General features: G+C 41.6%; 4 protein-coding genes and 1 pseudogene across 8 annotated transcripts; 1 reads left to right on the top strand and 4 right to left on the bottom strand.

Annotated features, from left to right (window-relative positions):
* Positions 1-15,287: 15,287 nt before the first annotated feature.
* On the bottom strand, positions 15,288-47,298 carry GTF2H1 (general transcription factor IIH subunit 1). The gene is made up of 15 exons (XM_043874721.1): positions 47,080-47,298; positions 40,032-40,200; positions 36,829-37,021; positions 35,439-35,604; positions 34,369-34,462; positions 32,337-32,486; positions 32,128-32,207; positions 27,453-27,580; positions 27,255-27,342; positions 24,895-24,983; positions 24,409-24,526; positions 20,312-20,402; positions 19,756-19,871; positions 18,669-18,761; positions 15,288-16,507 (listed from the first exon to the last, which is right to left on the bottom strand). Exons 2-15 carry the CDS (start codon positions 40,183-40,185, stop codon positions 16,421-16,423), a joined length of 1,647 nt encoding a protein of 548 aa, XP_043730656.1. The 5' UTR covers positions 40,186-40,200; positions 47,080-47,298; the 3' UTR covers positions 15,288-16,420.
* On the bottom strand, positions 32,509-33,914 carry LOC122706614 (annotated as a pseudogene).
* A 60-nt stretch (positions 47,299-47,358) lies between the features above and the next one.
* Positions 47,359-88,882, top strand: HPS5 (HPS5 biogenesis of lysosomal organelles complex 2 subunit 2). Of its 4 annotated transcripts, none has more exons than XM_043874702.1 (23): positions 47,360-47,677; positions 54,233-54,396; positions 56,631-56,741; positions 56,910-56,974; positions 57,428-57,620; positions 58,972-59,105; positions 62,430-62,642; positions 62,957-63,028; positions 66,809-66,897; positions 67,978-68,156; positions 69,028-69,186; positions 69,789-69,975; positions 70,646-70,766; positions 71,602-71,751; positions 73,309-73,386; positions 73,700-74,280; positions 75,302-75,422; positions 75,625-75,780; positions 76,738-76,857; positions 78,441-78,554; positions 80,271-80,377; positions 86,051-86,321; positions 87,875-88,882. In XM_043874702.1, exons 2-23 carry the CDS (start codon positions 54,289-54,291, stop codon positions 87,933-87,935), a joined length of 3,390 nt encoding a protein of 1,129 aa, XP_043730637.1. In that variant the 5' UTR covers positions 47,360-47,677; positions 54,233-54,288; the 3' UTR covers positions 87,936-88,882. The 4 variants fall into 4 exon arrangements, with proteins under 4 accessions (XP_043730647.1, XP_043730637.1, XP_043730630.1 ...); XM_043874695.1 differs by having other exon boundaries at positions 47,361-47,658; positions 70,643-70,766; XM_043874687.1 differs by having other exon boundaries at positions 47,362-47,677; positions 70,643-70,766.
* A 13,404-nt stretch (positions 88,883-102,286) lies between these two features.
* Positions 102,287-106,144, bottom strand: LOC122675677 (serum amyloid A protein). The gene is made up of 4 exons (XM_043874674.1): positions 105,997-106,144; positions 105,346-105,437; positions 102,960-103,098; positions 102,287-102,570 (listed from the first exon to the last, which is right to left on the bottom strand). Exons 2-4 carry the CDS (start codon positions 105,434-105,436, stop codon positions 102,405-102,407), a joined length of 396 nt encoding a protein of 131 aa, XP_043730609.1. The 5' UTR covers position 105,437; positions 105,997-106,144; the 3' UTR covers positions 102,287-102,404.
* A 14,099-nt stretch (positions 106,145-120,243) lies between these two features.
* Positions 120,244-123,339, bottom strand: LOC122675665 (serum amyloid A protein-like). 2 transcript variants are annotated; one of them, XM_043874652.1, is made up of 4 exons: positions 123,312-123,339; positions 122,816-122,904; positions 120,881-121,019; positions 120,244-120,477 (listed from the first exon to the last, which is right to left on the bottom strand). In XM_043874652.1, the coding sequence occupies exons 2-4, from the start codon at positions 122,898-122,900 to the stop codon at positions 120,312-120,314; spliced, it is 390 nt and encodes a 129-aa protein (XP_043730587.1). In that variant the 5' UTR covers positions 122,901-122,904; positions 123,312-123,339; the 3' UTR covers positions 120,244-120,311. The 2 variants fall into 2 exon arrangements, with proteins under 2 accessions (XP_043730587.1, XP_043730596.1); XM_043874661.1 differs by lacking the exon at positions 123,312-123,339 and adding an exon at positions 123,168-123,290.
* Positions 123,340-133,074: the final 9,735 nt, after the last annotated feature.

The raw sequence follows: 133,074 nt of genomic DNA, 5'->3' as shown, positions 1-133,074 counted from the left end.
TTCGTGTTTCAGGGTGTTGACTAAGAAACAGGAACCTTCCAACCAGTCTAGCGCTCTCTTCTCCGCACCAGACACCACGGCCTTCTCCACCAGCCTGGGCTCTTTCCCAGCACTGTGGGTGTGGCTCCACTCCCAGCTCGACTTCTGGGGTTTTTCCACTGTACTAGAGCCTCTTGCAACAGCCCTGGCTTGGGATTGGCAGCTTGACAGAGAGACCTCACTCTGCAGGAGGCCACACCCCAGCCATTAAAGTCAGAGGATTGGCAGGAGGCCATCTGAGTGGGGAAGGGTTCTCGCAGAGCTCCCAGCCTCAGCCTCCTCCGCAGCTCCCTCAGCTGCAGGCTCATGATGTCACAGACCCTTCCCCTCATCTGAGCTAGTTCTCAAGCAACCAAATTTCTCCTCCTCATTTCCTAAGGGAGGCTGCCTGTCAGCCACAGATGGGCACAGGCTGTGCCAAGATCTCCATGGCAACCAGGGGCCATTGTTTCCTGCCTTGGGCAATAATCCAGAGCCAACACCCTTGGAGGCCTCCCTTGCAGACCCCAGTGGGGCTGACTGTTGCTGAGGGCCCATCACACCCTGCTGTCATTCCTGGAACTTAGGAACAGCCTAGGGAGGAAGCCCAGCTGAGTTTCCCTGGAAGACTTCAGACCCATTGGGAGTTCTCTGAGAAAAGTCCTGGGATGGGGCAGGCTGGGAAGGCTCTTCACTGGAGTCCACACTCTCCCTCCCACATGGAATTGATTTCTCAGGGCAGACTGTGGGGCTTCTGGTGGTAAACCTTCTTTAGGGTAATGGGTGAAAGTTGACAGTTTCACAGTGTGCTAGTTGGCTTTAGACTTTGCTCTCCCTGGCGGGGGGCGGGGGACAGGAGACAGTTTGCAATGGATTAGGCAATAATCCCAGATCCTTGCTACCCCCACCCGATAAATGACCTCCGAGGCATTTGAGGACCTGGCAGGATCTTAACCAGGTGGGTGTTTATCCATGTGGAGTCAAAGACTCCACAGTGAAAGGGATGGTGGGGTGGGCACCCTGGGAGCAGAGATGGAGCTGAAACTCACCGCCACAATGTCAAGAACTGGGGAGGCCTCTTCCTAGAGATTCCATCTCCAGGAGAAAACCAAATCAAAATGCAAAGTAGAACTACGCCTAGTTCGACCTACTTCTCCTCTCTGTCCTCTGCCCTCCTTCCTTCCCCGGGAGGGAACCTGAAATTCAGTTGTGTGGATACTGTATAGGCATGGTTCACAGCCCTCTCTGCTCCCTGGGGGATTCCTTCTCCTTATCAACTTCTTTTCCCAGTCTTGGGGGAGGGGAGTTTGGTTTTTGCTCATTTTGTTCGCTGGGCTTTTATAATGCAGAATCAATACCCAGTTGGGGAAGATTCTGTGGTTGGACTGGCAATGGAAAGAAGGATTTGGGTCTACAGGATATTAGTCTCTATAATAAAGAGAAATAGAAAATATCTCAAGGAAATTTTGGAGGCAGTGGAGGTGGGAGATTGGAAGAGAGTTGCCCTAACTTCTGCTGACTGATGAGAGGAGATTTGACAGGACAGAGAATTCATGGTCAGTGCTGCCGTGGACATCACCATCATCTCCCCTCTCACTTTGCCAAAGGGCAAGTCTCAGGTTTGAGCTATTTTGAAATTACTTGCGATTGCTGAAGGGTGCTTCCTAGTCAGTGCTAGGACACCAAACGTCATGGATCCAGACTTAGTGAGGATTGTAATAATAATCACTCTCATGTTTATGGAATACTTCCCTGGTGACTCAGAAGTTAAAGCGTCTGCTTCCAATGCAGGAGACCCGGGTTCGATCCCTGGCAATGAGTCAGACACGACTGAGCAAATTCACTCACTTTAGTATGTATGTACCCAGCAGTTCTTTTTGTTGCTGTTGGTCAGCCGCTCAGTCGTGTCTGACTCTTCTGTGACCCCATGGGCTGTAGCCCTCCAGGCTCTTCTGTCCATGGGATTCTCCAGGCAAGAATACTGGAGTGGGTTGCCATGCCCTCCTCCAGGGGATCTTCTGGACCCAGGGATGGAACGAACATGTGTCTCCTGCATCGGCAGGTGGATTCTTTACCGTCTGAGCTACTTAGGGAAGCCCCCCAGCACTCCTACTAAAACCTTTGAAGGCATTGTTTGATTGAATCTTCCCAACTGCCCTGTGGAAAAGGGAACATCATTATTCCTATTTTCCAGAAACAGAACGGAGTCACAGGCGGTAACGACACTTGCCCAAAGTCACATAGCCAGATGTGCTGTTGCCTGGCCTCAAAGGCATGAAATCTGGGTGGTGTCCAGGCAAGTTTTCTGCAGGGAGGCCAGATGCAGCAAGGATGATGGGGAGTTCCTCTCAGGAAATTGCTAGGCCACACTGAAGAGGGCTCTCTGTGGAAGCCGCTGCCTCTCACTGACCCAGCAAAGCAGAAAATCCAAGCTGACATGAGGCATGGCTCCATGGAGGCTGCCCCTCCTCGGCCGAGTGTCAGGAATGTGCTGGGAGCTAATGTGATCATCTGGGACAGCTCCTGTCAGCCTGCTTGTTCTCCTGCCATCTTGTGAGTCCTGGGACTGACGTGTGGGGGACCGCACGGCCCAGATTAACCCCCTCTGAGGGGGGCCCTGTCTACCTTTCTATCCAGGCTTTTCTGAACGCAGACGTCCCCCTGCAAGCTCCCAGCACTAGGAGAGAAGCTCGTCACTTCTCCTGCGGGACAATGAGCGGCAGATGGCGGGGCCTCCATCCGTACCGCTGTCCTCTGTGGCCCCAGACTTACTGTCCCTCAGGAAGAGGGTCTCTGTGGGAACCTCAGGTTTGGGAGTCAGTGGGTTCGAACCACCCCAACATGATTCCATCTGGACAAGTCACTCTATAGACCTCATGCCTTGGTGAAATAGGAAAAACAGTAGTACCCACCAAATAGGTTTAAGGCAAACGAAATGACTTGGCACAAGGAAATTGCTCAATAGGCTGTATTCCTATCTCAGGAAATGAGCTGAGGAGAGAGTTGAGTTTGTGGTCACTGGTCTGACAGTGTGTTTTATCTATTTTGGACTCTAATTGGTTCTGAGCATTCTTCTTGGCTCTGTACCCAGGCACAGCCTGACCCTTTCCTTAGGTGAAGCTCTTCCAGAACCTGTGCATGCCTGCCTTATCCAACTTTTTTTTTTTTTTTTTGTATACTTTATTACCTAGTACTACAGTTGGTTGTATATACAAGTCTGGGCTGGTCAGGGAGGGGCTACAGTTTTCATAATTTTTCTATGCATGATCCTTAGCTCATGATGCAACACACATGACTGTTTCTGGCCACCCTACACTGGCCATGCTGCCTGGTCATTGCCACACACCGGCTGGTCTCTGCCCTTTGCATGGATCCAGAAAGGCAGCCCCTGCCCATGAGACCCTGGCCTCCCTCGCTAGTGTTTTTCTCAGTTTGGAAAGGCACTCAGCCAGGCAATGTCCAGACAGAGCAGCAGGGTAAGACCCTTGTCTCCAGGGGACAGTCCTGTTGGTGTCTCTCCCTCAGGGAGCCTCTTTCCTTTGGCCTCTCATCGCCCTGGGTTTCAGTCCTGGCTCCGCCACTCACTGTGAGAACTTGAGCAAATTACCTCCTCTCATGGAGCCTCTGCAAAATGGGGATAATATTGTTTTCATAGGTTGTGAGGTTTAAATGTAAAGCTCCCATCACCCAGTAGGTCCGCAATACATATGAGCTCCCTTTTCAGTTCCTCTGGGGCAATCAGGAATGTTGAACTGAAGACAATTCCTTAGGAGCTTCCCTGGGGGCTCAGATGGTAACGAATGTGCCTGCTTTGCAGGAGACCCAGGTTCGATCCCTGGGTTTGGAAGATCCCCCAGAGAAAGGAAAAGGCAATTCACTCCAGGTTTCTTGCCTGGGAAATCCCAGGGACAAGAGGAGCCTAGTGGGCTATAGTCCATGGGGTGGCAGAGAGTCAGGCACCACTGAGGCACTAACAGCAGGAAGCTCTCGCGAACCCCGGGCTAAAAAGAGGAAGGTGGCCGGGAGCTGGGGGAGACCATTGATGCCACCTGCCTCCCCACCTGCACTGGCTCCTCTGAGCAGCAGCTGGGCCAGGGCCATTCTGAGCCAAGTGAGCAGCCTCCCTGAGGCTAAGAACCAGCCCCTCCATGCGCTCAGGCTGCATCTCAGAGCTACAGGAGCCAAGGTGCCAAGGAGGGGAGGTCTCTGGGGACAGACACAGCTCTAAGAGGAAGGCCGTCTCCACAGGCCTGCTTTGCCCTTCTAGTTCCCACACTCTGCAGACACCCTTGTGCAATGCACAACTGGCCAACTCCAGTCAGGCTGGGAGGATTTCTGCACCCATTCCACGACAACAAACTGTGAGATGCCCACACTGGACAATCCTTAGTTTCCACTCCAGCTGAAGGAAGAGCACAGGCCCTAGGGCTTTTTTGGGAAAGAAATGTGTTTCTTAAGTCTTCTTTCTGAATCATGTAGCTCTAACCAGCTGCAACTGAGCAGCACTGGTGTTCAGCAAATATCAGTCATTGTCACGATGTTTGCCATTCCCAAATAGCACTTATACTACCCTATTCAATGCACTTCTCTAAACTCACTGTATTTTATACAGTTTCACCCTTAACATATATGTGCCTGATAAACCAGTTTCGTTTACTTTACCAAAGAGTATATCACTGATTTTAGAAAAGGCAGAGGAACCAGAGATCAAACTGCCAACATCTGCTGGATCATCGAAAAAGCAAGAGAGTTCCAGAAAAACATCTATTTCTGCTTTATTGACTATGCCAAAGCCTTTGACTCTGGGGATCACAATAAACTGTGGAAAACTCTGAAAGAGATGGGAATACCAGACCCCCTGACTTGCCTCTTGAGAAACCTGTATGCAGGTCAGGAAGCAACAATTAGAGCTGGACATGAAACAACAGACTGGTTCCACATAGGAAAAGGAGTACGTCAAGGCTGTATATTGTCACTCTGCTTATTTAACTTCTATGCAGAGTACATCATGAGAAACACTGGGCTGGAAGAAGCACAGGCTGGAATCAAGATTGCTGGGAGAAATATTAATAACCTCAGATATGCAGATGACACCACCCTTATGGCAGAAAGTGAAGAAGAACTAAAGAGACTCTTGATGAAAGTGAAAGAGGAGAGTGAAAAAGTTGGTTTAAAGCTCAACATTCAGAAAACTAAGATCATGGCATCTGGTCCCATCACTTCATGCCTAATAGATGGGGAAACAGTGGAAACAGTGGCTGACTTTATTTTTCTGCGTTCCAAAATCACTGTAGATGGTGATTGCAGCCATGAAATTAAAAGACGCTTACTCCTTGGAAGAAAAGCTATGACCAACCTAGACAGTATATTAAAAAGCAGGAAAAAAAAAAAAAAAAGCAGAGACATTATTTTGCCAACAAAGGTCTGTCTAGTCAAGGCTATGGTTTTTCCAGTGGTCATGTATGGATGTGAGAGTTGGACTATAAAGAAAGTTGAGTGCCGAAGAATTGATGTTTTTGAACTGTGTTTTTGGAGAAGACTCTTGAGAGTCCCCTGGACTGCAAGGAGATCCAACCAGTCCATCCTAAAGGAGATCAGTCCTGGGTGTTCATTGGAAGGACTGATGTTGAAGCTGAAACTCCAATACTTTGGCAACCTGATGTGAAGAGCTGATTCATTTGAAAAAACGCTGATGATGGGTAAGATTGAGGGCAGGAGGAGAAGGGGACGGCAGAGGATGAGATGGTTGGATGGCATCACTGACTCAATGGACATGGGTTTGGGTGGACTCTGGGAATTGGTGATGGACAGGGGGGCCTGACATGCTGCAGTTCATGGGGTGGCAAAGAGTCGGACATGACTAACTGAACCAGACTGAATTGATATCACTATCCAATCAGAATTTTGAAATGCTGTTATCTGATCCTTACTCAACCCCCTGGAGGGGTGCTAACCACACCGTAGAAAACACTGGGCTAGTGAACAACTGCAGTGGGATCATGTGACAAGCTCACACACACATTAGGGGTAAAAGCACTAACTCAGTAACTTTGCTGCCCTATCACAAGGACCTGAAGATAGCTACAAGGGGTTTGGGTTGTGGACAAAGCAGTCCACTGGCCAAACTGGTAAACAAAGGATGTCGTGGCCATCAAGTCATCAGCCAATGTAGCCACTGCCAACAGTGCCCCCTGAGCAGATGAAAAGGAATAGGATGCTGACACCAGACAGCTGAGGTGCATGTCAAAGGAATAATTTCATTAAGCCCAGACAAAGTGAATCTTCCCATACAAAGTGCTAAATTCATTAACTTTCAGATATTTGTTTTTTTCTTTAATTAGCAGAAATCTTTTCATGTTCAACTACCTGGTTTGTTTTTTGCAACACTCCTATATATCCTGCCTCCTCCCTGACCTCTTCACAACAGTCCTTCAGAGCTGAGAGTCTGTCTCTTGGGCTTCTCAAGCTCTTGGTTGTGCTTTTTTTCCCCCCTCCAGTTTAAAGCAATCATCTTATGGGGCCTCTAGTCATGAAATGGTGAGCATTTATCTTGATTCTAAAATCAAGCCATCAAAATTCAATAACAACTCTGGTTAAACATGGTGGGTTGAACTCACATGTTTATCTTAGCTACTTCCCTAGATCCCACTAAAGTAACAGGAAAAGAACAGACAAAAGTATAATTATACAAAGACCTAGAGACTGGAAGAGGAGACAACCTCAGATGAGGTCTGTTGACAATCGTTTAGAAAGTCGGTATTAGTGTGACCAGAACCAGATGAAATTCAAGTGCCCACGGAAGGGCATGGTGAAGAGATGGAAGCTGATTTGCTCTGCAAAACACTATATGGGCTTGGGAATTGGAAGGAGTGCGGTGTGGGGCTGAAACAATGGATATGAGACTATTAGACACCCAGATTCCTATCCCTATATGTGCAACAAAATGACTTCCTCCTGCCTCCACCCTCACTGAAAATAGGGGGTCTATTTTCTGGGGAAATGCAATCAGGATGAAGCACAGTGGTGAGAGGTACTGGCTAAAGACAGGGGCACAAGAGCATGTCTGCATACAAACAGAGAAGCCCCTTCTTGAGGCAGTTCCCAGAGAGTTAGCATCGGGATTATACTCCCAAGTAGAGACATGGAGCTACTTCTCTGGAGAGATGAATGGCCTCAAAGAAAAGTTCCCCAAATACTGACTTTTGAGAGACTCAGGTGGCAAAGCCACCTCCCCTGTCACCCTCGTGGAAGCCCTTTATAGCCCTTTGACAGACCTGCCTGTGCACATTGAGCTTCTAACCCACCTGAAAACAACTTGCTCATATATAAGTGCCAGCTGAGGGGTTTTACAGTCCGTCCAGAGTTTGGAGTAAAGTAGCCATAGGAATGTTAGAAGATGGAGCCAACTGAAATCTGCATGCATGCTACCTCACTTCAGTCGTATCCAACTCTTCTGACCCCATGGACTGGAGCCCGCCAGGCTCCAGTTCCAGAATACTGGAATTCCAGTATTCTGGACCTGGAGTGGGTTGCCATACCATCCTCCAGGGGATCTTCCTGACCCAAGGAGCAAACCTGCTTCTCTTATGTCTCCTTCATTGGTAGGAGGGTTTTTTTTTTTTTTTTTTAAACTGCTAGTGCCACCTGAAAAGCCCACTGAAAACTGTGATGAAGGACAAAAGGTTGCTCAAGAAAGGTTCCCTGGTTGGTTGTGGTGCAAGACATCTTTTTTTTTTTGACATCTATTTGGCCTGCAGGCTCACTATCTTCTTCTCCATCCTGCTCTGGGCTCTGAGGGGCTGACCTGAAGGAAACACACAGTAATGGTGCCCCCATCCCTCTGCCATCCCTGGAGGCTGGGGGAGAGGGCGAGTGAGACGGAACCCTCCATGTGGGACTGAATTGTCTGTGTCCCTAAGCTCCTGTCTTTCCTGGTAACTACTTCTTTCTGTCGCCCCATCAGGCCTAGGACTGGTAACTAGGATACGACACTATAACTTACGATTTCTCTGTACTCTGCCTGCACCTTGGGAAACCATTCCTTTATTAATCTCTTCAAATTACCCAGTTTGAGGGTGCCATTTATTTCCTGCCAGGACCTTACTTGAAGCACCAAACAATATTTACATTATCAAAGTGTGAAAACTGACTGTTGATTACCAGAGAAACCTGTGAAATAACTATATTGGGAAGCTGGAGAAAGGGAAATGGGAACAATGGTATAAGAACACCAAATCCTTAACTGCCGTAATAGTAGTGAATAACAAACTTGATAAACTGAGAATGATAATATAAGCTAAAGGAGTTGAAAGTGATGAATTCTGTGAAGAGGGAAGTTGATGGACATGATGTTTTGGTATGTAGCTTTTAGTGCTATTGATTTTTTAAATGATGAGCATGTATAAATTTGCAAAAAATTTTATTTTTCAAAAGTAAAATGTCAGGAGAAAACAGGACAGTGAAAACTCTTTGAATTCTTCTGAGGACCTAGTGCATAACGGATGCTAAGGTACCAACAGCAGAGTTGAACCCTACTAGGCTCTCCCTTAGGGCTTCAGGTCCAAGAATCTGAGTCTGTCACTGCACATCAAGAAAATGAAGCCATCTGTGCTTGACAGTGTGTGTGGCCTGATAGCAGGGTGGGGAGACAATAAGGCGATTAGGGAGAGGTGAATAGTTCGCAGCTGCACAGATTTGCTTTGAGGAGCAGAGCCTGAATCTTAGCTCTCCACTCTCAAGTAGGAGTCAGGGTCTTTAGGCAAATTATTTCACCTCTCCAATCCTCAGTTTATTAAGTTCCATGAGGGCACAGTCTATTATAACCATCACCTTTTCCTGACCACAGACTTTATATAGTGGGGGCTGTAGATTGATGCATAGTAGGAGCTTGATAAATAATTGAGTGAATCCTTAACTATAAAGAGGAACACATATGAGTCAGTTCCAATGAGGTGGATGAACCTGGAGTCTATTATTCAAAGTGAGATAAGTCAGAAATAGAAAGACATATCGTATATTAATACATATATATGGAATCTAGAAAGATAGTACTGATGACCCTACTTGCAGGGTGGCAAAGGAGACACAGATGTTTTGGACACAGTGATGGAAGAAGGGATGGGAAGATATGCAAGAATATAATGAAACGTATTTATTACCATATGTAAAATCGATAGCTGGTGAGTTCGATAGATGACTCAGGGGACCCAAAGCCAGTGCTCTGTGACAACCTAGAGGGGTGTGATGGGGAGGGAGGTGGAAGTGGGGGTTCAAGAGGGATGGGACATATGTACACCTAATACTGATTCATGTTGATGTGTGGCAAAAACCATCAGAATATTGTCAAGTAATAATCCTCTAATTAAAAAACTGTAAAAAAAAAAATAACTGAGTGAATCATAAGGATTAATTAAGGATGTACATATAGCATGGCAAATGTTTGGTAAATAGATCAAATAAACATTAATTTTTTTTCCCTCTTACTCTCTGCCTCAGTTCCCTATCAATGTTGATATCAATCAGCTTTGAGCTGAAGTCTGATAGAGGTAAATAATGATAAATGGTACAAAGAACAACTATTGAGTCCTTAATTTGTGCCCTGCAAGCTTATATTAGCTTATTCAATTTTCCTTCCATAAGTACTCTTATTATGCCCACTTTACAAGTGAGGATGCTGAGCAGTGAAGGCTGAGTGCAGAAGAACTGATGCTTTTTAACTGTGGTGTTGAAGACTCTTGAGAGTCTCTTGGAGAGCAGGGAGATCAAACCAGGAAATTTCCTAAAGGAAATCCATCCTGAAGGACTGATGCTGAAGCTGAAACTCCAATATTTTGGCCACCTGATGCAAAGAGCTGACTCACTGGAAAAGATCCTGATGCTGAGAAAGATTGAAGGCAGGAGAAGGGGACGACAGAAGATGAGATGGTTGGATGGCATCACAGACTCAATGGACATGAGTTTGAGCAAGCTCTGGGAGTTGGTGATGGACGAGGAAGCCTGGCGTGCTGCAGTTCATGGGGTCGCAAAGGGTCGGACACGACTGAGCAACTGAACTGAATGGCATAGCAAGTAAGTGGTGGGCTGGGATTTGAACACAGGCAGCTCAGCTTTAGAGCTGAAGCACTTACTCATTTACTAGATTGTTAACAACCTATTCATGTAACCCAGAAAATCGATCACTATCAGGTTTTTCAGGAAATTTCTTCTTGTCTAAGCAATACTTGTGATATGCTACCGTCCAGACAACAAAGTCACCACTTTTGGGTCTGGGGATGTGTTCACTGAAGCCTGTTAGCGACCTTGTTTTGAAGAGAAACCCATTCACGTATTTTATCAAGCTTCAAGTTTGCTCTCTTGCTAACTCAACATATCTTCTTTTTCTTTGACCCCAACTTCTTTTAAAAAAAATAATTTTATTTTTGGCTGTGCTGGGTCTAGTTGTGGAGGGTGGAGGCCACTCTCTAGTTGTGGTTTGAGGGCTTCTCCTTGCGGTGGCTTCTCTTCTTGCGGAGCACAGGCTCTAGAGTGCTGGCTCGGTAGTTGTGATGCATGGGGCTTAGTTGTTCTGTGGCATATGGGATCTTTCCCATCAGGGATCGAACCTGTGTCTCCTGCATTGGCAGGCCAGTTCTTTACCACTGAGCCACCAAGGAAGCCCCCAACCTCCTTTATCAAAATATTTTTTTAGTGAAATATAGTTGATTTACAATGTTGTGTTAGTTTCAGGTGTATACCAAAGTGAATCAGTTATACATATACATATACCCCCTCTTTTAGATTCTTTTCCCATATAGGCCATTATGGAGTATTGAGCAGAGTACCCTGTGCTACACAATAGGTCCTTATTAGTTATCTATCTTATATATAGTAATGTGTATATGTCAACCCCAACCAACCATCCATTAATCCCGCCTTCTGCTTACCCCCTGGGAACCATAAGTTTGTTTTCTATGTAGATTCCAACTTCCGTCTTTAAGAAAAAAATCTTAGCAAGTAGTTAAAATATAGTAAGATGTGCTTTTTCCCCCATTCCTACTAATAAAAAAAAAAGGAAAGCTTTCTTCCCTAAATATAAAACACAAGATATGAAATGAAACATTCATTTCAAACAGATTTTGGATTCTAACATAGTTTCTTTTAACTTACAGTTGTCCTTTAATCTATATTTTATTTTATTTATTTATTTATTTTTTTTAATCTATATTTTAAATTTTACATTCCAGGGAAGAATACAGAAATGTTCTTTTCAGGTTCTCAAAAGAGTGGAAAGAGTGTATTTCGTGAATACTGCAACTGAAGTGTGCAATTAGTTATAAGCAATTTCATATATGTAATTTGGAGGATGCAGGGCACCACTAAGAAGCGACTATTAATAAATAAGCCATGAAAATTAGCTTTGAGGGGCAATTTTGGGTGGGGTAAATGTACAAAACTAAGCACCTTTACTGTTCTTTGAGGGAATTTTCTTCCATTCAGGTTTCTAAACAAGGAACTCAATAAGATGCTGCAGTTTACTGTATGGCTCGGCGAAAACCTGTATCAGCCTTAAGGACAGCAGACACTCACCTGACACACAAGTGTCGGACTCTGTCCCAAGTGCCCTGTATACTCTTATCCTCACGGTAATCCTATCGGCTAAGTGCTACTATAACACTAAATTAATAGATGAAGAAGAAACCAATGCACAGATTGTCACATAGCTAGTGAGCTTCGCAGCTGGGACTTGAGTCCAACAGTGTAGGTTCAAAGTCTGGGCTCCAATGACTCTGCTACATCATGTGTCTGCCACTACTGAGGCAGCAGTCCATCCTGGGAGGGCCTGATACAGCACTCCTTTTTCTCTGCTTCTTACATCTGTGGGTCTTGGGTGACAAGAATCTGATTGTACAAGTAAAATTCCAAGGAATTTTTGTATTTAGTCCAGACATAGCCTGTTGTTATGGATAACTGGGTACCAGAAGTAGCACACTAATGGGTAAGACCAAAATTCACAAAATTTAGCTTACATAAAGGGGACCATGAGTGGCTGCTCTTAAGAGGGAGATAAGCCCCGTTGTCAGGGTTTATCTTAAAGGGTATAAATGTGTTCACAGGTGTTTCTTTGCTAGAAAAATCTCCGTAGGTTAGAAAAATAATTTTAAGTGCATGGAAAAAATATCTGGGAGAAGATGCACTAAGCACTACCTCAAGAGAATGAGATTTGGGGTAAGGATACAGAAACATTTTCTATTTTATATATATCAGTCCTATTCAAACCTTAAAAAATTACACTTTTGTAGTTAGAAAATGGACATTAATGGTCAGTGATCTTGTCATTTCCTTTTCACTATTCAGCTCACCACTCAGCTACTTGAACATGTATCTTTACTCAAAGATACATTTGAGTAAAGGAGGTCTGTGAATTCTAACACCTGGTGAACCTGAATTTGACATGAGGGGAGGGCAAATCCAGTGAGGTAAGTAGACATTTCTGTCATTTCAACTAGCGTATAGTTGAGTCTTGTTTTTCAATCCAATCTGAACACCTTTATCTTTTAGAGTGTTCAGTCTGTTTTAATTGCTAAGGTGCATGCTAGGTGTCCTTGGTGTCTCAGATGGTAAAGAATCTGCCTGCAATTCAGGAGACCTGGGTTTGATCGCTGGGTTGGGAAGATCCCCTGGAGAAGGGAATGGCAACCCACTCCAGTATTCTTGCCTGGAAAATCCCATGGACAGAGTATCCATGGGGTCAGAGAGTCAGACACAACTTAGCAACTGAACAAGAAGGTGGGTTTAAGCCTACCATCTTGCTAATTTGTTTCTATGACTACAGATGAGTAAAATTTAAAGATTGAGCCAGTTTTACCTTATGCTTCAACTTCAGCCTACTTTTTAAGAGAATTTTTATTTTCTGGGCTCATGGGATCTCAGTTCCCTGACCAGAGATCAAACCTGGGCCCATGGCAGTGAGTGCCAAGTGAGGCCGGGGAAATTCCCTTCGGCCTACTTCCGTTATCCACCCCAACAAACACAGCAGGTTACTAGGTGGCCAGAGAGGGTATAGGTTTTTCAAGCTGTATTGTTAGGGGAAATGGGAACACCTGGACCTTTGGCTCCACCTCAAAAGGTGCAATTAATTCCATGTTTGTCATATTAGGGGTTCTGGGAAAGACTTATGAAAACCAGACTCTGTGGTTAGTTTCCAGTCTTTTCTGTGACTTAAATACACACCCAATCAAGGATATGGACTACAAACCAAGTCTGATCATCCCTGAACCAAGTTCTAGGAACTGCTCCAGCTCTGGATAATTAAAGAGCTGAAAATAACTAAGACTCCCCTGGCCTCAGGAACTGGGAGAACAGCTGAGTCTTGAAGAAGCTAAACTGGGAAAGGGCAGAGGTAATGCACTAAGGAATCCCACGCAAGTTCTGACACTGGAAACAGCAAACCTAAGTTTAAAACGGGCAGCTTTCCATCCCAAGGCCACTGTGGCTCCAGATGACATATGCACCAATAGGAAATCACTTTCTGGATTAAACCCTCAGCCTGGATGAGTGGGTTACCTAAGTTACGGATGTTTAAGCAATTTTGTTTTTTCAGATTGAAGCAGGCAACACAGGGTATCCTACTCGTTTTGTAGTGTAAGTCCAAAGTAAACTAGACTACTGATTTTATGCTTTTTTCCAGGAGAAACTCATTCTTCTAGGGCATGGCATACTTTCCCTATGCTATGACATTTTGCAGCCTTCCAGGCTAATGGGCCCTGCTAAGCAGACTAACCCCATAATGTGATTTGCCTTAAAAGCAGCATACAGTAGAACTGGAGGCAGGAATGACTGACAGGGTAAAGGAAAAACTGGGCAAGAAAAGCCTGGGCTAGGGAGTAAAAGCTTCCAACTTCACCGGTATCTTACCTAAGTGACTACTGGAGTTTAGCAGTCTAGCCTAAGCCCTGCCGCTTACTGGGGTAAATTACTTATCAAAGTCTTTTCTAAGGGTGCTTGGCACAGTGCTGGTTTATCACGGCTCTTTATCACCGGTAGCTGCTATCATTTTCCACAATGGGAAGGTGGGGTCATGGCAGGCCTGAACAGCTGCCAAAGTTCAATTTGAAAGCACTCCAAGGATCAAGTATATCAGATGTTAGCTGGACTTGAAACTGAGAACTACCTTTGGTGAAATCTCCTGTTAAGTCCTTCATTCCTTATTAAGACTTCATCTCATCTCTTATGAAAGTCTTTATTTCCCTTCTTTCTATTTATCAGAATTCCACTTACTTTGGACCCAGTTTTTCAGTCTGGATTGTTCCAAAGCCTTATGTAGGTTTTGGCATTTCTAATTGCTGGACTTTTTATCTACAAGTCAACCAACCATAATTCCCTCACAAAAACAACTTATGCTTAAAATTTTCTCCAAGATTCACCCACACCTAATGGGTAAGGTCTGAATTTTTAAAAATAGCTCTTATTTAAAAAAAACAAAACTTTTTTATTCACTTGACTGCACTCAGTCTTTGTTGAAGCATTCAGGATTTTTTTTTTTTTTTGTGGATCTTTAGGTGTGGCCTGGGAACTCTTAGTTGCAGCATGTGGGATCAAGTTCCCTGATCAAGGATGGAACCTGAGTTCCCTGTACTAGGCTTGCAGTTTTAGCCACTGCACCACCAGGGAAGTCCCAAGACCTGAATTCCTTACCTTGGCATACAAAGCCATTTGCAACTTGAATTAAACTGATTTTCTTCAGCCTCTTATCACTTTCAACTCCCCAACACTATTGCCCCAAAATGCCTTTCCTTTCCTTCACACCTTCATCACACCCTTCCCTCTTCTATCTTCAAGGCTGAGCTAAAATGTCACCTCTTTAGTGAAGCCTACCCAATTCCCCCAATGGTTTCTTACTTAACATTCCATTATACTTATCACTTAATCTTTAACAGAGAACTTATCCCAGACATACTCTTTCTTCTATTTCAAACATTTTTTGATCTGCTCCATTGCTATTGCTTATAGAGTAGTTATGACAATAATACATTTGAAATGTACTTTGTAAAACTATAAGGTATAACACACCATCACTATACTGGTCTGGAAGGGAAACAGCAGGACTGAAGCAGAAGAGTGATGTTGTTGCTTTCCTTTTACTGGTTCGAAATCTGAACTGGTTTTTGACCTACTGTAGCCACTTTATATGGAAAATAACCAGCTTGTATAATGGCTTAAAAAAGTAATGAGTAGCCCTCGAGCAACCCAACCAAGTAAGCACCACACATAAGGAGAATCCACAAGATGTGTTGCAGTTAAAAGAGTTATCTATAAAAAGTTTTACTTTTTCCTGTAATTTTAATACATCTAAAGTCTTAGATGAACAGTGAGTTGATCCTATTAGGAACAAAATATGGCATGGATTCCAAAAACATAAACATATCTTTTTTTTTCTTTGCATTTAGGCTTTGTAGTCACTAGGTAATGATTATCACTTTGCCAACAGTCAAATACTAGAGAAAGAGAGATATGAGAAACATCTTTTATTTTTTTTCTAAAGAGGTGAAAATAAGTAAGATTTCTTATATTTCTCACTCATAAGATTTTCAAACTCTTAAAAATGCAATTTCCTCTTTTCAAAGCACATGCCATCTTAAAAAAAAAAAAATCTTAGCAATGTACATTTGCACTCAAAGAAAAACATGCAGCGCCATTGTCCTCTGACAAAATTCTGCATAAAAACCTCACTCGACTTTCTGCAAACATGTCCCCTCTTTACCAGTTAGGGACTCTAAACCACAAACATTCAGTGCAATATTTATTGTTTCTTATTTCCGTAGGAAACACAGGACCAATGATGTCTTCTGACTACAACTGTTTCTGGATGGCTGAGCAACAGTCTCCCTCTGCTTTTTTTAAAGTACTCTCTTTAACTTGCTGATGTAAGGTACAGCTAGAATTCAGCAAAACTTGAGGAGCCAAGTGGAAGATGGAGGAGAAATACTTAAGGTGTACCCTGTGCCATAAACTTAAGAAAAAAATTTACACAGAAAAAAAAAAACCCTCAGATTTATCAATGCACCCTTTTAAAAAGTGTTGTTTTTTTTTTAAATTTCTGAAAGCAGCTTAATGTGAATCAAAAGCAGTTCCTGAGTAACTGCAGTAAACAGTGTCTTTTTAAAAAATATATATATATATATTTGCAACTTAGCTCATTTTGGTTCTGCCTTAATTTACTTCCCCAGCTTTTAGTTTAATCACAGTTCCTTTCCTTTCAGTTCTCAATGTGCAAGTACAACAGCATCAGCTCCAAGAGTCGGCGTGCTGCAGATGTTTCTCGTCACTTCTGTGTGATCACCTGCATGTCTGTCAGGCCAGGTTTCCAGAGTTACTGCAGGCCACAGTTCTCAGCCTCACAAAACCTGTGAGAGCTGCGGACACTTCACGTTTTCTTCATCAGACGCCGTGACTGCCACGTGTGGAGCTTGTTGTAGGCTGTCTGGAGCATCTCCTCTATGTGACTAACCAACTGAAAAACAAACACAAGACCCTTACCCTTAAGCAACAACAGGCTGGCGAGGTTGATGCTTCTGATTCAGATCTGGTACATGTTTCAGAGCGCAGTTGCAAAGCTTTATTTCCCCAATTAGGCAACATGCAGGCCCTCTGTGAAGGTATTCTCAGATACATTTTGCATAGAAAGGTAAGAGGGATAGGGGTGGTGTACAGTAGAGCTGGAAGCTCACCTGCCCTGCTTAGGCTTATGTCTGCCCTGTCTTTAACCAGCCACAGAACCACAGGAAAGCCAGCATTACAGGCCTTGGTTTCTTCTGTCAAATCAGACAGGTGAACTAAACTGGTGATTTTGAGATTTAAACATTAGACTTCTAAGTAAGATCCCGAAGGTGGCATCAACACTGTCTGAGAGAAAATATAAAAAATGCCCTACTCCCCTGAAGATTCTGAGGCAGCAGGTCTGAGATGATACCCAGAAATCTTTTGATTTTCAAAAGCTTCTGAGCTTAATTCTGCCGAACAGCCAAGCTTGAGAGGCACTTTTCTATGTTCTCTAGGTCTCTTCCAGCTCTTAATACTTCAGGATTTCCACATAATTCAGTAGATTATAGAAAAATGTAATTGGTCTTAAAGTTCCACACAAGCACTATGAAACCCCTTAGGTCAGGACTATGTACCTTAAGTAGAAAAAAATTTTTGCCCTCATTATAAACATAACTAGAAGTCATCAGGATCACACTGATCTAAGCTGATAAAGACTCCTGAGGCAGAATGTCCTTGGATTATCTGTTTCCTTGGAATTGGACAGTGTAATTTACATGGTTGGAAGTAAAATTTTTGTAAAGTCTCCAAGTCAATTTTGGCAGTATGAAGACAGAGAATAGGAAGGCTTAAATCCTTATAGCATGCCAACAATTTGGATTCAATCTGAGGCACAGTTAAAAACAAACAAAACAAACCCTTATTTACCACATCTGTTATCACTAAGTGTGTTTGTGTAGGGGAGTGTTATGTTATTTACTTCTGTCTGTAAACTACATAAAACTCATTTATTCTGCTTGACAGGCCACAATGTTTCCACAGTACCAGTTACAAGAGATGACCACCACAGCCTCGTGTAAGGCTGCTCAGGGCCTCAGAATTCTTTTTACCAGAATCTTTTTTACAGTGCTCCAGGCAGATACAATCAAATGAGAAGGCACATCAACTGAAACCTGAGATCCCTGCTCTGCTGTGGGAAGATACTTCAAGCTTCTTTTCTGATTATAAATAATATTATGTTTTGAGGAAAAAAAAACACCCAATGTTTAGGGAATAAAAACTTACTGAAAATATTACTAATGAAGATTTTTCAGCTTTCAACTGTGAAACTTCCTGTTTTGATTACCCTACTTACACACTGAACAAAAATAGTTTTATATGCTACTTTTTTCCTAGTCATCTCTGGGAAGACTTGCATTACACACAGAGAAACAATCTTGTCTACGGCCATACCACCCTGAATGCGCCCGATCTCGTCTGATCTCAGAAGCTAAGCAGGGTCGGCCCTGGTTAGTACTTGGATGGGAGAAACAATCTTGTGTGGTGGCTGTGTGTGTGTAGTTGCTCTAGCCTCGCATTAAAAACATTAAAAATCCTGGGTGCAGGGTGACACTTCTCACTCCTCACCTCACTGCTGCCCTGCTGTCAACCAGGGAAGCTGAAGGCAGGCCATAACCCAGGAATTTTCTAGCTCACTTTCACAGAATGGCAATTCTGCCTTTCTTTGTACTGCTAGAATGTAACTTGATACTCAGGTTTTCAAAATAAACATTTTAAGGAACATATACATAGGTTGTAAATCTATATAGAAAAGCATGAAGATGATTATTACAAATGCTGGGTTAGTCATGGCCTAGAGAGAGTGTGAAGGCGGTGTGGGCAACCGGACAGGGGCGCCCAAGGTACGGTGCTATTTCTCACCACGCTTGGCGAGCACACAGACACCTGCTTTACTGCTTAAAAAAGCAACTGTGTTTTACACACTTATGAATGTATGATACATTTTACAATTAAAAAACAGGATTCCCAGTGACATAAAAAACAACATATATACTCAATTACAGGAAAACAGTTAATTTCATCATTTTACTACAGAGAAAAAAAATCAGGCCAAAATTAGAGTCTTGCCTTACATTTGTGCTTAAATACTGTCTCCGAATTTTTTCTTGGAATGGGCAGAGCTTTGTAACTTGGAATCGTTCCAAATTACTTTTCATTTTCACTACCTAAAAAAGATGACAGAAATAATGAATTAGACTCTCAAGAACCTATAGAGATCAAGGGAAAAATATACACAAGGTTACTTTCTTTCTTTAAGATTTACTGGCTCCACCAGGGAGAGAAGCATATATTTAGATTTTTTTGGTTTGTAATTCCTACCCTTCCTGATATTTTTGTGCATGTGTATAAATGTGTATGTGGAAAACATACAGTATATACTGTTATAAAATTCCACTTGGTTTAATGTGAATATCTTGAAGTCATTAAGTATTAGGTCATCATTTAAAATCGATGTATCTTTAACTAATCCCCTTCTGATAGATTTCAGACCATTTCTAACACAGAGAGTGGTAGAGAAACATCTCTATGGCTCAATATTTGCATATACTCCTTCTTAATTATTATTTTCTTACATATCCAAATGCTGAATTTCTGGGTCAAAGCATTTTTTAAAGAGGTAGTACTAGCAGTAGGAGAAAGGACGCCCAGCAACCTGGCCAATCCCCACTATTCCAGATTTTTTATTCTTTAGCAAATTATAGGTGAAAATGCACTTTTTCTGTAGCTTTAAAGATAATCCAGGAAATGAACCCATACTACCTGCATTGGAAGTGTGAACTCTTAACCACTGGACCACCAGGAGAGTCCCTAAAGATTGTCTGTAAGATGATTTATATAGTAAAGTTATTACTATTTTTTTTTAAATTGAAGTATAGTTGACTTAACGATGTTGTGCTGGTTTCTGATGTACAGAAAAATGATAGTTAAGTTTTAAGATGTACAATTAATAGTTATGGAACTGGTCTGGATCTCAGGTTTCTTTACAAAATGGGTATCAATACCTACTCCATGAGGAAGCTGTGAGGCTTAAGTGAAACAATATAGGCAAAGTAGCGTTTGGCACATAGTAAACATTCAGTACAGTTTTCCAACTTCAAGATAACACCTCACTAATTCACATTATCACAATAGCTGGCTGTGTTTGGGATCAGTTCTAACCTTTTCTTCTAGGAATGGCGTATTAACAGGAAAACAGGACCAGAAGTGCCGCAGAAGTTCCCCAACAGCCACATATAGGTGTTTTAATTCAGACTGAATATCATTTGGCACCATCTCTGCAAAAGAAAAAGAGGTTCACAGAATAAAAGCTATTTTCCCACATCTCTGAGAGAATGAGAATTTATAGTCACAGTATAAATGTGAATGTGCACTCTGCCAATGTTAAACCTGGCTGTGCTATTCTAAGTTAGTGATTTTGTGACTGACACTAGATTCCCTTGGGGTTTCAGAGGACTTTTCAGGTTTTGCTTTAAGAGGTAGGAGAGGGAAAAAACCTTTTAGTATGACATAGCAATGTGCCACTGTTTGTAATATTAAAACAGTACTGAAACGTTAAGCTCTTGTCTAGGTATGCTTCAGGATCTGGATGCATAAAAACAAAACACAGATCCCGGAAATGTTCCAAAGGAAAACCAATACAACTTCAGCACTCTGCTCAAATTGCTCTTCAGAGCTGCTTTAGGTAAGGGGTAGCAAGAGGAGGCCCAGCACGTACGGTTTATGGCTTGCTGCGTCCCTCCCTGCATCAGTGCTCCTCCAGGGGACAGGGCTGTGATGGTGCTACTGGCAGCACTACTGGAGAGAACCTGAAAGCAATGAGGAGAGCATTGCAGCTTAACAGCAGATGTCCATAAACACACAATCCGCAGCAACCGGAGTGAACCACTCCCCAGAAGGCTACCAGAACACCTACTCATCTTCCAGGGATACCAGACAAATTCACAGGTACCTCTAAATACACACCCTTCTGTCTGGTCAGGCCTCCCCACCTTTGAAGAGTAGAGCTGATTGGTAATACTGTGCCACTTCAGGCGTGCAGCAAGCTGACTCAGTTCTGTGTGTGACCACGTTCTCTCTCCACTCTCTGGTGGTGTGCACCTGCTGGCCCCACACCCCCAGGGTGCTCCTGCCTCCCCCATCGCTGACCCCGCTTCCCCTTGGTAACCACAAGTCTGTTTTCTATGTCTGAGTCTGTTTCTGTTTTGTAAATAAGTTCATTTGTACTATTTTTTAGAGTCCACATATAAGTGATATAGCCAAGCTCTTTCTTAAGTACCAACTTCTTAGCACTGAAGGTAAAGCTGAGTTTAAGGAAAGAAAAAACGTCAAAAAAACAAATGATAAACCCTGGCTGGCAGTTGATGTAAGAAAATCCAGCAAAGTAGAAATATATCACTTGTCATTTTTCAAGGAAGTGGATACACATTGCCAAAAGGGGGAAAAAACCTACATTCCCCACTGTATCCACATGAACATTCAGGGCCATAACTGATGTTTCTCTTCAATGAGTGCCTAACAAGTACCAAGGCCCAGCCACAGCAAGGATCATATATCATTCGCTGAACAGCTCACGCACAGGGTTAGTGTGTTTTACAGGTAGAAATCCAGGCATGTACAGGCTGGATGAAAAAACAAGACAAAACACTTAACTTGGTGTAAAGAGCACATTACATGTCAACTATGAGTCAAGGAGACATGAAAGTTCACTTGATTCCTATTTCCTTCTGTCAGAAAGTGCTATAATGCACTGTAACCAGAAGTTTCAGGGATTGCTAAACTTGCTGACTAGTCACTGGCGACCCTCAGGTATACATACCCGATGGCAGATAATCTCTTCATGTGTCTCAGATAATCAAATCACTTTTTGGAGGGAAAAATCTAAACTAACCACAGCTTAAAAAAGTTAGTGTTGACTATATACAATAAAAAGAACTTGTACAAAATAAGTGCTTTTCTAAATTTGAACTAACTAAATAAATAAATGTAAAAAAAAAAAAGTTAGGTGGAACTACTTTGGCCCAAGGGCCAAATGCTGGACAATTACAGTCTAGAAGGAAAGATGTAGTCAAACAATCCCATATTTGTTATGTGAGCTTAAGTATGTACAACACATATTTCTTTGCTTTCTCCACTAACGGGACAAGGAGACCAGTAGCAAATGACATCCCACCTAGTACTCAGATCTTGGTTTCTAAACCTACTCAGCACTTGGCAAGCACGGACAGAGTAAGATGAATTTGGAGTTATCTCATTGTGCCATAAACTAAAGAGGCGCCCAAAACTGATGACGATACTGTCAGAAAGATACAGGAGCCAGTATAAAGGGCGTGGAAAGGGTCTAACTACAAAGGCGCAAGGGTACCTTTTCAGGGGTGACAAAACTTGCTTTTTATCTTGATTGTGTTGGTAATTACATGACTGTATATACACACTGAATTCAAAAGAATATACTGAAAAGGTAAATTTTACCGTAAGATATTTCAGTTAAAAAAAAAAAAAGGACAGCAACAATTTATAACCCACAGAATATAAGAATCCATGCTTATAAAGAAAGCGTAAATAAATATGAATGAGTCAGGGAGGTTCAGAAGGTCAACTGATGGGAGGATAGGATTAGAAAATCACCATTTACCTATCACTATGGTAATAACTGTTTTCACCAAGAATCATCAACAGATTCTAAAACATTAGTGGGTAAAAGTTTGAGGGGAAACAAAACAGTTACACAGTATCTCCCCACAAGATACTTACTAATTATGAAGGGAAAAATAGGTAAGTTTTCCACAGAGAAATCAGATAGTGCCTTAACCAAGTGATTAAAGTTAACACTGCAAGGCAGGACAAATAAACATGTGCTTCCTCATATGATGCACAGAGGACGACATGTTACTTACACATCAACCTGGTGGAATTCTTGCCAAAAATGAAATCGAATCATGAGAAAATGTTAGAGAAACTGAAGTTGAGGGCATTCTACAAAAAACTGACCTACTCTTCAAACATCAAGGTCATGAAAGATAAGACTGAAAAACTACTCCACTGTAAAGGAAACTAAAGAGACCTAAGAACCAAATGCAATTCGTGAACCTGATTTGGATGCTGGACCAAAAAAGTTTTTTTTTTTTTTTTGCTACAGGGACATTAATGGTACAATTGGTGAAATTTTTCCAAGAATATAGGTTAGGGACGTCCCTGGTGGTCTAATGGCTAAGACTCCATGCTCCCCAAAAAAAAGACTCCATGCTCCCAATACAGGGGGCCTGGGCGTGATCCCTGGTCAGGGAACTAGATCCCATATGCCACAACTAAGATCCTGAGTGCCTCAACTAAGACCATGTGTGTTAGTTGCTCAGTCATATCTGATTCTTTGTGATCCTAGGACTGTAGCCTGCCAGGATCCTCTCTGTCCATGGAATTCTACTGGCAAGAATACTGGAGTGGGTTGCCATTTCCTTCTCCAAAGACCCTGCACATCCAAATAAAGAAAAAAAAATTTTTTTAAAAAGAATACAGATTAGATAATAAGACTTAAACAATGTTAACTTACTGTTTCTATAACTGTACTGTGTTATTTAGATGTAAAGGGATCTGGGGCTCCTAGGTGGCGCTAGTGGTAAAGAACTCACCTGCCAATGTAGGAGACTAAGAACTAGGGTTCAATCCCTGGATCAGGAAGATGTCCTGGATGGCAGGCAAGCCACTCCAGGATCCTTGCCTGGAGAATCCCACGGACAGAAGAGCCTACTGGGCTACAGTCCATAGGGCTGCAAAGAGTTGGACATGACTGAAGCAACTCAGCATGCTCACAAAGGGTTCTACCTTCAAAATGGGTCAAAAAACTTTTGCAACTTTTTGTAAATCTAAGATTATTTCAAGGTTAAAGGTTAAAAAGTAAGTCCCCATATGTGATAAGCACTATAGGTTTCAACCTGATAAGCAATTCAGGTTTCAACTCAGTGTCTGAGTGTTTATGAAAACAGAGAAAAGGGAAAAAATAACTCGTTACTGGGCATGCTGAGGACTGCTTTACAGAGGCAACGGAATTTGAACTATTTTGAATTATTACTATTTGCTCCTTGACACAGAAACAGGCAAACGACACTCTTAAGAGAGAAAGCATGAGAAAAAGCACGGGAAGCATGTAGATGATACAATTAAAAACCTCTGGGTAGTTTATAGTGTGTTAGGCTGGAGTAGAGGACTCTTTTGAAGTTATGTGGGGAAGGAAATGGTGGAGATATGGCTGGAGTTGGGACTAGAGATGTGGGTTAGGGTCAGATTGTAGGGTTTGGCGAGTAAGACAAAGAACATTCAGACAGTTACTATGAGAAGAAAGGGAGGCAGCAAAGGTTTTTAAGTTGCAGAGTGATGTGGTTGGAATCATGCTTTTATTAAATAACTTGCAGTGGCCGTGTTGAAAACCTGTCCCATTTACCTAAGTCAAGGTGATGGAGTCAAGAATTACTGAACTGACAGAACTTGCTGATCAACTGAATATGTCTAAGGGCAGGAAAAAACAAAGAATATCTACAGAATGATGTCCAGAAATTTTTTGGAAATCTGGGAGATTTTTCCAATAAAACTGTATATATGGAAGAAAAAAAATTAGCAACCACAAAACTCATTATCTTATTTTCATTATCATCTGAACTTCAGGTATGCCAAATACTTCTCTTTACCTGACTTTTTCAATTTATTAAGCAGAAATATGTCTTTACCCCAAGTAAAGTATGAGTTTTATAAATATGAATATGCTCATAAACTGAGGAAGTAACTGGGAATTCTGTTTTTCAAACTGTACAAGTCACCTACCTGAGTTAATCTGGGTGTATAAGCTTCCATTTCTTCTCTAATACTTTGAAAAGAATTAATAATGTCCTGACTTGTTGCATACTGCAGCGACTGGATTGGAGTTGGACCATGATAATACCTGAAGATTAGCCAAAAATTACTCCTCACACAGAGTAAGGGCGCTCAGTATTTGTCTTTCAAACATTTTAGCAGTCTCCATACAACATTCCCCCCAAGTAAAGAGTTAAAGATATTTCAATTAAATAACTTAATTCCAATAAGGGTAATAGGAAGACAACAGCAGATAGCTAAAATTTATTTTCTTCGCTTCAATCATTTAGGATCCTTTCCTGAGATGTACAAAGTAACTTTTTAAAGAAATACAATACTGTTTTATGGTAACAAACTGATAAAAACTTGAATACTACATTTGCAGAATAAACTCTGTACCAACTTGTGATATAAAACTATTTTGCTTCAAATTAATTTAATAGTCACCAAACTTACCTATCTGACTTCTTGAGGTTTAGTGCAATTGTTTTTATGGAATTATTTTTTCCCAAGTCTTCATATTCAATGGATTCTTGTAACTTCGCCTATAATTATCAACACGACACTTTTTATTGCTGCATTTCCTACATGTGTCCCCTCTACACACAGCTGAACCTATTTTTTCACTAACCACTTAACAGAGTAACTGTTTTCCTATACTCTGACCATACTATGCATCATTAAACCTCTAATATTTAAAAATCTGATAGATGAAAATGTTTATTTTACTCGAACTAAATTAAAAAAATTAATTTTATTACACGTGTTGCAAATATTTTTTGCCCCCACTTTGGTGTTTCTGTTTTAATTATTCCCTTTATGCCTATTCTTCTGTGCATTTTTTTTTTTTTTTGCTTAAACTTTGATCCAACAGAATTTATTGTAAAATAAGGAGTAAGGCAGGGAGTCAGTTTTTTAAAAAGTATTATTAATCAGTCCTCCAACACCATTTGTAGAATAACATCCTTCCCCACTGATTCCGAAATGCCATGTTTATCATATATGTATTTAATCCCTCCATGTACTTGGGTTTACATCTGCATTCTTTATTTTGGTTTTACTAATGTGCTTTCTCCTGGACTGTATAGGAACAAATCTGACCTCAGCATGCTATTCAGAGTAATGTATCAATCAGTCCCACCTCACCTAGACTCAGTGTGTTTTTACTACTTTCTCATCTCTATACCCTTGAGTCAACTTCAAGGCATACTGATGTCTTTCACTACCATTCCCGTATGTCAAGCTCATTTCTACGCTTGCTGCTGCCTGATTTAAGTCATGTCCTGACCCAACCTCTTATATAAATCCAAATCCTAAATCTCTGCCAAGGCCTGGTCATCCACCTAACTTTCACACTTAACTGAAAGCTCCATGAATATGAGGACTCTGTCTATTATTATTCCAGGATCTCTCATTCTATAAATCCCTTGTGGAACATACAGCAGACAACTACTGACATGAAAGAACATCCTGAGTCAGTTTATCATTGAATATTGTGAAAATTCAGTGATTTTTGACAATTTCATCACTACCAAGAATCAAGGGTACTCAGTGCAATATTGAAAAGAATCACTTCCTACATTTCTTTTTAACATCTCTAGCTTATATTTTAGCTTCACTTTGCTTATTTCAGAGAAGAAATTTTTCACTTTGTTAATTTTAAAGGTGTATATCCCTGTAGAAACATATTAGGTAACTGAAATACATAAAGGACCTATAATCTCTTAAAGTTCATAAACTTAATTGTATCATATTAGTTTGTTCTGCAAACTTTATCTACTTACTCTCTGGTTCCGACTGTAAACAATTACTATACTTTAAATTCTGTTTTACAATTATTCTTTTCATTTTGTCTTACCTATAGACACTAAATTCTTTGAGGACAAAAACCCAGTCTTACTCATTTTTGTTTCCTGCCACCTAATATGGCATGTAAGGCAATTAAAAAATGGTTTCTTTAATTTTAATGAAGTGAACTATTGTCACGGTGTATGTGAACTCACTTTAATTCAACGAATCATTAATCCTTTAAAGTAGTCATTATTTGCTGTATGCATCAATCTCCACTGTAGGGATGTATCATGAATATCATGATGTTTGCTATTTTCTCAATTATAATACTGTCAGTGTATTTGTATCTAAATCTTTGCACATCTTTTTTTTTTTTTTGCACATATCTTTAAAAAAAAAAAAAAAAGTCCCAAGTGGAATACTGTCCAGAAGTGAAATTAAGGGTATAAACCTTTAAAAATTTAATACACTATATTGCCTGATCGCCCTCTAAGAAAGCCTTATCATAATTTTTACAACGAGGGAGGAACTTAAAATTGAGGGATACAGAAGTTTGGCAAAGTTGCACAGAGAGAAGAAATATACAAGTAGGTAACTGTTCATACTCCCTTCACAATCCATCTTCAGTATTTAATGAACGACATTTCTAGTTCTAAAATGCTAGGTGTAACATGAGGGCCAAATCTTATCTTTTAAATCAAATACACAAATCTTTAGTTTTTTCTTTCTGTCATATTGCCTTTGTTGGGTACTCTTCCAGAAAATAAAACTATGTGTTAACATTTATGTGTGTTTATAGGTGGAGATAAATAAAACAATAAAAACAGTTAACAGACTTGAGTCCGTGGAAAGTAGGCTAGTAAGCCAAAACTGAGGAAGTATTTTTTAAGCCTAATATTTAACAGCTTGGCCAGAAGAACTAAAGCCCTATGAACTTATCAAGGGTCAACATAAGGTACTGTCAGTTACATAACATATATCTGGAGAAATCTGAGCCATAAGCATTCCAGACTTTTTACTCATACCCTTTTGATTGCTGGCTGAAAGCAATCTACATCTCCGGAATTTCCATCAATGCTGCTGGGCTCACCATTTTGCTCCTTTTGTGCTTCTCTGAAAACAAAGGGAAAAAGACTAACGTTAAATACTACAGGAAGAACAACAAAACTCCAACTGGCTATCATGGAAAACCCAGTTAGTGCACCTTTGCATGTGTACTTAACTGTTTCCTGAGACCTGCTGCCAGGACCATGGCACTGTGATGGTTAAATCTCTTGATGATGGCAGCATTACTATTCTCTCTGATGGATTTAGAATTAGAAGTAGATGGCACGGAGGAAATGCCATAGCCCTGCAAGGAACAATTTAATAGAGATATTGTTGAGCTGAAAAAATTTTCTGGATATAGGACTTAAAAAATATTTACAGGTAAAAATTTAAAAATAAGTAACATACACACACACAAAAATAAAAAATGCTAACAACTGCTTTTAGTATCACAAAATTATCTTAACTGCTAAGTGCTGCATTTTTTTCCCTAAGGAGCAATTCTGGACTAGTTAGCAAAACATTAAAATATTGGTTAGTGGGATGCTGGGCTGTAAGCCATTACACTTAAGTTAAAACTTACAGGTGCTACGAAAGAAGTGGTCAATCCCATTAGAGGTGGGGGGCGGGGAGGGTAGGTTCAAACGAGCTTCATGGAGCATCGTAAGATGAATAGGTAGGTGCTTGCAAAGCAAACACTGAATAACATTTCAGGAAGAAGAAACTGCTTAAACAGAAGGTATAGGAGTAATGCAAAACATACTATGTCATGGGTTTGTATGCAGTTCAGTATACCTCGAATGAAGGGTGGGCCAAGAAACAGCCCCAACTGAGTATGCAGAGGCCAAATTAAGAGCCTGGTAGTAGTTCTGATTTTATTCTAAGTTCAATGAGAAACCCCTGAGAAAGTTTTTACATAGGGGAACATTATGATCTGATTTATAACTCTCACTGCTAGGGAAGAATAAACTATAGGGAACAAAAACAAGATCAATTAGGAGGCTAATGTGTCTGTGCAGATAGTTTTGAGATGTAGAGCACTTGCTGAGCAACTGAATGTTGGAGGTCAACAAAGGGGCGGGATCAAGGAGACTACTAGGTTTTGGCTTGAACAACCGAGTCCATGCTAATGTTGTTTTTGGTTTTTTTTTTAACTGACATAGGGAAGGACCAGAAGAAACAGGTTTTTGAGGATGGGAATCAAAGACTCCATTTTGGACATATTATGCTGAGGGGTGTGTGGAAACAAGCTAAATGAAGATACCAAGTAGGGAGTTGGACATATGATTTTGGACTTCTTGGGTTAGCCAGACCAGGACTAATTGGGAGTCATCATTACACAATTAGTATTGATATTTTTAGCAATGGAACAGAAAGAATGTAATTATAAGGAGCCCCAAGCCCATATCCTGGGACAGAATTACTAGAGGATGATAGGCAAAGAGGAGGGAAAGATTGAATCAACCAACATTTTTATTAAAAGGCTTGGTTTTATAAATTTTTACATATCCATGCAAGGAAATACAACATGGATAGTTTTAAAAATGTAAATAATAAAAAAAAGTAAATAATAAATCATTGTGTAAGTTTAAGGTTTACAGTGTGTTGATTTCAGATTGTAAAATGATTACCAGTGTAGCTAATACCTCTATTATGTCACATAATTATCGTTTCTCTTACTAAGAAGTAAGATCTAGTTTCTGAGCAACCTGAGGTTTCTACTGTAAACCATGCTGTGCATTAGGTCTACAAAAATGATCTACTAGCTGTAAGTTTGTATCCTTCAACACCACCTCTCCAAATTTCCTACCTCTCCTCAAGGTCAGAGCTATTAACCTCATTTTACAAGAAAACTGATATGAGAAACATTAAAAAAATCTACAGTTTAAAACCAAGTAGTTTGGTTTTAAAGTCAATGTACTTAACAGCTGTGTGGTTTATTTAGCTTCATTTTTTCAGGGTGATTAAAGAGATTATGTTTATAATGTGTTGAGATTCACCAAGGAACTGACTGAGTGCTGAGAATTTTCAAGAAAACAACTGAATTTCATTAGGCAAACAACTCACTGGGGCACCAAGGATTATTTTCTGTTAATTTAATAATTTGGACTATAGATAAAATTTTAACATTGGTTTCCTCACCTGGAGCATGCATACACTAAGAGAAAAAAGATAGGAGCACATGTCAATAGAAAAGGAGCCAAAGGAAAGCAAGAAAATAAAAATGAAATGAAAGGAAGGGCACTAAAAGTTAACAGTGTCCAGAGAGTAACTGAGGAAGGCAAGGTCCTTTCTAGACGAGAAGACAGAAGCAGGGACAGCATTAGCCTTATCAGAATGGATCACCTACTTCTCTAGCATTGCATGAATTTCTAAGTCTGGAGTCATGTTGTTGAGGTAGGTAGCTCATACTTGATGGTCCAGCTATTCAAACAAAATGGGGCTAATGTGGAGTAAGGGTCATGACTGTGCTCAGCATTTGGTAAATAGTGGGCAACCAACAATGTTTATCATCTTTTCCCTATCTAATATTTTTTCACACTTACTCAGATATAGCATAAACCTTTATTAATACCTAGACAATACAGTGGAAGTGAGAAATAAATTTAAGGGACTAGATCTGATAGACAGAGTACCTGATGAACTGTGGATGGAGGTTCGTGACATTGTACAGGAGACAGGGATCAAGACTATCCCCATGGAAAAGAAATGCAAAAAAGCAAGATGGCTATCTGAGGAGGCCTTACAAATAGCTGTGAAAAGAGAAGTGAAAAGCAAAGGAGAAAAAGAAAGATATACCCATGTGAATGCAGAGTTCCCAAGAATAGCAAGGAGAAATAAGAAAGCCTTCCTTGGTGATCAATGCAAAGAAACAGAGGAAAACAAGAGAATGGGAGATCTCTTCAAGAAAATTAGAGATACCAAGGGAACATTTCATGCAAAGATGGGTTCGATAAAGGACAGAAATGGTATGGACCTAACAGAAGCAGAAGATATTAAGAGGTGGCAAGAATACACAGAAGAACTGTACAAAAAAGATCTTCATGACCCAGATAATCACGATCGTATGATCACTCACCTAGGGCCAGACATCCTGGAATGTGAAGTCAGGTGGGCCTTAGAAAGCATCACTAAGCAAAGCTAGTGGAGGTGATGGAATTCCAGTTGAGCTATTTCAAATCCTGAAAGACGATGCTGTGAAAGTGCTGCATTCAATATGCCAGCAAATTTGGAAAACTCAGCAGTGGCCACAGGACTGGAAAAGGTCAGTTTTCATTCCAATCCCAAAGAATGCTCAAACTACCATACAATTGCACTCATCTCACACACTAGTAAAGTAATGCTCAAAATTCTCCAAGCCAGGCTTCAGCAATATGTGAACCATGAACTTCCAGATGTTCAAGCTGGTTTTAGAAAAGGCAGAGGAACCAGAGATCAAATTACCAATATCCACTGGATCATCGAAAAAGCAAGAGAGTTCCAGAAAAATATCTATTTCTGCTTGACTATGCCAAAGCCTTTGACTGTGTAGATCACAATAAACTGTGGAAAATTCTTCAAGCGATGGGAATACCAGACCACCTGACCTGCCTCTTGAGAAACCTATTTGCAGATTGGGAAGCAACAGTTAGAACTGGACATGGAACAACAGACTGGTTCCACATAGGAAAAGGAGTATGTTGAGGCTGTACATTGTCACTCTGCTTATTTAACTTATATGCAGAGTACATCATGAGAAACGCTGGGCTGGAAGAAGAACAAGCTGGAATCAAGATTACTGGGAGAAATATCAATAACCTCAGATATGCAGATGACACCACCCTTATGGCAGAAAGTGAAGAGGAACTAAAAAGCCTCTTGATGAAAGTGAAAGAGGAGAGTGAAAAAGTTGGTTTAAAGCTCAACATTCAGAAAACTAAGATCATGGCATCTGGTCCCATCACTTCATGGGAAATAGATGTGGAAACAGTGGAAACAGTAGCTGACTATTTTTCTGGGCTCCAAAATCACTGCAGATGGTGACTGCAGCCATGAAATTAAAAGACACTTACTCCTTGTAAGGAAAGTTATGACCAACCTAAATAGCATTAAAAAGCAGAGACATTACTTTGCCAACAAAGATTCGTCTAGTCAAGGCTATGGTTTTTCCAGTGGTCATGTATGGATGTGAGAGTTGGACTGTGAAGAAAGCTGAGTACCGAAGAATCGATGCTTTTGACCTGTGGTGTTAGAGAAGACTCTTTGAGAGTCCCCTGGACTGCAAGGAGATCCAACCAGTCCATCCTAAAGGAGATCAGTCCTGGGTGTTCACTGGAAGGACTGACGTTGAAGCTGAAACTCCAATACTTTGGCCACCTCATGCCTAGAGTTGACTCATTGGAAAAGACCCTGATGCTGGCAGGGACTGGGGGCAGGAGGAGAAGGGGACGACAGAGGATGAGATAGCTGGATGGCATCACTGACTCGATGGACATGAGTTTGGGTAAACTCCGGGCGTTGGTGATGGACAAGGAGGCCTGACGTGCTGCGATTCATGGGGTTGCAAAGAGTCGGACACGACTGAGCGACTGAACTGAACTAAACTGAACTGAAACAACTGCTGATAAGGGAGTTAAAAAAATTCTTGTAAAAAATGTTCTACCAACTCACAGAAGAATTTCAGTTCTCCCATGCAATCTTAATAATGAATAGTGCTATCAAAAAGCACTTTTGATAAACCACTTCAAATAACATTATTCTGTTTTACCTTCTCACAAGTAGAACATCTATACTTCAGGCAATTTTAAAATACAAATGTTGAAGACTGGGAAAAGACTATTGTCTCTTGTAAATCCTTTTACTACTACTTACCTCATCTAATGGTTTATCTTCCAAAGCTGTTAAGTCAAGTAGCGGGTTTTTCACTCCTAATGAAACCATTGTTTTTAACCCTAGAGAATCAATGAAATAAAAAGTTGATTAAGTTTTACCTTTCCCAGAAAGCAAAATAATCACTAATGGCACTGATGACTAGAGAGCAGCAGATTAAATGCTAGAGTGTGTCAGGGATAAGCAATTACCTTTCTCATCTATTTTGGCACATTCTGCAAAGAGGTCCTTTGACCCTGTATTCAGCCGGTCCCTGTGGAAATAATGGGACTGAAAGAAACGTGTCCAGAATTCCTTTTCTGTCATGTTGTGGGGAACATTTTCTGCATATTTCATTTTTACTGTGAATAAAAACCACAATAGTTACATAGTGAATTTCCAATTCTTAAAACCTCTCAAATTAGTTTAAAAACAGTCCAAGAGCAAAACCAAATTATAAAAGTATTCAACCTTACAAACAATATATAATAATTTAACTGTAACATCACTTGAGAGATTACATTAGACATTACCTTTACGAATCTTAAATTAGAAACAAAACCTTATTTTGCACCAAGAAAATTAATAAGCTTCAAGTTTCAAAGTTTTACTGGGAACATCAAGATTAAGAGGAAGACCTGAGTTTGCCTGTTTGATCATTTATATATCGACACTTTTGGTCCAAAGCACCATATTGGGTGCTGGGGAAATAAAGATCTCCATAACCCACTGGACTAACAGTTCAGCACTCCAGAAGCCTGTGTTGTCTAATAATCAAAGAGATTAAGTTAAGAGATTAAGTTAAGAGGTTAAGGTCTCTGAAGCTGGAAAGCATGAGTTTAAAATTCTAGGTCCACCAATTATCATCCAATGTGATGCTGGACAAATTACTTAATCTTTATCTTGGTTTCCTCATCTGTAACATGGGGTAATGATAACCTAATTCATAGGTACTATTTGTGACAATTAAATGTTAACACACATAAAAGCCTCAGAATAGTGTCTGACAAAGAGTAAACACTACATAATTATTATCAGAAAAATAGAAAATAACTACATTATAATGTGGTAAGACACATAGCCCTGTAGATGGAATGGGGAGGCGGAGTACATCTGTCTAAGGAAGTCAGATTTTACAGAAGCGGCAATGAAGTGATGCTTGAGGTGAATCCTAGGAGACTGAGTCCTGAGGAGTAAAGGGGCAGAAGCTGAGGAAGCCGGGAGAGAGAACAAAATGGTTTGAGAGCTTTGTGTGGTTAGAACAAGACTGGAGTAACTGCTCTCAACCTCGGCTGCACTTGCACTAGAGCTAGGATCAAACCATTTATACTTCATTTTTTTTAACTGATTATTGATTTATTAAAAAGGTTGATTTAGGCATTGGCAATGGTGACTTCCACCTCGACTCCTGGGTCAATACTGATGGAAGTGATCTGCTTGACAATTTCAGAAGGACTGTGCAGGTCAATGAATCGCTTGTGGATCCTCATTTGGAATCAATCCCAAGTCTTAGAACCTTCACCACAAGGAGTTTTCCTTGTAGTTATTCTGAGAGTCTTGGCAGGCATCCGAACTGATCCTTTCACTTTGAGATTCTTTTCCTTTGCGCCTCTGATCAGGTCAGCACACACCTTCTCCAGAGACTTCATGTTGCGGCTGGTGAGGGTGATCCTAATCCGGTGAATGGCCACCTCTGGCTCCATGGGAGTCTTGCTGGTGTCTTTACAGGCCACGGCTGCGGCGCGGCTTCCTGACCGACTTGCTCCTCGGCGAGAGCGAACAGCGGTGAGTCAGGAACAAGAGCGGGCGGCGATGAGCTCCGCTGCAGTGGCGACCACGTCTTCCTCAAAGAGGGCATTTATGCTTTAGATGATTTCTCCAAGGGAAATGATTTGTGGGTCAGAAAAGTCATTCTGCAGGCAGCATGAAGGATGATCTGAGTTAGTGCTGTAGACACTCATTTACTGATGCCTCTGGAGTATGTCAGCCTACTCAGGTTATGTTAAAGGGTAAATAAAGTTTAAGAACCACCAGTGGAAGGAATGAGAAAGTCATCATTGCCATGGATCGATGTCAGTACATTACATGCTAAGCTCTTAATATCCACCATGTCAGGCACTGGATAAAGCACTTTATTTTATTGTACTTTATCAGGAATAAAGGTAAGCTTTTTGTTTTTCAGATATTTCACTGAATTCATTCAAACAAATATTTTAACTATCTGAAAAAACTGATTCTTCTTACCTGCTGGATAGGTCCTAAAAATGGATTCAATGATATCAGATGTTAAATTGTATCTCAAACCATTACATCCATCTGTCTGGGGTCGGACATCAGCCTAAAATAAAGACATTTGTTAAAGAGTATTGGGCCAAGATGTCTAAGAACCCAATGGACACAGGAGAAAGGATGAAAAACAGACTCTCTGAATGAAATACAGAGACAAATCCTTTGCCTTTACTTTTGGTACAGAGCCGGGTCAAATAAATCTGACCTGCTTCACATAACTTTAGTGACCAGTAAAATCTGTGTTTCTGAAAACACAACATGGTCAAACAGACACATCTAAATGTGGCCAAAGGCAGATACCTAGTGGAAATTTAACGTAAAGCTTACAGTTACCAAATATTTAACTATTTGGTTACAACATATTATCTGATTTTTTTTTAAAGAAAGGCCTTATTAATTCAATTCACTGCTAAGCACTCAGGAAGATGCCAAACATGTAACTGGTACTGAAATTTTTGTTAAGTGTATAAATAATGCTTTGGTTTTACCAAAGTATAGACTGAAACTCACTTTCTAATTCCATACATACAGTATTCTCAACTTTCCTTTCAAGATACACTTTACGAATCGTCTTTAATTAAAAAAAAATTTTTAAAAAAACTTTTTGATAATGCAACACAGCACGTGAGGTCTTACCTCCCAGACCAGGAACTGAACCAGTGTCCCCTGCATTGTAAGTGCAGAGTCTTAACCACTGGGCTGCCAGAGAAGTTCCCAAATTTTACTTTTTTGTAACACGATGGTCATTTTACATTTAAACTTGCATTATAGGTAAAATATTGAAATCATTAAAAAAGGAAAAAAAGATATCTGAAAGCCCTTACTTTAAAAGTATTAGGAGAAATAAGCATTAGTCCAATTGCTAGAAGATTCATTTTCAAAAGTCCATTTTAGAACAGTATCACGGCTACTGACGTATCTGTTTATTTACTTTAAGGAAATACTAAATTTTACAGAAAAAATGGCATCATTAGCACATATACCAGGGTTTTTTTCCTCTTTAGAAATCTAGAAGGGTCACATACCAGAAATGCTGCAGAAATGCCAACATCCTGCTTATGATTAGATGTGGAAGAACTCTCTGCTGCGTTCACATTTAAACGGTTGGCCCAGAATTCCTCGGCACTGATGACTTGACTCACAACAAGGTCTTTATAAAGCTGAAACAAAACAGGATCTTCTTGCAGCATTCTGGTGATAGAATATATACCAACATATTGAACTTTTAGAATAAAACACCATTTAGGTACCTAGCATTCTAAAAAGACCTTAGCTACACAAAACACCCAATTTTCATTTTGTGATGAATGAGCGGCAGGGGTAATTTACTTCATTTGTTAGTAGTTAAAAGCAAAAAAACATTTTTGGAGGAAGAAATCCAGTACAGATAAATGGAAGGCAGTTGAAGCAGCAAAGGCTAAAGTCTTTGAGGGCTTGGATTTGGTCCTATTCATCCCTATATTCCAGAGACACAAAGGCTGTATTTGTACTGTACTGTGGTTTCTTTCATGAAAAGCTGAATGGGGAAGAGGGATTTTCTACCAACTAAGTTTTTCATGGTGATAAACACTCGGAGCTATAAGCACAGAAAGATAATTCATCTTGTCAGAAATTCTCATTATTTTAAATTTATTTATTTATTTCACCATGCCATGCCGCATGCAGGATCTTAGTTCCTGAGCAGGGATTGCACCTATGCCCCAGCAATGGAAGCACAGATTCTTAACCACTGGACTGCCAGGAAGTCCCAGAAATTCTTGTTATTTTAGATGTTTTCTAAACATCTTAGTATGACTTTTTTCAGGTTTCTCATTCACAAACACACTTCTTAGTATCTTCTCTGTGACAGAGAATTAAGGGTCCTTGGCATCTTTGAATTACAGTTTTATTCCTAATCTGATATTTGGCTTGAGGCAGTTAGTTTAACTTCTAATTCATCGCATTTGCTGAAAGCCAAAGTTAGTTAAGATGCTGAAGGACCAAACATACTGAGCACCAAATTGAGCTCCCTATGTTACACAGCTGCTTCCCACTCGCTATCTGACACAAGACGCTGTATATAAGCTGATGCTACTTTCTCCACTCGTCCCACTCTCTCCTTCCCCCACTGTGTCCACAGGTTCATTCTCTACATCTGCATCTCCCTTCCTTCCCTGTAGATGGGTTCAAGAGGGAGGGAACACATGTGTAATTACAGGTGATTTGCATTGTTGTATAGCAAAAAGCAATACAACATTTTAAAGCAATTTCCCTCTAATTTAAAAAACAAACAAACCAAACACAGAGATAAAGATAACAAAGCCTGTATTTTCCTAGACTACACTATCAGAGCACAAAGCGTGAGAAATAACAAACTATTACTTGACTTCTGAGAACCTAGTGTCTCTTTAAAAGGCTGTTCTTTTCCTCCTTCACCTGTTTTTCTCTTCCAGTTCTTTATTTGCTTTCCTCTTGAATTTGGGAAGCAGTTGCTGAAGAAGGTCTTTCACTGCATCTCGCTCTTTCACTGCTGTGCTTTCATTGGAAAAATGGAAGTTAGTTGTGTCCCCTGCATGCAGGACCAGCTGAAGCTGAATTTTCGCTTTTCCTTCTGGACTGATTTTCTGGCCTAAAGAGAAGCACAAGGCTAGTTAGATTAGGAACTCTGCACTGTGCAGTCATTCAGTAAGTTACCGCTCGTCCCAAGAAGACTCAGGCTTTCTTCGGGCTTTAGCTGCCCTATTTCAATCTCGATGCTTAAGAAATCCACTCTTTTCAAATAGCTGCATATTACCAGAGCACGGTTCAACAAATTCACTGGTAACACTAAGGTTCCTTCTTTAGTATTCTTTTTATGTGGCATGTCTTACCCACTAGTCCACCTCTGGATGCTGAAGGGCTTTTGTTTCCACTCAACTGAGCAGATTTCTCTAAAGCTTTCTAAACAGCCACCTCGGGAGTCCTGAATCCACCAACAGCTGCTTCCACCTGACGTTATCATTAATAAAAATGATTTGTCATAATTCAAAAAAACTCCAAAACATAGCTCATGGCTTATTTAATAACTGCAAAGGGAAATATGTAATTTTACATTTGAGAGATCAGGCATCAACACTTAAATCAAGTGATCAAACTTAGCCACATTAAAAATGAACAATCTGACACTATGGGCTTTCTGAGGTGACAGAACAGGAAGCCAGCACCACCACTTAGGTGCTCTTCTTGCTGAAAATGTTTAACTTCAGTATAGTCAAGACTGCAGACTTGACTTTTAGTTTATAAGAAATACAGGAAATAATTAAATAAAACCTTGATCTGACATAATCAGAATGTATGATAGTCTACAAGTCCATACTCCTAAAGAAGAGATTACAGAAAACTACAACTACATACATGAACCTAGACCAGATGTTGATTAAAAAAACCCCAAAAAACCCCCACAGCTATAAAAAACAATGTTTGGACAACTGGGAAAAAAAATCCCAAAGTGGTATGGATAGTTATTAAAATTTTCTTGGTGTCATGTCATGAACAGTCAAAGTGTATACACATATAATAAAACAAATATGGAAAATAACAACACTTAGATAGGATATAATTACAGGTATACACTGCACCATTCCTTAAACTTTTCTGTAACTGTGACAATTTTCGAAATAAGCTGGGGCTGGAAATGTCAAAATATACTTCCATAATAGAAATCCCTTATTCTTAAAAAGTGGGCCTCATGGCTTGTCTTCTTCATGAGGGAAACAGATGAAGGGGTTTTGTCTCACTAAACGCGTGAATCATGGTAGTGTGAACACATAACTGAGAGCTCCTTGTAAAGCAATCTACTAACACTTAAATAAAGAGAAATATTTTCAATGAAGATGTTGCTTCCAAACCAACAGTTTAGATAAAATACCTTACTGCTAAAAGTAGCAATATGAAGCCATTTACACTGTCAGCCAGCCTGTTCCACTATTCTATTCCTCCAAAACAAACTGTCACTCCTTTCTAGGTATCTTTTCTTAGTCATTGCTTTATTCTTGCTCTATCTTAGCTTGTGCCTCTGAGAGGCCTACTTCTGAAGTTTTTTAACTGACATAATTGCTGATTTTTACCTTAGTAATGTTATTACTGAAAACTTTCAATGGCTTCTTTCAGAAATGAGCATTCTTTCAAATATTCAACTTAAAATGAAAACCGATTTCATGCACATCTAGATTTGGGTATGTGCTCTCCTCCCAACATAGGGGATAGGCATGTTCTCTACTGCATGCTGTGAGAATCATAGGAAGTCTATATTTTGCAAAGGTATAGAGCAGGCTTCCCGTTTAAGAGAAGTGCTAATACAGGCAGTTCCTATTTCGTGAGGCTACTGAAGCCACCAATGCTAGTTTGCAAGATTATTATTAGAGACTTGGTGAGGCACTTCTCCACAGAAACAAAGTTTTAAAAGGAAGTAGTGTTGGCAGGAGAGTAGACAAAGACCAGATAGCTCAGGCAGTACTGAATTATTAATATAATGAATTTTAAACAGTATTTCCTTTTGGAAATTAAGATACTAAGTTATTTCAGGGGAGAAAGATGAAGCTCTTGGTCATTTCCAGCAGCAAATTAGAGGTAAGCCCTTCGGGGAACTGTTCACATACAAAGGACCTTTGTACACTGACCTCTCACAAGTTGAGGACTATCTATGTTTAAAGTGTCTTATTTATTGAAATCTGCAAAGGATTTTATCTAGGAGAAGAATCTCATATCCAGGAAGATAAATGAATTCATATTAATGGTCACAGTTAAGATACCACAATTTATCAAGGGCTTTGTTGCCCAGCCTCCCCTGGGATCCCTCCTATTCAAGATCTTTCATAAAGGTGAACTGCAGAAATCCCTTTCAGAGTCAAGGTTCTAAATCTCAGGATTCACTTGGTGCCTTTAAACTTAACTATTGAGCCACAAAGTGCCTTACCCTTTGGGTAATAAATTCAAAGTTAATTTAATTGGAAAAGAGAAGGGGTTTTGATGTTAGCTTTCATACTTGAAAATCATAAGAAGAATATAAATATATTATGCTCTGTATTTCTCCCATCTACATTTTATATAAAACTGAGCTTATTTTCTCAATAGATGTTGGCCACATCACTGAAGATTAGACAACTTTACTTAAATGATACAATTTTATTAAGGGCAATCTGGCATCATCTATCAAGATTTTAAATGCATGAACCATTTGAACCAGTAAGTCCACTGAAGAGGTGTATCCCATACATATGACCTACTTAAAAAGATATTAGTGCACAGGTCAATACTACAACACTGCTTTCAATAACAAAATTCTGGAAACTTCCTAAACGTCCTTCAATAGGTTAAATAAACAACTAAATCCATCCAGTGGACTATCAGGCAACTCTTAAAAAGAAAGTATGTGTGGAGAACTTCATGTGAGATAGATTTACATGTGAAGTTGTATATACTCTATTATTGTAGAAAAGCAGGTGATAGAATAATATACATTCAGTGACCCCACTTTGTAATGTCAATACAACTGATATTTTGACATTACAACAGAAAATCCACAAAGATAGTCTAAGCTGTCTCCTTATAAAATTACTAACAAAAACAACATATATCACACCTTAGTATAGCTGACTTACATTTGATATCTGCATACATATGGCTGATGGTAAATCTATCTTTGCCTTCAGGTGCCCAAGCAATTCTTTCTGCCATGAGGTACAGAGCTCCATCCTGCTTCTTCTGTCGCACCTTCTTTACAATCAACAGAACTTCTTCAGATGAAGTTGCCATGACGGCTAGAAGGTGCTAAAAAAAAAGATTTCACATCTCAACTAGGGTTGGATTTGTTGATTTTGAGTCCTTTCTAAATCTAAAATGAGTAATAAGGAAAGGGAAAAAAAAGTCATTTCCCTCATTCAAAGGTGAAGTATTGCGCTATTCCTTTAAAATTTAAATTCATTTTGCTCATACCACAGGCGTGAATTTATACAACAATTAAAACGGACACACCTGCCAGTTTTCAAACCGTTTCTACATATGCTAATAAAAATATTTTTGATTTCTTTTTATTTTCCTCAGTTATATTCTTAAATTTTAAATGTATGATTTGACTACAAATATGTGGTCTATAACCTATTCTTGGAATTGTAAAACTTTAGAATTATACTGCTGGACAATTCAGTTCAAATTGTTTCACCTGAAAGAACCAAGAGCCACAGGGCTTGTGCAGCCTTCCTAAAACCATTCCCAGATCTAAAAACTTGGTCTAAGTTTCTTTCTGTGTACTTAAAAATAAAACTGAAATAATTTAACACTTAACGCTTCACACACTATTTCCCACATCTTTTAACAATGAAATGTCTTCAACTGCTAGTTTCATTTGCATATGGCTAATCCATTACCTAGCAAACGTTTGCCTGGAGATTCCCCCAACTTCTCCCCAATTCTGGGATTCTGAACCACCCAACCCAAATCCTAGCACCTTGAGTGTGGCTATCTAGAATGAGTCTGGGTTCAGCAGGAAAGATACCACAAGTGATGAAGTCTGCCATGGGCTGGGATGGGGAAACTGGTAGCACAAAGGGCACATATGCCATTTCTGGTGAAGTTATGACTTTAGTTTTCATCCTCAAAGCAATGACTTAAAATATAACTTAAAAAGATTTACTCGTTCAGGTGTAAGTTATAATTTCAGAGAAGTTAACATACACAGGTGTCATAAGAATTAAATCTGAGCAAACAAGTGAAGCTTTATTGTAACATTTCTTATTCACTGAGGCAGTGATTTAAATATTAAAAACACAAGTTAAAAAAAGACTCAAATTTTAATTTCTCTGAAGGTGACTACCTGAATTTTTATTAGCCAGATCTTCCCTTTTGTAAGTTTCCTTACAGGTTACTCCAACCCCCAAGTGGAAAAGAGTCAGTGTGAACACATTTATTCAATAGTTCTGTACTGAGCTAAGGAGTCTAGGGAATATGACAAATGTCTGCCGGTGGCAATTTCTGCTTTCAAAAGCTTCCAGTCTAGTGAGCAAGATAGGCCTATGAGTGTATACAAATTAGAATGTGTAAAGTTCAGGGAGATTAAAAAATGTTCTGATTTAGGACTCAGGCACTTAACTTCTTCATATAAGAGGCTTTGTCATGGATACCTTAGGGCAACTAAGAAATATACAGTTATAATTAACAAAACAACAAAATGCATAGTTCTTAGGTGTTCTGTTTGATCCATTTTGACAACCATTTATGCCCATGTACCATTACCCAAAACTAGAGAGAGAACATTTCCATCACCCTCCTAAGTTTTCTCGCGTCCCTTTCTAGTCTATTCTCTTCCTCCCACCCTCCAGCAACTGTTTTGATTCCTATTATCACAGGTTAGTTTTTGTCTGTTCCAGGATTTCACTGGAAATGGAATCATGCAGCACTATGATTTTGTTTTTGGCTTTTTGAAACTCACCATATTATTACATGAATGAGTAGTTTTTTTTTTTTTTTTTAATATGTAAGTTATTCATGAATTGGGCCTTAAATGAGGGTTTTGACAGAGAAAAGAAAATAAGCATTGTAATCAAAGGGAATGGCTTGGGGCAAAGGTTTGGAACTGGAGGACTGGGGCTAGGGTTGGTTACTAGTTTGCTCTGGATGTAGCACAAAATTCATAATGGGGATCAGTGGGATATGAAATTGAACAGTTAAGATGGAGGCAGACAATGGAAAATACCTCACTGTGTGGCTGACAACAGAAAACTTCTAAAAGACTGAAATGAGGGAGCAATCTGTATTTTAGGAAAGTAATCTGAGACAATATGAGAGAGACTGAAGAGAGGAACCAGAAGGGTTTGAAGCAGGCTGCGGGCAGTGAGAATGGAGAGGAAGAGACAAGGAGGGGTACTGAGGAAGCAGAATTAATAGATGTTGTGCTGAAGATGTCAGAGCTGCTTACACCCCACTTCTAAGCGTTACTGACATGAGTACAGTGATGCCATTTACTGAAACAGTAAGAAGAAAAAACAAGTTTGTAAGTGAAGACAAGCAATTCAGCTCTGAAAATGAGTCTGAGGTGCCGCTAAGTCATGCAGGTAAAGATAGTCTGTATTATGCAGGCATTTATAAATGCTGGAACTGAGTTTCATTAAGTCCAGTAACAAAAAAGGATTCTAAAAAATGCCCCAAGTTAATCAACTTATTTACCTGTCATTGAAAGCATTTTCCCATGCTACTTTACAACCTCCAGCTTTAATATACATCATATATGATAAAGGATTAAAATTCTTAATGACATCTTTTAACTGATTTACTTATTTCATGTCCTCCTGAGATTTTGATTACTGTTGTTTAAAAAGTTTGAAAAACCATGGTTTTAAAGAAGTGTTTGTTTTTTCCCTTTTCTGGTTGTGCTGCGGCTTGTGGGATTTCAGTTCCCTGACCAGGGATTGAACCTGGGCCATCGGCAGTGAAAGCACAGGGCCTAACCACTGGACTGCCAGGGAAGTCCCTAAAGGACTATTTAATGCCATTAAAAAAATTCCCTGGTAGGTGCTCAAAACAAGCAAAAAACCTTAGTTTGATTATATATTCTTAAATTTTAAAAAACCTATCTAAAATTTATTGAATGCTTGTAATACATGCCAGGAATTGGGCTAAATTCTTTATAGGCATTATCTCATTGAGTCCCCAGTTAACAATCCTGAGGTAGGTTCTATTATTAGTTCCATTCTGCAGATAAAGGAAACTGGGTCTAAGAAATCCAGAAGGTTTCCCAAAGCATCAAGAAGTAGAACTGGGTTTGAATCTGGGTCAGTCTGACCTTGGAGTTCCATTATGCTACTCTGCAAATATATATGACAGGAGAGACATATACCCAATTTAGTAGTGGTTATCTATGGTGACAGGACTACACATGATTTGAATGTTCTTTTTGTTTTCTTGACTATCTACAATAAACACTGTATTTTGTAACGAGAAAAAGTTATTAAAAATGTCTTTCCAGGGACTTCCTTGGTGGTCCAGTGGTTAAGACTCTGGGTTCCCAATGCAGGGGACCCGGATCTGATCCCTGGTCAGGGAATTAGATCCCACACAGCGCAACTAACACCCAGTGCAGTCAAGTAACTAAATACCTAAAAAAAAAAAGTCTTTCCAAGAGTTTATGATCTATCAAACTGTATCTATAAGGTAACATGGGAAAATGTTACAGGTGGCTAGTGTGGGTAAGAATTAAAGTAACTGTTATTTTCAAGTTTTGTAATATGCATATTATTTTTATTTAGTATTAAAACTTTAACTTAGAGTAATTTTTATAACATCTATGGAACCATTAAATATTTTAACATTAATAACATTAATTATTACAAAATTAAAAAAACCTTATCTATACTTTGTAAAATTAAACTGCATACCACAGGAACCATGTTTTAGGAAACATGAATTAAAATCTGAGAAAGACAGGTGGGGAGGGTGTGTGGAGGGGGATAAGCAAATAATGACAGGATAATTTTAAGTACGTCCATGTATGGAGGAAAAGCAAGGACAGTTGATAGAGAAAGTCCCCAATTAACTGGGCTTACAGACACAAGTAAAAGTGTTAGCTTTGGAAAAGTACAGAAAAACTTTTCTGAGATGGGTCGGTAAGGAAGAAAGATGAATGAAGACAGGGGAACTGTAAAGTGGAGGATAAATTAGATTAATATTAGCTACTTTAAATCAATTTGGGAAAAACAAAAGGTAAAATCATTCATATTAAAATCCATTTAGAGGGAGCTTTACAAATGCATCAGAGTTAAGTTATTGAACACTGGGAATAACTAGTCGACTGTCTTACAGGTAACTTGCTTGGCAAATTTCCCTGCTCATCTGCAGCACCTCTGTTAACCACAGAAGGACCAGTTTTAGGAAGTTTAACAGAACCAGTGGTACCATCCTGCAATGGTGTCTAAGATTTCTAGATTTTTCTTGAAGGTGGCTCCTTGGGGAGGCAAAAGTTCTTTCTAGTAGAACTCTGTAAGAGCCACAGACTATTTTGCTTAGGAAAAATACTGATGTGGTTACATTTAAATAAAGCGGCTTGCTGGAGATGTAGCTTTACTTAAAAGATTACTTTATGAAATAATCTGCCACAAGACTTCTTTAAATAGTAAAATCCTCCAGCAAAGGCATTAATTCACTTGCAGTTAAATATTTACTTGCACTGAGCCTGAACACAGTCTCCTCCCTTTCCATCAACATGCTTGTGCTCATTTTTTGGTCTCCTCTAAGTTTCAAAGTCACCAGGCAAGGTTTCCTGTTCTTCTCTTTACAGCACTTATCACTGCTGTAATTAATTTTTAAAGTAACTCTTCAATGTCTGTCTCCTGGAAAGACTGCAAGCTTCATAAAGAAGGGCAGAGGCTGCATATGTTGTTCATGGCAATACAGGGCCCAGCAGCATATTTAAGCCCGAGGGAACAGTCCAATAAACACCTGTGATGTTTATGGAAGATCTCTGCTGTTAAAAGGGTATAATCTTGGTTAAGAAACAAGAAACCTTTGTACATACATTCTGGACTAAACTCCAGGAACTCAATTCACAGATCAGAGTACCATTTCTCACAGATTCCAATAACTGGCTTATAAGTAAACAGGGGTAAGAATAATTTGAAACTACTTGCCAGAAATCTTTAACTTTCCATTTCCTACATCCTGTATCTCTGCATTTCCATTCCCTTTCCAACGTGAGAGATAAATGGTGCAGGAAAACAAAACAGGCGACACATGAAATAAATTCCGTATCACTCTCTAAAAGGAGGATTATTATTAGAGAAAGTGCTTCTGTGTCTGCCAGCATACAAAATGGAGATCTGGAATGCTGCTTGCCGTTAGGCAAGCCTAAAAAATGTTAACAATTCAGCACTACAGGGAATAAGACCTTGGAAGTATGTAAAGAGTGACCAAAATGTACTGTTTTAAGGATAGTCACATATGTAAGAAGGACATTAAATGGAGTAACTGAAGTAGCAATTTTAAGACCAAGCACTTTTTCATTTTACAGCAGTGCAGGGAGAGGAAGGAGGAGGAAAATGCGACAGAGATGCAAGACAGAGGCAAGTGTATGCTTGTATTCACTAATAAATGCTGCATGCCGACAACAGTAGGATACCAAAAGTGAGAGGACAGCCATCAGTTGGTAATCAAAGTGGAGAAAGGAGGAAAGAACTAAAGACACTTCTAGTAGCAGTATCCATGAAGTAGAAATAGCGGCCAAAATGCTCTGACAACTTCTGATGGTGAGGGAAAAACCAGCAGCACAGAAAAGCAGGGCTAAAAGATATACAGACAGACTATAAGGAAGAAGATATAAGCCTTTAGAGCAGGAGGTATAAGAAGCAGCCACAACTGACTGAAGTTGTTCGTCTGGTGCACTGATTTTAACCAATTCCTCTCTTTGCATCAACCTTCCTAGTATTTTTAAACAGCTCTCTCTGCACTTGTGTGGATTTTTTTCCCCCACATGAGCACTACCATACAGATTTATTATTAATATCACCCAGAAGAGACTCAAATCTTTCAATCTGCCACACTGCTAAGTGTTGGCTGAGAGTAGCAGAACAGGTTTAATGGCTCCAAATTATCTCCCTCTTTTCCAAACCAGGGATTTTGGTCTGCTAAAAGGTACAAAATTCCTTCTAGAGTCTAATCCTTTTGTATGCCATAAGCCTGAGGTTACCCTCCCCTCTGCTGTGACCTCCATCTCATTTTTCTACCTTTGATTTTTCAAAATCTACCTTAGGGTTGGCAACCTTGCTTTAGTTACCAAAGTCGAGTTCAGTGATTTTCAAGCTGTGTTCCAAGAGGGGAGACTGAGTGGGTATGATGGGTGCTCCCAAATGCAATTCCACCATGGCATGCTGCTTTATACGTCTGGGGTTTCTGGTAAGAATTCACGAGGAAAAATTGTTCCACTTCCTTATGGCGTCAGTACTTACTGCAAGATATACTTTAAACCACACAGTTTTGGTATGTTTTTAAAACTGGGTCTGCTAATGGGCAAAAGGTTAAGTTTTTATCTCTTTCCTCCCGTCCCCTCCCCCCCATTTTATAGACCCTAAAACAGGTGTTTAAGAGTCAACGAAAACACTTCCTTACACAATTTAGCCTTGGAGAATTTCTAAAATAAATAATATATTTCCATGTGTTGGTGCTTAAACATGATCAAGTTGGGCATAGATCAAAACTTGGTGTGTGAGTGGCGGGGGTGGGGTGAACTGGCACAGGTGTTAAGGTCGTTTTAAGAGGGACAGGATTGACAAGCGAAGCAAAAGGTGTGTGGAACTAAGATGAAAGCTTTTCCCTTACAGAAACCGAAAGACTCAATAGCACATTCTCTAACGGGAAGGGCTCCTCAGCCAGAGAGAGGCTTCCACGTCCTTCACCCTCATGAGCCAAGTCTCATCCCAGCTTAGGGTACATCTTTTGAGTCCCTGCTTTCAGTGGAGGGGTTGGCTTCCTATAGACAAGCAGATTACGGGTCGCCTCTTCCTCTATTCAGAATAATAAAGGGCTAACCGAGACAGCAGAATTGGGAATTGCAGCAACGGCGACAGGGATACAGGAAAAAGGGGCAGATTCCGTGCCGTCCTGCGGCCCCCAGGCCTGTCAGCTCATCACCCACCCGTCCACCCCCATTTTTCGGTCTAAACTTACCAGGTGGGAGACGGCCCTGGGCAGGGAGTAAGTTACTGCGCTGGGTCGAGTCGAGTTTCGCTGAGCTTCTTAAAGATGCTGCGGGAAAGAGGCTGAAACCCAGTAGCCGCCGCCGCCGCCACCGCCTCTGTTACCAGGGGGTCTCGCCTCCATCGCTGGCTGCGAGAACTCTGAGGGCACGTGACCGGAAGTACCAAGGCGGGCCGGCGGGGCACGTGACCCCAGAGCGCGGCCGCCATGACACCTTCCGCTAGTTCCCTCCCTCCTCCGCCGGTGCCCGCCTGTTTCATTTATTCTCGCCGGCTTTAGGCGGTGAAAGGTCCCAGGAACTTGGCTGTCTCACCCCTTTGGCCTAGGGCTCCTCCGGTGCCGTTCGGCGCTGCGTCTTCGGCAAGCAGCAGGCAGGCCGCAGAGAGCGTAATCGCGACCGCGGCCGGAGGGGGAGGGACCACGCGCAAGCAGGGCGTAACCCATCACGTGACGAGGAAGTACCGTTAACAGCTTTGTCCCGGCGTCCCCGGCGCTCCGGGATGACGTACGCCTGGGAGGGGAGGAGTAGGAGGGAAGACTGAAGCTCAGGTGCGGCTCTTAGCGCGCGGTGAGTGTGCGGGCGCGTAACCGGGAGAGAGGCTGTGACCCGCAGAAAGTTGGGGGCTGCTGGCCTAGAGGTGGGGGAGAGGGGCTGAGGTCTACAGGCTGTGAGCCTGGCTTTGAAAACTTGATTATCGAGGCTTCTTTCAAGAGATCTGAATGTAGTATTAAAGTTAACTGGTGTTAAGTTAGGAGTTCCGCTAGGCAGGGAGCTTGTGGTCAGAGGTCTGCAATGATGCGTGCGAAGCATGTTGAGTGCATGAGTGAGTGAGTCGCCATTTCTTGGTCTAAAGTAGAGAGGAGTTCTCTATTGGGTTGTTGTTCAGTCACTCAGTCGTGTCCGACTTTGCGACCCCATGGGCTGCAGCACGCCAGGCTTCGCTGCTCTCCACTGTGTCCCAGAGTTAGCTCAAACTCATGTCCCTTGAGTCAGTGATGCTATCCAACCTCCTCATCCTCTGTCGCCCCTTCTCCTGCCCTCAGTCTTTCCCAGGATCAGGGTCTTTTCCCAAGAGTCGGCTCTTCGCATCAGGTGGCCAAGGTATTGGAGCTTCAGCTTCAGCATCACTCCTTCTAAAGAATACTTAGGGTTGATTTCCTTTAGGATTGACTGGTTTGATCTCCTCGCTGTCCAACGGACTCTCAAGAGTGTTTTCCAGCACCACAGTTCGAAAGGCATCAGTTCTTTGGCGTTCAGCCTTCTTTATAGAAAGATCCCATTATGAGGGAATCCCCAACTTCCTCTTGGCATAATATCTTTAATTTTTCTTCCTTTTTTCTCTCTTGCCTCTTCTTCCTTTCACTAGGTAGTGGGGAAAAGAGAACGCTGTGATTTGCATTGGGTGTTCACACAGCAAACACTGGTTCAGTAAAATGAGTACTAGGCCAAGAGAAAAACCTTTTTTTTGATCATACAGCTCTTTTATGTTGCCATCAAGCAATAGGGGAAATGAAAAGGTAATTAGATTTGGACTCAGGATTAGTGGGTTTTAGTCTCACCTCTACTTATGAGCTCTGTGACCTTTAGTAAACCAACTCTTCAGAAGGTTTTTTTCATTGGCTTTGGTAAGCATTTATGGCCACCCTCTGCTTAGTGTTTTGCTAGGCTAACTGTGACAGAAGTAATAGTTAAACTCAGTTTTGCGGAGAGACGGGTCTTTTCTGTGGAGGAAGAGTCCAGAAATAGCATATATTAAACCATGGAGGCACAGAAAGTTTATAGAATGAAAGATTTGTACAGAGATTCTTGTTGTTACGAATTTACTTAAAAGTCTTGAATGCATATATGTGCATGACTAAATCACTTTGCTGTACACTTGAAACTGACAGCATTGTAATTTAACTGTATGTACCTCAAGAAAAATTCTTGTTCAGAAAAATTTCAAACACAAAGATAAACAGGATAGTATAATGAACCCTCATGTGTACCTAACCAAACTTAAACAAGTATCAACATTCTACTCTTCTTGTTTGAACAGCTTAAAAATTTCTGGGTACTTTTTATATCCATTGTTGAATTTGATTAATAGCAGCTTTCAATTTGAGCTCGATACTACTGTATCTAGGTACTGGCTGATGTTGTTTACTTGCTAAGTTGTCTCCAACTCTTTTGCAACTCCATGGATAACAGCTCGCCAAGCGCCTCTATTCATGGGATTTCCCAGGCAAGAATACTGGAGTGGGTTGCCGTTTCCTTCTCCAGGAGATCTCCTCAACCCAAGGATCGAATCTGTGTCTCCTGCATTGGCAGGCGTATTCTTTACCACTGAGTCACCAGGGAAGCCCAGGTACTAGCTAGGAAGATTATATTAATTTTGTTTGAAAATTTCTTTGGGTGTTAGTTAGCTTCTTGCTCTGTTGAATCAGAAGTGTGACATGGCTACTTTAAAAACAGACCTGGAAAAAAAACAACAACAAAAAACTGCCTCTGATACTATTTTAGGATGTAATATAGAAACTTAGTGTCCAGGTCAAGGAAGTTAGTGTTTCTACTCTATTCTGGTTATCAAGCTCCTGAAGAGTTTTCTGTTCAATTCTGGACAGGACATGTTCAGGCAAACTAAAGGTCCTGTGTGGAAGGCTTATCAGAACTGAGAGGAATTTGGAAATTGTCAGAATGACTGAAGAACTGGTGGTGGTAAATTTTTAGAAGACCTCATAATATTTTTCAAATACTGAAGGACTGTTTTGTAAGGAGTAAACATTTCCTTGGGCTTCCCAGGAGGCACTCGTGGTAAAGAACCTGCCTATCAATGCAGGAGACACAGGTTTGATCCCTGGGTCAGGAAGATGCCCTGGAGGAGGGCATGCAGCACATTCCAGTACTCTTGCCTGGAGAATCACAAGACAGAAGAGCCTGGAGGGTTACAGTCCATAGGGTTGCAATGAGTCAGACACTACTGAAGCGACTTAGCACGCATGCAGACATTTTCTTAAACTGTAGAAGCCACAGTTGGGAATAAAAGCTCCAAGTCATCAGGTTTCAGCCCAGTAGTAAAAAAGTACCTTATAATGGTGTGAGCTGTGGAGGAATGGGCTGTGCAGCCCACTTTACAATATTGTAGTGGTTTTTGTCATACATCGACATGAATCAGCCATGGATTTACATGTGTTCCTCATCCCGGTCCCCTCTCCCACCTCCCTCCCCATCTCATCCCTCTGGGTCTTCCCAGTGCACCAGCCCTGAGCACTTGTCTCATGCATCCAACCTGGGCTGGTGATCTGTTTCACCCTTGATAGCATACTTGTTTCAATGCTATTCTCTCAGAACATCCCACCCTCGCCTTCTCCCACAGAGTCCCAAAGTCTGTTCTATACATCTGTGTCTTTTTTTCTGTCTTGCATATGGGGTTATCGTTACCATCTTTCTAAATTCCATATATATGCATTAGTATACTGTATTGGTCTTTATCTTTCTGGCTTACTTCACTCTGTATAATGGGGGAGCACTTCCTTTCCCTTCCTGAAAATGTTCAGGGATCCAGAAACTTAATTCAGATTAATTTTTGAATTATGTGGATGTGTGCCCCGAGTTATCTATGAGTCTTCCACTTTGAGAATTATGAGAAGTGGAACTTATGCTGGACCTGAAAACCTGGGAAGAATTTGGTAAGTAGGTCTGGGAGGTAAAGCGTCTATTCAGAGATAGTAAGCACACGGGAAGGTATAAATTTGGAATGGGTGTAACACTATCACTGGGTTTCCCTGATAGCTCAAGATGGTAAAGAATCCGTGTGCAATGCAGGAGACTGAGATCGATCCCTGGGTTGGGAAGATCCCATGGAGAAGGGAACAGCTACTCACTCCAGTATTCTGGCCTGGAAAATTCAATGGACAGAGGAGCCTGGCAGGCTACAGTCCATGGGCCTCAAAGAGGCAGACACGACAGAGCGACTTTCACTTTCGCTAACACCCAGCAGCTTCTCTTGAGAACTGACATTGTAGATGCTGTTCTCTTTTCATTCTCATCTCTGTTAAATCTTTTTCAGAGAAATAGAAACTAGGTTTTTTACCCGATTAGGTCATAATTTCCAGGCCATTCTCTCTTCACTGAGACCAATGCCAAATGGTCTATCCATATCAGAGTTTAAGTTTGCAAGTGGAAGAGATAGCCACTGTGGTCTTGATGTCATTCCTTTCTATCTTCCTTAGGATCTCACACAGTGATTCATCTTCTTTTTCTTGTATCTTCAGTCCCTATCATTCTAAATTCTGTTCGCTTACTACCTACATGTCTGAGTCTCCCCTGCTCATAAGGTCAAGAGAGGTTTTCTCTTTCTCCACAAGATGTCTTGAGTCCTTATCTTTCGTTTCTCACTTCTAACCCCTTTTCTCAAGTCCTTGGTTTCTGGTGTCTTCCCACAGCACTTCACAGAAATTATGTGGTCTACCAGTACTACCATTACTTCAGTGCCTTTCTGTTGCTTACCAAATTATAATTTGTTCAGGTCCCTTGGTTTGAGATTCACAGTGCTTTGTAACTTGTACCTGAATTAATATCCAGCGTTATCTTTTTTTATTCCATTGCTTGTATCCTGTGTTTCAACCAAAGACTAAACGTAAATTCTCCAAATATATCCTCTGACTTGCCGATGGAGGAGACATGGATTCCATCCCTGAGTTGGGAAGATCCCCTGAAGAAGGAAATGGCAACACACTCCAGTATTGCCTGGGAAATCCCATGAACAGAGGAGGCTTGTGGGCTACAGTCCATGGGGTTGCAAAAGAGTAGGACATCACTTAGTGACTGAACAACAACAGTAAATACTTGGCTTATTGCTGCCTTGTTACCCTTTGCCTTTTCCTCAGCTCTAGTGCTACTTCCCTTAGAAAGTTTTCTGTGGTTACTTTTAACTCAGTGTGATCCCTCTGTCCTCTGTGTTCTGACGTATTACTTTGCTTTTGTTCCCCTTATGAGGGTGTGTGTGTGTGTGTGTGATTTGTCTTTCCTCCTTAGTTGATTATAAAATGACTGCTTTCTGAATTATTTTGTCTTGTTAGCCCCACTGTGCCTCATATTTTACTAGAAGATGTTGAGAAGACAGTTTACATATGAATTTTAGCTAGGAAATAAGTGCAGGCAAGCCTATATGTTGGTAAAAGACTACTGCTAATCACAAAGAACAGATTTTAGTGCTTTTCTATGTATGGGGAGGTATAAAAATCTGAGGTGATTAAAATTCTTCCTGAGATAAACATCTGTTTGAGGGGCCTGTTGTCTGGAGCAGTGGGCCTCATCCTGTTGACTTAATTTCCTCTCAGTGTGCCCTGGTGGGTCAGCAACTGCAGCAGGTTAAGACTTAACCCTTGTAGAACTGGATGGTGAGCAGAGCTGTTTGTCTGGTGAGCCTGATTTTTCTGTGTCTGTAACACTTAATAATGTGAATGGGTGAAAGAATGAGAGAAGATTTTTAATTAATATTTTGAGTATAGGAGAACTACTAAAGATTTTTTTTTCCCCCAGAACACCATTCTTACAGAGATCAAGCTGTATTAAAAACAGCATTAATAGCAGAAAATAAAACTATGTTGTGTGTATGCAGTAAAAAGTATTGTAAGCTTCTATATGTGTTTTGCCCCTGGAAAGTATGCTTCATGAATGCTAGGACTCGTTTTGTCCTCTGTTGTACTTCGGGGACCTAAAAGGATGCCTGGCACATAGTTGGTGCTAAGTACATATTTGTTGAGTAAGTGAGTGAGTGAATACATGTGTTTTTGGGGGAAAAAAACACCAAAACCACAAGGTATAAATAATTAAAAACAAGTATAAACAATTATTTCTGAATTTTTCCGTGGTATTTGCTTTTTATTCTCAGCTTGGTAGGTAACAAAACATTGAGGAAAAGTGAAAATTAATGGGTAGAATTTTCTTAAATTCTATTTCTTTTTTCTGGAAACTCATATAATTTGACAGAAACATAAACTTGAGTGTTGTTGAAGCGGTAAGAATGCTTGTGTTAGTTTACAAAGTCTTCACTGGGAAGCTGGCATTTGCTCCCTTGTATTCTTTTGTTTAGTCACTAAGTTGTGTCTGACTTTTGCAATCCCAGGGATGTGAATTCTTACTCCTATCTTTTCCTATCAGGTCTGATAGGGAAGCTCTCATTCCCCTTAGTGTGCTTAATTCTCGGCATCCGACTTCTCACTTACAGGCTGGAGGAAGCCATCCAGAGGCCCTTTCCTGTTAAACACTGTTGAATTGTGGGCTCATAACCATTGAATGTAGTGAGAGACTTAAAAGACAGATTATTTATAGCCCAAGGCATTGCAGCTGGAGTTGCTCTTTTACCATAGAGGAGCTTGACAAAATTTCCCCTTATGTTCTGCAGTGTCTCTTCTATACTGTTAGATAAATAGAGTAGGATAGGATTGTGGAGAACCTTGAGAGTCTGGATTTCGTTCCCTGGGAGTTTTAGTCAGGGAGTGATAAACAGTACAAGCTGACTGTCACACATAATGTTACTTGTACATGTTTTCTCTCCACCTGGATGCCAGGCAGCTCCAGAGGAGGGAATCCTTGTCCTTTTCTCATGTTTCCTTGTTTTCTCCACTTGTTCCCGAGTCCAGGCTTGCTCTGCTCACCGCCTGACAGGCCAGTAAATCGGAGACAGAAGTGTTGAGGCAAAGAACAACTTTATTTGGAAAGGTGGCTGACTAAGACAATGGCAGACTCATGTCTCAAAATAACCATCTTACTGGGGTCTGGATACCAGACTGTTTTATAGGGGTGGGGAAGAAGGTGAGGAAGTAAAGTAAAAAGGCTATTAATCTTGCAACTATCTCCTGGAATGGCCGATGTCAGGGAGGGGACTGTTAATTTCCCCCTTCCTGTAGCCATGCCCAGGTGGAGAGGGTCCTGAACAAAGGCATTTTGGTTTAAGATTCAGGCAGAGGGGCAGGGTTCCTTGAGGCAGGCCTTTATGTATGGATAGCAACAGCAATGGGGAGCAAAGGTTAAAAGGAACAGATCCAACATGGAGTTAGATTTTGTTCTTTGCTGTAACACCTGTTCATTTAATGCTTGCTGAAAGAGGGGTGAGCTTCTTAAATTATATTTCTGCAGGTTTTATTCAGGATCGCTGTGCCTGTCCCTCAACGTAGTTTCATCTCTCTGGGTAAATGACTTTTGTGCCAGTGATACCAGAGTCCTACAGCCATGTTCTTGCAGAATTTGAGTCTCTGGATCCATTACTTTCAGCCCTGAGGCTGGACTCCACTCGTCTAAAGGTGATTTTCTTGATCCTTGTATCAGTTTTATTTTCATATTCATATTTTGGTGCTCTCTCTGTTACATGTGCACACCCCCCCCACATTTTTTATTTTTTTATAGAATCCTGGGTGTTCTCACCTGTGCTGTAATACTTTGCATAGAAGTAATATTTTCTTAGTGCTTTCTTGATTTATTTTTCAAGCAGTTGATTGAATTCTTTCCCATCCTTGTAAATCATGATATTGACTACTGAATCCGCCCCCTCCCCCAAACTCTCTCAGAAAGTAATATTTGATTGAAAATAACGTACTTTATTTTTTTATTTTTTATTTTTCATTTATTTTTATTAGTTGGAGGCTAATTACCTTACAATATTGTAGTGGTTTTTGCCACACATTGACATGAATCAGCCATGGATTTACATGTGTTCCCCATCCCGATCCCCCCTCCCGCCTCCCTCCCATCCCATCCCTCTGGGTCTTCCCAGTGCACCAGCCCTGAGCACTTGTCTCATGCATCCAACCTGGGCCGGTGGTCTGTTTCACCCTTGATAGTATACTTGTTTCAATGCTATTCTCTCAGAACATCCCACCCTCGACTTCTCCGACAGAGTCCCAAAGTCTGTTCTATACATCTGTGTCTCTTTTTCTGTTTTGCATATAGGGTTATCATTACCATCTTTTTAAATTCCATATATATGCATTAGTATACTGTATTGGTCTTTATCTTTCTGGCTTACTTCACTCTGTATAATGGGCTCCAGTTTCATCCATCTCATTAAAACTGATTCAAATGAATTCTTTTTAATGGCTGAGTAATATTCCATTGTGTATATGTACCATAGCTTCCTTATCCATTCGTCTGCTGATGGGCATCTAGGTAACATACTTTAAATAAGTATACCTCATTGCCTTTTGAACAACAAGAACCATTGCAGTTATATGAAGTTCATTTCAAAACAAGGAATTTGATGTACCCCCTCTGTTTTAGGGAACAGAACTAAAATTTAGCATTACAAAATTAGCCAAAAATTAGTTCTGTGGGAAGGAGTATGAGCTTCTCTGACACTCTGAGTTCATTTGATGAACTCAGGAATGACGTGGTAAAGAACAGTCTCATAACCAGTTCCTCACCCCAGAGCACCCTTCTAGCCTCTGAGCAAAGGAACAGGAAGAAATAGGCAAAGTAATCTGAGCAACAGTTAGGAGGGTTGATAGCTGACGTTTTTTTTAGCTGCAAGTTACAGAAAATCTCCTCAGTAATGGCTCAAGCAATAAAGGTGTTTGTAACCTGGTTGGAGGTGGTTGTTTCTGGGTTTAGTGTGGTGGCCACTGATATTCCTTAGGACCCAGGCTCTCCGTCTTTCCTGCTCTGCTAGTTTCTGTGTATTGACCATTGGTCACATTTGCAAGATAAGTGGGCTGGCTTCTTGATTATCTCCAGTAGCAGCTCAGGTGAGATGGAGGTGCCTGAGGCAAAGGCTTTTTCCCCCTTCAGATTCTACCATTTATCTGAGAGGGCAGAGTTTTCCAGGAAGCCCCCACAGGGCTTAGTCTCATTAGCTGGACTTGAGTCCCAGGGCTCCCCCTAGCTGCAAAAGAAACTGGGTAAGTGAAGATTTGGATTTTCCAGCTTCTATAGTGGAAAGAAACAAGGTTGAAGAGGATTGGGAATGTTGGTTTGCCAACCAGTAATTTTTACCGTAATGTACTGGGCACAGCATGGCCACTGCTTTTTCTGATGGATAAGGAGAGGAAGGTGTGGGGAGAAGTCATAGTACAGCGACTTGTATTTGTGTCGTCTGCAGTCTCACTTGCTCTCAGAGCTGTGGGTTTTCAGTGCTCATCATACAGACTAGAAAGGATTTACCTGAACAGATTGTTAAAGTGGTTGCTTTATCCCCTGGGTACTTGATCTTCCATCATTGTGATCAGCATTGGCATGACCTAGCTGCATTGCCCAGAAGATATGAATGGGCTAGTAACTGGCTTCTGCCAAAGGGGGAAATTACTCATTTATACAATTGAGCCTGTTCAGCCATTTTGAGATTCAATTAAAAAGTTAAAACTGAAATGTCCTTTGTTCTGTACCTTCCCTATTCTAGAAGAAGAGCCTGAGTCCCGTTGTGTCTGACTGGCAGTGGGTAGGGCGGTGGGCAGGAACCTGACGCAGCTTCTCAGAATCTTGTTTCCGTAGATAGTTTATTTGCTGCGTGACCGAGTCGCTCACTTGTCTGTTTCCATGTTTCTAGTGCACAAGTATAGCCGTGTCTCGAAAATGGCTGGCTTTGGGCAGCTCAGGGGGAGGACTCAACCTCATTCAGAAAGAAGGCTGGAAGCACAGGCTTTTTCTTTCTCACAGGGTAAGATTAAGGGTTCCCCTGTCATGTACCGTCTGGAGTATCTGTCATAAATGTGAGTTCTCCATTGTAAATATCATTTGGCATAAAAGAAGAAGGTAAAACCTGAGATTGAGTAGTAAATTACCCATTTTTGAGGAGCTGCCTAATACTTTTCCTTCTGTGCTCTAGGAAGGTGCAATTTCTCAGATCGCCTGCTGTTTACATGATGATGATTATGTTGCTGTGGCGACCAGGTGAGAAACTGTTTTGAAGCTATCTGATTCTCCCAAATGCATCTGAAATTGAAAAATGTGGGGTTGTGTGTGTATTAGGGTGACCAACCATCCTGGTGCGCCTGGGCCTCACCCTTTTTTAGCGCTGAAAGTCTTGTGACCTGGGAAACCATTTAGACCCAAGCAAACCAAGGTGCGCACTTGGTCACCATAGGATTTGTGGAAAACACTAATATGAGGCAACATTTCTGAGACCTCAAAATAGAAAGGTAGCATAACTTAGAACCTCAAAGTTCTGTATTGTATTGTATTGGTGGACTAAAGCAAGGAGATTAATATCTTGGCTTTCTACTTCCTCTTTTCTGAAGAATAAGAATATGCTTATATATTTAATATAGTTGATACTGTGATGCAGCGGAATTGTACCTTTTTCACCACTGCCAAAAATTTGCTTCTGTGTCTCCATTCTTACAGTCAAGGTCTTGTAGTTGTTTGGGAGTTAAATCAAGAGCGTCGTGGGAAACCAGAACGAATTTATGTGTCTTCAGAACACAAAGGCCGGAAAGTTACAGCTCTCTGTTGGGATACAGCTATTCTTAGAGTATTTGTAGGTGATCATTTGGGGAAAGTTTCTGCCATCAAACTCAACACTTCTAAGCAAACAAAGGTGAGAACCAGTTCAGTGCTTTGTGTAAGTGGGTGAATATATAAGGTGTTGTCTTACAGAATTTCAATTAAAGAACACAGTTTGATCTGTATGTCTTGCGGAGTTATCTGGGGCCCAGACTATTAACTTTGAGAAAACTTGTTTGCGTGTAGTATGTATGGTACCCTGGTTTATCTTGGTCATGTTGCAGAATGGCTGTGAGCTAACTTTCATAATTTGCATGTTCTCTATCACATTACTCCATAATTCACCTGGATGGCCCACTTAAATAAAGTGTTCTTTAATAGTTGGCTGTCAAGGAAGAACAGATGCCTGTTTGTTAGTTACGTGAATAAAATGGCAGACGTGGAGGAATGCTCAGTTGCCCAGGCTCCTATTCTCCTGGTCCCCATTTCGAAGAAATTCTTGAGTGCAGGTATACTTTCTTCCAGGATGAATGTAACTTGTGAATGAAATCTTAAAGGTACCCCCTGGATTGGGCTCAGCAGTGTGGGTCCTGAGGCTTCCTGGAATGCTCCAGTTTGTCATTAAGACAGCGGACCTTCTTCTCACTGTCCTCCTTTTCCAAAGCTGTTACATCAGAAGTGGGGAACTTGTTTCTCATTGGCTTATTTCCTTGGAGGATTGTGGCAGATTAGAAGAGATCTGAATACCATTGCCTAATTATTTTAGTTAACACATTATAGTATTCTTGATGTGTTAATGAAATATTCATGATGACCCATCACAGTTACCACTTGATTCATAATGTATTTTTCATCCAAAATACATTTGGGATTCTTAGCCCTAGTTTGTCTTTTTTTCCAAGTGGAGAAGTACTGTCTACAGGTAAACAATTCTCTCTCATATTCCGAGACTTATTTCGTCTTTTTCATTCCAACTGTAAGAATAGATAATCACAAACAGAGCCTTAAGAATCCTCCTCTTCTGGGCTTCCCTGGTGGTCTAGTGGTTGAGAATCTGCCTGCCAAAGCAGGGGTCATGGGTTTGATCCCTGGTCTGGGAAGTTCCCACATGCCACGGAGGAACTAAGCTCCTAGTGCCACAACTACTGAGTCAGTGCTCTAGAGCCCATGAGCCACAATCCCGGAGCGACAGGAGCTGCAACTGCCGAAGCCCATGTGCCAAAAATAAATTAAAAAAAAAAAAAAGAATCCTCCTCTTCAGTTACATAGAAAATTATTTCACGAAATGAATGGATGAAACTTTGATAGTCTAACAGGCAAATTAATTTTGGTCCGTTTAAAATTTCTGTTTTGCCCTCTAAGCTGTTTTCATTTAAAAGGTAAAGAGAGGAAGATTATGTGTATACATAAAGATAAATTTTATTTTCTTGTCACGTCCCCTTTAGGCAGCTGCTGCCTTTGTGATGTTCCCTGTTCAGACAATAACGACAGTTGATTCCTGTGTTGTTCAGTTAGATTATTTGGATGGAAGACTACTTGTATCTTCGCTTACTCGATCCTTCTTGTGTGACACTGAGAGGTATGCTTACTAACCATGAGTCATTGGAAATATAGAATTTCAGAACTGGAAGGGACTTAGAAGTCATCTCGCCCAGTTTCTTCAATTCAGTTATACAGATATTAATAAGGAACCAGCTCTGTGCAAGTTGATGCTAGAGAGCAGAGAGGATATAGATGAGAGTCCAGTGGGTGACTAAGGCAAATACTCCATTCTACCAAGAAGCCTGGTCTAAGTGCCATGAAGGAAGGCTGAACAAAGGCCTGTTGCTGCATGGGGAATCAGGGAGTCTTCTTTGATTGAGTTTGTTGTTATTGTTGAAATTGGCTGTGTAGTTGTTTTTTTTTTTTTTCTTTTGCTGGAAAAGCAAGAGACTTTTTGGGAAAGGTGCCCAGGTGGAGAACAAGGATAATGGAACCCAGGAGAACTGCTCTCCCACATGGCTCAGAAGCTCAGGTTTTATGGTGATAGGGAATTTTGCTGTGTATTTAATAGAATTTTACTAAAAGGTAAAATTGGGTGAAGAATAATTGAAAACTTTGTGAAGCTGACAATTATTTAATGAAATCTCAAGGGTCAAGCCAAAAGACCTGTGAATGGCAAAGGAATGTGTTGGTGGTGGCTGTGAAATACCAGAACAGAACGGGAAGTGGCTTGAAATGAATAAATCTTGTGTATCATTGTGCTTAAGTTCCTCAGCCGTTCTCACTGCATAGAAATATTCACTGCCCCCCACCCTCCCTTTTCCCTTCCAGTAGCCTTGACCAGCTACCATATTCCTCTGAACCCATTCCCTCTTTTAGAAATTTATTATGGAGAATTTTGAGCACATATAAAAGAAGAGAGAATTGCTTAATAACCCCCTGTGAGTCCGCCAGCCAGCTTCAGTAACTTGATGAGGAGGTTTAGTAGGTGAAGTTTGAAGGCACAGGGGTAGGAGGGGTGAGGCTGTTCTAGTAGGAAGGTACAGCCTCTTGGGGAGCAGCGAAAAAGAATTAGGCATATTCCAAGATGTGTCCAGCTGGCTTGAGATGGGAGTTGCTGGGGATCACATTGGTAAGTTTGCACCATACTGAGAGTGACAGCTCTAAATGTCACTCTAACTAAGTACATGGGCTCTCAGATCATTTTAAGGAAGTGTACGTGTGGAAAATCAGGGTTTGGAAATTGGTCCTCTTAGAACTATCCAGGATTGGAAACTTTTTATGTCTTTCTGGGGGTTCTTCTATCTCGTGAGACAGTGAGGAGAGGTTGCACTTTGTTGTCTTGGGATGAGAAAGACTTGTGGAAATGAGACCAGAAATAGCAGGTTGCAGGTGTCTGGTATCAGAACCTAGGTATACAGCTATGGAGCAAGGCTTTGAGACGCAAAGGGTCCGTTTACCCGGAATTAGTAGGAAGGGGGATGTACTTGGTTCTGACTTATTTCAGACTGTGGATCAGTGATGAAGTTAGACTTACAGAACTGGACATCATCCAGTGTCACCTGTTCATTTTTAGCCTAGACCTAGTGAGTAATAGAGCTTGCCTGACATCACACAGCTGGAGGAGGCAGAATAGAATCTTTCTGTCTTGACTTTGTGCTTTTTCTGTACCTCAGTTACCTCTAGTATATCCTTTGACATTGGACCTTTTAGCCATTAAATCTACCCTTGAGATTTTGATAAAATATTAATTAACCTCACAAATTTCATAAATATTCTTCATCTGTGGTTTTTCCTGTTTACCACATAGTCCAGTTCAGAAATTTGACTAACATTCTGACAAGTGGTCAGAACACTGGACTGAATTAACACCTTCCTGGGGTTGTTTTGAGAATCTAGTGAAATGGTATAAAGAGCTAAATAAATGGAGGTTTATTTATTTATTTATTTATTTTTTGGAGGTTTATTTTTATCTCTGTGCAGTATAATTGCTAATTTCCATTTCACAGGATTGTGACTAGAGTTGGTTATGAGGATAGCCAACTGCAAAAATAACATGTTTTAGAAATGCCTTCTTCATTAGCTAGAATTCAGTTTGGGGGAACATGGATAGTATAATAATTAAAATCTTTTATTTATATTAAAGTTCTGTTTGTTTCAACCTATGTTCCTTTCCAAACAAACATTTTTTTTGTTCAAACCAAGGCTCCTGATAACTAACCAAAGTGAGATAGGAGGTTGCTTTTCCTGCTACTTTCTGTCAGTATTGTTAATGAGCTTTACTAGAAGAATATGGATGTGAAAGTGCTTTGAAGTGCGTACAGAGCAATAGAAGTAGTTATGAACATAAGTTCATTACTTATGTTCCTTATTTGGGAAATAAAATACATTTCTGGCTTATTTTAGTTAATCCTTAAAACTATTCTTCTAGTAAAGCTGATGTTTTGTTTTATCCATGAAGCAAGTTAAGTGCAGGGTGTGTGTGTGGGTGCTAAGTCGCTTCAGTCGTGTCTGACTCTTTGCGACCCTATGGACTGTAGCCTGCCAGGCTCCTCCGTCCATGGGGATTCTCTAGACAAGAATACTGGAGGATTCTAGACAAGAATCCTCCTCCAGGGATCTTCCCTACCTAGGGATCAAAATCCCTACCCAGGGATCGAACCAGAGTCTCTTATGTCTCCTACGTTGGCAGGTGGGTTCTTTACCACTAGCACCTACTGCTCAAGTAGACACCACTACCACATACAGTGGGGTGAATGCTTTGAAAACATGGCATGGGAAGCCTGAAATTCTGCTTGTAGGAGTCAGAGAAGACTGTCAGAGGAGGAAGGATGGAGTTAGCTCGTGAAAAATAAAGGAGTGTTTGGGAAGAGCCATACTTGTATGTGCTGTTCTTTTATATATCTAGTTCGTGTAATCCTAAGGGAACGGAATGTTCCAAGGTACAGACTTCCAGAAGGACTTAGCGTTTTGAGGAAAGAGTGAGGCGTTTATTGGGTATTTGTGACAGACGAGTGGCCTGGAGACAGGATTGGAGAGTAGATGAGTGGCCTCCACAGGGTAGCTGAAAAGCAACGTGAGCAGTCAGTAGGATTTAAGGGTGTAGGAAATGGTTTGGTAGCACTCATCTTTTAGTTTTGAAAAAGAGCCTTCACATTAACTCTGACCCTCATTCTGTGGCTAATAAACTGAGTACTAACCTGAAGTGTTTTGCTTCCTGTAACAGAAATAGTTAATGGCAAATGAGAGTTGTAACCCTGTTTTGATCTTTCCATTCTGTTGTTCGTTCCAGTAAATTGCTAATAGGAAGAAAGGGAGGATGTTGTGGTGGGGTTATTATAGCCATGCGGATTTGCAGTGCCAGTGCTTTTGACGTTTCTGTCAGTAAACATGATTTCTCTTTTTTCGTGGGGGGTATTAGAGAAAAATTTTGGAAAATTGGAAACAAGGAAAGAGATGGAGAATATGGAGCTTGTTTCTTCCCGGGAAGGTGCTCTGCAGGCCAGCAGCCCCTAATATACTGTGCTCGCCCTGGCTCCAGGATGTGGGAGGTGAACTTTGATGGAGAAGTTTTAAGCACACATCAGTTTAAGAAACTCCTCTCCTCACCACCTCTTCCTGTGATTAATCCAAGGTAATGACTTGTATGTTCAGCAGAAAGTATTTGAGGAACTTACATGGGTTGGAGGTTGGGTTGAAACCTCTGACGTTCTATATGCAGCAAAGATTTTATCATACCTTTTAAGAGTGAAATAGAATTTTTTTAAAAAGATTCAGAGAAACCTAAAAGTCTTTAATCAATTATTTTTTGTATGGTTAAAGCAAATTGAACAAGAGCAAATACAGTGAACTGGCTCTTGAATTTGTTTTGTAGGCAGAAATTTTCCTGTGTATTGAAAAAGATACTTTTATATTGTGATTAAATCATTAATCATGTTTACTTCCTAGATCAGAACCTCAGTATGATCATACAATTGGATCTTCCCAGTCTTTGTCTTTCCCCAAACTTTTACATCTTAGGTAAGTTTCTCTCTTTGAGCCTTTAAAAAAAAAAAAAGACAACTTCATCTGTTTCTTGTTCAGAGGCAGTTAGCTTTTTAAGTTTGTTTTTGTACTAAATCATTTTTAGAGAATCAGGAAACGACTGTGTAAAGTGCTATATATAAGAGGAATGAAAAAAAAGCATAGAAATACACTTCCCTTTCTGTTTTGAACTGCCCTAAACCACTTGAACACTTTATAGTTGTTGGGTACATCTGACAACTAGAGCTCAGAGCTATAGGTACACATTCTTTCATAACCTCCCCTCCCTGGTGGAATACAACAATGAAAGCAAGCCTCAGACCGGAATCTGCTGCATATGTATGTTTCTTAGCAAGCAGGTGCAAAAGTAGTTGTAGAGTTTGTTCTTGTAAACATGAAATTTCAGCTCCCTGTTCTTTAGTTGCTTTGCATGAAAGATCTGCTCAAGCTGGATCCAGCCAGCCATGTTCTGACGTCAGAGTTTAGCTAGCTTTCTAGTTGGGTTAGGTACAAAAAAGTCTACTATTAAGTGGTAGCACAGAGTGCCACTGAGAGCGGTTAGCTGCTGGGCTTGCCAGTTCTTCCAGCTCGTTCTACAAGCGTGGGAGTGCCCAGTGTATGGTTTCCAGTCAGCCTGTGTGTCTTGAGCTTCTCTTATTTCAGCAATAGGATATTATTTCTAATATCCCTTAGGCTAATTAACAAGATCTTTAATGCAGATTCAGGAAACATTCTGTAGAGCTCTTACAGGGTAGTCTGGAGTTTGGCTCCTGATTGAGTTTTTCAAAGGCTAAGTAACCTCTCTTTGAATGTAATTAAAAAAACAAAAAACAAAGCACTTGAAATGTCAACTAATCACCCCTAACTAATGTATGTATATGTTGCACTACCTACACTGAAATATTTGGAAGTCAATTGTAAAGAGTGTAACTCTTTGATAAATCCATAATTTATCCTGAAAGTTAACTGGAGAAAGCTAGTTATTTGCTCATAGATGAAGCATATTAAAAACTCTTTCTTTATGGCACTTATCACAGTTTATCATTACATATTCAAATATATGTGAAAGTGAAAGTGAAGTCGCTCAGTCGTGTCCGACTCTTTGTGGCCCTGTGGAAGGTAGCCTATCAGGCTCTGCCATCCATGGGATTTTCCAGGCAAGAATACTTATGCCTATCTTATTCCTAGACAGTAAGGTCCATGAGGGCTTGGTGTCTGTTTTATTTACTGTGTTTTTTTCAATGTTTGGCATAATGCCTGGTACATCATAGACACTTAAACATTTGTTGACTGTGGTGTGGGGTGTAGGGGGAAGTTCCTTACCCAAGAGTATGTTTTTTAATGGTAAGGCCACAGTCTGCGTGGTTCTCCTGGTAGTGTTAGTTTTTTGAGTTAAGCTATTTAAAGCTCCCGTTAGAGCTCCTGCCTAGCTAACGAAGCCCTGCATGATCTGGCTCTGCCTACTCCTCAGCTTAAGTAGTAATTAGTGCCACTTTGAAGCCTTGCCTGACTCCTCCGGTGGCTTACATCAGACGCTTGCTCCTTTGCATCCTTGTCACTTTTGTTCATTTCTCCGTCACCATCCTGTCTCATGTACTGTGCATCTCCATCCCAGCACCACGCTGTTAGCTCCTTCACTGTTGGCACAGTGCTCGGCACGTAGAAAGTTCTCAAATAATGACTAAATAAAAAAGTCAGTAAGAGGACTTTTTGTTACCTTTCCCCCCCCATTTGTGTATCATCATAACTTTCACTGTTACACCCACGAATCCCATGAGGAAATCCCACGAGGAAGCAAATTTGTATACTTAATTTCCTTTTGGGTACACTGATACCACTTTCCTGTTTTTAACTTAAAAAAAAAAAAAAAAATTTGTATTTATTTACTTGGCTGTGCTGGGTCTCGGTTGTGGCTCGCAGGATCTTTGATCTGCATTGCGGGCTCTTTCATTTCATCGTGTGAGCTCTTAGTTGTGCATGTGGGCTCTAGCTCCCCGACCGGGGATTGAACCTGGGACCCCTGCGTTGGGAGTGTGGAGTCTAAGCCTCAGGACCACCAGGGAAATCCCTCCCTTCTTTAACTTTTCACACAATGTTGTTAGGCTTGTGTCACTTTTTGTTTATTATAAGGGGATGAAGGGCTGTATAAATTACAAAGTCTCAGCTCTTATGTAATTCCCCCTCCCCTGCCCCATCCCATATCTATTTTACAGAATTTTTCCAAGCTGAGTATGAAGTTCAGTATCAAAAACATGATCCTGTGTGTCTGTATTCAGGGATCTTCTGGTCTGACTTTTTTTTTTCCCCTCTGGCTCCTAAAGGCAACCTTCCAATTTTAGTTTTAACTATGGTTCTGACCATTTCTTTCTTCTTTGTGACAAAGGTTACTTTCCTGTAGGGACAGAAATCTGATCTTATATTGGCAAAATGTTTAATATTTGTGTGATGACCCAGTTCCTGTTAAATATCACTTTTGGTTTTGTAACCACCTGGTACCTACCATTTGTAGTGCACTTGGAGGCATAAACTAAATAAAAGTCCCTGTTCTCAAGATCATAATTTTTGGAGAGATACAGTTTATTTCTAGAAAATGTTTAACAGCAATCAAAAGTAAGAGTTGTGAGCAATGGCTGAGGGCTGTCAGGGAGGATTTCAAAGGGGAGTAAAACCGCTGCTAATCCTGAGAGGTGGTTAGGATAAGAATGTTATATATGGAGAAAGCTCTGACCAGGAACAGGAAGTAGGAATTACCAGTGGTGTATAAAAAAGCAATAGCAGCCTGGAGAGAGTAAGTGAGGTATACGAACAAAGGAATATAGAAGGAAGTGAGCTAAGAGAGAGTGCCAGAGGACTGGAAGGGAGGTGGATGAAGAAGCATGTCCAGAGTCTAGGAAAGTGAGATTCAGGAAGGAGGGAACAATGTGCAGGGTTGGCCTCTGCTTGGGGCTCAAGAAGAAAAATGAAGAAGGAGGCTATTGGGTTTGGCAGCTAGAAAATCTGTGACTTTTCAAGACTGTAGATAAGTGGAATGTTCGGGATTCCAGATAACAGTGGGTGGGTCATTGAGGCTCAGTGAGGGTAGAAGTAGATTCTGTGAGGTGTAGAGAAAAAAGTCCAGATTTTGGACCCAGACTCCTTGGGATAAATTTGGACTCTTGTATATTCATGCTGAATGGCCTTTGACATATTATGTATCTCTCTGGGCTTCAGTTTTTCTTTTTTACAAAATAGGAATAATGCTTCTATCTTGATGAGTTGCTGCAAGGTTAAATAATACAGGTATAGCTTTTCATTAAAAAAAAAAACCAAAAAAAACCTCCCAGAGTTGACTGGGAGTTTTCAACCTTTTATTGCCCACATAAAACTAAGGACATCAAAGTATTTCCCTCCCTAAAAGTAGCTCACCAGAGCAGTGAGGAATGGTAAAATGTTATGTTTAGTCTTTGTTTTAAATGGGCCCCTGTCATACTAGATCTGGAAGGTTTAGATATTTTAACAAACATCAGGTAAGATATCAGCCTTTTATTTTTGTAGAAGATATTTAGTGTATCTGAATTTTTCCCATTTTGGCATCATGTTATGTTATGGTGGGCTCTTGTCACAGACAAAAAAGAGGTGATAGGACATGATTAGCCTAATTGACTGTTGGGTTTTCTCTGTACAGGCAGATCTTGCTTTAATAGCTAATGTGAGGATCTGAATTCAGGGAATTACATCATAAACTTCTGATTCCGAGCAGACCAGAATTCTCTTGACCTCTTCCATGTTTTCTTGCAGTGAGCATTGTGTGCTGACTTGGACAGAAAGAGGAATTTATATTTTCATTCCTCAGAATGTTCAAGTTCTTCTTTGGAGTGAAGTCAAAGGTAATTGTGTTTTTTTTTCTTATATAATTTTTAATCGCATGCTTGTGAAAGATTTAATTATTGTAGGAGGATTCTCTTGCAGTGTAAGAAGTAGAAAGTAGAAAGAGGTGACATTTCTTTTAAAGATTAATGTCATAGGTGTATTCCATTATAAGATACTTCCCAAGTATACATTTGTGAATTTATAGTTAGTTATTTTAAATAAAATTTTCATTTATTCTTAAGTATTAGCAACCACTGCTAAGGATTGAATGGGTTAATTTTCCCCTTCTACTTACCCTTAATCTTTATCTCTTTTAGAAACCTTGCTTTAACTCCTGTTTTGTGGCTTAATAATTCAGGGTTGACATATTGGGGAGTCCCTGAGTTAATAAATACTCTTCGTGTGCAAAAAACAGGGCAGGGGGCAGGGGAGGGGGGATTTTGAAAAGTCCTTATGGGGGCAATAGCTATTTTATGTGGCTGAGGCAAAGAGTATCAGTCACTGTGTTATTCAGGTTTAAACCAAAAACAAAAGAAATAAATCTAGCATTTTTAGTATGATTGCCCAGAGATTGTATCTTGACTTACGAGTCATTTTGTACTTTGTAAAAACATAAAAAAGATAAAGGAACCATTATCTCATGATCTGATCAACATTGATTTCTTGTGAATTAAGTTTCCTGAGGGTCTCCTGTGAAAACTAGTGTTTTAGATTCTTTCATGACGTTCTGCCAAGACAGGTATTTTTTTAGGAATAGTTTGTTGGTTTACATATGTGTTAAAGTCTGTTCATTGACATCAAATTTGTTACTCTCAGAAATGTGATAGTCTGGTCTCAAAAGTGCCCTTCTTTTCACAAAAAAATAGCATTTTTAAACATAGGGTTTTAGATCAGACAGGTATTCCTCTTATTCTTGATCTTTTTAGAATAGTGTCTAAAATATGATTTTCTCATTGAAATGAAAATATAAAAATAGAGGTGAAATTCAATCAAACCAAACCATATAAAATGAATATATTAAAGTAATTTCGTCCAGTCACAAAAATGGAAAAATATTTGGTTAGCATCCTGCATGTTCACCCCTATGATTTTTGTAGATATTCAGGATGTGGCTGTTTGCAAGAATGAGCTATTCTGTCTACACCTGAATGGGAAGGTCTCACATCTCTCCCTGTTGTCTGTGGAGCGCTGTGTGGAACGTCTGATAAGGAGAGGCCTGTGGAACCTGGCTGCTCGAACTTGCTGTCTTTTCCAGAATTCTGTCATTGCCAGCAGAGTGAGTCGGAGAGCTTACATGTTCATCTGGGTTGTTAAGATCATTCTAGCTTTCGGGATTATGCTACACAGTTGCTTGTATTTATTAGTTTGCAGGGGGCTTCACAGGTGGCTGAGGGGTAAAGAATCTGTCTGCCAATGCAGGAGATGTGAGTTTGACCCTTGGGTGGGGAAGAGCCCCTGGAGGAGGGCATGACAACCCACTCCAGTATTCTTGCCTGGAAAATCCCATGGACAGAGGAGCCTGGTGGGCTACAGTCCATAGGGTTGCAAAGAGCTGGACACAACTGAGCAACTGTGAACAGCACATTAGCTTGCAGATCAAGCAGTAAGAAATCCCCAAAGGAAGCGTGACCTAGAAGTCCGGGATGGGGAGTGGGGGTGAGAAAAACTGTACCTGTGTGTGTTAGTCACTTAGTGATGTCCTACTCTTTGTGACCCCACGGACTGTAGCTCTCCAGGCTCCTCTGTCCATGGAATTCTCCAGGCAAGAATACTGGAGTGGGTAGTCATTCCCTTTTCCAGGGGATCTTCCCGATCCAGGGATCAAACCTGGGTCTTCCACCTTACAGGCAGGTTCTTCACTATCTGAGCCATCAGGGAAGCCCCCAAATAAAATTTACCAACAAATTTATATTAGTTTCCAGCCTTGTTTTAAGTGAAATTATTATGTGTGCAGTAACTCTTAATTAAATGTTTAATTCCTAAGAAAATTCCCATTAAGTCTTTCACTAGCTTTAAAGCCCTTTTAAAGCACCTTTGAGGTTTTATGTTCTATGTTAGACCTCTGTCAATGTATTGGCAATTTGAAGATGAAATTAGTTCCAAATGGAAAGCTCTCCTATTGGATTTCTACTTGTCATTTTTATTAGGGAAGAAAAACTTTAACTGTAGATAAATTGGAACACTTGAAATCTCAGCTGGACTTAACAACCTATGGTGATCTAATTTCCCAACTGGAAGAGTTAATTTTAAAATTGGAGCCTTTGGATTCAGCGTGTAGCAGTAGAAGAAGCTCCATTTCATCACATGTAGGTATTCGCACTTTTCAAAGGGCTTTGCTGTACAGTGAGATGTTCTCCATTAGGTTGTCCTCACTTAACTTCCAGGATCCCCAAACTTAACTTCTTTCCAATGTTTATACTGGAGGGGAGTTGGCGGGTGTCAAGAGGGGCTTGCTTTCAGCTCTTGGACAGCCCTCTGAAGCACCTCTTTATGTGTGTCTTAGAGCTGCGTTTTGTTTTGTCATTGTTTATTATATCTTGTTTGAAAATGTACATTATGTAGCCTTCAGGACAAGTTAAATTGCCCCTAGTATGTGGTTTCAGATGCTTCATGTTAGCTTGAGTCTCAGGGCAGCTCAGGATCGTCTCGTTTAATCCTCATTCTCACTGCCAGGCTTCATTCTCACTGCCAGGCTTTGTGGAGTCTGGCTAGAGAAATCTGGTCGCATGATGCCGCAGGCACGTGAGAGGGACCTGGCTGCCAGGTGCCTAGACCTTGCTCACCGTTTTGTTCTAATAAGCCATAATTGTCATTAATGACTTGTTTCTTTTAGTGTTGACTTTTTCCTTAAAAGAGCTATATCGTGTTATAAACATTTTAGTTTTTCTTTAATTCTCTTTCTTTCTAGGAAAGTTTCAGCATCTTGGACTCTGGTATTTATCGCATCATTAATAGTAGAAGAGGCAGTCAGTCAGATGAGGACTCTTGTTCCCTTCATAGCCAAACGCTCTCAGAAGATGAGAGACTTAAAGAGTTCGCCTCACATCAAGAAGAGGACCAACCAGATCATTGCTGTGGCTCCCAGGGAAGTGAAGGTGAGGAAAGGAAAGTGTTTTTATTGATTGCTGATGTGAAGCAGTTATTTTCTGTGGCTTCTTTTTTTTTCTACAAGGTGTTAATAATTTTTATTAAGTTGATAGACTTTCCATCCAGACTTATTGATCTCTTCACCATTAGAGGAATGGGTTTATGTTTAGTTGGAATTTTTCCCTCTCATGTTTAAGCTAACTAAATTTGGTAAAGTTCCTAATTTTGATCTTGTATTAAAGTGCAGGAAAGGCTAAGAGAGGAAGTCATTAACCAAAAGAGTGGAACAATTTTATCCTAACTAACTGAATTATTTTTCATTAGGAATGAAAAATTACTACAGTTTTGGGGGTCATTGCCTTCACTTTTCGATGTTCAAGTATTCCTGTGGCCGAACTCTTGAGAAGAGATTAATAGAGACTCTAACCTTCCTTTATGACTATGGGGATTCAGGGTTAGTAGGAAAAACTAAGGTACCTGTCTAAGTGTTTTATATGTGGACCATCTTGGGCATCTTGTAAACCTGTGTTCCACTCATTTGTATTTGGGTCAGTTGTGATTTTGGTATTGAATCTTTTATTTCCTTTGGTTTATTCATTTCAGAATTTCTTTAAAGATTAAAAAACTCTTCATGTGATGAGATTTTGTTTCTTTTCCCTGATTCCATTCATCCAGACAACGTTTCTCACGCATCAGTGACGTTTGAGACGGATAAAAGTGAAACTTTTCTCCCCTTCGGCATTCCGTTATCATTTCATTCTCCATCTCCTCTTGTGTCTCTTCAGGCTGTCAAGGAAAGGTAAGCTCGTTAGTCTTGTCATTTAATCCTATTTCTGGTTTTACTTCTGTTGTCATATTAGGCATGTCTGTGCTGAGTATAGAAAGACATTTTAAATGACTTAAAAGGAAGTCACTAGGTTATTCCTCATATAGCCTGTTATATGAAGTTGTTAAACTTCTCATTTCCATTTTGGGGAATTTAACTACCCTCAAGATTGTTAGAGTAGCTGGATATTTGAGTTATTACAAATGGGTTTCCCACCCCCACCCTCCCCCTCAGACTGAGCAAAAGTTTTAAAAATCTTTTTTTGCCCTCATCCCTGATAGGAAAAGTTTCCACATAGCATTAGTCATTTCTTAATCATTTCTCAGTTTGGGCTCAGAGTTGGAGACTCCTCAGAAATCTTTCTAACTACTCTGTGGGCCTGGGATTGACCATGAAAGAGAAGACTTTGTGCCAGGGCTGCTAATCTGAGTTCTACTGGATACATATTTGCTTTCCAAGAAGGATAAATGTGACAAGTTAGCAGCTGAGTTTCATGAAGAAGTTCTATGACTAGGATGATCACATGCAGAAACATTGCAGGCACAGCTGGAATTAAAGACCTTTTCTTTAGGGCTGAATCAAAGTAGTTCAGTAAATGATGTGCATCCTTTTTATATTATAAAATTTGTGTGGGCCTTATGTGAAATATGTAGTTTGATTAGGGAAGTTACAATAGACAGAGTCTTGTTAGTAAGTCCCAGTTCCCTTCAGAGACTAACAGGAACCTGGAGAACTCGTGCCCTGAAATTTTCATTCTTGGCAGTAATGAGACTTTTTTAATGCTAGTTTATTGGTATTTGACTTCCAGTGTCTCCAGCTTTGTGCGGAAGACTACTGAGAAGATTGGCACCCTTCACACGAGCCCTGATCTGAAAGTGAGACAAGAACCTCGGGGTGATGAGATGTCCTGTGACGAGGACATGAGTCCAGTCACTTGCCCAAAGGAGGAAGACACTGAGTAAGTTGTTGCCGAGAAGTCTGTAAATTCTAGAGGACATAGTTGTCAGTTTGGAGAGAACCACAAAGTACATTTTTTTTTTAAAGGCGGCGGCGCACAGTAACTCTCCTCATTGTAGATTGTGTAGCTTATAAAAATTGTAAATACTGCAAAGTAAATATTGGAAAATTACATCAACCAAGAGCAAGTCTGTTGAGACAGATTTTTTTTGTGTGTGTGGCCGTGCCGTGCAGCATGCAGGATCTTAAGTTCCTTGACCAGATATCAAACCCATGTCCTCTGCAGTGGAAGCACAGAGTCCTAACCACTGGACCACTAGGAAGGAATTCCCGAGACAGAATTTTAATTGAGCGCCTCTTCTATCTTTCCGCTGAACAACTTCCCTCACCTCCAAGTCTCTTCAAACGTCTAGGGTGTTAAAGGAGTATTAGGATAGGATGACCAAGGATCTAGGCCTTGTTCCGATTCTGCTTCTGACTAGCACAGTGATGTTGGTGAGTGATGCCCTCTGGCCTGTAAGACGAGAGCTTTGGCGTCGATGTCGTCGTGTAACTTCCAGTGATATGCTGGTGGCATGGTCCTTGTGTTGTGGAGTTGCAGCAGAGCTCTTGGACTGGCACAGTGTATCTTATCTTTTCTCTGGCTTTTCTCATAGTTCAGGGGATCTGGGCCTTGGAAGTACACAAGCCCAGCATCACCAGGAACTGGGAGAGACCCAGGGGGCCAGTGTCTGTTTTTTATAAAATAAGATATAAGGGTGATACCCTTAGGGTAACTTAGTTATGAAACCATATATATAAATACCGGGAAAAAGTACAGATAGTGCTGTGGCATCTGTATTTAAGGCAGCCCTCAGCCTGACCTGAGCCCACCTTTCCAGCCTCATTTCTAGCCACGTCCTTCTAAGCACTTGAGATTCTGGTCCTATCAGAGAACTGGGTGTGTGCACCTCACTGCTTTTCTTCATGCCGTTTCTCCCCGCTGCAGTATTTTCTCCCCTTGTTTCCTAAGGCAAATACTACCTCCCCGGGGAAGCTTCTCTTGATTGCCTGTGCGCTGTGCTAAGTCGCTCAGTTGTGTCTTGACTCTTTGTGACCCCATGGGCTGTAGCCTGCCACGATCCTCTGTCCATGGGATTCTTCAGGCAAGAATACTGGAGTGGGTTGCATGCCTTTCTCCAGGGGATCTTCCTGACCCAGGGATTGAACCCGTGTCTCTTATGTCTTCTGTAGTGGCAGGAGAGTTCTTTACCACTAGCCCCACCTGTGAAACCCTCTTGATTGCCTAGTCAGAGTAATTGTTCCTTTTTCTGTGCCCAGAGCACAGTGCTTATTCTGCTCTTTAGCATTTATTTTGTTCTCTTTTATAATAGAGTTTTTTTCATGCCTTTCTTTCTGACTTGAGCTTACTCATCTTGAAGCCATGGACCATTTTTTTTTTATGCTTGTCTGTTTGCTTCGTGTAACATTAAGTACAATAGATACCATTTAGTGAGCACTTAGTAGTATTTACCCAAGGAAGCTCTAATCCCCTCTAACTTTTTTCATACTTTTCTAGAGGAAAAGAAGAAATAACTAGTCACCCTCCAGAAGAGGACAAGTTCCAAGAGCTCAAAATGGCAACAGCAGAAGCAATGTGAGTATTTGTGAATGAAGTTTTATAGTAAGTGAGAATGACTTTTTGAAATCATAAGTAATGGTCCTGAGATAGTATGGGGCAGAGGTACCTTCACTGGGAATTGAAATTCAAGAATTAGTACTAAGTTAATATTTTCTGTGTTATCTTTATACCAAGATCATTTTTATTTAAAGAGTTGAAAAAAAAATATTGACAAGTGACATTTATTCAGATAAGTAATGTTGTCTCTGTTAGGCTTATTTAACATGAAACAATTTGTTTTTGGAAAACCACATAAAACATAAGTTTCATAATTGTCTGTCTTGTATAGGACCAAGCTACAGGACCCACTGGTTTTGTTTGAACCGAAGTCCCTGAGAATGGTTTTACGGGAGTGGCTTTCACAGTTAGAAAAGACATTTGCTATGAAGGACTTTTCAGGCATTTCAGATACTGGCAGCTCATCCGTGGAATCAAACCAGGATATGCTGTTGCTTGATGAGTCAAAAAAGGGAATGTTAGATGAAGAATATGAAAAAGAAGAAAGGGACTCTTTAGGCAATGAAGAAACTATTGATCAAACAGCATGTGAATCTGTAAATAGTCTGAGGGAGCCCTTGGACGATGACCTTTTTCAAGTATGTTCTCCTTGGAGTATTGCAGACAGTCTTCAGAAGGATCTGGCTGAATTGACAACATTGTGTTTGGAACTGAGTGTATTGAATTCTGAGATCAAAAGTGCGAGTGGACATGGCGACCACACTTTGCAACAGTGCTCTCTTGAAATGCTGACTTGTCAGTTCCTAAAGAAGTACTTTTTTCTTCTGGACTTGAAAAGAGCAAAGGAGAGCATCAAGCTGAGTTACCCTGAAAGTCCTCGTGTTTGGGATACTTTTATTGAAGGATTGAAAGGTAATAATCAGATTGCCTTACTAAAGATAAAATTTGTGTAGAGGTCAATAGCATGTTGACATTTTTAAGTTTAAAGAAAAATATTTAAGTAGAAAATCATGTCTGTTCTGGTCAACCATTCGTTTAGTTTTCTACTCAATTTAATTTTGTTTTCTGTTGAGAGTGTTCCCTTTTGTAAGAAATTGATCTACAACTCAATTTAGTTTTTAATAGTTTTTGCAGCTATTATAAGAAATTGGTTTTATTTTTCTCACAGTCATTGAGAAAATGATATAGCAGTGTTGGAGAAGTTGGATTTAAGCACAATTTCATAAATGCTGATGTGTGAAAACCAGAAAATCCCTAATGTAATTTACTGATAGAGAGATCGTATGTCCTGTTTATTAACTACTTACATGTGCTAGATATTAACGCTAAACCCTTTTCTGGCATTGTTTCATTTCCTCCTTCCAACACTTGGAGTGGATCTTTAGTAGGTGAGGAAAGTAAGGCAGAGAGAGATCATAATAGCTGAGTAGGCTCAAGTGCTGTGATACTTCATAGTAATGCAGATAGAATAGTTTATTTCTTGCTAATATATCCACCTAGGACAGACGTTCCAAAAGATGGATTAGGGATACCAGTTCTAGAAAAAAAATTATGGAATTTGGCATTAATGGTACTTATGTTCTATGTATATATACTATATATATACTATGTGTATATATATATAGTAGCTTATATATGTAATATGGATAACACACATAAAAAGAAGGCTTTTTCAATAGTAATAGTCACTTACATATTGGTTATTTATTCCTTTGTCTTATTGAATATGCTTTGTCTCCCAGTTTGATTTTCAGGTTCTTAAAAGCAGAGATTGTCTCTTTTGTCTTTTTTTGTCTCTCCTGTGATGCTTTACAAATGTTGTTGGGACTTTCACACAGTACGTAGATGACTAGTGATTGTTGATTAATGTGTTCATGAATTAAAGTTTTTTCAGCTATGAGATGAAGGGAAAAGGGTGTGCTTTGTCTTTTAGAAATGGTGAGTTCCAGTCCTACACATATAAAGATGGAAGAAGGAGACCTTCCAACAAGATTAAAGTTATTGGAGGACTTGGTTCCTTTTGACAGTCCTTTGTTGATTGCATATGCTACCCGGTGAGTGGTCCTATATATTGTTCATATGCATTAAAGCCCAGGCGTTTTCTTGGTCTTAGTCTCTAAAGTTTTCCTCTATCACATGTTGAGCAGCTTCTTGTTAGTATATTTATTTTCATTTGTAATAAATATGTAGATAATGTAACCAAGTTATATTATCTTACTGAAGTTGGAGACTAACGTGTTTTGTTTTTAAATGCAGATTGTATGAGAAATTTGGAGAATCAGCCCTTCGATCCTTAATCAGGTTTTACCCATCCATTTTGCCTTCAGATGTCATGCAACTTTGTCATCATAATCCTGTTCAGTTTTTGGCCTATTTAGACAGTCTGGTGAAATCAAGGCCCGAAGATCAACGGTGAGAAGGAAAGAATATTTGCAGACTCTCTCTCTCTTTTTTTAAAGACTTTCCTTTCCCTTGTGGCTCAGCTGGTAAAGAATCCACCTGCAATGTGGGAGACCTGAGTTTGATCCCTGGTTTGGGAAGATCCCCTGGAGAAGGGAATGGCTACCCACTCCAGAATTCTGGCCTGGAGAATTCCATGGACTGTATAGTCCATGGGTTCGCAAAGAGTCGGACAGGACTGAGTGACTTTCACTTTCACTTTCTCTTGATAGAGTATTGTTTCTCTCATATAATCAGTTGAAACATTTTTACTATTAATTGATACGGAATTGAGGTACCTGCTGTAGAAGAGGAGGATTTTGGCAGTCATGTACCACTCTTTCACGATTCACAGTACACGTCACAAATGTGCACCTAACCACACTTCTCTTTCCTGCCTCTCCCTCAGAGATTCTCAGATCAACAGTGTGAAATTAAACTCCCGCTTCAGGGCCTAGGCTAAGACTGATAAACTTCCTTGTTTTCCCTGCCAGTGAGTGGATTTTCTGCTACCTTTTTGTGATGATATCCCAGCTTTCTATGGGTGACTGTCAGTTCCAGCTCTCTCAGCCTCTTTGGGCTGAGGCCTCTTTTCCTATCTTTCCATGGCAGTAAACACACATGTCTCTAGGTTATTGAGAACGGCAACTTTCCCCTCTCCTTTTCTGATTGGCTCACATTTGATATACTGGTATTTCTTTCTTTCTTTTTTTTTTGGCTCTTTGGTGTTATCTTGAGGCTCAACTGTTCATTTAAAAGGCTATTAGATGTTCACCAGCATTTCTATACATCTTGTAGAGAAGGTTTTTCAAGTTGTTTTGTCCACTATGTTGATCCCTTAATAACGTTTTCTTCATATCTGCACATTTTATTTTTCCTTTCTCAACACGAATATTGGTGATTTTTCTCTCCAACTTTCATTTCTCTTAGGCCATCCTTCCTTGAGTCCCTTCTACAACCAGAGTCTTTAAGGTTGGATTGGCTGCTATTGGCTGTGTCCCATGATGCTCCCCCAAGCACCAGCACTATGGATAATGAAGGAAACCCCAGGTATAAAGGAGTCATTTCTAAGCTTGGCTGCTCCTTTGGAATGGAACTAGTTTATTCACATAGAGCATTCTGGGCTTATTTTAGGAACAGCTGTGGAAGAGAGTTACCCAAATCATGTTAGTAATCAAATTGAGTGTACTGCCTAGTAGTTCTGAACATTTGTTTGAATCACAGACCTTCTGAGAATCTGATGATTCCTGTCAGAAAAATACACATTCATGGAGAATATTGCACATGATTTCAGAGAATTAAACTTGGCCTCTGAAACTCTTTTATGGACCAACATTCAGAACTCTTGGTGATTAAACCTGTGTTAGAGGGAAAAGTGTGTGCGTATTTGTTTGCATGTTTTCTTCCTAGAAATTTGCCAAGGGATTTCTAGACAATACATAATCTAGGAATTTTTTTTCTTTTTTAAATTGTGAAAGTATGATAACACCTTTATAGGAGACTTGGAAAATACAGAACAAAGTTACATATAGTTCCACTATATGTTACAATTATTTTTTAGTTGGAATGTCAATATCAAACTTGGAATAATTAATAGAATGACTAGAAAAGTAGAAGGATTTAGTAGACCTGAAAAGCACTATGAACCAATTCAACATAGTTAAGATTTATACAATTTTCACACAACAGCAGGGGACAAATTCTATTCAAGTTCCCAAAGATTATAAACCAGGAGACACTGGAACATATTCAGGGACATAAAACAAGGTGCAAAAATTTCGTGGTCTAAAGGTATTGAAATCATAGAGTCTGTTCTCTTATCACTGTGAAATTATGTTAGAAAGCAATATCAAAAGATATTTGAAAATAACTCATGTATTTTCAAGTGCAATATGACATTTATCAAGAGAGATTTTTGACTCAGCCATTGAAGGCCTTAATAAAGTTAAAAGACAGAAAAGACATAGATGGTGGTTGCAGAGGAGAAGCATTTAATGAGAAATTAATATAAAAATGAGAAGTTAATATCAAGGATACTTCAAAAGCCCCATGTATTTGGAAATTAAATGTCCACTTTGGAATGATGAGTGTATCTGAGAATCTGTATGTAACAAGGAAAATTAGAAAACATTTGTAACAGAACAAAAATGAAAAGAGAATTTATCAGAATTTGTTGCATGCAGCTAAAGCTGTTCAGTGCAACTAAATACAATATAGAGTCTTGAATAAGGTATTTAAAAAAAACCAAAATTCATAAAAAATACACATTGATGCTTGTAATATATCAGATATATTCCTTATGTTTTCTTCCTAAAGAAACTTTTAAAAGTTCCCAAAATGCCTATCTTACATGCCTAGAAAAAAGGTCTGAAAAGATATAAAATGGTTCTCTGTGAGTGATAGAATTTTGAATTTTCTTTTGATTTCTAAAATGTATAATTTTAAAAAATAAACAGGTATTTGTCATAGGAAAAATAGCAATTTTAATGTTTTGAAAGCCAAGTTGAAATGTTTGAAAAATATAATGATGGAAGAAATAGAATTAAACTCTATCCTTGCCTATTAGCTGATGAATAAGCGTTTTTACAGAGTTTATTTCCTATCTAATTTACTGATATTTTTTCAATTCTCAGGCCTCATTCCCACTTGTTTTCCTGGGGTTACAGTCAGCTCATCCTTCTTCTGATTAAACTTCCTGCAGATTTTACAACAAAAGAGAAGATGACCGACATCTGTAGATCTCATGGGTAAGTGAGAGTTTTCCTAGAAGCTGAAGTTATAAGGTTAGAGTCATTTTAGTTAATAACTTGGTAGTTAAGGGATTGAAGGTATATGCTTTGTCATTTTTTTTATTTTTGGCTGAAGTGCCTTTTTGTTTTAAGTGATAGTAAGCATCTTTTTTTGTTTTAAATTCTGAGCATATTTTGTTTTGTGTGTCCATGAGACTGGTCCTTGCTTCTCCCTCTCTCCCCCTTTTGCTTAGTCGGTCACTCCAGTTCTCAGGTGTATTTAATTAAGTACCAGGCTGTGTGACACAAGTTGTAATTGATACAGTTTCTGGGAAGGGAGAGATCAGAATGGGCTCAGTAGAACTTCTGGTGAAGGACTCAGGGAGGCGGTGAGACTTGGAGGTAAGTCCTAAGAATGGGGAGGGTTTGTATTTAAAAATGAGCCAGGTAGAGGGCAGGTCAGCTGAGACAAACAGCAAGATCAAGGCCATGAAAACTGACATGGCTTTTTATTCATATCACTTATTAGTCAGTTATTTATAGCCCAAAGGTGTTATCTCGTGTTATCTTTGGCTTCCCCTGGATTACAGTCTTTTGGAGATAGGAGCATGCGTGTTCCTTTTCCCTCGGTGCATAATTCATAAAGTAGTAGACACTTGATGCATATTTGTTCATTGGTAATGAGGGGTGAGACTGGCTAGGTGGTGGGTCATGAGATCATATAGGACCTTGAAAGGTGGTTAAAAGAATTTATGATCCGCAGAGACCCTTTTAAACTTTTTGGTACAAAAATGGCATGACAAATGAAGGTTTCTAGTTTCATACACGAGGAAGATTGGAGACAAGAAATCAAGGCCAACTAGGAACCTGGTGCAGTAATTCAGATGTGACTGAGTTGATTCCAGGGCAACAGAAAGAGCAAAGCCAGTGGGACATTTCAAAGGAACACACAGTGAGCTCTCGGTACTGGGTATAGGAAATGAGGGAAGGGGAAGGTCAAGGAGAACTGCCAAAGTGTGCATGTTTGGGGAAGAAATATGCTCGTTTTGTATTGAACCTTAAAGTTTATAAAGTATATGAGCTTAAACGTCTCAGAGCTGGGGCTTGGCCTTGAGTGCATGCTTAGTTGCTCAGTTGTGTCTGTCTGTGATCCCATGGACCGTAGCCCGCCAGGCTCCTCTGTCTGGGATTTCCCAGGCAATATTACTGGAATGGGTTGCCGTTTTCTCCCCTGGGGGTTCTTCCCAACCCAGGGATTAAACCCAAGTCTCCTGCATTGCAGGCAGATTCTTTACTGTCTGAGCCACCAGGGAATTAGTATTTATCACTAACTTTAATTTTCTTTTTTTCATAAGTGCTCTAGTTTCTGAGGGAATGAAAGTATTCTAAAAATATTTTATCACGCTGTCCAATATGGTAGTCACTAGTCACATGTGGCCATTAAATCCTTGAAATATGTATTGGTAACTGAAGAACTGGCTTTTAAATTTTAGTTAATTTAAATGTAAATAGGGAGTTCCCTGGCAGTCCAGTGGATGAGACTGTGTTTCCAAGGTGCAGGGAGCATGGGTACCATCACTAGTTGGGAAGCTGAGATCCCACATGCCTCATGGCACAGCCAAAAATAAATAAATGTAAATAGCCCCACGTGGCTAATATTACTGTGTTGGACAGCAGAATGCCATGTAAATTCACTGCCTTTTATTCTTCTCACCAACTTTGGTCTCTTTAAAGTTTCTGGCCTGGATATCTTATTCTCTGTTTGGAGCTGGAGAGAAGAAGAGAGGCCTTCACCAACATTGTGTATCTGAATGATATGAGCCTGATGGAAGGGGACAATGGTATGTAAATTCCAGTTGGTTACTCTTGGTTATAGTATTTTAGAAGTCACTACAGACTTTCTAATAAAGAAATGTGGTAATCATTTGAATGATCATATTCTTCATTCTAGCTACTTGTCAAATTTGTGGAGTTTTTTTGATCCTTACTACTTCGTATATCGTGAAATCGTAACTAGAAATAAACTGCAGGCAACTTTTCTGTTTCATGAGTGCCTAATGTGTGAGGCGTTCTACCAGATGCTTTTCCATCTAGTTTAAATGAAATAACAAACCTGTGGGATAGTTACTATTACTTCTATTTCACAGAAGCTATAATTGAGGCCCAGAAAAAGGATAGTTTCCCCACAGTCATACACCTGGTTACTGCTGGAACTGGTATTCAGGCCAGGTCCAACCATCTCTAAAGCTCATGCTCAGGTTTTTTTCTCTTCATCATGTTGCCTTTTTACACAGCCCAGTTAGAGATCATTAAGGTGAACTTAGAGTAGCAGTCAGATTTTCCTAAGCCTTTAAAAGTATTTAGGTACTTTTTTTTTTTTTTAATTTTCATCAATTCAGTACAGATAAAATGGCAGGAGGCCAGGATTTTGACAAACTGAAGTCTGAGGGTTTATCCTCCACTCAGAGAGGTGGTCTCGGTCGGATTTGTAGTGTTGTTTTATTCATCTCAATGCAGAGATACCCATAGCGTGACGTCAGGATCCTTCATGTAGCAGTGTGACCACCTGCTTCTTTCAGTGCTGTTGGTATAGAAGGAAAGTTAGAACCGAGCAAAGAAACCAGGTGACTGGCAAGGGTTAGCTTCAGATATCACAACTATAGCAATAATAACTGAAGATACCACCTAAAATTCTTCCCACCCAGATACAAGTACTCTTAATGTTTTGTTAATATAATAATAATAATAATAATAGCTGGTCTTACCCTTGGTATATTAAATGAGGGTCTTTTCTTGACATTTCTCTCTCCTGACTCATTTTATCACGTTAAAGCTTGTTGATCTTACTGCCCAATATATATCTCATAGCTATTTACTTTCTTTTGTTCTGCCACCATCATTCTGGTCCCAGCTACTTGTCTAGATACTATAATAACTTTATAATTGGACATCAGATTTCTATTCTTACCCATCTTTAACTCATTTTCCTTCTGGGTCTTTTTTTTTCCAATTAAAACTTTTATTGAGGTAACATTGGTTTATAACATTATATAAGTTTTATGTGTACAACATTTTTCACTTTTTTATAATCTAACTGCTAAATATTGAGTTTCCATCTGTCATCAAGTTTGTTCCCGTTTACCCAGTTCACCCTGCCCCGGCTCCACCCCCTCTGCTAACTACTACTTCGTTCTTTGCGTCTACATGTTTGTTTTTGTTTGGTTTGTTCATTTATTTTATTTTATTTTATTTTTTTTGGTTTTGTCTATTCCACCTATGAGTGAAATCATGTGGTGTTTGTCTTTGTCTGACTTATTTCACTTAGCATAATACCCTCAAGGTCCATCTGTGATCCACAGGTGGCAGGATTTCTTCTTTTTTTTTTATGGCTGAGTAGTCCGTAATCTCTGTGTGTGTATCACATCTTCTTTATCCACCCATCTATTGAGGGGCACTTACGTTGATTCCACATCTTGGCTGTTATAAATAGTGCTGCAGTGAACATAGGGGTGCATATATTTTTTCCAATTACTGTTTTCATATTCTTTGGATAAATGTTAGAAGTGGGATTGCTGGTCAGATGGTGGGTCTAGTTTCAGTTTTTTGAGATACCTCCCTGTTTTCGACAGTGGCCGTATCAGTTTACATTCCCAACAGTATACAGAGTTCCTTTTTCTCTGCATCCTTGCCAATATTTGCTGTTTGTAGACTTTTTGATGATAGCTATTCCGACGTGTGAAGTGGTATCTCATATGGTTTTGACTTGCATTTCTTTAATAATCAGTGATGCGTAACATCTTTTCTTGTGCTTGTTGGCATCTGTATGTCATCTCTGGGAAAATGTCTATTTAGCGCATTTGGTCAGTTTTTCATCTAGTTGTGTGTTTTTGGTTATTAACCCCTTACCATTTTAAATATCTTCTCTCATTTGGTAGATCATCTTTTCATTTTATGGATGGTTTCTTTTGCTGTGCAGAAGCTTTTTATTTTTTTTTTAAATTTTTAAAATTTTTTCATGCAGAAGCTTTTTACTTTGATGTAGCTCTGTTTATTTTTGCTTGTTTCCCTTGCCTGAGGAGACCTATTTAGAAAGATATTGCTAAGACTGATGTCAAAGAGAGCCCTGTCTCTGTTTTCTTCTAGTTTAATGGTTTTGAGTCTATTTAAGTCTTCAATCCAGTTTGAATTGATTCTTGTGTATGGTGTGAGGTAGTGGTCTATTTTCATTTTCTTGCCTCATGCAAAAAAATGTCCCCAACAGTGTCCCCAGTGCCATTTATTTAAGACACTATCCTTTCTCTGTTGATGTGTCTTGTTCCTTTGTTTAGTATTAATTGTCCATACATGTATGGGTTTATTTCTGGGCTCTCAGTTTTATTCCATTGATCTGTGTATCTGTTTGTTTCTGCCACTACCATGCTGTTTTGATTGCTGTGGTTTTGTAATATAGTTTGAAATCAAGGCGTGTGATATCTCCAGCTTTGTTCTTTTCATTCAGGATTGTTTTGGATATTTGGGGTCTTTCATGGTTACATATAAATCTTAGAATTTTTTGTCTTATTTCTGTGAAAAAAAATGTTTCTGGGATCTCGATAAGGATTGCGTTGACTCTGCAGCGTGCTTTGGGAATACGCACACTTTGACAGCGTGGATTCTCTCAGTCCCTGAGCGGGCAGTGTCTTTCCGTTTATTTGTGCCGCCTTCAGTTTCTTTCAACTGTGTCTGATAGTTTTCAGTGTACAGGTTTTTCACCTCCTTGGTTAAACTTATTAATAAATAAATTATTCTTTTCGTTTTCATTGTAAATTGAATTGTTTTCTTAATTTCTCTTTCTGCTAGCTCATTGTTAACATATGGAAATGCAACAGATTTTTAAGATAATTTTTATTTCGTTACTTGTAGCTGTGCTAGGCTTTCACTGCCGCATGGCTTTCTCTTGTTGTGGAGCACAGCCCTAGGCGCCCGGGCTTCAGTGGTTGGCAGCATGTGGGCTCAGCAGTTGCATCTGCCGGACTCTGGAGCACAGACTCAGTAGCTGTGTTGCATAGACTTCACTGCTCTGTGGCATGTGGGATCTTCCTGACCCAGGAATCGAACCCACAACTCCTTCATTGACAGATGGATTCTTTACCACTGAGCCACCAGGGAAACCCCTGCAACAGATTATTGAATGTTGATTTGTACCCTGCAGCTTTATTCGTTTGTTATTTCTAATAGTTCTTGTCTTCAGGGTTTTCTGTGTGTAAAATCACATCATCCACAAACAGTGAATTTTGCTTCTTCCTTTGCAACTTGGATGCCTTTCGTTTCTTTTTCTTGCCTGATTGCTCTACTGGAAGTCGGACTTCCAGTACTGTGTTGAATAAGAGTGGTGAGAGTGGCCATCCTTGTCTTGGTCCTGATTTTAGAGGACTAGCTTTCAGTTTTTCATCATTGAAAATTTTATTAGTTGTGGATTTGTTGTATATGGCCTTTTTAGGTTGCGTTATGTTCCTTCTATACCCACTTTATTGAAATCTTTTTTATCATAAATGGGCATTGAACCTTGTCATATACTTTTTCTGCATCTATTGAAATGATCTCATGGTTTTCATCCTTGATTTTGTTAATGTGGTGTATCATGTGAATTGATTTGTGGACACAACCCTCCTTGCATCCCATGGTGTGTGGGATCTTAGTTCCCTGACTAGGGTTCAGGCCTGTGCCCCTTCAATTGGAAATGCAGAGTCTTAATCACTGGATCACCAAAGAAGTCCTCCTTTCTTAGAGTTTTAAACTCTTTTGTAAAGCATTCCTATGTTCATTCACTTTTTCCCCCTCTGTTCACTTTTATTCCTGAGTTCATTGAACTGCCTTTCTGTTCTGCCTTTTTTTTTGTAGCTCTTTGACTTTCCTCATGAAGGCTGTTTTGAATTCTCCTATCAGTTAGCTCACAATATTCTGTAACTTTAAGTTAGGTTACTGGAGAAGTGTCATTGTCCTTTTGTGATAAAGTGTTACTATGGTTCTTCTTGATGTTTGATGAAATTGTTCCTCTGTGGGCACATTTAAGTAGCAAATAACCCTCTCTGCTTGACTCTGATAACACAGTAGGTTACAAGGTAGAGGCCTTTCCTTTGTTTTCCAGCAGATGGCGCCGCAGCACACGTTTTGGGTTTCTCTTCCCTCAGCTGCTTCTGTTTATGTTTGAAAGTCAGCCCTTGGTGCCCTCCACCGTCTCTCTCTGCCACGCGGCCTTCGTCATCACTTCTTGTCCCTGCAGGGCCACGGATGCCTTACCTCTGCCGGTGATGCTGGCGTAGCCGCCTGGTGCGCCTCCTGTCCAGGATCCTTTGAGTGGCAGGTTCCACTGCTGTTGTGGGGAAGTGGGGAGTAGGGAGGAGTAGCCGTGTCCAGTGCTCTAAGATTCATGGCTCTGCGACTCTGGCGGGGCTGGGGGTGGTGGGGGGACTGGAGTCTTGTGCACTGCCTCCCCTGCTGCTATCAGCCTCTCTCGGCCGGAGGTCTGGGCACTGCGGGCACCATCTCCATTGTTCCTGTGGTTCTGCCGCCTCTGTGTGTTCCCGTTCGCCACCTTCAGCTGTGCATTTGTGTGGGAAATTCTCCAGTGTCTCGGTGTATTGGACACAGGCACCTCTGTGGGCTTGTGAATGTTTTACTGGTTGTAGGATGAATGGCAGAGACAAAGGTAGCCTTTCACTCCACCATGTTACTGACGCTCAGAATGGTTCTTTTAAACAAAAATTGGGTTATGTGGCTCTCCTCCTTGAAACTCCTTACACTTGACTCAAAGTCTAGATTCTTAAGCTATTCCCTTATGGCCTGGCCCTGTCATCTCATTCTCAATCTTCACCGACACCTCTGAGTTCCTTGAGTTCACCTAGTTTCTTCCTGTGTCATCTTCCATGTTTCTCTGATCAGAAACGTAAGCTCTTTTACCCCTCCTTCCTGACACCTTCCGTGCGTGTATGTCACATGCATACGGGTCACATGCACACGCGTGGTAAACTTGTCTCATCTTTTAGCTCTTTGCTTAAATGTCACTCTCATAGAGCCCTCCTCTGATCCTCAAAAAAAAAAAAAACCTCTCCAGAACTTGCCAGTCTCTCTGATGGCTCTTTGATCTTCGCGTTTATAGCAGGCACTTCCTACAATTTATGAGCATAGGTTTGTTTACGAGTTTACTAAGTTCTTTCTCCGTTATTAGCCCATGAGCGCCGCAGCAGTGCAGGACTCATCATGTCTGTTTCACATCCATGTTCAATGCCTAGCATGGAGTGTGCCCTGGGTTATTACTGCGTGAGCAGATGAAAGAATGTAGAGGCTAATTTCATGGCTTCTCCTTCTCATGAGCTATTTATTCAACACATATTCAGAAAACAGCTTTGTGTCGGGGTGGTGAGATTATGTTCTTTAATATTTTTATGTTTTGGTATGAAACGTTTTTCCGAACGGTTTCTCCTGTGTGTAGGCAGGGTGCTCAGAGCCCACGTTGTTTCTGTGTGTTTGAGTAGGTTGGATCCCAGAAACTGTGGAAGAATGGAAGCTTCTCCTACATCTGGTGCAGAACACAAGCACGAAGCCAGCCCCGCAGCAGTCACCAGATGGAAACTTCAGCGACGGGCCTTCCCCTATCACTGTGGAGACTGTGGCCCTCCTGTTAGCTAAGGCCGTGGGCCCAGACCGGGCCTGGTCACTGCTTCAGGAATGTGGTTTGACCCTGGAGCTCTCAGAGAGGTTTACCAGAACCTGCGATATCCTGAGAATTGCCGAGAAAAGGCAGAGGTAATGTCTGTCTGTCCTGCCCTTGTCCTGCCCTGTCCACAAGCGCTTGGAGAGTGTAGAATCCCACAGATTTTCAGAGGGGACGGGACTGTATAGATCACATAGTCCCAACCCCTCACTCACAGATGGGGGGCCAGAGACTCCTCTGTTGATTTAGGTGATTAAGGGAAGAGGCTAAAGTAATACTTTGTTCATAGTCATGACCAAGATACTTGTAGGTTGATGTGAATACCCAAATATGATGTGTACTCAATTCTTTAAGAATATTATTTGTACCATATTCCTAATACCAGCAATGCAGGAGACCAGGGTTTGATCCCTGGGTCAGGAAGATCCCCTGGAGAAGGGAATGGCAATCCACTCTGGTATTCTTGCCTGGAGAATCCCATGGGCGGAGGAGCCTGGCAGGCTATAGTCCATGGGGCTGCAAAGAGTCGGACACTACTGAGCGACTCACACATACACACACACAGCCCTGATCAGCTCAGTCAGTTAAAAAAAATTTTTTTTTAATTTTAAAAAATTGTGGTAAAATACAGATAACATGAAATTTACTGTCAGCCATTTTTGAGTAGTTGGTTCAGTAATGTTAAGTATGTTCGTGTCATTGTGAAGTTAATTTCCAGAACCTTTTCATCTTACAAAACTGAAGCTCTGTCCCCACGATTCCCCTCTCCTCCCTCTGCCCCCGCCCTGGCAAGCACTGTTCTTCTTTCTGTCTGGGACCACAGTGTGTGTCTTTTTGTGGCTGGCTTATTTCTCTTAGTATAATGTCCTTAACCATCTTGTAGCATTTGTCAGAGTTTCCCTTTTTTCTGATACTGAATAATATTTCATTGTATGTGTATAACTACGTTTTGTTTATCTGCTCATCTCTTGATAGACACTTGGGTTGCTTCCACCTCTTGCTATTGTGAGTAATGCTGCTGTGAACGTGAGGATACAAATCTCTCTTTGAGACCCTGCTTTCAGTTCTTTTGGGTGTTTACCCAGGTGTGAAATTGCTGGATCAGATGGTACTTCTGTTTTTAAATTTTTAAGACACTCCTGCACTAATTTCCATGGATCCTGCACCATTCTGCATTTCCACCAGTGGTGCTCAAGCCTTCCTGTTACTCCGCATCCCTACCAACACTAGTTATTATTTTTTGATAGTTAGCCATCCTGATGGGCATGAGGTGATATCTCATTATGGTTTTTATTTGCATCTTCCTAGTGATTAGTGGTGTTGAACACCTTTTCATATGCTTGTCGGCCATTTGAATGTCATCTTTGGAAAAATACCTGTTCAAGTTTTTTGCCCACTTTTAAATTGCGTTGTTTTCTGTCATATGAATTCTTTACATATTCTGGATATTGACCTCTGAGATATATGATTTGCAAATATTTTCCCTTACTATATAGCACAAGGTGCCGTATTCACAGGATACCTTTTTACTCTGTTAGTTTTGTCTTTTGATTCACAGAGTCAGTCAGCTTTTTGAATTCTTTACTTCTGTGAAGAATGAACAATGACAACTAAATTTGCTTGTTTCTTTTCTTTGGGATTTCAGAGCCTTGATACAAAGCATGCTCGAAAAATGTGATCGGTTTCTCTGGTCTCAGCAGGCCTAGCTGAAGAAGACGCAGCAGGGTGTCACGACATGTTGAGAATGACTGAATTGTGCTCCTGAGCCTCCTGAACGCATTTGTTCTTGAAGGAAGGGCCCCACCGGAGGTCCCAGCACCTTTTTGGGAGCACCTTCATACCTCTGCATTTGTGGCTCTGTCTGTGACCTCAGTGTTTTTCAACCAAAGTTGAATTTTGAAAGGAATCAGTCCTTGTTTGCTAAAATGAAATGCTCTGGAAGGAAGCAGAATGTGAATATTCCCAGCTGTGCAGCCCTTATGCTGGACAATAGTATTGTTGGTTCCTTGTTGGTGGACTGGAGGAATTCTTTTCCTATTGTGACTGCCATGCAGGGAGCAAAAGTTTCTCAACCTGTTCACATGAAGACATAGCAGTGTAGTTGATAGAAATTGAATTGCTTTCTTATCTTCTCTGGGATACTTGAGAAATTACGAAAGTAAGACCTGGTAGAATGGAATTAACACTTAAAATAAGTGAACCACTGAAGTTTCAAATTAAATGTATAAATGAAATGGCCCTGTATTTAAATTGAGCTAATTTAGAATATGTTTTTTTCTAGTGCTTGACATTCTCTAATCCGAACCTATATAAAACTAATTCATTACTAGAGATGTTTTACTCCAGTCTTTCCTGAATAAAGTAGCCCAAAGGAATCATGCACTTTTAAAGTTTGTTTTTTAAAAGCCATAATAAAGGCAGGCTGAGTATTGATAAAGACTGCGGGGAGTACTTGTATTATTTAAGCCAAGTACTAGATTACCATTTTCAGGCTTCTGTATACTTACACAGCATGTTTTATTAATAATAAATGTAAAATCTGATTTAAAATGTTACTTGACTAGAATGTAGGCATGAGGCTCATTGTGTGTAATTTGCAGGAAGGTGTGGTATAAACTCAGCGTGGAATAAGCAAAATGTTGGATACACTGAATGATTCACTTCTTTTTTTTTTCATTTCTAACACAGCTAGAGAACTAGAGACACAAGTTTCTGTCTCTAACAGTTCAGACAGTTCGTTCCTTCCTGTTAGGAAATCCTAACAGTTTTGGTCACCAGTGTGTGGCAGGGTGTGTGTGTCGTGTGTTTCCCCACACCAAGCAGTTCTCCAATACCAGCTGAGTGTTCTTTCCACTCATTTGAAAGTTCAGTCCGGAGATGGCATTGAATTCTACAGGTTAAGGCTCATTCCCACAAAACTGCCAGCCCTTAAGACGCCAGTCACAAGTCCAGGTTGTTAACTGTACAGGCGTCCCTCTTTTTATTGCAGTTTGTCTTGTTGTGCTTCACAGATACTGTTCTGTAATTTTTTTAAACAAATTGGAGATTTGTGTCAACCCTGCATTGAGTAAGTCTATCAGTACAGTTTTCCAACAGCATTTCCTCACTTTGTGTCTCTGTCACATTTTTGTGATTCTTGCAAAATACAGAGTTTTTCACTCTTATTTGTCATGGTGATCTGTGTCAGTGATCTTTATTGTTACTGCTGTAAATGTTCTGTGGCATCACTGCACCCACGGAAGGCAGTGAACTTGGTCGAGAAATGTGTGTTCTGACTGTTGCAACTGATTATTCCCCATCTCTTTCCCTTTCTTCAGGCCTCCCCATTCCCTGACACACAGTGATAGGCCAATTAATAACCTTATAATTACATATAATTGTAATTATATTTTTAATTATATTATTTTTATTATTATATATTTATTATATATTTAATTATATTTTAATTATAATTATATAAATTATATAATTATATAAACATATATAATTACATTATTATTATATATTTAATTATATTTTAATTATAATTATATAATTATAATTCCTTTCCAGTGAAAGGAACGACTAGTTATACATCTCTCATTTAAATCAGAAGGTAGAAATGATTAAGCTAAGTGAGGAAGGCATGTTGAAAGCTGGAGTAGGCTGAAAGCTAGGCCTGTTGCATCAAACAGCCACATTGTGAATGTAAAGGAAAAGTATGTGATGGAAATTAAAAATGCTACTCTGATGAATACATAAAAAAGTGAAACAGCCTTGTTGCTGATATGGAGAAAGTTTTAGTAGTCTAGACATAAGCTCAAGCCAACCAGAGCATTCCCTTTAGCCAGAGCGTGATCCACAGCAAGGCTGAAAGAGATGAGGAAGCTGCAGAAGAAATATCTGAAGCTAGCAGAAGTTGATCCATGAAGGTTAAGGAAAGAAGTTGTCTTCATAACTTTTGTGTAAGGTGAAGCAGCAAGTGTTGATGTAGAAGCTGCAGCAAGTTATTCAGAAGATCCAAGATCATTAATGAAGGTAGCTACACTAAATAACAGATTTTCAGTGTTGATGGAACAGCTTTATATTGGAAAAGAATGCCGTCTAGTACTTTTCATCTAGCTAGATAGGCAAAGTCAATGGCTGGTTCTGAAGTTTCAAAGGGCAGGCTTACTTTCCTGTTAGGGGCTAATGCAGATAGTGTTTGAGTTGAAGCCAATGCTTGTTTACCATGGTGAACATCCTGGGACCTTAAGAATTAGGCTAAGTCTACCCTGCCTGTGCTCTGTAAGTGGAACAACAAAACCTGGATGAGTGCACATGTATTTACAGCATGGTTTAATGAATGTTTTAAGCTCACTGTTGAGACCTACTGCTCAGAAAAAAATTCTTTTCAAGGTATTACTGCTCACTGACAATGTACTGCATTGCCCAAGATAGAGATATACAAGATTAACATTGTTTTTATGCCTGCTAACACATTCATTTTGCAGTCCATGGATGAAGGAATAATTTCAGCTTTCAAATATTATTTCTTAAGAAATGCATTTTGTAAGGTTATAGCTGCCATATGTTATGATTCCTTTGATGGGTTTGGGCAAAGTAAATTGGAAACCTTCTGGAAAGAATCCACCAGTCTAGATGCCATTAAGAACATTCATGATTCATGGGAAGAGGTCAAATACTAACATCATTAGGAATTTGGAAGAATTTGGTTCCAACCCTCATAGGTGACTTTGAGGGGCTCAAGACTTCAGTGGAGGAAGTAATTGCACATGTGCAAAGAGCAAGAAAACTAGAATTAAAGGTGGAGCCTGAAGATATGATTGAATTACTATAATCACATGATAAAACTTAATGGATGAAGAGAGTATCTTTTGGATGAGCAAAGAAAGTGATTTCCTGAGATGGAGTCTACTCCTGGTGAAGCTGGGAAGATTGTTGAAATGACAACAATAGACTTAAGATATTACATAAACTTAGTTGACAAAGCAGTGGCAGGGTTGAGGGAAAACTGACTAATTTTGAAAGAACTCTTACTATGGGTAAAATACTGTAAAGTATTGCGTGCTACAGAGAAGTCTTTTGTGAAAGGAAGAGAAGGAAGAGTCAATGACGTGGCACACTCCAGTGTGGTCTTATTTTAAGGAATCACCACAGTGACCCCAACTTTAGGAAACACCACCTTGATCAGTGAGCTACCATCAACATGGTGGCAAGACCCTCTCCCAGGAAAAAAATTACAACTTGCTGAAGGCTCAGATAAAAAAGTTAGCACTTTTTTTAGCAATAAAATATTTTTAAATTAAGGCTTATACATTGATTTTTAAGACAATGCTATTACATGCTTAATAGACTATGGTAGAATATAAACAACTTTTATGTGCACTGAAAAACTAAAAATTCATGTGACTCGCTTTATTGCTGTGGTCTGGGGACTGAACCCACTGTATTGCACATGTGTGCCTGTGTTTCTGACCAATTGGCTATAAACCAGAGATTCCCACGATCCACTCCTTGGGTTCGATTAATCTGTTAAAGTGGCTTGCAGAACTTGGAGATACATTTTACTTACTTAGATTTATCAGTTTATTATAAAAGCCTGTAACTCAGGAACAGCTGGATGGAGGGGATGGTATGGGGAACGGGCAAGGAATTTCCGTGCCCTCTCCCAGTACCACTTCAGATGGATCACTACATGTTCACCAAGCAGAAGCTCTAGATAAAGCAGCGGCAGTCTGGAGAGGGGATACGGGCTGGAGGTTGAGTTCTGTGGCCAATGGCCAGTGTCAGGACCGAAAGTTCCAGCCTTCTAATCACGTGGTTCGTTGCACTGGCAGCCAGCCCCCATCCTTAGGTGTGGTCGAAAGTCACCTCATTAACATCAAAAAGATACCTGTCACTGGAAATTCCAAGGGTTTTAGGAACTCTGAAGGACTGATGCTGAAGCTGAAACTCCAGTACTTTGGCCATCTCTTGCGAAGAGTTGACTCATTGGAAAAGACCCTGATGCTGGGAGGGATTGGGGGCAGGAGGAGAAGCGGACGACAGAGGATGAGATGGCTGGATGGCATCACCGACTCGATGGGCATGAGTTTGAGTAAACTTTGGGAGGTGGTGATGGGCAGGGAGGCTTGGCGTGCTGCGATTCATGGGGTCGCAAAGAGTCGGACACGACTGAGCGACTGAACCGAACTGAACTGAACTGTGCCCAGGAAAGGGGATGAAGATCAAATATAATAGATTTCTTATCAGTTCAGTTCAGTTGCTCAGTGGTGTCTGACTCTTTGTGACCCCGTGGACTGCAGCTTGCCAGGCCTCCCTGTCCATTACCAACTGAATGGGATTTTTGCTTGTTTTCCTTGGAAAATAAATTCAGGTGAAATTTTTTTTTCCTTTAATGCTAGAAAATTCTTTGTACCCTTTTGATAAATGAGGATAGATGTGCCCTAGAAAGATGGGCTGTAAAAGATTGCACAGTTGTGCCAGTTCAGGCAGTTTCCTCCTCCTGGGATTTCCTCTAGACCATCTTTTGCATGGTCATTGTGTAATGACAAAGTCTGATAGTGACAGGAGGGCCTTCACCCTTTACATTAGTACAGACTCACAGGTCCAGTAACCCAATACAGCCACGGTCAGTTCAGCTGGCAAAAATCCTGTTCAGTTAGACATTTATATTTGAACAGCCTACTTGGATATTAGGCAGTGTTTGCAAGGACAACTTGTCATCTTTCACTTGCCCTGTGCTTGTCTCACTTTTCCTCCTGCCCCCAGGCCTGCCTGGTGTTTAACAGGACTTCAGGGTGGCATAGTGGCTGCTAGCCTGGGTTTGTCCACTGTGGGGGATAAAAAAGCACAATGTGACAGTTGTGAGTTGTTTTATTTGAGGCAAAATGACGACTATAATCTGGGAGATGGTATTTCCGATAGCTCTAAGAAACTTCCAAAGAGGTAGGCGTGAGGAGTGTTAGAAATAACTTCAGTGAAGCAGGGTGCTTGCAGCCAAGCACACATTTTGGCAGAACCTTGCTGCTGATCAGGAGGAACAAATGTCACCATTAATGATTTTAGTGCTCTTTCAGAGGAGAGGCTAGAATTGAGCTCATAAAGTCTTCTGAAAATAGCTATCTTTGAAGACTTGTTCAGTCAGTTTTTCCCAGATCACTGGAGTGTTTCATTCTTGATCTCCACCCTGAATTCCTTTCCGGGCATGTTGAAGGTCAGCAAGCAGTTCATGATTTAATGCTTGCAGAAGCAATTGACAAGTGCCAGTTTGTAGTGGGCAGGTTCTGAGGCAGACTGGCTTTGAATGTCTGCTCTTTATCTGAATGACCTCAGGTAAGTTGCTTTGTTTCTGCAGGTTTCAGTTTCCTCATCTGTGAAATGGGGTTAATAGTAGCCCTACCTTAGGTAGCAGAGGATTAAATGAGATAATAAGTGTGAAGCAAAACTACCTACAAAATGCAGGACAGAGTGCCAGTGTCTGGGTAATAAATACTAGCTCTTATTTGAAATATTTGGAATATCATTTTACCCAGTAACGATCAGTTCAGTTCACTTGCTCAGTCGTGTCCAACTCCTTGTGACCCCATGAGCTGCAGCACGCCAGGCCTCCCTGTCCAACACCAACTCTCAGAGCCCACTGAAACTCATGTCCATTGAGTCGGTGATGCCATCCAACCATCTCATCCTCTGTCATCCCCTTCTCCTGCCCTCAATCTTTCCCAGCATCAGGGTCTTTTCCAGTGAGTCAGCTCTTCACATCAGGTGGCCAAAGTATTGGAGTTTCAGCTTCGACATCAGACCTTCCAATGAACACCCAGGACTGATCTCCTTTAGGATGGACTGATTGGATCTCCTTGCAGTCCATGGGACTCTCAAGAGTCTTCTCCAACACCACAGTTCAAAAGCATCAGTTCTTTGGCGTTCAGCTTTCGTTATAGTCCAACTCTCACATCCATAAATGACTACTGGAAAAACCATAGCCTTGACTAGACAGAACTTTGTTGGCAAAGTAATGTCTCTGTTTTTTAATGTGCTATCTAGATTGGGTTGTAACTTTGCTTCCAAGGAGTAAGCATCTTTTAATTTCATGGCTGCAATCACCATCTGTAGTGATTTTGGAGCCCAGAAAAAAAAACAGTCTCTCACTGTTTCCCCATCTATTTCCCATGAAGTGATGGGACCGGATGCCATGATCTTAGTTTTCTGAATGTTGAGCTTTAAGCCAACGTTTTCACTCTCCTCTTTCACTTTCATCAAGAGGCTCTTTAGTTCTTTTTCACTTTTTGCCAATAAGGGTGGTGTCATCTGCATATCTGAGGTTATTGATGTTTCTCCCACCAATCTTGATTCCAACTTGTGCTTCCTCCAGCCCAACGTTTCTCATGATGTACTCTGCATAAAAGTTAAATAAGTAGGGTGACAATATACAGCCTTGATGTACTCCTTTTCCTGTTTGGAACCAGTCTGTTGTTCCATGTCCAGTTCTAACTGTTGCTTCCTGACCTGCATACAGGTTTCTCAAGAGGCAGGTCAGGTGGTGTGGTATTCCCATCTCTTTCAGAATTTTCCACAGTTTATTGTGATCCACACAGTCAAAGGCTTTGGCATAGTCAATCAGACCTATGTAATTGATTTTCATGAATGGACGAGAGCAGGAAGCCCAAAATTGAAATAATTTCCTTGTCTGTATTTGTCACTGCCCTGATCAAGGCTCAAAATCTTATTTTGTCTCTTCCCCTTTCCTCAACCCTCACTTTCAGTTACTAGGTAAATCCCCTCAATTCAACATTGGAGATTATTTCCAATAGTTATTTATTTTTATATTCTCTATTGCCACCAGCCCACATTGTCTTTACTTCTTTCTGAGACACTTACATCAGTCTTTAGGGAACTTTCTTCACTTCTGTTAAAAAACAAAATTCAACAGTGAATTTAAAGGTCTAATTGCTTTATTCAATTACTCATGAATCAGGCAGCATCCCATCTAATAACTAGAAGAGTAGGTATACGAAGGGGAGGGCAATTTTAGAAGGGTGAGACAAGGGAGTTATTAGCAAAAGAAAAGAAAGAATTATTTGTAGGTCAGGATATATTTTTGTGGAAAAGGGACCATTAAGACTGTTATATCATGCATATTACCTCTTGTGGGTGGAGGTGGTGAGATGGGATGAATGGAGAAGGCCCACGGGCAGATTACCTCTGACCAGAAAATTCCACTGGTTAAGATTACATTTCCGGGGAGGGTTGAAACTGCAACTTGTACTAAAGTCTCGGTTCCATGGGCTTTAGCACGAGTGGCACCATTTTGGTCCTGTGGTTTTTTCTCTAACGCTTCTAAACTCTGCCTCCCCCCCTGCCCCACACCACGCAGTCTCGGCACACAGTCTCAGTTCCACAATGGAACCCACTTTCAGTATCACTCAGGTGATTCACAAACTTGCCATGCATTAGAATCATCATGGGTCTCGTTACAAGTACAAATGTGGGAATCCTGCCCCAGACTTCAACGTGTAGACCCGAGGACTAGTTTAACCTCCTTCAACTTGTCACCTATCCCCACATTGTTCAGGTTATCCTAGTTGGTAGATAAAGCTCAGCCCCTGAGAGTGAATGTTTCCTTGGGTCTCATGGGAAGTTCATTGGAGACCCTCTGTCAAAATCCTTATCCTCTGAGACATAACCTTCAACCCCTTCCCAATTGGAAACTTCCGTAGCTCCCCTCGGCTTTCCAATTAAAGCCCAAATCCTTATGCTTGGTATTTAAAACTGATTAAAAAAAAATTATTTTAAGGTGGGAGAAGAAAAAAAATTGACATAAAAATTTCTCTGCCTTTTGAACTACTATCCTCTTCCCTTTCATGTACACTGTGTGTCTGTATTACATTAACTAGATTCCCTTAAAAGACACAGGAATGCCTACTTGCCAAAAAGAAAAAAAAAAGCAATTTCCTCCTGGCACCAGCAAGGTAACTCCTTAGGAGTTAAGATTTCCTTCCTTGACTCTGTAAGAGTCACAATGACCCATTGGTCACCTTGTTGGACTATGTCAATGTCAGTGTGACACTTTGATGTATAACTCTTTGTCTCAAAAACATATAACTGCTTTGACCTCTAATGGGTGGAACAGTCGGGGCTTTTTTTTTTTTTAAATAATTTGTTTATTTTTGGCCACATCCCAAAGCTTGCTGGACCTTAGTTCCCTGATCAGGGATCGAACCTGCGCCCTCAGTGGTGAAAGGGCAGAGTCCTAACCACTGGACCACCAGGGACCACCAGTTTCAGAACTTTCTGTAAGACTGTCTCCTGAGTTGTAATCTTCATGTTGGCTCAAATAAAATTCTCTTTCTTTTTAAAAAAAATTTTTCTTTAATGTGGACCATTTAAAGAAAACACTTTATTGAATTTCTTATAATATTGCTTCTGTTTTATGTTTTGTTTTTTTGACTGCAAGGCATGTGGAATCTTAGCTCCCTGACCAGGGATTGAACCCATACTCCTGCATTAGAACGTGAAGTCTTAACCACTGGTCCACCAGGGGAGTTCCCCCCTCTCTTCTTAGACTGAGTATTGATTAACAGTTGTTGACAAGGCCCTCCATGACTTGTTCCCAGATTCTTGTTCTCAGTTTCAGAGCCCAGGTTTGTCTCTCATCCTGGGCGCTGTTCATGGACATGCTCTGCACTTGCCCTCTGGTCGTGCCCCCTGCTCACACCTGACCCGCCCTTTGCCCCAGGGCCCATCTGCTGAAATTCCACCAGGGTTCTGTCCCTTCCAGTTCCCCATGGCAAGTTTTTTTTTTTTTAATTGTAAAATGCAGATAATATAAAATTTACCATCTTAACTGTTTTGTGGCTTGACAAGGGACTGAAATTGCCCTTTTGCCGGGAACAGTAACTTTAGGGTAAAATTTAGAGCAAACTCCAGTTTTTCTCACCCCTTCATTTAAAAGAAATCTGGGTACCATGAAACTTCCTGAGGAACAGTACAGAATTACAACACAACGCTGTTTTGCAGAGATGACTAGCCTGGAGTTTCCAGTCAACCTTTGTCTAGTGGATCAAACACAAACCGCAAGAGAGGCTGGAAATTCCTTCTTGCTATTTCTTCCCAGAAGACACAGAAAAATACTGGCACTGCTGTGTCCTGAATGCAGAGAATATTTTCCTGGACTGGGGTTTTCCCATCTTGCCCAGGTAATAATATATTATTCCAGATGGACTACTCTGAATTCGTCTGAATATTCAAGATGACATATACTAGTGATCTAGGCATTATTTTATCTGATACTAATAGGAAAAGCCTGGGTTTCATGGCTTTACATCAGTGTTTTGAATTCCTCGGCTTTTCCTAGTTAAACCGCCCGTCTTCGTGGCATGACGCTGTGCACCCATGCAGAGCCCCACGCCTAGCACAGCCCTGGGCTTGGTTTAATGCCCCGCTTTCACCATCTTGGAATTTTTAAGAATTTCTGAACATGTTTATTTGGGACTGGTACCACACATTATGTAACTGGTCCTGCCTGCTGTGGTAGATCTGAGGTACAGCTTGAGATTTTGCATTTCTGGCCAAATCCCGGGTGATGATGGTTTTATAGCTCTTTCTGTTCTCAGTTTATTTAGGCTTAAATAAATTTGCTCTGGAAAAAGAACTTTCTGTGAGGGGTGCCTAGGGACGTGACTCCAAATGGATCAAACACAAGCTCAGGCTGTCTGGTTCCTCTCTTCCAGTGATACCGGGTGATAATTGGAATGGCTTTTATTATTGTTCTAGTTGAGATGTCATTAGCATATAGCATGACATTAGTTTCAGATATACAGCACAGTGACTTGATATTTGTATATATTGTGAAATGATCATCAAGATAAGTCTAGTTACCACCTATCACCATACACAATGACAGTTTTTGTGTGTGTGATGACAACTTTGACGTACTTACATGTGGAATCTAAAAAATAAAATAAATCTGAGTATAACAAAAAAAAGAGACTCACAGTTAAAGAGAACAAATTAGTGATTACCAGTAGGGAGACAGAAGGGAGGAAAGGGCATGATAGGGGTAGAGGATTGAGAGGTACAAACTACTCTGTATGAAATAAGCTATAAGGATGCATAGGAAATATAGCCAGTATTTTATAATGACTATAAATGCTGTATAAATTTTAAAAATTGTGAATCACTGTGTTGTCCATCTGAAACTTATGAAATATTTTACATCAACTATACCTCAATTTAAAAATATTAAAAAAAAAATCCATGCATCACTGTGTTAACTGCAGCATATTCACAACAGCCAAGATATGGAAACCATCTAAAGCACCTTAAAGTCCATCAGTGAGTGAATGCATAAAGATGATGTGGTATAATGGAAATACATTTTGTAATGTATTACCCTGAAAAAATTCCCTTTAGTTAAAAAAATTAATTCCTTCATTCATTCACTTGTTCAATAAGCATTGAAGTCCTATTACATGCCAGATACCTTGCTTAGTGCTAGATATTTAAAGTTAAATGAGACAGAAATTGTTACAATCTAAGGTTGAAGACAGACCAAGAAAACCAGCAAAACAATGCCCCACCCCCCACCAGGAACCAAATAACAGAAGAAGTTAAAAAAAAAAAAGAGAAATAAATAAAATCATCTCACATATCGATAATTGTTGGGAAAGAAGTAATAGCTATGGTAGGCCACTCAGAGTAGTCGGAGAAGGCCATCCTGAAGAGGAATTTCAAGTGAGAGGTGCAGGAAAGACGGAAGCAGCCTTGAGAAGAATGGGTGGGAAGCATGTTCTGGGCAAAGGCAATACCACATACCTATAAATTAGAGTTTGACTCATTGGTGGGACTGAGGGAAGACCAATGTGGCTGGAGAGCAGAGAGCTAGGAGGATATGGCATGAGATTATGCCAGATCATGACCAGGGACCAGATCTGCTGAAGAGTTTTAAGTAGAAGGGACACATGATCAGATTATGGTTTACAGAGATCAGCTGTGCTAGAGAGACAGGCCTCTTTTGCCTGTGACAGTCCCAGTTTATTTCTGTCATCCTGGCATAATTATTACTAATGCCCCTTTTCGTTCTGGAAAGTGACTTGGTTTAGATGGTAAGTTATACACAACTTAAGCAGAAGGGGAAACCATGAAGATGGGGAGACTAGTTAGACAGTGGCTGCAGGAACCCAGGTGAGAAACTGTGTTTGTTGGAGGTGCACGTGAGAGCAGGTTGATGGATTAGAGATGAAATTTGGAAATAGAATCTCAGGACTTGCTAGTGGATTGGATGTGGGGTAAAGGCAAGGGAAGCATCAGGCATATATCTCAATTTCTGGGCTGAGTAACAGAGGGAACAGTGATGTCATCTGCTGAAATGGAGAGGCCTGCAGGTGAAAAGTTCTGGAGGCAGATGAGAGTTCCCTCTGGGACACGGTGAGTGTGAGATCTCTGGAAGCCATCCAAGCAGAGGTGTCTAGCGGTCAGTCGGATATTCAAGCACGGAGCAGGGAAACCAGGTTTCTGAATGGGGGAGGTGTAATTTTCAGAACCATCAGTGTATAGGTGCTATTTCCTGCACTTGGAGAAAATTTAGAGACTTAAAAGGTGAGAGTCCTGGGGTGGGAAGGGGTGGGAGGTGGGAGGGAGGTAAAGAGGGAGGGGACACGTGTATACCTATGGCTGACTCATGTTGATGTATGGCAGAGGCCAACACAAATTGTGAAGCAATTTTCCTTCAATTAAATAAGTTTAGGGGAGAAAAAAGAGAGAAAAAAAAAACTTAAAGAAAGTGAGAACCAGAACCAAGACTGAGGGACCCTTAGAGTTTAGGGAGATGAAAAGACCCAGCTACGGAGATAAAGGAAAATTAAAGGGAAACAAAAGGAGGATACGGTATTATGAAGCCAAGAGAGAACCTTCCAGAAAGGAGGAAGAGGACAACTGTGATGAGCATGTCTCCGAGCCTTCCTGATATGAGACAGGAACTTGTCAATTGTCTTGGCACCACGGAGGTCAGTGGTGACCAGAGCTGTTTTGCTGAGTGGTGGGGACAGAGATCAGGCTGGTGTAGTTTCTAGTGTGAGTCAGAAGTGAGGAAGCAGGAAGTGCAGATGGACAGACTCTCAAGTTTGATGATAAAGAGGAAGAGGAGAAGGTACCAGAGTAAAGAGTGACATGGAGTGAAGTCTGGGTTTTCAATGTGGGAATTTATTCAGGAAGCAGGTACAGAGGGTCCGGACTCTGAGGTGTGGTGTGTATCATGAGGAACAAGCACATTTTCCTCACTGAGGTGAATGTCCCCAGGTGTCCTGTGCAGGACAAGCGCGCCACAGGAGCTGGGCGGAAGGGAACCACTAACCAGAAAGTGTCTTCTCCTGCAACGTCCCTCTAGCACCCCAAACTGCAGAGGTTAGGACCGTGGCCAGCTGGCACTGGGGATGTGTTCGTAGGGTCCAGCTCCAGAATCACAAGCCAGGCAAAGAAGGGTAGGTGTGGAGCTCAGAGTAAATAAACACACACTTCTACTCTGAACGTGGGTTTGAGGAGCACTTCCAAGGGGAGAAGATTAATGAGAAAATGATCTCTAGAGAGGAAAGACATGTTGACTTTCCCTGTCAAGGAGGAAGAAGAAGTATAAGGTAGTCACAAGAGAGCTTTCTCATACAGGTCCCATCAGAAGGCCTTGTCAGAGATGTAGGTAGAAGTTTAAGGAGGATTATGGCTGTATCTCAGAAAAGTGAGTCTCTGACAAAATAAAGCAGGGAAAAAAGTTAGCTGGGATTAAGGAGAATGTGGCTGCCCATCAGCTGCTGAGAACAGGCTCAAAGCTCTGCTGAGTTTAGGGGTTTCTATGGTAGAGTCTGAATGGACCCCAGGTTGTAAGAAGCCTTTTGTTATGAGATTCTTTACTGTTAGATTTCTATCCCAGGTGCTGAAGGTCTAAAATTTTTGCAAAATGAGGGGAAAGAAAGGGAACATTAGAGAGAGGATGATTGGCAAGGCTGGATACAGAAGCTTTCCAAATTTTTGTAAAAAGGAAAAATAAGTGTATTATTACTTGATATGAAAGTTGGATACAGAAATGTATTCACCATTTTTTAAGATTTTAGATCATTCTACTTATTGGAATCTGAAAAATTCGTAAACATCAAATCTGAAAACAAAACAAAACAAACTGAACACCAAAACCAAAGTTTTTCTCTGAGGAAGAAGTTTCTTGGTTTTCTAGGAATTTATGATTTCCAGAATCACTTATAATTCCTGCACTCTATCAGACCCATGGCAACCCACTCCAGTATTCTTGCCTAGAGACTCCCACGGATAGAGGAGCCTGATGGGCTACAGTCCACGGGGTCACAGAGAGTCAGACATGACTTAGCGACTAAACAACAACAACAGACCCAAACCCCTGCCATAAGGGACAGTTTTCCGCAATAAGAAGTAACTGCTGCTGGCTTCCCTGCATTGAGAAAGGACCAGGAAGGGAAAATTACTTCCTCTCAAGGACATGACTCATATCCAACGCAAACAAAGCCTCCTGACTCTGAATTTTGATGTTACTATTCCTCCACTTCTTGACATGGTCGTTCCTGGGAACTTGTATAAGGCAAGGAAACTAGAGTGAGGGGAAGGAGCACGGGAGGTGGTTCTGGATGCACAGACAGAAACTGGTTCATAGTTGGACTTGCAGGTGCTGCTACTAGAAGGGCAAGGTGGCAGTTTCTGAAGCACAATTCCAGCATCCAGTCCTCCCGTGACTGTGTCCCTGACCCCTCACAGAGAGCACCGAGGACAAGCTAGGGGATTGGCCCGGGGACAGAGGAGGTGGCAGGACACAACTGCAGGGAGGGAGAAGGCCTGGACTGAGAAGGGCCTGGAAACGGCCCCGGGGGAACCAGAGGGGCCTGGAGAGGGAGCGGGTCTGATTGGGGGAAGGCTGGACAGGGGTCTGTCCTGAGTGATGCTGAGGGTGTGTCCCGGAAACACACACACAGGCACAGGCTGAGCTTCACGTGGCTGTCCTGCCATCAGCCCTGGAACCAACAGGCTGCCCTCATACCAGGAAGGACACACAGCCTCAGTATGCCATCTCTTAAGCATTTATTAGATCCGCTGCCTTCTGTGGGCAGAGAACGCTCTAGCTCAGTGTCCCTGCCCTTGGGGACTCACAGCCCCGTCTCCTGAGCAGAGAGAGAGGCAGCTCAGTACTTGTCAGGCAGGCCAGGAGGTCTGAAGTGGTTGGGGTCTTTGCCGCTCCGGCCCCATTCGTTGGCAAACTGGTCGGCCTTCGAGTCCTCCCGTACCTGGTCCCTGGTCATGCCCTTAAACACAGGGTCTGTGATTCCCTGAATATTCTCTCTGGCGTTACTGGAAAGGAAGAGGGCAGGAGGGGATTAATCCAGGACTATGAGCCCCAGCCCCACCCTCCCCATCTCTCCTCTTTCCAAGGGATCAGTGACTCTGAGAGGAGCCCAGGAAAGAGGGGCTACAGCCCTGAGGCTCCCCGGGCTCAGCCCACCTCAGCCCTGTGCTACGTGAACACACCCAGAGCGGGAGGGTGGAGAGTCGCCTGGCCCACCAGCCTCGCTCTGCTCCTCAGACACCCAGACCTCACACTGGGCGCAGAGCAGGAGGGTGGGCAAGAAGAGGGGGGCCCACAGCCCTACAGGAAAGTTCTCCAGGGCTCGGCCCCTCCAGGTTGTCCAAGGCAGCCAAGCTCTGCCCACCCATCCCTGCATCCCCAGGGACCCTGGTACCTGATCACTTTAGCAGCCCAGGCACCCCCTGGTCCCCTTTGGGCAGCGTCATAGTTTCCGCGGGCGTGGAAATACTTGTCTGCACCTTTGTAGTTGGCTTCCTTCATGTCTCTGTAGGCTCTCCACATGTCTTTAGCCCCTGGGAGGAAAAGAAAATGATGAGATGAATGTGATTGTGTTTTGGTGAAAGACAGAAATAAATGATTTCCTGCCACTGATTCTAGGTTTCAGTCTTCAACTATGCCCTTGGAGATTATTATATTGGCTTGAAATGAATACTTCTTTACTTCTCACTTACTTCCCTGATCTGAAGTTGTGAGTATCACACTTGGTGCAAGTTTTATTCTGTTTGGTTTCATTCTAAGTCTGTTGGAACTTTGTTTCTGGAGGTGTGTGATGTGTGGGAAGAAGAGGTCGATGCTCTTTCTTTAGGGGATGTTTGCTTACACAATAAACCTCCACCTGGAAAGATGCAGGAAAGGCTCTGACCAGAGCTTGAGAGGAAGGACGATACTGAGAAAGGCTGTGGATATAGGATACTCCCAGCCTGGTCAAGGGGAGAAATCCCGCCCTGGTGACTAACTTGGGCCTGAGTACATCTGAATACTGAGGGCATGTTTGCACATGGGCAACCATCAGAATTAAATCAGCAGGTGGTAAAGGTGAGCTCCCTAAGAGGGCTTTGATGAAACAGGGTAATCAGATGCAGAAAAGGGGCAACTGAACCACCAGCTCTAAAGTTCAGTGTCCTCTCCAGTAAAATGGAGGAGTAATGCCTCCCTCAGGGTGGTTAAGCAGAACTGAGGAAATATAGGTTGAGTTTGGAGAACATTGTAGGTGCTCACTATACTATCACCTCGCTGGTCCTTAGATGAGTAGGGCAAAAAAATAAATAAAGTAGAATGAAGATCAGAGAGGCATGGGCAGAGAACCCAACCTAGGTAGAATGAAATGGCAAAGGTTTCAAAGATTAGCTCATTAGGGAAAAGAGGAAAATATAATGTGGATTATAATCATAGTTTATGTAATATCTCTGTGAGATAACTTATCTTTACTTTAGGTATTAGCTATTTCCACTGTTCAGAAAAATAGTTTTGCTGAGGGCTATGATATTCTTACTATAGCTATTCACCCTGAGTTACAGATTTAAATAGTTCCCTGGAGTCTAGAGTTGCTTAAGAAGTGCTTCCAAATGCACGACATATTTGTCCCTTGGGTGCAAAACCAGGTAGTGATTCTCAATATTTATTGTGCACAAAATCAACTGGGGTGCTTAATAATGGACAGATTTGCAGAGAGCCCCAGGGATTGTGGTTCAGGGAAGGGACTGTGTGTGGATCCAGACCCCTGCGTTCCCCAAAGCACCCAGACCAGGGGTGATTCTCATGCAAGTCATCCTGGAGTGCCCCTTGAACAACACTGACCTAGGAGATGAAAAGATACTTTTATCTGGGCCTGTGTGAATTTAGATGGAATTAAGAACAAACTCTTAAAACAACTATTCAGCAATTATCACAGAAAAATAAGAATAGCAAATAGTTTTGAGAAATAAATTATGGCCAGTTTGCTCTGGCTAGTGAGGTCTATGTCTCTTGCTATAGGATTCTCACCAGGTCTCAGCCTCAGCAGAACCATCATCAAGAAAACTCATGCTCCCATTTACTATGTGGAGGGGAACTCTATCGGGTTTCCTTCCAGAGGCACCAACCCCCACTCTCTGCCATCTACTCAGATAATGAGCAGGACGCGTGTTCACAGACCCCTCACTCTCCACGTGTACTCTTGTCTGGGAGGCAGTAGAAGGGCCGAGGTTAACAGCAAGGTCTCAGGATGCTGGGTTCAATCCTGCTCTGCTGGAGGACGTTGGAACCTATCTTAATCTCTTGGGGCAGCAGGTTCTCTGATAAAGGGTAATGGTCCCTACATTGCAGGGCTCAAGGATTAAACCTTGAGGAGGAAAATGAGTCGATTCCTGCACATAAAGTTCTTAGACAGTCCTCACCAGCTACTAAAATTCAGGTATTTTAGTTAAAAGTATTCATCGGTTGCACCCACTTCTTGGCTACAGGAGACTTGGAAATGAGCCATCTCTAGTTGCCCACGAGGGGGCAGCAGAGCCCTGCCGGTGTTTTGGGAACACGCACCCGGCCCCCCAGATATCTTCCTCACTCCTGCTGAAAGTTGGGGCCCAGACTTTATGTGACCTCAGGCTTGGGGATCCCCAAAAAGAGTGCAAAGCTGCCAGAACAGCCTCGGGAAGTGCTACCATGCAAACCAAGCTCCTTTTTGCCCACTGATGGCCTTTGCCCTGTGGGGATGTGTCCTCTGCTCAGGTGAATCCTGGGGAAGCAGACACAGCCTCCCCGACCCATCCTTTGGTCCTTACCTTGACCAGCTTCCTTGAGGAATGTCCCCCATCTCTGGCTGCTGACGCCCAGGATCAGGAAGCAGAAAATGATGCTGGTGGAAAGGTTCATCCTGCAACAGAGAGATGAGCAGACTCAACCAAGAATGACAGGTCTTGAGGCTGAGTTGTAATGTGGATACACTCTTACATTCCAAATGTAAATCTCTCTGAATTTTATCTCAATAGATAGACGATAGGTTGTAACACAGAGGATTCAGCTCTCATTTCCATGTGAAATCTTGGAATCCCAGTGATTTCCTGCATGGAGGATTGCAACGGGCTTTTAGCATAAACCATTTTCCAGTCCCCTCATCCTCTATCAGCCAGAAACCCAGCTGCACTGCAAGTTTCCCAGAGGCACGAGGAGTGAGTTCCTGCCGCCTGTCTGTGATGTGAGAAGAGGTGGATGAGGCACAGTGTCTGTGGCCGCGTGCTCACCCCATCACCGCCTTCACAGAAGAAGCAGACAAGGGAGCCCTACCCCCTGACGTGCTCATGCCTGGAGGATTCTAATGGTCAGAATGAACAGTAGATTCAAGAAGGAAGCAGAGAGCTGGGCTGCAGCACAAGAATGCTGGTGAAGAGAAAGTCTCCGAAGAGGAAAAGTGTTGGCGAGTTCTAGCACCTCACCCTTGGCCGTGCCCTCCTGCTGAGGCTCCTGGTGAAGCTGCGCTGCCTGTGCTGCCTGCCAGGGAGACGGGCCGGTGCTTTATATACGGACACTTGGCCAGTGGAGCAAATGAGAAACGGGGTGGAAGCAAAGAAAGAAAGAAGGGAAGAAAGTTTGGGAAATCCCTCCTGACCAGAACACAGCATTGAAAACAGCAGTGTTATTCTTCACTCACATCTAATTTTCCTAGATTGTGCAATCTGGCAACTTTCAGAATGTGGCATATTGGGCTTTTTCCTGCCCGTTTCTAGTCTCACTCCAGGAGACAAATGTGTTTTTCATCCCCCACTGTAATGTACTGACTTTTGCTGTGAAGGATGTGTGTGTTTAGTCGCTTGGTTTTGTCCAACTCTTTGGGTCCCCATGGACTGTAACCCACCAGGCTCCTTTCTCCTTGGAATTCCCCAGGCAAGATAACTGGAGTGGCAGGCAAGAATACCAGGCAAGAACACTCCATTGCCTTCTCCAGTGGAGCTTCCTGATCCAGGGACCGAATGTGGGTCTCTTGCACAGCAAGTGGATTCTTTACCACCTGAGCCACTTGGGAATTCCAAAGATTAACATTAGAAAAAGAGAGTTGAGTAAAGAATGTGAGCATACAGGGCAAATGGACCAGCAGAAGGGTCCATTACAAGGAACAGCTCAGGGTGAAGCTGGGACCTCAGGGTGAAGCTGGGACCTCAGGGTACAGCAGCAGGAAAGGAAGGAGATAAAACTCAGGAAAATCAAACTTCCAGCACCCACATGGTGGATCCAGCACCGGAAAAGGGAGTCTTCCAGCTTCAAGTGTATTCATGATCAGATGCTGTTGATGGTCATAACAGTAGGTCGACCATATTGAGAGGTCATTGCAATCCCAGGAAGGTTGAACTACAGTGAGGAAATTTGCTATGATATTGTGTAGAAATGACACCATAAAAATGAACAGGAAAAGTCCAGATGTCTGTTAAATTATCAGCATAGATGGTTCAGGACGGTTACAGAGAAAGCTGATTTATCACAAGAATGCTGGAGAGTATGATGTCAGAGAATAGCTGTTTCAATCAGAAAAGCAGGACTGGGCTTTATTCTGTGAGTTCAGGAAGGCAGTCTTGGGAGGAAATTTCATGCAGGTGCTCTCACAGGGGTGGCATCTCTGATGAACTCCTTGCCCCATCTCTGCCTCTTCATCTCAAAGGGAAATTTCAGTCACTGGATTTCCCAGAGGAGAAGGGATGATGCGTGTGTGATATGTCAGAGACGGGGGGGACCCAGAGGACATGGAACTGCTCTTCCTGACATTGGGACCCTGGGTTGGAAGCCTGAGGACGGCAGGAGGCCAAGTGAGGCCCAGTCCAGGAGCCCCACCTCAGGATTCTTCCCTGGAGTGTTCACAGGAGAGAAGGAATGTAAGCCGTGCATTGGAGACACAGGCACAGATCTCCAAGACAGATGCAAGCAAATCACGGAGACTTGCGAACTGAGACGAGGGGAGATGGTAAATAAGAGTCTAGAAGGACATGGGGCTTGTGCTCAAGTAGTAATCCCGAGAATAAGGAGGGCGAAGAATTGCCAATTTGTTACAAGACTCAGGGAATCATGAGCAGGATGTTAGAAAGAGCACTGGCCCGGGAGGAAGCACAGCAGGTGAGGATGACCCTGTGGTCTGGGAACCACGGTCTTAGACTTGTTGTTGCTTAGTAACCAAGTCCGTGTCGGACTCTTCAGTGACTCCACGGGCTGTAGCCCCTCAGGCTCCTCTGTCTGTGGGATTTTCCAGGGAAGAGTACAGGAGTGGGTGGACATTTCCTTCTCCAGGGGATCTTCCTGACCCAGGATCGAACCCATGTCTCCTGCATTGCAGGCAGATTCTTTACCACTGAGCCACCTGGGAAGCCCTGTCTTAGATTAGAGCCTCTCAAAATCAGGATGATGCCTCTTTCTGGGTCTGGGACATGTTTTATTTCCTGTAGGTGTAATGAGATGAACATGTAGGGCAGATAACTGTCTAAAGGATTTCTCTGTCTGGCTTTTATCCAAGGCAAAGCTAAGCAGTATTTAAATATTCTCAACAGAACTTACACTCCTTGGGAAAGTTGGGGTTCACTGTGGTTCGGGTAGCCTAGGTCCCTGAGCTGGCTTAGCTGACTTTGTCCCAGGAGTAGACATGGTGGGGAGAGGGAATGTTGTCAACTGTCTATAGTCATTGGCCCTAGATGTGCCCTGGGGCTGCTCCAAAGACGGGGGTTGTGATGTCCACATCCCTTCTTCTACCTTCCTCGGGGCAGAAATCATGGGCCAGAGATCACATTCTTTTGCAACTCTTGACTCTGTTTGGAGCCATTTGATATTGGAATTCACTTCCCACTTTCTTGCATCATTCCAGTCATTTCTTATTTGATAGAATCATTAGAGACAAAGCAAGTACAATTTCTAAACACCAAGTCAAGCATTGCAAGTTCACTTCCTTGTTAACTTAAGGCATTCAGACTTCTGGAAGGAACACCCAGTTCTTTGCAGGGCCATGCTTAGAACAATGGACGACTGTAGTGGTCAGCTCTTTTTACTTGTTTCTCTTGCAATAGAAAACCATCCTGTTATGGTGATTTCAGAGTCTTCAGGCCTTAAAGGGATTTCCCAGGAGTCTTCCATGAGAAGCTGTGTCTTGGTTTGCAGAGATGGTCTCTGTTGGTGCCTCTCGTCCCAGATTAATAGTTAATAGTGAGAGACAATTAGCAAATTGTTTTATTTTTGAAAGAGACCTGGTTTATAAATTAGAAGGTACCCCTCTCCTAATAGCCATGTGTGATAAGACTACTGAGAGGTTTAAGAGACCTTCATTTTCTGTTATAATTAAGTGGAAGAGAAGAACACCAAAGCTTTGCAACCAAAAAACAAAACCCCACAGGATACCCTGACACTTGGGGCCTAGGTCCCAAAGTTTTTTTTTTGTTGTTGTTGGTGAAGTGACATCTCTGCTTTTTATTTATTTATTTTTTTCCATTTATTTTTATTTGTTGGAGGCTAATTACTTTACAATATTGTAGTGGTTTTTGTCATACATTGACATGAATCAGCCATGGATTTACATGTGTTCCCCAGCCCGATTCCCCCCTCCCACCTCCCTCTCCACCCGATCCCTCTGGGTCTTCCCAGTGCACCAGGCCCAAAGTTTTTGAGACAGAGAACCCTCCTGTATTTGTTGTAGCTGCAGGAGAAGAGGGGATAGTCTCTCCTCACACTGACAGCTCTTCTTTTGCCAGCAGTTGCGAGGGTGTGAAGTTTCTCTAACGCCAAACTGGAATTCTACTACACAGCACCGAGAGAGAGAGAGAGAGAGAGAGAGAGAGAGAGAGAGAGAGAGAGAGAGAGAGAGAGAGAGGGAGAGAGAGGGAAAGAGAGGGAGGGAGAGGGAGAGAGAGAGAGAGGAGAGAGAGAGAGGCCTGTGAAGTTCCCAGTTTACCAAAAGGAAAAGAAGCACAGCTCTAGGACCAGAAAGGCTGGCTTCCCTCCTCTTCATCCTTCAGTTCACCAGGGAGATTAAAAGAAAATAGCACTGAAGAAATTATTAATGCCGTGTACATTGTTGATCATTTGGTGGCATTTTTTTTTCTCAAAAAAAAAAAAAAAAAAGAAAAACACATGAGCGTGGAATCGACACACCAGAAGAAGGATACACTGCACATCTGCGCTGAGCTTCCTGAGGATCTCTGTTTTTCTGGTAGAGGGCAGCCGACCCTGATTCTGAGGTGACCTGCTAGGAGGGGGTCATCTCTGCTCTGGGGGGGCTCCTCACTCTGCCCTGGTCCAGGCGTGTAGGAAAACAGCCTCCACTGACTGCTGGTGTCATAAGGAAAGACCGACTTCCTAGAATCGCACACAAATCTGACGCCAGTCACTCCCAACCTGGAAGCAACCATCTAAGAGACCAGATCAACCACGTTTCTCCTCTCAGCAAACTGCTGGCAACTCACAGGTAAGACAACACCCACAGTTCATGCGTGTATACCCAGTGACTTCTGGCAGAAGCCACAACAGTCAACACCAACAATAGCTACAATTCAACACAACATGAAACCCTTTGCAGTGACTCTAGTGTTTCTCAGCATAAAAGCTGTTCAGCAGCATTATTCTGAGCTGGTTAAAACCAGTTCGCAGAGGTAAACTCTCCACACAAACCCAAGTGAGTGAGATTAATCTGAATTCCTCTTTCCCAGTTCAAAGTTAAACTTAATATGGAGCCTCAGATCTCCATTTCATCAACTCACAGTGGCACATCATTTGCTAATTTAAATGAAGGTACAGCCATTTTTTTTTTTTTTTTTTTTGGTGCAAAAGACATAGATGTCTTTAGGAAGTTAGTTAAGTATTAAATAAGCAAAAGTGTCTGTCACGGATCTCTTTTCCCCAGTATCCCCTACTAAGGCCAGATGTTTTCCAGGAGAGTCTGCTAAAATCTCAGGGGACAGTTAAGAGTATGTTACACAGGTTGGTGCAGAAAACTAATCAAGAGTAGAGATGCTCAGCTCATTTTAAAGAAGTAGATTAACTTGATTCTAAAGTGAGAGATGGGCAATACAAGAAAACGATAGTCCCATTTCACCTCTAAAGGTGCAAACAATTCAAACAGAGCATAGTGTTACCAAACCAAATATGAGCATTAAAAATTCCTCATGACTGAGTGAGGTTTCCTCTTGGAATGCAAGAATTGGTCAACATTATGACTATAATTAATGTAATTCATCACATTATTAGCCTAAGGGAGAAAAATAATATCTTGATTGATCAAAAAAGGAGAGTTTAATAAAGCTGAAGTTATGTTTCTTTTAAAAAATCCTTTAAGATAGAGTCACAGATGTAGGGAAAAAATCTTGTAGTGTCCAGGGGATAAAGCAGGAGGTGAGGAGGAATAAATTGGGAGACTGGGATTGACAAACACATAATACTATATATAAAGTAGATAAATAAGGACCTACCGTGTAGCAGAGGGAACTCTTCTTAATATTCTGCAATGACCTATATGAGGAAAGAATGTAAAAAATAGTGGATATTATCTAATTGATATACTTTGCTGCATATAGAAACTAACATAACATTATAAATCAACAATAAGAAGAATTTCTTAAAAGAAAGAGAAAAATCCTTTAGAAAATTACATTTCAAAGGGAACTTATTTAATTTTATAAAATTAAGATGAAATAAAATTAAAATAAAATTAATTTCATAAAATTAACATATTTTATAATAGAAAAACTTTTAGCCCATCACTTGAAGGATCAGAAATGCGCAAGGAATGCCCACTGTCACCACTATTGTGTAACATAGTTCTGGAAGCCCTGGCCAAGGCATAGAAAATAGAAACAAAGAAGAGATATAAGGATTGGAAAGGCAGAGAAAAAACTGTCATCATGTGTATACCTATGGCTAATTCATGTTGAGGTTTGACAGAAAGCAACAAAATTCTGTGAAGTAATTATCTTTCAATTAAAAAAATAAATTTTTTTAAAATGTAAAAAAAATTTTCATTAGTATAATCATAAACCCCCAAGCCACAAAAATCAACAGACTACTACAATTAATTGGGAAATTTAATAAGATGGCTCACACTTGATCCAAAAACCAACAGGTTTTTACATAGTAGAAATACCCAAATAGAAAACATGACTAAAAATAATAAACTATTCATAGTAACAGCAAAACTATAAAATTCCTAGCAGTTACTTTCACCAATAATTTACAGAACTCCAGTGGAGGTGTCAGACCTCTAACAAACACCTTAAAAGATGATTCAAACATGGAGTGAAGTTTCTAGCTCACTGATGGGATGACATATTAAGGATGTCGATTTGACCCCAAATTAATTCACACATTTAATACTGAAAATTTCAGCTAAATTTTTCTGGAACAGATGATTACTTCAAAATTCATATATAGAAATAAAAGTCCTTGCATAGAAAAGTCAGCCTCAAAAAAGGAGAGCATTAACAAGAGGGATTTATCGTACCAGGCGTTAAGATAAACAGCAAAATACAGTAATAAGAATAATATTTGCTCAACTAAAGACACATCTACCAATGGGACAGAATAGAGAGTGCAGAGCTAGGGCCACATGTATAGGACGTCAGTATATGATCAAGAAGACATCACAAATCATTGAAGATGGGATGGCTTGATAGTTTTGGAATGAGAGAAAAATAAAGCTGGGCCCTTACCTAATAGGGTTTTCCTGATGGCTCAGACAATAAAGAATCTGCCTGCAATACAGGAAACCCAGGTTCAATCCCTGGGTTGGAAAGATTCCCTGGAGAAGGGAATGGCAACCCACTCCAGTATTCTTGCCTAGAAAATTAGACCCTTACCTAATACACATACATAAGTTAACTCTAGAAGTATTAAATATGTAAATGTGAAGATAAACTATAAAGTTAATAAAAATAATATCAAAGAATAGATTTGTGAACTAGAGATGGTGTAGGAATTCTTAAATTTCAAAGGCACAAACCCCAAATCAGGAAGTGGTGAATTTGATTACATCAACAATAAGAATATAGCTATAGATAGAGAATGGAAAAAGATGTTTAAAATATGGCAAGGGATTAATATTTCAAAAATACAAGGAACTTTTATGAGTCAATAAGGAAAAGATGGCAGCCCCAGTAGAAAAATGGGTGAAGTGTTAAAAAGAAAATCAGTTTATAGACAACATGCAATAAGAAATAAGCTCACAAAGAGATTCACAAATCATTAATAACCAGAAAAATAAACCAACAAGCAGTCATGTTTTAAGTGTCAGATCAATACAAATGATACCTCCATCATGCCATTTGTATCAAAGGAGGACAGAGCTGGTGTGCATAGCCTTAGTTTCACAGCGAAGTGTCACTCTGCGGTCCAGGGGGGCAGCCCAGCTCACAGCCCCTTCAGCAACAGGGAGGATTTCTATAGCTCTGCGCTTTTGCCTTGGTATGGACCAGCTATCTGCTTTTCCAGTCTAATAGCTCCATCAGATAATAATTTTTCTTCAAAGACATAAATTAATATCTAAATTATAAATAAAATATTAGAGGGTTGCTGTCACAGGACAGAGTGACTGTCTCTAATGTGGCTTCTGCTGTTGTCATTAAAAAAAACCCCTTTGTTAGAAATAACTTTTGTCGATACAGGTTTTGTTCTATTTGCTATCCTTGCAGCTGCAGGAGAGACGGAATATTTTCTGTTTCTTACCTTGGTGAGAATTCTTCCTCCAGAGATTAGTAGGTCACATAGTTTACCAGGCCAACTGCTGGAATCACACTGTTTAAGCCTGAAAGGGATTCAGTCCTGAGAGAAAAAGAAATCATATGGAATAGAAAAGCTAAGAATAGGATTAATAATAGATGGAACATGGAGCATGAAAATTACTGATGTCCTTTCTCTATTATTTTCCATTATGAATTTTTACTTGTGACTCTGACACATTTATCAATTTTTATCTTATCATGATCTTTATTAATTCATGTGCATTATTTATGTGTATATATGTGTTTGTGCATCTAGTGTTGTTGTGGGGTATGCGTGTAGAGAGAAAGGAATATATAGGTCAGCTACAGTGTAAATGGACATTTGCTGTTTTTCCTTATCTCCTCCCAGTGAGGACAGGAAGTAAGTTGTTGGTTTTCTTTACCACCATACTCGGTGCCTAGGAAAAGCCTGGACACAGCCAGGCTTGATGAATCTCACTGAATGAACATCTTCAGCGAGGAAACTTGAACAATATAAAATAAGTATAAAGACAAAAATAAAAGCAATACTAATATCCTGAGCCTGGAAGAGAAGGGGAGGGGCAGGAAGAACCTCCATAGAAAATGTTTCCAGTCTATTATCTAAGTGGATGTAGACATATGAAAACATAAACGAGAACAGGGTGGTATAATACTATCGTTTTATGTTCTGCTTTTTCATTTCACAGCTTACCATGATAATGTTTGCATGTTACTACCCTTACCTGTCACAGTGGCAAAGCGGAAATTCAGATCTAGTCTGTGAGGATGGAGCCTTGGGATTCTTAGCCTCAGGTCATAGAGCTCACACTGCGTGTTATGGCACATAAATAAATGTATGATATATTTTAATTCAATTCTCTTAAATACTGATTAGCTTAATCATAACTCTCCAGTGGAATGCTCCTCACGTGAGAGGACTGGGCTTGTGTGTCTCAGATCCCCAGGGCCTGGCCCAGCTCCTGCCACGCGCTGGGGGAGCATGAAGAGGGAGTTGAAGAGTGAACAGCAGGATGAAGGAGTTCTGTAGGCATCTTTACTGGAAGGGTGAAGTGAGGTTTTGCAGACTCCACGTGAGACTGTTTTGGACAGTCCTAAGTCCACCTGCAGAGAGGAAAGGAAGGGCTCAGTGCACTGGCTCCTCCCAGGTGGGATGGTTCAGGAGCCAGGCACCCTGGCCAGCCTGAGTTCTTGTCCATTTGCCCAATTCTTTCAGGAAACATACGAGTGAGTCACTCACAGGAGATTTTGCAAACATGTTTCACACAGTGTGGTTTGACAGGACTCCACAGGTGATAAATGTGTGTGTAAACTGAACACACTGTTCTCAGAGAGGGCCTGGCTCTTCTTTCCCATAATTACAGATTTCAAAAAGTGAACCTGGGAAACTAGAGAATTGTGCAAGAGCTCCCTTGGCACCCGGGTGTGAAAACAGGCTGTTGAGTGCTGCTGCTTTTCCATCACCCAGAGCTGAGGACACAGTGGCTCCGAGTACCCCATCCCCTAGAGAGGGCATCCAGGAAGCAGCGCCAGACCTCGTAAGCTCCCAAAGCTGAGGGGAGACGGCAGGGTTACCAGTCTCCCTGGAAGTGCGGTATTTGTGGAGGCAGGTGATTTCTGGAAATTGATTCAGGGTGCCAAGAAGAAAACAAAAATGCCTGTCCATCTCTCAGCTGGGTGCATGCTCGCTGCAGACACTACCAGCTCATTCTGATGCCCCTATCCAAGCAGAGGGCAGTGAGGTGAGTTCTTGAGAGAGTCTCCATGTGTAGGAGCTGTGAATATTCTGGAAGTTTCTAAAGATGAAGCACCCATGCCAGTAGAGTTGAAAAGGCAGTGGTGGAGTGTGACTAGGAAGGAGATGGGGTGAGCCTTTTCCCATCTGCCATCTCTGCAGGAAGTGAAGAGGCCCCCATTCATTCTGGGGGGTCCACTAGAATCTGCTGGAAAGACTAGTGAGGTTTGAGAAAAGGCAGTGCTGGGCCAGGTGAGGTGACATCTCAGCTAGGGAGGGGCCTTGGAATGTGCACATCATCAGAACCCACTGTGGATAACCTGCTCCTCTCGGGGAAGGTCCCTCATGGGTGAGGGGTGGTGCGAAGCTGGACTCACCTCAGGAGCACCACCATTGCACTTGGTGATTAATAATAGCTCAATAATTATATATATATATGTATGTGTACATATATTTGCATATATATATGTATATATATATGTGCATGCTCCATCTTGTCTGACTTTTTGTGACTCCATGGACTATAACCTGCCAGGCTCCTCTGTCCATGGAATTCTCCAGGCAAGAATACTGGAATAGGTTGCCATTTCCTACTTCAGGTGTCTTCTGCATTAGTAGGCAGATTCTTTACCAATGCGCCACCTGGGAAAGGCGTATATACACATATGTACGTGCACACACACACACACACACTTTGTATATACAGGGCTTCCCTGATGGCTCAGCGGGTAAGGTATTGCCTGCAATGCAAGAGATACAGGAGACATGAGTTTGATTCCTGGGTCAGGGTGATTCCCTGTGTGTGTGTGTGTGTATGTAGACAGAGAATGAGTGCTCCTCTTCTCTATTTATCTACCTATATATGTATATATTTATATAAAGAGAGGAGAGAGAGAACTTGCATAGGTTTAAATTTAAATCTCATATTACATCACTTCTAAGATGCACATCTCTTGGTTATACATTTCTGAAATTAGTACATGTCTTACATTTCCTAATAACCAGGAAACACTCATGAAAAGGTTATCATTGTTCTAGGGTTAATTTTGTGTATACTTTTCTTTTTGTTTACACACAAGAGTGATGTGAGATTAAAATCTATGTCTAATTTAGAAGAACTCTCCTAGTAAGTGTAAAATAAACATACAAAGTGATAAGAAAACTTTGTGTCTGAACATTATGCCTGAATCTAAATGGTAGCATCTTTTTTCTTGGTGGTGTATAAATAATAATGCATCTTTCAATCTAGAGGACCTAGACTCAGAGACACTCAGTGGGACCCTTTTCCCTTCCTCTGGTCTCACAGAGTATTCTCTGCTAACTTGCCCCTCTGCTAGTCAACAAAGTCCTTTGGAAAGTCAAAATATTCTTTCCTTTCTCCCAAGGCTTCTCTTCAGCTACTGCAGTGACTAATAGTTTATTTGCATGTGGGGTTTCTAATTTTTATTTCTATGAGTGTGAAAAGCATTGATGATGAAGTAAAATCGTATCACTCTGACTGGTACCTTAGTATGGTATTTGTACAGATTTAGCAGTCACCTCAGTGTCAGCCAATGCCACATTTTGCAGATCCAATCCACATCCATACTTTGTACAACTCCCAACCCCCCTCACAGTTCTGACCACTTCTGAACAATACCTCTTCTCAGACTGCATTCATTCATTTCACCAGATGTTCATAAAGCAACTACTCTCTGTGAGGCCCTACGACAGGCACTGTGGATACAAGGATGGCACGCAGGAGGAGAGACATGCCTTTGGCTTTGGGTTTCCTACCTACTTGCTCTAAGGACAGATGAGAAACTGGGCAGACACCCTGGAGTGTGATGAGTCCCAGGGAGAGTCACCTGCAATAAGAGCAGCTACACGCGGCTTCTCACAAGTTCCACGTCCTCCTCTCCCACGCGCTGCTTCCCCAACCCCATATCTTCGCCTTTGTTCCTCCCTCAGAGCCAGAGAGGTGTCTGCTCCCCTGGGTCCACCATCCCTTGTGGCTGATCCCCTGCCTCCTGCTTCCCCTGACTCTACTGTTCCTTCTTTAGCTTCAGCGTCTCCCTCTCCTTAGCTCCTTCCTATTTCTTAAAGCTAGTCTGACCTTCTTTGAAAGAAAACTTTTTACTAATAAACAATACATGAATTCAACTATTCATTTATTAAATTCCAATAAGCACTCGTTGACATTCCATTATGTGCCCGGACTGGATATTCAGATATAAACAAGAAAGAAATGGTCACTTCTCTCACTGATTCTATAATAAAAGGGAGGAAGATGGACCAAAACAAAATAAAAAAAAATTCAGAAGAATAAACCAAAAATTTAGTACAAGAAACCCACATATTGAAATTGGCAAAAAGCACAGAATAACCAGAGTAGATCAGCAAGGGTGACCAGGAAGGCCTCTCTCAAGAAAGAGTGATCTCAGGAGAGTCAGGTGAGATACACACAGTCATGTGAAGAACGAGCAGAAGAGTGTTCTGAGCAGAGAAAAAGTCATATGCAAAGGATGCAAAGGTCCTGTGCCAAATAAAAGCTTGGCTTGTGAGATGGAAGGGCAGGGAGCCTGGGAGGGTGTGACATCAGATGATGCCGTAATGTGGCCAGGGACAGCTCACACTGGATTACATTCTGAGGGAAATGGGAACCCATGGAAGAATTTAAGCACGGAAGAGACATGATCTGAATATCATTTGTATGCTAGACTGAGAGGTGTGGTAAACACAGGCTCTCTTTTACCCAGGACGGTTTCAGTTTATTCCTGCCATCCATGTATAATCATCAATAATGCCCTTTTCCTCAGTGGAAAGTGACTCGGTTTAGATGAAAAATTATACAGTCAACTTAAGCAGAGGGGGAAGCCATGAAGATGGGGAGACTGGTTAGACAGCTGTTGCAGGAACCCAGGAGAGAAATGGTGTGGCCAGGAGCACAGAGATGCATATGAGAGCAGGCTGATGGACTAGAGATGAACTTTGGAAGTTGAATCACAGGACTTGTTAGTGGACTGGATGTGGGGTAAAGGGAAGGAAGCATCAAGGACATGCCTCAATTTCTGGACTGAGCAACAGAGGGAATAATCAGATCATTTACTTAAATGGAGGGGCCTGACTGTGAAGAATTCTGGTGGGGGAGATGAGAGCTCACTTTGGGACACATTGAGTGTGAAATCTCTGGAAGTCACCCCAGTCAGAGATGTCTAGAGGCCAATCAGATATATAAGCATGGAGCTCAGAATTGAGGTTCTGAGGAGGAGAAATAATTTTCAGAGCCATCAACATATAGATACTGTGTTCTTCCAGATAGGAGGGAGGACAACTGTGCTGAGCATGGCTCAGAGTCCTCCTGATACAGGAAGAGAAACATGTCAATTATCTTGGCACCTTGGAGGTCACCGGTGACCAGAGCTGTTTTGCTGAGCAGTGGGGACAGAGGTCAGGCTGGTGTGGGTTCTAGTGTGAGTCAGAAGTGAGGAAGCAGAACGTGCAGGTGGACAAACTCTCAAGTCTGACGATAAAGAGGAAGAGGAAAAGGTGAAAGAGTGAAGAGTGACATGGATTGAAGTCTGGGTTTTCAATGTGGGAATTTATTAAGAAATCAGATGCTGAGGGTAAGGACTCCGCGAGGCACTGTTCCCATGAGGAGAACAAGCTGTGGTGTGCCTGTAACCAGTCAGGCATCTCTTGAGCACAAGGGCTCTCATGCTGGAGATCCGTGGAGGAGACAGTCCCCACCTCTGAACCCCAGTCTTGACAGCACATCCCTGTCCTCCTGCAGTCAGCCTCACCAGACTGCAGTCCTGGCTGCTCACCTACTGCAGGTGTGACCTTGAGCAAGGTCCAGATCACTTCCCTCTAAGCCTCATTTCTTCAAGTGAGAACTGCAAAGCCTTTGTGGTAAATAAAATAAAGCATGTAGAGTTAGAACATTTGCAATGAAAGAAAATGGTGGCCTCTATAATTACTATGCCTCAGCCACAGCCCAGCAGAGTTTGGATCACCATTGGTCTGTGCTTCTGAGGAGGCTCCTCTTAAACTGTGTTGGAAGTGTGTATCTTCATAGCTGACATTCACTCTAGAAGTGAAAATAGTATGTTGTTTGATCCAAAGGTAGTGAGGATAAAGGTAAGGGAAACTCATCTGAGAATGATTTCTTCGATAAAATGAGCTGAAACTAATTAACAGCTGAGTCAGGGGTTGGCTCTGGTATTGATGAGAAATAATTAGAGTCTAAGATGCAGTTTCCAGGACAGGTGTCATGAGACTGGGCTTCCTGGCAAATGTGCCTTCTTGGTTTGGGAAGAGATCCCTGGGGATAAGGCCCGGAGTGAGGCGGGTCAGAATGCAACTGGCTGGGAAGTGGAGAGTCGGGACCCAGAGAGGCCTGAAGCAGCAACACAGTGACTGGGGAGGAAGAAGAGGCCGTGGGGCTGCCCAGGCTTGTGCCCGAGTCAGGCCCCGCCACCGAGGAGCCCAGCATGATGGCCAGTGCTCTCCCAGCTCAGGCTTACTCAGGAGGAGAAACTGGGGTCCTGAGAGTACTGGGGCGCAATGGGGCCATGTGAACACAGGGCACGGGTCCAGGTCACCGGGGATTCCTTGGACCCTCCAGTCACAGGCTCATCCTCCACAGAGCTTTCACCTTCCATATGGTGCCAGGAGGCCTTTCTCCCCAGAGTCTGACTCAAAGACTCCAGTTCCCATCAACATCTTCAGTTCCGCAAACGTTTATTGGGAGCTCTGGGGACGTGCCTCAGTTCCTGGGGTGACAGAGTTCAGTGACCCTCTTTCCCTGTTTGGAGGGAAGTGATGTGTGGCTCGTAGCTTAGTCCCAAGAGAATTCCACAGTCCTGCCTTCAAGGACTGTGTCCCTGACCCCACGCAGAGAGCGCCGAGGACAAGCTGGGCGACTAGACCGGGGACAGAGGAGGTGGCAGGACACAACTGCAGGGAGGGAGAAGGCCTGGACTGAGAAGGGCCTGGAAACGGCCCTGGGGTAACCAGAGGGGCCTGGAGAGGGAGCGGGTCTGATTGGGGGAAGGCTGGACAGGGGGTCTGTCCTGAGTGATGCTGAGGGTGTGTCCCGGAAACACACACACAGGCACAGGCTGAGCTTCACGTGGCTGTCCTGCCATCAGCCCTGGAACCAACAGGCTGTCCTCAGAACAGGAAGGACACACAGTCTCAGTATGCCATCTCTTAAGCATTTATTAGATCCGCTGCCTTCTGTGGACAGAGAATGCTCTAGCTCAGTGTCCCTGCCCTTGGGGACTCACAGCCCCGTCTCCTGAGCAGAGAGAGAGGCAGCTCAGTACTTGTCAGGCAGGCCAGGAGGTCTGAAGTGGTTGGGGTCTTTGCCACTCCGGCCCCACTCGTTGGCAAACTGGTCGGCCTTCGTGTCCTCCCGTAGCTCCTCCCTGGTCATGCCCTTAAACACAGGGTCTGTGATTGCCTGAAGAGCCTCTCTGGCATCACTGGAAAGAAGGAGAGCAGGGAGGGGATTAATCCAGGACTATGAGCCCCAGCCCCAGCCTTCCCATCTCTCCTCTTTCCAAGGGATCAGTGACTCTGAGAGGAGCCCAGGAAAGAGGGGCTACAACCCTGAGGCTCCCCGGGCTCAGCCCACCTCAGCCCTGCACGTCCCCTGGATGCTGGGGAAACAGCACCCATAGGGGAAGGGTTGAGAATCGCCTGTCTCACCAGCCTTGCTCTGCTCTTCAACCACTCAGACCTCACACTGGGCGCAGAGCAGGAGGGCGTTTAATAGTAGGAGGGCCCACAACCCTACTGGAAAGTTCTCCAGGGCTTGGCCCCTCCAGGTTGTTCAAGGCAGCAAAGCTCTGCCCACCCATCCCTGCAACCCAGAGACCCTGGTACCTGATCACTTTAGCAGCCCAGACACCCCCTGGTCCCCTTTGGGCAGCATCATAGTTTCCGCGGGCGTGGAAGTATTTGTCTGCACCTATGTACCCAGCTTCTTTCATGTCTCTGTAGGCTCTCCACATGTCTTTAGTCCCTGGAAAGCAAAGCACATGGAGTAAGGATTATCAGGTGGAGAGAAAACTGAAGAATCAAGGAATGAACAATCTTCCACTGACTCGGTTTCAGCCTGTGGTCAGAGCACCACAAATGCCACAGGTTGAGGAGAGCGTTCCTTATGCCCAGCTGCTGCTCCTGGTAGCGGAATGAGCGCCATTGGGGTGGGGTCGGGGAGGGCTGCGGCTGTGGGACCCCTTTGTCTGACCCCTGTGATGCTGCCTCTGTGCTGCGTCTCAGTGAGGGCTCTACCTGATATGTTTCAGGACAGAGGGAGGTATCATTACAGGACAGGATTCCTCAACAGCATTCTATTGACATGTGACACCAGGTACATTGTTGCTGTCAGGGCTGTCCTGATATTATAACATGTCTAGCAGCATCCTTGACCTTTCAAACTATACCCCAGTGTGACAACTGAAAATGCACCCAAGCATCACCAAACGTCCCCAGGACACAAATTTGCCCTGGGTCCAGAACCACTGCTGCAGAGGAAGCTGCATGTGATAAGCTCCGGGGCACGTGGGTGAGTGAGGAGGTGATGGGCGAGACAGATTCTGAGAAAGGGGCAGACATACTCCTCTGCTCTGACGCCTAAGAAATGCATTCCTGCCTCATGAAAGGACCCCTTGTGACTTGATTCCCCTGCCTGTTAGGTGAGTGAAAGGAATGCTGAGAACTCTCTAGTGGATGGTACTGGTGATGTGGGCTGCTTGAGGAAGTGGGTCTATTCCTCAGCCTGGCTGCACTGTCCAATAATCTGGGGAGACCCTGAAAGTCCCCTGAGCCCTCACAGCCCAGGCCAGTCACCTCCCCGTCTCCGGGCTGGTCTCAGGCAGCAGTAGTTTTCATGGCTCCCCAGGGGTCTCCAAACTGCGGCCCAGATTGCTCAGCCCCCGGCTTCAGGAAGTGGTGCTGGGAGAAGTCGGTGAGAGCCTTGGCCTCAAGCACAGCTGGGTTCCCACCTCTGTCCTGCCGCCTGCTGACGGGCACTCAGTCCCTGGGTGACGGACTCAGCTGCTCTAAGCCTCGTTTTTCTCCCCTTCTGGTGGAGAAAGATGCCCCCTCACGGAAGTTTTCTGCAGGTAATATATGACCAAGTGTCCCAGCTTGACCGGAACTGCCTTGTCTTCCTGAAACTGCCCCAGATAGTGCTGCTAATGTCCTGGAAAACTCCCCAGCCCTGGGCAGAGAAGGAAAGTGGGTCCCTCTAAATTGCACGTAAGAGCCAAGTTCCTGGTGGAGGTTTTCATATGATATTAGGTTCACACACACACACACATACACACACCTTTATTTTTTTTTCAGTTTAGTGGCTAGTAGGAAACAGACTAAACAGGGACGGTGTCACTCAGCATAGGAAGCACAAACAAGGTGTTCTGAAGGCCTCTGAATCATCCAACTAGAAAATGGAAGGAAGGAAGAGAGGGAGGGAGGGAGGGAGGAGTAGGGATGGAAAGACAGGAGAGGAGAACAGATGGATTGCTTTCACCCTACATCGTGCAACTAGTTAGAGGGAAATTTCTTTCTATTTCAGACTTGTTTTGTGTCTTCCATTCATACTTAAATTTCACCTGGAAATGATGCTCATTCTTTCTCTAGTACCTGATGGACATAAATCCTGTGCTTTCCAATCTGTCTGAAAATACTCCCCTAACACCTGGCACATTCTGCCACATAGGGCAACATCTCCTAGGACCTCAGCTCCAACCCTCAGGGGTGTTTAGGGTGGAGCCTAGAGGCCCAAGGATGCCATCGCCCCTCCATCGGCCTTACCTTCAAAAGCCTCACCAAGGAAGGAAAGCAGGCTGTGGGCTCCTAGCACCAAGGAGCAGAGAATGAGGCCTGTGAAGAGCTTCATTGTGCTGAAAGGAAAGGAGAGGGTCAGGGAGACACGGACAAGACTTTCACCCCTCTCCACTTTGGGGTTTGTATGTGAAGGAGAGCCTGGCTGCTCATTTCCTCTAGACTCCCAGTGGTCGTACTAGGAGACACCGCAGTAGGACCTGACTCGCAGCCTCAAGCCCTCGATTCCGAACCCACCAACCCTGAACCCAGGACTGTCTAAGGGGTCACCCAGGTGGCTTTGGTGGAAGAAGAGGACAGCTGGGTCCAAGTTGTGTCTTACTAAAGCAGCCTGTCGTTAATCAAAAAGTGTTTCCCATGCACCACTCTGCCAGCACTGACTGCATATAGGAGAAAGAGAAATCAGAAGAGTTATGTTTTAAAGTAAGAGTTTTCAAAGAAATGGCTCCTTGAAGCGGTTCCTCACCTGATCCCCAGTGGAGCAGAGCTGCTGGTCCCTGCCTGCTGTGGAGGGGTGGCCCTATTTATACTGAGCCATCCCTGGGCGGGTCAGGGGGTGAGGATGACAGCTGGACTGGTGCCCGGGGAGAATCCCTGCAGGTCATTTCTCCTACGGATCTGCAAAGGGTGACTTACTGGACACCGACGGCTGTTCTCATCCACAGGTCATTTCCCTGGTTGTGCAAGCCTGAGGAAATAGGCAGTTCTGATCTGCCTGGTGTCTGCTGTCAGGGGTCGAAGGGCTGAGGCAGGGTCATCTGGAGAAGAAGGGTATGGAAGGTCATGTGAAGGGTGTGGAGTTCCAGGATGGAGGCCTCCTGGCGGGTGGAAGGTGTGTCATTAGAGGATGCTCTTCCAGCCTAGACCTTGGTATTTTCCTGGTCATTCCCTCAGGAGGGTCCCTGATGAGCCAGATAGAAGATGTGTCAGAAATTAAATCCTTTGAGCTCATGTCCAAAGCCCTTGAGCCTCAAAACTGACAGATCAGCCCCACCGAATCGCTTGGGGGGTCTGGGCTCCTTCCACCACGCTGAGTGGCTATGCTGAGCTCTCAGCTCCAAGGCAATGGAAAGCCCTCTCAGCCTCGAAGACAAGAGGTATATTATCTAAGTTGGATCCTGAGATAGGGGCAATCCTGGTAGAGAGGAGTTTGTGCTTCCCCAAGCCAATCCTGGAGATGCCTCAGAGTGGGAGTGAGAGTGTTTGGTGCAAGGTGTAAGAAACCCATAACAGGACACAGAGGGAGGTAACAGCTGTTATGGAATATGGCAGCCCAGCTGGGGAAGTGCCAGGCTCCCTGTCTGGGGTTGGTGAAGGACAGCTCTTTGTCTGCTGTATTTTCCTGGCTGGGGCTTGGGGTGTCACCATCCTCCCTCTTGTCACTCTGAGTCAAAAATATCAGCAGTGTCATCCTGGCTGATGAGGCCCACATGTGTATGAACAGAGCCTTCAGCTCTCAAGAGAAAACGTCACTGTGTCTCACCCTTACCAGAAACATTCTCTAAAGAGAATTCTGGAGACTGTAGTTCAGTCAAGTTGACATTGTTCTATGTTGTCTAAAGACAGAGCAAACAAGCAAAACCTGAAACCAAAGGAAGTTGATTCTTTTTTTCTTTGCTGGATTTTTTGAAAGAAAGTAAAAGTGAAATCGCTCAGTCCTGTCCTACTCTTTGCGACCCCATGGACTATAACCTACCAGTCTCCTCTGTCCATGGGATTCTCCAGACAAGAATACTGGAGTGGGTTGCCTTTTCCTTCTCCAGGGGATCGTCCCAAGCCAGGGATCGAACCCAGGTCACCCACATTGCAGGCAGACGCTTTACTATCTGAGCCACAAGGGGCTTTTTTGAACTGGCCAGCAAATACTTTTTTTGACTCTCAACTCTCTGTCTGTTTAGTCAAATGTTATCTCGTCATTGTTTGCTAATATACGTGAAAGACAGAGTCTTAAACTTGGTTTACATTAAAAAATCTAGCATCTGGGAGAAGACAGACATGCCAAGATTTCCTTTTGACTTCACAAAGGTTTTTTATATGTATTTATACCACTTAGGACCAAAGATTGTCAATGACATCCGTAATAATGTTGTTATCAGGGCAACAAATCATCAGTTAAGACAACACAGCTGACTTCTTTTTTGGAGATTAAAAAGTAGAGGAAATGCAAACAATTTAAAAGTTCAGTTGCCTTATGTGACTATTTTTAAAAACCTCTTCCAAGGACCAATTTAAACTTAAATTAACAGAAACCATGTCCGTCTCATCATGTTTATACCTATAGTGCTTATCACGCTCATTGGTGAATAACAGGCACTCTTTCATGACTTTATTCATTCTACTGGTACTTTCTGAGCTGTTCCTATATGTGCTGGATGTCTCTAGTCCCATAATGTTTATACTGTAGTAATCAGTAAATACGTATATAACACAAATAGTGACATCTCTCATTATTTAAATCTAATCTATCCCTGACAGTGTGCTGGTTGGAAAGCAGTAGTTTTTGGAGGGTCAGGGGTAGTAATATTTTGAATATCAATTATTTTAATTATTTTATAAGAGAAAACATAGTAATCTTTTAAATAAATAAAAATTAACTAAAAATAGCTAATTTTTACAGATAATGTCAGAAATATTTGGAAATCTGTTTAGCAACCTATCAAGAATACCTATACAATATAAACCAAAACAACAATTGCCTAATTATTTAAAAATTAAAGAGCCCATTGGTGGGTGTCTTGTGCGAAATCTCCACCTAATACTTTAGAAACTTGGACATGAATTCTGTTTTCTTTCTGTATTGCAACAAATATGCCTATAAATTTTAAAAATTAAAAGATTTGTTAAAGATAATATAAATAATTTTGCATAATAAAGTATACAGGAATGTTGGTGACAGAATAAGTGAAAAAAATACACATCTAAGATTCATCTCTGTCCAAATTCAAGGAGCTGGATGACAGTCTTTTCTACCTGCACTGGAAATTCTGTACACAGATGGTTGTAAACAATGGTCTGAAGTTACAGATGATGCAATTATTGAAACACACAAAGGCATATCAAATGGATGTCTGTTCATATTGCCTTCACTTTCCGTCACCCTCCTAATATGAAACTATGTTAGCAGTAAAATTTTTGAATGGATATTACTGTTTAATGTGACTTGATCACTCACTGGAAATGGGTGTCACTGTTTTCTTCAGGATCCACACCTAACTTTGGCCTTAGATAGTGATATGAACACACACCACACATACTACGTGCGGAAGAGACAGCCAAGTATCTGGGAATAAATGCAGGTAGATCAGTGTGTTCAATGGTGAAAGCTTGTGAAAGTTTATTTCCAATCACTTCCATTTTTCAGTGAAATAGGGAGCAAAGTCATCAACTAAGAGGAGAATGGAGGAGGAGATATTGAAAGCTTCAGGATCGAAGTGAAAACTTACAGTCTAGGAGACGGCAGAGGGAATGAGCTAGAAGTGTAGTGGATTGCAAGGCAGCTTGAGGCTAATGACCATGAATTGAAAGTGAGACTTGTCACTGTGGTTGTGTGTTTTTCTCTGACCACATCCAGCTGCCAAAGTACAGACCTGAAGCAAGTGGGGAATTGGATATCACCACTCATTAAATACTTGCTGAGTTACTGAATGAATTAATGCTTGCAAAAATGTCAAAGGAGGAATCACTTGAAGATCAGGGAGTGGGCCTTGCTGGTGGTCCAGGGGTTAAGACTCCGTGTTTCCACTTCAGGGGAGCATGGGTTCAATCTCTGGTTGGGGAACTGAGGTCCCGCACGCATGATCAAAAAATAAAATAAAGATTAGGGAGAGTGGTGGCTCAGACGGTAAAGCATCTGCCTACAATGTGGGAGACCCAGGTTCAATCCCTGGGTTGGGAAGCTCTCCTGGAGAAGGAAATGGCAACCGACTCCAGTATTCTTGCCTGGAAAATCCCATGGATGGAGGAACCTGGTAGGCTACAGTCCATGGGGTCGCAAAGGGTCGGACACGACTGAGCGACTTCACGTTCATGTTCACTTTCACTTTCAAAGGATAGAGGAAGAGTGTTAAAAAGAGGAGGGTGACCGAAAGTGAAAATGGGCATGACATATGCTCCAAGATCCAAGACTCCATTAGGACCACTAAGGATGTGGTTGCCCTGGTGTAGTAGAAGCAGATCTTTCTCTGATAATGAAAGGAAAGGAGAGAGGATGAGGAAGATGTTTTCTGAGATGGAGGGCAGAGAACTGAGGAAAACCAGGAACACCCGTCCTTTACCTGTCACTCATCACTCTCTACCTATTTGCATTTCTGAGTTTGGCAGCACAGAGCACAAAGCCTAGGGTAGGAACCTAGGTCTGGCTGCCTGACCATCTGCTGTCTCTCTAACGCCTAGTGCAGCACCACCCCCATCACAAGTTTTTTTTTTTTTTACTGACTAAATCAATTAATTAATGGGGAAAAAATGAATAAAATAAAATAAAATAAATAAATCAATGAGTTTATGAAAGAGGAGACTGGTAGAGGTCTTGTGAAGGTGGAGTTTGGAAGTTAGGAAGGATGGAAAGGCTTTGAAACAAGGATACATATGGTATAGGGTCAGTCGTTTAGAGACGAATATGGACATTGTTTATATGTAGTGAAATCCCAGCCTACTTGAACGGCTGAACTAACTGTCAAAACATATCTCCAGAAAGCAAACACCTCTCCAGCTTCCTCCTATTATTTTGCACCATCAACTGGATTATTGTGATGAAACCCTAACTGCCTTCCATATTTCCACCCTTGTTCCTCAATATAGCAACCAGACTTAAAATACAAGACAAACCATGTCTCTCTCTGCTCGAGAGGATCTCCATTTCACGCGTAACTGAAGCCAAAGCCCTGCAGTGGCTTTCTGCTCTGTCTCCTTCACACCTCGTGACTTAGGGCTCTCGTCTCACTTGCTGCCCACCGTCCACCGCACTGGTCTCCCTAATCTTTAAGCCTCCAGGCACATTTCAAGCTAAGGGTTTGGTTCTTTTCATCTGAACATTCTTTCCCCCAGATATTCACATACTGGGATTTTAGCAAGAGCAAGATCTTAGATTTCAGGATGTGGGAAGGTTCAGTACAATCAATGTCATTAAGAGTGTTGGCAGCAATAAAAAGGAATGCATTTGAGTCAGTTCTAGTGAGGTGGATGAACCTAGAGCCTATTATACAGCGTGAAGTAAGTCAGAAAGAGAAAAACAAATATCATATATTGACGCATATATATGGAATCTAGAAGGATGGTACTGATGAACCTGTTCACAGAGCAGCAATGGAGACTCAGACGTAGAGAACAGACTTGTGGACAAGGGTGGGAAGAAGAGGGAGAGGGCGAGGTACATGGAGAGAGTAGCATGGAAGCAAATACATCAACCTATGCAAATAGGTAGCCAATGGGAATTTGCTGCCTGACTCAGGGAACTCAAGCTGGGGCTCTGTAATAACCTAGAGGGGTGGGGATGCCAGGAGGGGGGAGGGAGACTCAAGAGGGAGGGGACACAGGTATACCTATGGTTAATCCATGTTGATGAATGACAGAAATCAAAGCAATATTGCAAACCAATCACCAATCAATTAAAAATAAATAAATATATTTTAAGAGCATTGGCAGCAAATATGTAGAAATGGGCTTTGTGAGTGACATGACATCTATCAGCAAATATAATGGAGACACACTTTGTCCCCAAACATAGCTAATCAGATTGTCTATTTCAGAAGCATCCTGTGAGCATTTTAAGTATGCAGATTCCTGGACCAGAATCTTGAAGGTTCTGATTCAGCAAGTGCGGGGTGGACTTCAGGATTGCCTGTGTTAAATCTCCCTGTTTTGGAAATCACTTGGGTAGCTAACATTGGTAAGGCTGGGGAGAGCACAGGAGAGAATTTCCTAGGACTTAGGAGAAAACACTCCAAAGAATACGGGGCATAAAATCTGTGGAAATGACAGTGACGGGAAAAAAAGGATGGAGCCCCTTCTTTCCCATTCTGTTGTTCAGGATTGCAGGAGGTGTGCCTCATGGGAGAGGGTGACAGTAAAGCAGAATCGTTAAGGGAAAGGCGAGTTTCAGGACTTTGTAATGGGGAGAGGAAAGAGGCAAAAATAAAGGGGAGCCCTCTCCACAGAGCCTTCTCGCCCAGGGCTCAGAGGAAGGGTAGGAAGAGTGTAAAGGTCTGAGGCTCTTTACTCGAGGAGCAAATAGTTTTTGTGATGTGAAAACAGGGATGGGAGAACAGGGGTAAAGGGAACAGCAGTTTAGACAATTGTTTAGTGACAGCAGGCCAGGATCATTTATTGTAGGCTGATGAAGGTGCCGTGCCATGGAAGGCAGATACTTATGAGCCCGTAGGAAACCATCCCCCCACCAGAGTCCAAAAGGACTGTAAAATGATACAATGGGGATGCCTTTCTGATCTCCCCCTCCTCCTATTAACAGAAGTTCTAGAGCAGGGGTCCCTATCCTCTGGGATCTAATGCCTGATCATCTGAGGTGCAGCTGATGTAATAAAAATAGAAATAAAGTGCATGATAAATGTAATATGCTTGAATTATCCTGAAACCGCCACCACCCTGCTCTGGTCCACGGAAAAATTGTCTTTCATGAAACAGAGCCCTGGTGCCAAAATGATGGGAGACAATTGCTCTAGAGAGAATGGAGCCACAGAGGAGGAAGATAGAAAAGAGAGATCAGTGAGCATAGGTAAGGTATACTCCCAACACATGTTTACCTTGAAACATTTGTAAGTAAGAAGCTGGTCTTTCAAACTGACACAGTATTCAAGCTTGGTGTCCATAGGTCTAATCGGCCAGGTGTTTCTACCTTTTGAGATCTCTGATTACTGGGAAGGGGATCCCAATTTCTCCTTAAGATAGGGGTGCTTTGTTTATCTATGAATTCATCTTTTATAGAGTCACAGTCAATTCATTCTTTCTCACATGTATACCAGATCTCCTGGCAATGTCTCTCCTTTTCTCATTAAGAAACAATCCACTTCCATACAAATCAACTTATCTACAAAACAGAAATAGAGTTATAGATATAGAAAACAAACAATTGGATATCACGGGGTAAAGGTGCATGCGTGCTTAGTCGCTCAGTTGTGTCCGACTCTGCGACCCCACAGACTGTAGCCCACCAGGTTCCTCTGTCCATGGGATTCTCCAGACAAGAATACTGGAGTGGGTTGCCATGTGCTCCCCCAGGGGATCTTTCCAACCCAGGGATCGAACCCAGGTCTGCCACATTGCAGGTGGCTTCTTTATTGTCTAAGCCACCAGGGAAGCCCAAAAGAATACCTGAGCAGATAGTCTATCCCTTCTCCAGGGGGTCTTCCTGACCTCGGAATCGAAATAGGGTCTCCTGCCCTGCTGGCAGATTCTTTACCAACTGAGCTACTAGGGAAGCCCAGGGATAGAGGTGGGGAGGGATAAACTGGGAGATTGGGACTGACATATAAACACTACTGTATATAAAATCGAAACTAATAAGGACCTATTAATAGCACGTGTTTGCCAGGTGGCGCTCGTGGTAAAGAACCCTCCTGCCAAAGCAGGAGACATAAGAGGCGTGGGTTCGATCCCTGGGTCGGTAAGATCCCCTGGAGGAGAGCACAGCATCCCACTCCAGTATTCTTGCCTGGAGAGCCCCATGGACAGAGGAGCCTAGTGGGCTACAGTCCACGGGGTCATAAAGCATCAGACATGACGAATGTACTTCGCACGTGCACACATACATATAGCACAGGGAACTCATCTCAATACTCTGTGATACCTACATGGGAAAAGAATCTTTAAAAGACTGGATATGTGTATAACTGATTCACTTTACTGTGCACCTGAAACTAACACAGCATTGTAAATCAACTATCCTCCAGTAAATTAAAAAAAAAAAAGCAGTCCACTTCCAAACTTCTTTCTATGGAGAAGCTTTAGAGACTATAAATGGCTCACTCAAGTACCAAAACCAAGGGTGCAAACAATGCCTCGGTCAATGTTCTTCCTACTCCAGTCCCTTGCCTCCGTATCTGAGCAATGCTGTCTTCTGAGAAGTGGTGTACGTCTTAGAAATATGAAGGGTAGGTTACAGTAATTCCAGGCTGGATGATTTGGTTTGGGAGAACACCAGTGGACACAGCAACCTCAGCTGCAGACAGCAGAAACCAGAACTTTGCCCCTTTCATTTCCCATGCTTATCTCTGATAGAAAGTCTCATTACAAAACACCCGTGTACCTTCCCAGTAGAGATTATGACACCAAGTTCCCATCACAGACCCTAAATCCAGCCACCTGGGCTTGGAAGTAGCATTAAGAGCCAAGCCCTGGATTTGGGCACACCTAGAATGACTTCTGCTCTGTCAGATACTCACACTGTGGAAGAGTGTCTACTGACCTGGAGAAGCATAATTAATACCTAAGGGGAAAAAAGTGAAATAGAATATGATCTCAGGTTTGTTAAAAGACATTCTCTCAGTGTGAAACAGAACTTAGGAATTTGCACATCAAACAATATCTGTGTTTCTAGGTAGTGGCAAATGTTCATCTTATTCTGGGTTCTTAGAATTTCCACAATGACATGTTCATTCTTTTATTCATTCATCCAACTTTCAATGCAACAGCCACTACACTAGATGTTGGGCACATGTTGCAGGGAGAGGGAATAAGAAATAACCAGATCCAGGCTATGCCTTCATGAGAATGAGACTTGTAATTGGGGGAAATGATTATGCATGTGTAGAGAGAAAGCCCTTATTTATTTGATGATAAAATCAGTTAGATTCCAATTAATAAAAGGGAAAGACTATGTACAAAAAGTATAGTGAAAGAAAAGAGAAGGCAAGGTGTCACTAATCCCCATAAGATTATCTCCTCACAAGGAACAACAGTCCTCAGATGCTAAACTCATTACTCATTCCCATCCTGTCTGCCTTAAATTCATAAAATGAGAAATAGCTCAGCTGTCAGAGGTTTCCTGCCCCTTTATTTCCTTCAGCCAGCAGGCTCTCCATTACTGCAGTAGGGAAGATGGGGAAAATTGTTTTCTTCCTGTTTCTTCTACTTAGCAAGTTCACCATTACACATGTAAAAAGATCACCGATTTAATAAAGGATATGGACTCCTAATTCTGTTTGGTGTGCGTCTCTTCTTGCCAAGCCCACAAACTCTCATGAAGAGAGAACACGTTCCTACTAGCATAGAATCTGCCTTTTCCAGGCACCAGGAACTTCCCATTCAAACCTGTCTGTACTTAATTCTGAGTCTCTTCCCCCAAAGGCTGCTGCTGGCTGAAGCTATTGCTCTTCTGAAGCCTCCTGGACTCTAACTGATGGAGCAGATCAAGATAAAGGACGTGTATTGAGGAGCATGCTGGGATTACGTCACCAGCCCACCGTCAGCAACAGGCCATGCTGAGAGTCAGCAACTGGTGCTGTCTCTCAACATACAATGTACAAAAAAGGCTCTGATGTGTTTTAAGATACTTTATTTTCTTTCTTTTTAAACACTTGCAAAAGGGAGTACTGAGTTACCGACAATTCAAAACCCCAAATCTCATGGAATTGTGCAGTATTGGTGAAATGAAGAACTCATTTGGGGAGGGGAAATTTTGTTGTTGTTGTTTTTATTGAAGTAGAGTTGATTTACAATATTGCATTAATTTCTGGTATACAGCAACATGATTCAGTTATATACATATATATATATATATATATATATATTTGTGTGCATATATATACATTCTTTTTTGTATTCTTTTCCATTATGGTTTATTATGGGATATTAAATATGGTTCCTTGTGCTATACAGTAGGACCTTGTTGTTAATTTATATATAGTAGTTGTTGTTTTTTATTCACCAAGTTATGTCCAACTCTTTGCTACCTCATGGACTATACACTGCCAGGCTCCTCCGTCCATGGGAGTCCTCAAGCAATTATTCTGGAATGGGTTGCCATTTCCTTCTCCAGGGGATCTTCCTGACCCAGGGATTGAACCCTCTCCTGCACTGGCAGGCAAATTCCTTACCACTGAGCCTACAGGGAAACCCCAAATATAGTAGTGTGTATCTGCTAATCCCAAACTCCTAATTTATCTCTTTCCCCCACCCCGCTTTCTCCTTTGGTAACCAGGTTTCTTTTCTATATCTGTGAGTCTATTTATATTTTGTAAATAAATTCATTTGTGTCATATTTTAGATTCCACATATAA

Source organism: Cervus elaphus, chromosome 2, assembly GCF_910594005.1.
Source record: "Cervus elaphus chromosome 2, mCerEla1.1, whole genome shotgun sequence".
NCBI lineage: Eukaryota > Metazoa > Chordata > Mammalia > Artiodactyla > Cervidae > Cervus > Cervus elaphus.
Note: the sequence above shows the minus strand (reverse complement) of the source record. Positions and strands in the feature narration are given on the sequence as shown.

Excerpts from the sequence above, each read along its gene's own strand:
- GTF2H1 (XM_043874721.1), bottom strand. The coding sequence starts at position 40,185 with ATGGCAACTTCATCTGAAGAAGTTCTGTTGATTGTAAAGAAGGTGCGA. Across the intron at positions 20,403-24,408 it reads ATACACCCAGATTAACTCAG|GTTCTCTCCAGTAGTGCTGC; the intron begins GTAGGTGACTTG and ends CATTGCTTTCAG. Across the intron at positions 19,872-20,311 it reads GACGCAGCAAGCCATAAACC|AGATGGTGCCAAATGATATT; the intron begins GTACGTGCTGGG and ends TTTCTTTTGCAG.
- LOC122675677 (XM_043874674.1), bottom strand. The coding sequence starts at position 105,436 with ATGAACCTTTCCACCAGCATCATTTTCTGCTTCCTGATCCTGGGCGTC. Across the intron at positions 103,099-105,345 it reads CCTCAAGGAAGCTGGTCAAG|GGGCTAAAGACATGTGGAGA; the intron begins GTAAGGACCAAA and ends TTTTCCTCCCAG. Across the intron at positions 102,571-102,959 it reads TGGGCTGCTAAAGTGATCAG|TAACGCCAGAGAGAATATTC; the intron begins GTACCAGGGTCC and ends CTTCCTTTCCAG.
- HPS5 (XM_043874695.1), top strand. The coding sequence starts at position 54,289 with ATGACTTTTGTGCCAGTGATACCAGAGTCCTACAGCCATGTTCTTGCA. Across the intron at positions 59,106-62,429 it reads TTCTTGTGTGACACTGAGAG|AGAAAAATTTTGGAAAATTG; the intron begins GTATGCTTACTA and ends GGGGGGTATTAG. Across the intron at positions 71,752-73,308 it reads CCAAAGGAGGAAGACACTGA|AGGAAAAGAAGAAATAACTA; the intron begins GTAAGTTGTTGC and ends ATACTTTTCTAG.
- LOC122675665 (XM_043874652.1), bottom strand. The coding sequence starts at position 122,900 with ATGAAGCTCTTCACAGGCCTCATTCTCTGCTCCTTGGTGCTAGGAGCC. Across the intron at positions 121,020-122,815 it reads CCTTGGTGAGGCTTTTGAAG|GGACTAAAGACATGTGGAGA; the intron begins GTAAGGCCGATG and ends TTTGCTTTCCAG. Across the intron at positions 120,478-120,880 it reads TGGGCTGCTAAAGTGATCAG|TGATGCCAGAGAGGCTCTTC; the intron begins GTACCAGGGTCT and ends CCTTCTTTCCAG.